Source organism: Salmo salar, chromosome ssa07 (assembly GCF_905237065.1).
Source record: "Salmo salar chromosome ssa07, Ssal_v3.1, whole genome shotgun sequence".
Lineage (NCBI taxonomy): Eukaryota > Metazoa > Chordata > Actinopteri > Salmoniformes > Salmonidae > Salmo > Salmo salar.
Genome location: NC_059448.1, coordinates 26808361 through 26923034, shown reverse-complemented (window position 1 = coordinate 26923034; position 114674 = coordinate 26808361). Strand labels below are relative to the sequence as shown.

At 43.7% G+C, this 114674-nt stretch overlaps 3 protein-coding genes across 12 annotated transcripts; all 3 read right to left on the bottom strand.

Annotated features, from left to right (window-relative positions):
- Positions 1-1013: 1013 nt before the first annotated feature.
- LOC106608980 (zinc finger protein 219) lies at positions 1014-26911 on the bottom strand. 4 transcript variants are annotated; one of them, XM_014207268.2, is made up of 7 exons: positions 26693-26911; positions 15140-15224; positions 13255-14766; positions 9369-10239; positions 8780-8926; positions 5781-6669; positions 1014-5618 (listed from the first exon to the last, which is right to left on the bottom strand). In XM_014207268.2, exons 3-7 carry the CDS (start codon positions 14761-14763, stop codon positions 5228-5230), a joined length of 3807 nt encoding a protein of 1268 aa, XP_014062743.2. In that variant the 5' UTR covers positions 14764-14766; positions 15140-15224; positions 26693-26911; the 3' UTR covers positions 1014-5227. The 4 variants fall into 4 exon arrangements, with proteins under 4 accessions (XP_014062743.2, XP_014062746.2, XP_014062745.2 ...); XM_014207271.2 differs by having other exon boundaries at positions 8834-8926; XM_014207270.2 differs by having other exon boundaries at positions 13306-14766.
- Positions 26912-32961: 6050 nt separating this feature from the next.
- Positions 32962-72199, bottom strand: arhgef40 (Rho guanine nucleotide exchange factor (GEF) 40). Of its 3 annotated transcripts, none has more exons than XM_045721818.1 (28): positions 71794-72199; positions 60640-60729; positions 60314-60421; positions 58601-58886; positions 56988-58287; positions 52080-52336; positions 51780-51977; positions 51491-51605; positions 51044-51137; positions 50804-50893; positions 46115-46231; positions 44770-44868; positions 44377-44528; positions 43770-43908; positions 43401-43520; positions 43014-43205; positions 41763-41948; positions 41048-41371; positions 40208-40626; positions 39676-39901; positions 39440-39529; positions 38572-38778; positions 37298-37477; positions 36816-36996; positions 36340-36453; positions 35963-36045; positions 35774-35820; positions 32962-35497 (listed from the first exon to the last, which is right to left on the bottom strand). In XM_045721818.1, the coding sequence occupies exons 1-27, from the start codon at positions 71794-71796 to the stop codon at positions 35794-35796; spliced, it is 5397 nt and encodes a 1798-aa protein (XP_045577774.1). In that variant the 5' UTR covers positions 71797-72199; the 3' UTR covers positions 32962-35497; positions 35774-35793. The 3 variants fall into 3 exon arrangements, with proteins under 3 accessions (XP_045577774.1, XP_045577773.1, XP_045577776.1); XM_045721817.1 differs by having other exon boundaries at positions 39676-39925; positions 71794-72198; XM_045721820.1 differs by lacking the exons at positions 60314-60421; positions 60640-60729; positions 71794-72199 and adding an exon at positions 59306-59430 and having other exon boundaries at positions 39676-39925.
- A 26058-nt stretch (positions 72200-98257) lies between these two features.
- On the bottom strand, positions 98258-103672 carry LOC106609024 (apolipoprotein L3-like). Of its 5 annotated transcripts, XM_045721812.1 has the most exons (9): positions 103501-103672; positions 102764-102908; positions 102448-102550; positions 102157-102260; positions 101996-102079; positions 101651-101712; positions 100858-101503; positions 100257-100445; positions 98258-100159 (listed from the first exon to the last, which is right to left on the bottom strand). In XM_045721812.1, the coding sequence occupies exons 7-9, from the start codon at positions 100936-100938 to the stop codon at positions 99284-99286; spliced, it is 1146 nt and encodes a 381-aa protein (XP_045577768.1). In that variant the 5' UTR covers positions 100939-101503; positions 101651-101712; positions 101996-102079; positions 102157-102260; positions 102448-102550; positions 102764-102908; positions 103501-103672; the 3' UTR covers positions 98258-99283. The 5 variants fall into 5 exon arrangements, with proteins under 5 accessions (XP_045577768.1, XP_045577769.1, XP_045577770.1 ...); XM_045721813.1 differs by lacking the exon at positions 101651-101712; XM_045721814.1 differs by lacking the exon at positions 102157-102260.
- Between the last annotated feature and the right edge of the window lie 11002 nt (positions 103673-114674).

The window sequence follows — 114674 nt, the reverse complement described above, 5'->3', positions numbered from 1 at the left end:
TATAAATAGCATAAGAGAAATGACATGCCTACTCACTGTTAATTACAAGCGCAACAAGAACACAATCATTCGTTCTCTTTCTCTCCCACTCTCCCTGTCTCTCTTTCGTGTGTGTGCGTAAAAATGGGGGGGGGGGGGGGGCAATGCAAATAGTCTGGGTAGCCATTTGATTAGCTGTTCAGGATTCTTATGGCTTAGCAGTTGAAAGGCTTACTGAAGAGCTCACTGACTTTCAACATGGCACCGTCATAGGATGCCACTTTTCCAACAAGTCAGTTCGTCAAATTTCTGCCCTGCAAGAGCTTCCCCAGTAAACTCTACAGTGCATTTGGAAAGTATTCAGGCCCCTTGGCTTTACCTTTACCTTTGTCACCCATGCAATCGTTCTCAGGTTCTGAAGAGGGCTCCCCTCTCTACATAACAGTACGTTTGTGCTGCTGTCTCCCTGTGACGCACACGCACACACACACACACAGAGACGTTGAAATAAAAACACTATAAATAGCATAAGAGAAATGACATGACTCACAAAAATAAACGTCAACCCTTTTTTTCCTTTGTTTGCATTTATTAATTTATCTCTAACGTGTGTTTTTTTTTATTTTTTTAATCTGTCCACAAACTCATATTAGTCACTACTATGTTAGGTTAGGTCAGTTTTTCCCTCACTGCAATGGCAGTCATCTACACGAGAGCCCAAACCCAGCACTCCCTTCCACCTCTCCAAAAGACAGTGGATTTGTTCCAAATGGCACCCGATTCCCTATATAGTGCACTACTTTCGACAAGGGCCCTATGAACTATGTCAGTCACACACACTGCAACAGTACTCTAACATCTGCACTTCAAAATGCATGTGAAACTAGGAAATTAAGGGTCAACAATATAGTTAGGCACCGGTTAAAAGATTTCTAGCATATTTCAGAGAGATTCCTTGCAAGAAGCAATTTAGGAAATATTTCAGATTAACCATTGACTGTCTGGGACATTCACATTTTCACATTATGACATATTCTGTTGGTCATTTAAGATCATGATGTAGTTTACGTCCACTGGATCGAACATGTTTGTCAGTTGGAGGGCAGTTCATTTAACTGATTGGCGGGTCACTTGTACTATCCTTGGCAAGTCACTTGTCCTATCTGCCAATGGGAGGGAGGAGTGGGCGGGACTAGAGCTTGGGTTTGCGCTCTCTTATTAAAAACACATCTCTAGTGCTATCTGTACAACATTCAACAAGACATTTTTTTCCTTTTTTTTTCTCTTCTTCTTCTCCTTAATAATGCCAAAACAATAATAATAATTTTAAAAAGAAGAAGAATAGCGTTACTCCATCTCATCGGGCATCGAATGAACGAACGTACAAACATCACACAAATTGAAAATACAAATCTAAGAATAAAAGGCCTCAATACCAAATAGTACACATCATCACCTTCTAATGGTGCCAGAGAGAGAGAGAGAGAGAGAGAGAGAGAGAGGTTACAAAAGAAAGGAAGAAGAGCGAGAGGTTAGGGAAGTTGAGAAAGAAGAAAAGAGAGATGTACACACATTAAAAGGATAAAGGGAATGACAATATAATATCTTGATAATACCATTGAATTATATTATCTTAATTTAACGTGTTTAGTGTCCCCATGGACAGGTTTTGGCACCTAATTCTAAGATGTATCCATTAACTGGGGCTTTGGTTTGCCAAGGGTTAGCTGAAATCAACCTTGTTTCCTACACTGGGGCTACTAGCGATGCTAGCAATATTTCCTCCAAGTGATATTATGTCTGATGGTAAGAAATTGTTTAAATAAGGCAACAACCCACTTGGCCCCTGCGAAGTTGGAGTGACAGACAAGGAGAGGATAAAATAAGTAAAAAAGAATGAGGTGAATAAATAGGTGATATACTAGGGGAAAGAGAGATGTGGGCTAAGTGCTTTTGGTGAGCTTACAAAATACCAACTCCAGGAAGTGCTTGACACAGAAGGCACGGTGGCATTGACACTACAGGTTATTGTCCCAAAGGGCAACCTATTCCCTAAATAGTGCACTACTTTTGACCAGGGCACATAGCACTACTTTTGACCAGGGCCTATATGGGAATGGTCCTGGTCAAAAGTAGTAAACCATATAGGGAATAGGGTGTCATTACGGGTGCAACCTAAGTCTTTAAGAAAACACCACTTAGGGAACTGCTAAACTCATATAAGGTGCTCTAATAAGGATAGAAGTAAAACACATAATGCACGTAAACCAAAAGTAAGGCTGTGGTTCCAATCCCAAACTCTCGCCTACAACCAATGGGGTTAGGTTCCAATCCCAAACTCTCGCCTACAACCAATGGGGTTAGGTTCCAATCCCAAACGCTCGCCTACAACCAATGGGGTTAGGTTCCAATCCCAAACTCTCGCCTACAACCAATGGGGTTAGGTTCCAATCCCAAACGCTCGCCTACAACCAATGGGGTTAGGTTCCAATCCCAAACTCTCGCTGTCAACCAATGGGGTTAGGTTCCAATCCCAAATGCTCGCCTACAACCGAATGGGGTTAGGTTCCAATCCCAAACTCTCGCCTACAACCAATGGGGTTAGGTTCCAATCCCAAACGCTCGCCTACAACCAATGGGGTTAGGTTCCAATCCCAAACGCCCACCTACAACCAATGGGGTTAGGTTCCAATCCCAAACTCCTGCCTACAACCGATGGGGTTAGGTTCCAATCCCAAACGCTCGCCTACAACCAATGGGGTTAGGTTCCAATCCCAAAATGCTCACCTACAACCAATGGGGTTAGGTTCCAATCCCAAGCTCTCGCTCTCGCTGTCAACCAATGGGGTTAGGAGGGCGAGAAGGCAAGACTTATCCAATCAAATAATTTAGTGATGTTTGCAATCGTAAGTAGTTTATTTAATTGTTTTTATGATAAAATATTTGCATGTTCACCTCGTGTAGAACATGCTGTGCGTAGTATGATGCGCTAAACCAATACCGTGGCTATAGTACAAATTGATTCATCAAAATTTGGCAGAGATAAATATTTTGATATGTTGTGATGTAAACTTGAGTCTCATCCAAGCACTTAATAATACAATGATATTGTTTTGATTGGATTATAGATTGATTGATTGCTTGATTGATTGGGCGAGTGGATTGAAACTGCAGCTTTACACTCCAACAGAAAGTGACACCTTACATTTTCTTAAAAAAAAAAGTTTGGTCTATCGATAGTCAAAATAAAACAACTACTTTGGGAAATTATAAACCTTGCACAGTGCTCTTTATAGACATGACATTCCGACTAGTCTTTTCCTCACAACAACAAGCCTTATACTTTTATATCATTACCTACTGTATATTCATAACCTTCTCTGTAAGCTTCTCTTCTTGAAATGAAAATAAACATAGAAAGTTATTTTTTCATTTTTTCTTATCTTCCTGTCTTTACAAAAGCTACACATATTCTACTGGGATGTATCTATGGATTTGTTAATGTTTTTAATGCTTACTCTTTTTTCCCGTTCTTCTTCACTTAAAAAAAAGAAAGACAGAAATCTAGTCATCTAAAAGACGGCATACCCCAAGACTACAACGTTTTGCTTTCTTGAGTCCTCCACTCTGTGAGGGAACTCGCCCTTTTCTCTCATCCATTTTTCCTTCCCCTTGTTTTTCAGTTATTTTCCTCATAAAAGGAATGGAAGGAAAGAGTGTGACACGGTCGTGGAGTCTTGGTCACTTGACCAGACGTGCCAGCTGATTGTGCTCGGGATGCACTGTCCGTCTGTCTGTCCTGTGTCTCCCAAACAGACTTTTGCTTTGTTTCTGTTTGTTTAATGGTCCGTTGGCCACCACGACAATGTAGGAACAACCGTTAGCCCACGTCTGACTCTGAACACGCTGGTATTTCTGCTGTAAATGCTGACCTCTGACCTTTAACCTCCCTTTTCACTTATTGACCTTTCACCTTGACCTCTTTTCATTCATATGAATATTTCTTAATGTTTCATCTTCATCAACTAAGTGCTTTAGAATTTTTTCCACAGAATCCACATAGAGATGCTACCGGTCTCTTGTGAAAAGAGAAAGATCCACACCAGCTGTTTGTTTACCACTACAGATTTCTATTCACAATAGCCTAGAACCATTTTTTTACATATATACTTTAGCTTTATACTGTATTCTCAGATGTCATTGTTCTATAAGAGCCCAGAAACAGAGGGCTATACTGTAGAACTCCCTTGACGACATTCCAAACATAGACAGGCACTAAACTGAGAGGAAAACAGGAAATGACAAACTGTTCCCGTAGTGACCTCGGAACAGCAATCCGACCAATGAGAGGCAGTGATATCAGGGTCAGGGGTTATCTTATCCCTAATCATTGTCATCTTCATCTGGTAAAAAGTTGCTCCTGTCATGTTATTTGTTGTAGACAGCTGGATAGCTTAGTTTGAGTTCACGGCTTGAATGGTTGTGGTTGAACCACGGTTATCGAATCAGTGCTCTTGAACAGACCGTGATATGAACTTGAAATGTCAAAGTGACAGGAAGTGGTATCTTATCTAAACGGCAGTTGGGATGAAGTTAGGCTTCTTCTGACACTTGTTCTGCTAAAGTATAACTAATCAACAATGTTACTCATAGAAGTAGTATTATTCTCAAAACATGAAGTATAAGGTCTGATAAAATAATTTTTGTGTTCTCTGGAATGGTAGAATGTTACAGTTTATTTGTTCTCACATAGTAATATTAAGACTTAACAGCAGCCAGAGGACGATCTCGAGCAAATCATCACAATTAGCCCTCTTGATAGGAGATGGAATGGAAAACAGGAAACTCTGGAATATCGAACTCAAGGCCTCAAAAGTCCTGAAGAGAAAGGATTCACACTGCACTGTCTGTATGTACAAGGGGGGTTGTGGTTGGTTGAGAAAATCAAGAGGACTGCACTGAACTCCAGGGATGTAAATATTAAAAGACGAGAGAAAAATGTATGATTTTTTAAATGGGGTTCTTTAGGAGAGATGATGTTTACACAACCCTCTCAATGGAGGTGCATCTCAGTCCGTGGTCCTTAGTTATACTTGTCAGCGGACTTACCATGACAATGAACCTGAACTGCTGTATGTAAGAGAACAAGGAAGTGATATAATGACCCCCAACCTTTGACTCCTAAACTTCTGCCCTGTCTAGTTGAACTCCCTCTTCCCTTCTCTCTGCAGGATGATGTTGTTGCCGTTTAGTCTCCCATCACTGCTTCCTTCTCTCGTGTAAGACGGTCAGAGCCGAGGGCAGGTGACATGGAGAGAGACATCCTCATCCCATGCTCTATAGGGGAATCCCCTGGACTACTGCTCTCCCTTTCCAAATCCTCCTCTTCTCCTTCCTCCTCTTCTTCCTCCTCTTCCCCATCCTCCTCCACCCTGCCTTCCTGCCCCAGGCCAGCGAGGCCACTCCTTGTGTTCCTGGGTGTGGTGGAGGCCTGGTTAGAAGCCTGCAGGGGTTGGTGGAGGTTGTAGTTGCCCTCTAGGTCCACTTCCTCTGGGGTGAGGCCGTTCTCCATCCCTCTCTCCACCCTGGATGAGGCCCATTCCTCGAGGGGGGCCCTATCTTCACTCTCGCTCAGGTACCTAGGATAGGATAGGGACATCAGTCTACTTGCAAAGACTGTAATATGTTTAGTTTTTTTCCTACTAAATGTAGTTGAATGCACTAACTATAAGCAGCTCTGGGAAAGAACCTCTACTAAATTACGAATATGTAAATATAAAATCTAAATAAAAATTTCTTACCTCCACAGGGCTAGGGGGTCTGGGTCAGCCCGGGGTTGGGGTGGCCTCTGGGGCCCGTGTTCCCCCAGGGAGCTGGGGTTGTGCGCCCCCCTCTTACGCCTGGACTTGCTGGTGTGGTTGACCTGGAGGTGCATGGCCATCAGTTCGGCTGAGCAGGTACGGAAGGGACAAAACAGGCACTGGTTTAGGGTGACCCCTGCTCCTCCTCCTCCACCACCACCTCCCGGAACTCCATCCTCCTCCAGACCTCCGAGCCCAGGGGAGGGGCGGCGGGAGAGATCCAGGGGCTGGGACAACAAGCCTCCATCCTGGGTGCCCCGAGCTGATCCCCCTCCCATCCGCTCCCTCCCGTTAGCTGGCACCATGCGGCTGGTGGTGAGTGGTTTGCGGCGGGACACTTTGGGCGCCTTCGGTGGGGGCGGGGTGGGGGTGGAGGTAGGGGACTCCCCCGTCCACCCTCCCTCCATCCCCCCCTGGTACAGCGCCCCCATCACCCCGGATAGGTACCGGTACTGGCTCTCCAGATCTGCCTCCCTTAGTCCTCCCATGGCCTTCCCATGGTCCCTGTCTCTCTGCTCGGGAAGGCCCAGTATCCAGGGCTGGTGCTGGTTGTGCCTGGAGGAAGCGGTCTCTGCCGGGCTTCTGGCGGCTGAGCCATGGGTGAAGCTCTGGGGCCGGCGCTGTTTGGCCATCCCCTCCCTTCCCTCCCCCCGTGGAGCTCCTCCACCACCTCCCAGAGAGGCGGAAGTGAGCCCGGGGGAGGAGGCGGTGGATGAAGAGGCCCCCATGGCGTTCCTCTGTTCTCTGTGGTGCCTCTGGAGATGGTACTTTAGAGAGCCTGACTGGGTTCCCGCGTAGTCACAGTGGGGACATTTATACGGTCTCTCCCCTGAAAGAGGTACATAAACTAGTTGTGGTTATCAAGGGCATATTATAATGGAGGATGTCAGTAGATGTTACACTATACTATACTATACTATACTATACTATACTATGCTATGCTATGCTATGCTATACTATACATGGAGAGAAACATTTGTAGAATTCTAATTCTGCACAAAAAACAAACAATTTAGACAGGACCACTGGACTAAATATGGACCAGCCCATCTGGTATTTGCCTGAACTGCCCTATGCCTAGTCTGTTTCTGACTACAGACAAAAAAACAACAACAATTATATGGACCTTGATTCCTGGATTTCTGCTATGGAATAAAAGAGGGGAAACGATAGGGTTCAAGTATTATATGAGCTTGTAGTACCACATTACAAACCACAGATGGCAGTAGCCCATCACAATCTAAAACCCTGATTGGCTTTGATAAGGAGGACATTAGCTTGAAAACCCCATCAGCCTCGGAGGTGTTGAAAGTGATTATTGCTAGTAGCAATTTACTTAAGTATAATGATTCACCTAATTAATTACAACAGACAGAGGAGATGGTCATATCTAGGAATCAGAAACACATGAATTTAATGGCACATGTAAATGTGGTCAGTGTGCATGTAGTTAAGGTTTAGTGTTCTAGAATAGATTGTATTGTTAGTGATTATTTGCTGAATTCCAAATGGACCTCTAGCCCCTACTTCCTGGCCACTCTGAGATCTCATTGGACAGGGAGACGCAATATGGCGACATTTGAACATCTCATTCCAAAATCATGGGCATTAATATGGAGTTGGTCCCCCCTTTGCTGCTATAAAAGCCTCCTCTCTTCTCGGAAGGCTTTCCACTAGATGTTGGAATATTGCTGCGGGGACTTGCTTCCATTCAGCCACAAGGGCATTAGTGAGGTTGGGCACTGACGTTGGGCGATTAGTGCTGGCTCGAAGTCGGCGTTCCAATTCATCCCAAAAGTGTTTGATGGGGTTGAGGTCAGGGCTCTGTGCAGGCCAGTCAAGTTCTTCCACACCAATCTCGACAAACCATTTCTGTATGGACCTTGCTTTGTGCACGGGGGCATTATCATGCTAAAACAGGAAAGGGCCTTCATCAAACACTGGAAAAAAAGTTGGAAGCACAGAATAATCTAGAATGTCATGGTATGCTGTAGCGTTAAGATATCCCCTCACTGGAACTAAGGGGCCTAGCCCAAACCATGAAAAACAGCTCAAGACCATTATTCCTCCTCCACCAAACTTTACTGTTGGTACTATGGTTCTGGGTAGGTAGCCTTCTCCTGGCATCTGCCAAACCCAGATTAGTCCGTTGGACTGCCTGATGGTGAAGCATGATTTATCACTCCAGAGAACGTGTTTCCACTGCTCCAAAGTCCAATGGCGGCAAGCTTTACATCACTCCAGCCGGTGCTTGGCATTGCGCATGGTGATCTTAGGCTTGTGTGCGGCTGCTCGGGCCATGGAAACCCATTTCATGAAGCTCCCGACGAACAGTTATTGTGCTGACATTGCTTCCAGAGGCAGTTTGGAACACGGTAGTGAGTGTTGCAACTGAGGACAGACGATTTTTATGCGGTCTGTTCTGTGATCTTGTGTGGCCTACCACTTCGCGGCTGAGCCGTTATTGCTCCTAGATGTTTCTACTTCACAATAACAGCACTTACAGTTGACCGGGCTGCTCTAGCAGGGCAGGAATTTGACGAACTGACTTGTTGGAAAGGTGGCATCCTATGACGGTGCCACGTTGAAAGTCACTGAGCTCTTCAGTAAGGCCATTCTAATGCCAATGTTTGTATATGGAGATTGCATGGCTGTGAGCTCGATTTTATACATCTGTCAGCAACGGGTGTGGCTGAAATAGCCGAATCCACTAATTTAAAGTGGTGTCCGCATACTTTTGTTTATATACTGTATTACTATGCACTTATACTGTATCTTAGCCAATCATCTCAGATCTACAGGAGTGCATTGGCCCTGGGTTGTATAGACACAGCATAAGTGTCCTAAGCCCTAGGGTGTAGGATTTAGGGGCTAGGGGTCGATTTGGGATCCAGCCATTGTTAGGTGTGTTGGGGGTTGGGGGCTAGTGGCAGGCTCACCTGTGTGAACTCTCAGATGCACTTTAAGGTGATGGGACGAGCGGAAAGCTTTACCGCAATAGGGGCAGTCTTTCACCCCTGTGCCTCGCACACGCTCCCTAGAAGTCACGGACGAACCTGAAGATGACCCAGATAGACCGTTCTCTCCTGGAGAGAGAGGAAGGGGGAGAGAGAAGGAGAGAGAGAGAGAGGGAGGGAGGGAGGGAGGGAGAGAGAGAGAAGGAGAGAGAGGGTGGGTGCGAGGGAGAGGGAGAGAGAGAGAGAGAGAGAGAGAGGGAGGGAGAGTCGGGAGAGAGGGAACAAGGGAGAGAGGGTGAGAGAAAGGGGGGAGGGAGTAGACAGAGGGGGAGGGAGAGAGAGGGGGAAAGAGAAAGAGGGGAGAGAGCGAGCAGGGGAAGACGGGAGGGAGAGAATAAGAAAGTGGTATTGATAGTTAATTGCATTGCTAGACGCTACTCTCACACTCTGCTACTCTCCCTCTCTTTCTACAAGCTTTTTATTTTGTGTCCTTATTCTCTCTAATGAAAATGTCAAACAAACGGGAGACATGTTGGGGATGTTTTGGAGAGGTGAAGCCATGTCACTGTACCTTGGAACTGTGACATCACTGAGTGGAACCCTCCTCCGGCTGCTGACTGATGTTGAGGTCCACTTTGAAGTTTGGACTCCTGTCTTCCCTCGCTGCTACCTCCTCTCCCACCTCCTCCTCCAACTCCTCCTCGTCCTCCCCCACTCCGGCTCGCCCCTCCATCCTCCTCTCCTCCTCCGCCGTGGCGCGGGGGGTGACCGTGGTTCTTATGGGGCCGCTGGACGTGGACACGGGCATGTGCCACCACCTGCTGCAGGCTCCGGAACAGCTTCCCACAGTCGGGGCACTCCCATGGGGCTCCGGAGGACGGAGGCTCCTCTCGGGGATCCAGACCTCCAAGGTAGGCCCTGACCTGCTCAGCCTCCCCCACCACGGAGCTCCTGGATGGGGCTCGGTGCAGGTGCTGGGTCCTCTGGTTCTGCCTTTGAGCCTGCTGGGCTTGCTGGGCCTGTTGAGCTGCTACTAGGCTACGAGCTACCAGCTGCCACATGGCTATCTGGTCCCCTCCATCTGCCGCTGTCTCTCCTCCTCCTCCGTTTCCTCCTCCCCCTCCTCCTCCGCTCCCGTTCCCCATCTCCGCCACCTGAGCCACGGCCTGCAGCCGTTCCATGCAACTGGCGCCGCCACCGCCATCGCTGGGCAACCCCAGGTAGCCCAAGATGGCCGATTTACTAGAGACTCCAGCGCCGTCCCGCTCAGCCCTTGCTCGTCCCCCTCTCCCCCCTCCACCACGAGCCAGCAAGAGGCTGGAGTAGAGAGCGTTGAGGCCCTGGCTGGTAACCGAGCCTTTGGGGCCTCTTTGTTCAGTCCCGGCCACAGGAGCCACCAGCCCCCCCAGCCCTGCCTTCAGGCCCAGCTTGTTGAGGTGCACCTGTAATAGAGGTCATAAAGTCACTTGTATAATAAATGCACAATGTCTTCAATCGTTTGACACCTGCTATTATAGCATAGACTACGGTTGCAAAGGGTTGGAAACTTTCCGGTAAATTTCCAGAATTTTCCCAGAAATTTTCCATGGGAAGTTAAGCCCGGGAATTTGGGGAATTTTGTTTAAATTCATCAAAAAAGTTAGCTTATAACAGTGAACCTTTTTTGTGGGATACACACAAGGCGATATATTTTATATGACATACATACTTTTTTGTTAACTAGTAAATAGTAGAGTACAGCATGTTTAATAATTTCTGACTTGTTAACAATTTCTGCTAGTTAGTTTTTGCTACCATGTGGGTTTTAGCTTGCTTGAGCTTTCTAGTGTTAATTCACCTGTTTGCGTACATGTTTCATTTGAAAATATTTATCTTACAAAGGAGTTTTTTAATCTAACTGCTTAACTATTTATCTGTACATGGAATTGTATTTGGGTTTTTTTTAAATCATTTTTTCCTAATCTTTACAGGAAAATGCCACGGGCACTACCTGATGTGTGGAGACATTTCACTGCAGCTTATGTAGAAGGAAAAGCTGTGTACATTTGCAAATACTGTGCCAAATCATATGTGAAGAATGCAACAAAGATGCAGAATCATCTGGCCAAGTGCATAAAGTTCCTTCAGCGCTCACAACAAGCAACCTCTGACAAAAGTCCCTCTACTTCTATTCGAGGGGAAAATTATGAATCAGACACCTTATCGATAGCAACAGCTCATGGTCTTCCTGGAATCAGAAGTTTTTTTGACTCAATGGAGGAACGTAGTCAGAGAAATGCTGATGAATGACTTGCTCGGACTGTGTATGCAACTGGTTCACCTCTGATGCTCACAGGCAATGTGTATTGGAAAAGATTTCTGAATGTTCTTCGCCCAGCATACACCCCTCCAACCAGACATGCTTCACCTACTAATTTGCTGGATGCTGAGTTCAACAGCGTTCAAGTGAAGGTCAAGCAAATCATAGAGAAAGCAGACAAAATTGCAATCATCTCTGTTGGGTGGTCGAATGTTCGTGGGCAAGGAATAATTAACTACATCATCTCAACCCCTCAACCAGTATTCTACAAGAGCACAGACACAAGGGACAACAGACACACCAGTCTCTACATTGCAGATGAGCTGAAGGCAGTCATCAATGACCTTGGACCACAGAAGGTATTTTCACTGGTGACAGACAATGCTGCGAACATGAAAGCTGCTTGGTCTAAAGTGGAGAAGTCCTACCCTCACATCACAACCATTAGCTGTGCTGCTCATGCATTGAATCTGCTCCTCAAGGACATCATGGCACTGAAAACAATGGATACACTCTACAAGAGAGCCAATGAAATGGTTAGGTATGTGAAGGGTCATCAAGTTATAGCAGCAATCTACCTCATCAAGCAAAGTGAGAAGAATAAGAGCACCACATTGAAGCTGCCCAGCAACACCCGTTGGGTTGGTGTTGTCATCATGTTTGACAGTCTCCTGGAGGAGAAAGAGTCTCTCCAACAAATGGCCATATCACAGTCTGCCGATATGGACAGCCCCATCAAGAGGATCCTCCTGGATGATGTATTTTGGGAGAGTGGTAAAGCAGCCTGAAACTCCTGAAACCTATAGCAGTAGCCATTGCACGGATTGAGGGAGACAATGCCATCCTGTCTGATGTTCAGACTCTGCTTGCAGATGTAAGAGAAGAAATCCATACTGCCCTGCCCACTTCACTGTTGCTCCAAGCAGAGGAAACTGCAGTTCTGAAATGCATCAAAAAGTGTGAAGACTTCTGCCTGAAGCCCATACATGCGGCAGCGTACATGCTGGACCCCAAGTATGCTGGCAAGAGCATCCTGTCTGGTGCAGAGATCAACAAGGCCTATGGTGTCATCACTACCGTGTCTCGCCACCTTGGCCTGGATGAGGGCAAGGTTCTTGGCAGTCTGGCGAAGTACACTTCCAAGCAAGGGCTTTGGGATGGAGATGCAATATGGCAGTGGTGCCAACATAGCTCATCAGCCACCTGGTGGAAGGGACTTTGTGGATCTGAGGCTCTTTCCCCTGTTGCCTCCATCATCCTCCAAATCCCACCAACATCAGCCGCCTCTTAGTGCAACTGGTCCCTGTTTGGGAACACACACACCAAAGCACACAAGGCTGACCAATACAAGGGTTGAAAAATTGGTGGCCATCCGAGCAAATTTGCGGCTTTTTGAGCCTGACAACAAGCCATCCTCAACAAGGTTGGAAAGTGACAGTGAAGATGAGGCCTCAGAGTCTTATGTTCGAGAGGTGGACATTGAGGAGGTCCAGGGAGAAGACATAGAAGCCTGAGAGGGAGACAACCAAAGCTTTAGTTTCTAGACTATCATTTTATGTTGAAAATGTTTTTGGAAGATGCGATGGGTCATTGGGGATCATTCAATATTCCTTTTCTTTTGTTGTTCAGTGAAATCATCCCATGTGAAGAGTCAGCTCATTTAATTAAAGTTCAATTCATGACTACATTTTTTTTTTTAATCTATTGGAAGGATTCAATCATTTGCAATGATGTCTACTTATGATAAGGTAAAAGGTTTATGTTTCCGTCTCCATATGATATGGTAAATATATCCAATGCAAAAAAACATCTACATTTAAATGGTATTAATATTAATTTGCATATATTCCCGTTAATTCCCATATATTCCCGTTAATTCCCATGGAAAGTTTCCACCTCTGAATATTCCCCAAAATGAGCAACCCTACCATAGACCCTAGCATAGACACACACACATACCAGTGGAGGCTGCTGAGGGGAGGACGGCTCATAATGATGCCCGGAACGGAGAAAATGGAATGGCATCAAGCACCTGGAAACCATGTGTTTGATGTATTTGATACCATTCCACTGATTCCTCTCCAGTTATTACCATGAGCCCATTCTCCCCAATGAAGGTACCACCAACCTCCTGTGACACACACACTAGGTTACCTACCTTCATGTGGTTCTTGAGGAACCAGGGCTCCTTGAAGCCACGGCCACACACCTGACATTTGTGGTCCAGAGAATCCTTGTGCTTCCTCATGTGGCCCTTCAGGAACCAGGACTGGGTGAAGCGCTGGCCGCACGTCTCACAGCGGAAGGCCGGCAGAGGCGGAGCCCCTGGGGCCAGGGTGGGGGTTGGGTTGGGGGTGGGAACGAGAGTGTCTGGGATGGGGGTGGGGATGATGGTAGTGGTGGTGGTTACGATGGGGGGGTGTCTGGGGGTGTAGGGGGGCAGGGCGGGGAGTTCCATCGGGGGGGAGAGGGACAGGGAGGGGTGGCTGTCGTGGAGGTGTGCGGCCAGGCGTTCTTCCTGGCTGGCGGAGAAGGAGCACAGGGTGCACTTGTACGGGTTGTGGAGGATGCGGACGTGACGAGACAGCTCCGAGGCCGTGCGGAATTTACCCTTGCAGGCGTGGCAGCGGAATGCGGGCGCTGCCACTGTGGCCAAGGCGGCTTCTTCTAAGATGGCAGGACCCGTGCCACCCAGGCCGCAGGAAGAGGAGTAGGGGGAGGTGAGGGAGAGGGGCACCTCCTCAGTCAGCGGAGGGCTCAGCGGTGTGCTGTCATCCATTAGGAACGGCTGGAGGGTCTGGTGATCCATCTGCAGAGCCTCCTCTAGAGCATCCCCATCCCCATCCTCCCCTCTCAGTCCCTGGGTTAGAGATACAGACAGCAGGGGACTCTGGCGGTGGCTGTGGTGGTTCTGCCCCACGTCGTTGTGGTTCTGGTGAGCTTTGAGATGTGCCGTGGACCCCGTCCCAATGATGCTCCCGGTCGTGGTGCCGGTGTTACGGTACAGAGCTGAGGCGCGGCGGTCCCGATCCAGACTGTGAGCGCGGGCGTGGAGCGACAAGATACTCTGGAAGCGGAATCGCTTCCCACAAACCAGACAGGGGAACTTGAGTCCGGCCGCTCCCCTAGAAACACCCTTCCTCCCTGGCAAAGACCCTAACAGACTCCCCCCATCCTTATGGAAGAGCTGGAGGTCTAGCTCATCACTACAGGTGGCACCCTGCTGCCCGGAGGACAGGGCCAGCTCCAGGGCCCCGAACCCAGGGAGAGGGGCCGATGATGTCGGAGTGACCGGAGGAGAGCTCTCCGGAGAGGGGCTACACACCTCCGGAAGACCCCCCGGGAAGAGAGCCACGGCCGGGGTGGGGGACGGAGGGGCTGACAGCTCCTCTTCATCCTCCTCCTCTTCCTCATCGTGGTGGTTGAGGGAGAAGGAGGAGAGGGGGAAGTAGGGGGTGGTGTCTAGGGTGTTCGACAGGGGTTCTGGTGTGTGGGACAGGGCTGAGGGGCTACGGGCTAGGGGCAGGTCCAGGGGGCTGTGTGAAGGGGAGAGGTGGGAGGTAGAGTGAGGAGAGGCCTGGGGACTGTGGTCCAGAGATGGTAGTGTAGGGGGTGACTGGGGCAGCTCACACGAAAGAGCCAACACACATTCAGGAGGAGAATCCATTCTCTGTGTGTCAGAGAGAGAAAAATAGAGAGAGAGAGATAAAGAGAGAGACAAAGAGAGAGCGAGATAAAGAGAGAGAAAGAGAGAGATAAAGAGAGAGATAAAGAGAGAGAGATAACGAGAGATAAGGGAATGGATATACTACAAGAGAAAGACACTTCGGACAATTGAGATGAACCCGTTTATGGTAGGAATATTTCCGTATTTCAATGGAAATGTAGTAGTATGAAGGAGTAGTGCGGGGACTCAACAGTGTTCTGTGTACTGAGGTCAGAACAGGTCAGTAGGATAAACGTATGATGATGCAGTACTGACCAGTACTGTGTGTATGACTATGCCATGCTTGACTATGTGTACCGTTAGTATGGGGACTCACCAGTCGTGTGTTTACTGCTATGCCATGCTTCAGTTTCTTGGCAGACGGGGGACACTCTGCTTTGATGGCCACCTCCTTTAGTCCTCTGGGGAACACATACATTCAATATGTTCAAACATATGTTTAAAGAAGATTTTAAAACAAACATATTGCAACTCATCCTGCTGCCTATCCCATTACACCAAACATAACATAATGTCCATCCTGCCTGCCTGCCTGCCTGCCTGCCTGCCTGCCTGCCTGCCTGCCTGCCTGCCTGCCTGCCTGCCTGCCTGCCTGCCTGCCTGCCTGCCTGTCTGTCTGTCTGTCTGTCTGTCTGTCTGTCTGTCTGTCCGCTTCCCTGCCTGCAGGTGTGTGTGCTTAAATGTGTAACAGGTGGTCACCTGTTTGATGTGAAAGATACATTGTGTACTTAACCATATGTTTGATGTCTGTGTGTGTGTGTGTGTGTGTGTGTGTGTGTGTGTGTGTGTGTGTGTGTGTGTGTGTGTGTGTGTGTGTGTGTGTGTGTGTGTGTGTGTGTGTGAGCTAAGGGCACCACAGGACATGGACTGTCCCAAACAGGATGGGCGCGAGATGTTTTGACTTCCCCACACACCCTTCCTGTGAACACATACAGCAGCAGCTTCATCAGGAATGGACACACACACACACACACACACACACACACACACACACACACACACACACACACACACACACACACACACACACACACACACACACACACACATCTGAGCCTAAAGAAACACAACCAACCACACACACAGAACACATACAACCACACAAACAACACCTACTGCAATTTGAACTTATTCACGTATACAAGAACAAACACTAAATATATTTCAGACATGTTTTCCACCCACAACTGTAGTGATAGAGCCGAGAAAAAACGTTACAAACACACGATCATCATCATGGCCAAACAGTAGTAGGCTACATCTATGTGTTCATATAGACAGTATGTCTGTGCGTGTGTGTCAGCGCGCCAGAATCACAAAGACACTCTCATGTATCCAGTTGACATTTTAGCTCCGCCATGACTAGCAGGGATATCACACAATATCAATCATATATATCCGTCTCTCGCTCTCTTCCTTCTCCTCCCTCTCTACCCTCTCTCCTTCTTAATCCACCGTTACTGTTACTTCTCCCCCCGTCTCTCTTTCTTTGCGCTCCCTCCCTCCCTGATTCCATACTCCTCCCATCCCCCTCTCTTTCTCTCTCATTCTCTCTCTCTCCCTCCTCCCTCTATTATTCACTAATTTTCTTTCATTCTCTCGCTCCCTCTTTCTTTCTCTCCTGCGGTGGAGCCAGTTGGCAGAGTGCCAGGGAATGCTGATATCAGCTGGTAGATTGGGGCCTGCCAACATGGCGAGGAGAAAAAGAAGAGACAGTCAGTGAAAGAGAGAGAAATGGGGGAACAGAGAGAGATGTGGGAGGCAGAAGAGAAAGAGAGAGACAGCGAATTAAACATAACCGAATTAAAAGATCTGATGGTGATTTGATGGTGATGTGATTTGCATTTTCTAATATGAAAAAAGGTTGATTGCGAACTGGGGTTTTGTTGTAGGTAGGTATTCATGGTGGTAGCGAGGCGGTGGACAGTGTGTGTGTGGTGTGTGTGTGTTAGTATCGTCTGATGTGATGGCATTATCATATTAATATCAGCGTCACCACTGCATTGTTCTGCCGTGACAGCGGCCACCGTGCCCAACCAGCCTTGTCATACCAATAAAGCTTCTCCAAATGTGGATAGATGGAGAGAGGAGATAAGGTGCTAGACAAAGGGGAAGGGGGAGGGAGGGAGAGAGAGAGAGAGAGAGAGAGAGAGAGAGAGAGAGAGAGAGAGAGAGAGAGAGAGAGGGGTACATGGTGTGATCAACCAACACAAACAAGTAGTACGCAGTTTTCAACACAGCTACAATTCATTTGATTCAGATGACGAATGTGTGCTTGATCAGATTCCCCCAATGGAACTGTATTAAAGCATGTACTAACTGACGCCTACGGCTGATTTAACCAAGACTTCAGAATGCTTAAAATTACTCTTATGTTTTCCATACCATCGCACACACGCTCGCACACATACAAATTCTTTTAGCTGTACATATTGACAGGTGTTTGGGCCATATACTCTATATGTAAGTTTGTATAGATCATGTCTTGTGTTCATATCACTACGAATGTGTGTAGGTACAGTGTGTCCAGTACAGAGTATATGTATTTGTACGACTTTAGATCTCAGTGTACAAAGAATGTACAAACGTAACTATATATGTGGTTTTGAGCAGGACACAGTTCAAGCAAGTCAGTACATGGTGGTTATGATTCTTCATACAGATGTAGGATCTTAATTTGAGCCAGATTGCTACAGCAAGTAAATGATGTGAATGAATATGTGGATTGTAATTAATGGACATTTTTTGTAGGGGTTTATACATTTTTCGTTAGGGCAAATCAAGTCTGACATTTTAAAGTAGAAATAACAAACTTTAGAATACTTTTAAACCTTGACTATACTACAAGTTTGCATTTCATGCTGTGCAGGAAAACACTTAGGAACAAAAAGAGGGATCAAATTAAGATCTTAGGGTGTGGATCCTAATGTATCAAAGATATTGTGTAAAGGCTCATCATAATGTTAACTGAAGGCAGCTGCTGAGAATCAGGATATCTATGGACAGATGTGTGATGGGGGTCATAGGAGCGTTTTCGGCTAATTTGTTATGGCCCTTAGGTACTTGTTACAGTAGAGTAGTTGACAATGTGTGCTGTATTGCATACATTGCCGTAATGATTCTTCATACATACAGTTAAAGTCGGAAGTTTACATACACTTAGGTCGGAGTCATTAAAACTCCTTTTTCAACTACTCCACAAATTTCTTGTTAACAAACTATAGTTTTGACAAGTCAGTTAGGACATCTACTTTGTGCATGGCACAAGTAATTTTTCCAACAATTGTTTACAGATTATTTCACTTATAATTCACTGTATCACAATTCCAGTGGGTCAGAAGTTTACATACACTAAGTTGACTGTGCCTTTAAACCGCTTAGAAAATTCCAGAAAATTATGGCATGGCTTTAGAAGCTTCTGATAGGCTAATTGACATAATTTGAGTCAACTGGAGGTGTACCTGTGGATGCATTTTAAAGCCTACCTTCAAACTCAGTGCCTCTTTGCTTGACATCATGGGAAAATCAAAAGAAATCAGCCAAGACCTCAGAAAAGAAATTGTAGACCTCCACAAGTCTGGTTCACCCTTCGGAGCAATTTCCATATGCCTGAAGGTACCACGTTCATCTGTACAAACAATAGTACGCAAATATAAACACCATGGGACGACACAGCCATCATACCACTCATCTCCTAGAGATGAAAGTACTTCGGTGCCAAAAGTGCAAATCAATCCCAGAACAACAGCAAAGGACCTTGCGAACATGCTGGAGGAAACGGGTACAAAAGTATCTATATCCACAGTAAAACGAGGCCTATATCGACATAACCTGAAAGGCCACTCAGCAAGGAAGAAGCCACTGCTCCAAAACCGCCATAAAAAAACAGACTACGGTTTGCAACTGCACATGGGGACAAAGATTGTACTTTTTGGAGAAATGTCCTCTGGTCTGATGAAACAAAAATAGAACTGTTTGGCCATAATGACCATCGTTATGTTTGGAGGAAAAAGGGGGATGCTTGCAAGCCGAAGAACACCATCCCAACCGTGAAGCACGGGGGTGGCAGAATCATGTTGTGGGGGTGCTTTGCTGCAGGAGGGATTGGTGCACTTCACAAAATAGATGGCATCATGAGGAACGAAAATTATGTGGATACTGTATATTGAAGCATCATCTCAAGACATCAGTCAGGAAGTTAAAGCTTGGTCGTAAATGGGTCTTCCAAATGGACAATGACCCCACGCATACTTCCAAAGTTGTGGCAAAATGGACAACAAAGTCTAGGTATTGGAGTGGCCATCACAAAGCCCTGACCTCAATCCTATAGAAAATGTGTGGGCAGAACTGAAAAAACGTGTGCGAGTAAGGAGGCCTACAAACCTGACTCAGTTACACCAGCTCTGTCAGGAGGAATGGGACAAAATTCACCCAACTTATTGTGGGAAACTTGTGGAAGGCTACCCGAAGCATTTGACCCAAGTTAAACAATTTAAAGGCAATGCTACCAAATACTAATTGAGTGTATGTAAACTTCGGACCCACCGGGAATGTGACGAAAGAAATAAAAGCTGAAATAAGTCATTCTCTCTACTATTATTCTGACATTTCACATTCTTAAAATAAAGTGGTGATCCTAACTGACCTAAGACAGGGATTTTTTACTAGGATTCAATGTTAGGAATTGTGAAAAACTGAGTTTAAATGTACCTGGCTAAGGTGTATGTAAACTTCCAACTTCAACTGTATGTAGGATCTGGGGGTGTTTCCTTAAGTGTGTGAGTTTGTGTACCTGTATTTGTAAGTGTGTGCGTGTCTACAGTTTATGTGTCTTGTTATTAGTGTGTGTACTGCAAGTACTGTATGCGTGTGAAGGCCAGTGTGTTCAAGTGTGTGTGTGTGTGTGTGATCGACCCTATGTGTGTTTATGTGGGTGTTAGTGCGTTTGTGTGTCTGATGGCTTATGTGTGTGTTTACGTGTGTGTATGTGTGAGTGAGGGCCTGTGTGAGGGAAAGTGTGTGTTTTTTCTCTCTCTGTGTGGTACAGTAACTCAGGGCCTGCTGTGGTTTTTATCACCGTGGTCACGCGGCAAAACTTCCCCACAGACGGGATTCATTTCCGGTCTTTCACCTTTCCCTGAACCCCCTCTCTCTTTCCCTCCCTCTTCTTTTCCTCCCTCGCTCCCCTCACTTTATCTGGCTTGCACTTTTTCATTACCGCTCTTTTTTTGTTCTTTGGCTTCTCTGAATGGAGGGTGGATTGTCTGACTTTTCTCACTCGCTGTGTCCTGATTCTTGACCTTTGGCCTCACTTCACCGCTTTCATCTCCTCCTCCCCTCTCTCTGTTTTTCCTTCAACTGGCAATGTTTAGCTGGGCACACTGTTGCTAAACATTATGCAATAGAAGAAAACGTTTCTGGCTACTGGACACGACCCCGTTCTTGCCTCCTCTCCTCTTTATAGTTATCATGCAGATGAGAAGAAGTATGTGAAGGGGCATAAGACTATGCAGAATTAATATGTAGGCTATGAACGTGAACTGGAAGTGTAATGTATTAACCTGATTTTTATGCGACCGTGCATTAAAGAGGTCAGATCGTCTTAGCAGACGCATTCCATGGATGAGTCCCTCAATCAAACTTCAAATATGTAGATCCCAATTCTATCAGGACATAACACTTTATAAAACTAGAGCAATTAGGCCAATCTAAGCTCCAATGTGTCCTCATTACAAGTTATATGTGTAACAAGTGTTACACCTTCTGTAACATTTGTGTGAGTGCCTTTTAGCTACAGCAACTGGTAGTTTGAGCCCTACTGGTCTGGACCAGACAGATTCCATAACATCATGAATATTGATGTTGGCTGGGAGACTGAGTGGTCAAAGCTGGCCCCTAGCTTACAGTAAGTTATGATCCTTATAACGGTCAACATACACTGACTCAGTTTTACCTAATTTCTATCAGCATTTTAAATGTGCAACCAGAGGGGAAAAAAATGTAGACCACCTTTACTGCACACACAGAGATGTGTACAAAGCTCTCCCTCGCCCTCCATTTGGCAAATCTGACCATAATTCTATCTTCCTGATTCCTGCTTACAAGCAAAAATTAGAGCAGGAAGCACCAGTGACTCGGTCTATAAAAAAGTGGTCAGATGAAGCAGATGCTAAACAACAGGACTGTTTTGCTAACACAGACTGGAACATGTTCCGGGATTCTTCTGAAGGCATTGAGGAGTACACCACATCAGTGACTGGCTTCATCAATAAGTGCATCGAGGATGTCGTCCCCCACTGTGACTGTACGTACATACCCCAACCAGAAGCCATGGATTACAGGCAACATTCGCACTGAGCTAAAGGGTAGAGCTGCCGCTCTCTGCGGGACTCTAACCCGGAAGCTTATTAGAAATCCCGCTATGCTCTCCGATGAACCATCAAACAGGCAAAGCATCAACACAGGACTAAGATTCAAATCGTACTACATTGGCTCCGACTCGTCTCGGATGTGGCAGGGCCTGCAAACTATTACAGACTACAAAGGGAAGCACAGCCGAGAGCTACCCAGTGACACAAGCCTACCAGACGTTCTGAATAAATTCTTTGCTCGCTTTGAGGCAAGTAACACTGCAACATGCATGACAGCATCAGCTGTTCCGGACGTCAGTGTGATCTCGCGCTCTGCAGCCGATGTGAGTAAGACCTTTAAACAGGTCAACATTCACAAGGCCGCAGGAACAGTTGGATTACCAGGACGTGATCTCCGAGCATGCGCTGACCAACTGGCAAGTGTCTTCACTGACATTTTCAACCTCTCCCTGTCTGAGTCTGTAATACCAACATGTTTTAAGCAGACCACCATAGTGCCTGTGCCCAAGAACACTAAGGTAACCTGCCTAAATGACTACCGACCCGTAGCACTCACGTCTGTAGCCATGAAATGCTTGGAAAGGCTGGTCATGGCTCACATCAACACCATTATCACAGAAACATTAGACCCACTCCAATTTGCATACAGCACCAACAGATCCACAGATGATGCAATCTCTATTGCACTCCACACTGCCCTTTCACACCTGGACAAAAGGAACACCTATGTGAGAATGCTATTCATTGACTACAGCTCAGCGTTCAACACCATAGTGCCGTCAAAGCTCATCACTAAGCTACACACCTCCCTCTGCAACTGGATCCTGGACTTCCTGACGGGCCGCCCCCAGGTGGTAAGGGTAGGTAACAACACATCCGCCACACTGATCCTCAACACGGGGGTACCTCAGGGGGTGCGTGCTCAGTCCCCCCCCGTACTCCCTGTTCACTCATGACTGCATGGCCAGGCACGACTCCAACACCATCGTTAAGTTTGCTGATGACACAACAGTGGTAGGCTTGATCACCGACACGATGGGAGGAGGTCAGAGACCTGACCGTGTGGTGCAAGGACAACAACCTCCCTCAAGGTGATCAAGACAAAGGAGATGATTGTGGACTACAGGAAAAGGAGGACCGAGCATGCCCCCATTCTCATCAACGGGGCTGCAGTGGAGCAGGTTGAGAGCTTCAAGTTCCTTGACGTCCACATCACCAACAAACTAACATGGTCCAAGCACACCAAGACAGTCGTGAAGAGGGCACGACAAAACCTATTCCCCTTCATGAGACTGAAAAGATTTGGCATGGGTCCTCAGATCCTCAAAAGGTTTTACAGCACCACTGAGAGCATCCTGATGGGTTGCATCACCGCCTGGTATGGCCTCCGACCGCAAGGCACTACATAGGGTAGTGCGTACGGCCCAGTACATCACCGGGGCCAAGCTTCCTGCCATCCAGGACCTCTATACCAGGCAGTGTCAGAGGAAGGTCCTAAAAATTGTCAAAGACTCCAACCACCCTAGTCATAGAGTGTTCTCACTGCTACCGCAAGGCAAGCGGTACCGGAGCTCCAAGTCTAGGTCTAAGAGGCTTCTAAATAGCTTCTACCCCCAAGCCATAAGACTCCTGAACAGCTAATCAAATGACTACCCAGATTCTACTCTCTGTTATTATATATGCGTAGTCACTGTAATAACTCTACCTACATGTACATATTTCCTCAATTACCTCGACAACGGTGCCCCCGCATATTGACTCTGTGCCGGTTCCCCTTGTATATATCCCCGCTATTGTTATTTACTGCTGCTCTTTAATCATTTGTTATTCTTATCTCTTACTTTTCTTATTTTCTTAAAACTGCATTGTTGGTTAAGGGCTTGTATGTAAGCATTTCACTGTAAGGTGAAATGCTACACCTGCTGTATTCGGCGCATGTGACAAATGAAATGTAATTTGACTTATAGGGTGCGTCCCAAATGGTACCCTAATCCCTATTTAACGCACTACTTTATGTAGTGCTCCATATAGGAGAAAGGGTGCAATTTGGGACGCATCCATAGTATACTTATGCAATAAGGCACGAGAGGGTGTGGTATATGGCCAATATACCACGGTTAAGGGCTGTTCTAATGCACGAAGCAACGCGGAGTGCCTGGATACGCCCCTTAGCCGTGGTATATTGACCATATACCACAAACCCCCAAGGTGCCTTATTGCTATTATAAACTGGTTACCAACGTAATTAGAGCAGTAAAAACAAATGTTTGTCCTACCCGTGGTATACGGTCTGATATACCATGGCTGTCAGCCAATCAGCATTCAGGGCTCAAATCACCCAGTTTATAATTAGGCTCATCACACTAACTCTAAAGTTATGTGATACAGCCTTTGCTTTCACCTATCTAATCTTGTTGGATCAGAGGTTACCTGTCTGATTACCTTAATTACAGTGTAATGACAATGTAAGTACACATTGTTATATACGACTATCTGTAATATGTTAATTCAACCATTAAAGGTCTAACTCTAAGAGGAGTACTTGCCCTAGTAAGGTTTCTTTGTATGCTACAACAGCATTGAATGTTTTGAGAGCTGAAAATGTGAATGGGATATGCTACTCTAAACTTGCTGAAGGGCTAGGAGTGATTGCTTGTACAGGTCTACTAGTACGGGTTTATGCTACGCTGCAGAAACATTTTCGAGCCAAACTCAGGCAGAGAAGCAGTCTTTAAATGTCACCATGCACCCTCACTGAGGAGGCCGAGCAGGTGTCTGTCTGTCTGTCTGTCTGCCTGTCTGTCTGTCTGTCTGTCTGCCTGCCTGTCTGTCTGTCTGTCTGTCTGTCTGTCTGTCTGTCTGTCTGTCTGTCTGTCTATCTATCTATCTATCTATCTATCTATCTATCTATCTATCTATCTATCTATCTATCTATCTATCTATCTATCTATCTATCTATCTATCTATCTATCCCACAGAGCCTTAATGACCCAATTAAATCAATCAGTGGCTTGATTGGAATGCTCCTTGAGTGTGTGTGAAAGTGAGAGAGAGCACCTGGATGTTGCATCCCTCAAGTGTTGTTCTGAGGAGGTAGGGTACAAGACAGTAAGAGACAGGAAACATAAATTATCATAAAAATCATGAATTCTTCCCACTGAATCCAAGCCCAATGCTCTATCTTGATTTTTAATAGCATCTAAAGATGACACGCTCTTTCCGTCAAATGATGGCACTTATTGAAAAGTGTTAAAATATTAAATAATAAGATACCTTTTAGGGAGCTAGAGTGTATCTAGTTAAAGTTGGACTGTTTGCTTGAGGTGGGAAATCACAAACTAGGCTGCATGCTGAAAATGTCAAAAAATAAAAAGGAAGGCTGTACACTTATCACATTACATTGGTTTCCTGTGGAAACATCTAAAGTGTTGAATCAAACTATGGTATGTAGTAGGCCTATGAAAACTGGACATTTAAACATGTCTAAAACAGTTTCTGTCGCTGTGGGTTTTGAAACACAGCGACGGGAGTCTCGCTCTTCTCCGGTCACCACAGATGACACGTCTGCCTGTTATCTGGAGAGGAATTTCCTGCTCTCCCTTATGATGTGCGTCAATAACGTGCAACCATTTTCAGTCGCTCTTTCCCCTGCCTTCTCTCTCGCGGCCATCTCAATTAAACAGCCACATTAATGAAATAAATAACTATCAACAAACAATGCGCGGACGCCTAGTCTACATAACGTCCAAAAAACGAGATTAGATTAGTCATTTTCGCAGCTGCTCTTTAGCTGTTAAAATATTATTAAATCCCCTAAGTGAACATAGTAACACGATTGTTTAATCTCAAAGCCGTTGACGAGTCACGGTCGTTGCCTACTCTCTGTGTGTCATGTATATCGCTCCCCCATGCTCCATCCATTTTGTTCCTAAATTTTCTATAACAAAAGACTGAAAGGGAGGGGAAAAGACATGAGTGTTGCAGGGAGAAATCGGAGGACGAGAAAAGTGCCATCATGGATTTCATCTTGAATTTCGCTGCCAATCGCTGCCCTCCATCCCCCTAAAACTAAATCAAACATTATCACATTTTATCCAGCACACGTAGGCTACAGAAAACAACCCTATAACTTATATCAACCGCCGGGAAACAACTTGTATTTTCAGAATGAGATGTTGCACGCAACACACTTGCTACTTTCTTGCGAAATCACCGTAGCCCAAAGGAGAGAGGTAGCCTATGGCTACAGTGAAGCTTGCACTCGTAAGAGGTGACGCTAGGACAAGTTTACCGGTTGTAAGCCTTGTAATAGTCGTAGTAAATATAGTAGTAGCATAGTGGGAGGACTATGGTTTTAAAAACCGTTGGATAGGCCTACCGACTGGATAGGTGTAGCCTGGACGAATAGATTAGGCTACCTATTTAGGCTACATCTGGTTAAATTGGTCATTTTAAAAACAATGTGCCGTACATAATGCGTCTCCAACAAAATAATTATCCTGGCTTATCGTCTCTACCGTATATGTTCTTGCGTTGCAGCTTTGTAAATCACACTCGAACATGTAGTTAACCAAAAAATAAAACGGAAATCAAAGAACATGCCTATTGATCAAATATGCAACTTATTTTTGTCAAAGCTACGATATATGTTTTAATGTTGTGAATTAAACTCGATGTGTAGGCCTATGCATGGATGAATGCAATTGGCACATCGTCTACAGTAGCCAATGATTGTATTACTTAGGCTATAGCAATACATTTAATACAGAACTTAATCAAAGTTGTGTTAGTTTATAGGTTAGCCTACTTGTGCGTTCACTTTAGTTGACTTTTAGTGCACTTCAAATAGCATAACGTAATTCAATTTTTACAGTGTAGGCTTATGTTACCCGACAATTCAAGTGGTACATTTTAGGCCCCAAGTTATATCTGAAACTATTCCATCATGATATAGAATCCGTTCTCACTTTTGTCATGTCACCGTATAGGGCTAACGCATGCAGACGGCCGGCCACGCGCGCACATACAACACCGGCTTCATACATGACACACAGTAAAGTGCCGAAGAGTGCATGGGAACATACATGCAGCACACACACACATGCCACACACTATAGTGCAACCCGCCAATCACTCTCAACAATCCACTCACAATACAAACACATTTCGTTGGACGGTGTACACCATGTGTATCCCGTAGCCTACATACGACTAATAAAACTTGAAACATAAAAACTGCAATCACTGCAATCACTGCAACTATAGGGTGATTACACCGATTACACGGATTTGCAAAAAAAAAAGTCGTCGTCAAATATTTGTTGTTCATGGAGACAACAACAAACCTCGATAAATACAACAATTTTGGAGGTTTTACTATAGTGCTACACAACCGCAGTTCCATACCACCCTATATAAAAGTGTACATGTAAACGTATGGATTGTATATATTGTAAATTAACTAGATATTTATGATGAAAGTAAGACTATGTACTTACGGGAGAGGCGGCGGGCGGATTAATGACAGGACACGTCATGATTACGTTTCACTTGAATTAAATACATTACGAGTTGGGGAAAAAATGGAAATCAGGGGTTGTTGTATACAAGCATACGCCGTTTTCCCCCTCCCTTAGCTCACCCTGTTCTCCTCCTCCCTTTCGCTCTCTCTCACACATTTTTTCAAACATCCATTTATTGTGCAGTAGTGAGTAAGTGAGTGAATAAGAGAGAGAGAGAGGGAGCGAGGAGAGTGGGAGGGCGAGTGATGTAGGTTGCAAATGTAATTATAATCTCACGAGCACCATTTTAGAACACTGACACACGGGGCAAACTGCCCGGTTCAGTTGCAGCCCAAAATAACGACACTATATAACCTACTATCAGGTGGTCTCTACTCTATAGCGTAGATATAAACCTACAAAAGTTTGCAATCTTATCGAAGTGCGTAAAAGTTATAAAGATTTGACGTGAGGTATATGTATGTTGTTTTGATAACACATCCCGGTAGCCTATGGTTTTAAAGTTGGAAAAATTGAAGGAAGATTGGTAGGCTGTTGTTATCACTGTTTTAGAACTGTTTCGGTTTACTCACTGGATCAGTGACTAAAAAGTGACTTTCACTATTGCAACAAAAATTCATCTTTTTCATTATGATTCGAATCGGAAGTTTCAAATTAAACTCGGAATTTTTCTGAATCATCCTCCTCTTCCAAATCAGATATTTGAATACCCAAGCACAGCACGCGGTAAAAGTAACTTCACCCCACGTGGGCCCGCGCTCGTGGTGGCGCAGGTGCATTGCCTTTAACCGGCCCACGCGCCTCTCCACGAATTTACTGTATCCGCGCGAGGTACTGACTTCAGCATCTGGTTGACGTTTTAAAAAAAAAATATTAGGCCTATCAATAAGGATAGGCACTGGCGTCTATTCTCTACTAATTTGTATAACTGTAAGAACTATTGTAAAACATTTTTTTAAAAACAACAACAAAAAACAGGAGTCAAGATGATGTTAAGTGGTGAGGCAGAGCTTTATCCCTCATCGCCCCTTTCGCGCGCGTGCGTGCACGCACACACGCACACACACAGCCGAGTATTTTCATTCATATTTCCTTCACCTGATGTCCCTTGTAGGCCTAGTGGCCTACTACTATAAATAGCATCCTGACCCTTATATTTCTCCTGCTCTTTTCACCAGCCCTCATATATTCTCACAGGCCTGTAGAATATAATACAGGATTTTATTGAATAACACTATCAAACATGCTCTTTGTATTTAAATATGAGTTGTTCATTATATAATAATCTAAATTTACATTTTGGTCAATTTTAGAAGACACTCTGTCAAAATGTATTTACAATTAGTGTATTCAACTAAGGTAGGTAAGACAACCACATATCAGAGTCATTGCAATGTTCTATAATAATAATAACAATAATAACAATAATAATACAAATAAGAGTTACACATTTGCCTTACTGGCTAGAGATGATGATGATACTGTCTGCCTGCCATAATCTACTTCCAATAGCCATCTACTGTGTATCAGTGTGAGTGGCATATGTGCAGTGCATGTCTGTTTGTTGTATGCATGGAAGTGAGTGTGTGTGTGTGTGTGTGTGTGTGTGTGTGTGTGTGTGTGTGTGTGTGTGTGTGTGTGTGTGTGTGTGTTGTTGTTTGAAGTGCGTGCGTGCGTGCGTGTACAATCATGGCATATGTGTGTCTGTATTGTGTGTCTATTTTGTATAGACCTATGTGTGTGTGTGTGTGTGTGTGTGTGTGTGTGTGTGTGTGTGTGTGTGTGTGTGTCTGTGTGCGCGCGTGTAAGTGCATGCGTGTACAATCATGGCATATGTGTGTCTGTACTGTGTGTCTATTTTGTATAGACCTATGTGTATGTGTGTGTGTGTGTGTGTGTGTGAATGTACCTTCATGGCATATGTGTACATGTTTGTGTCTGCCACAATGGCATCATCACACGCCCCTGAGGCTGTGTGTGTGTGTGTGTGTGTGTGTGTGTGTGTGTGTGTGTGTGTGTGTGTGTGTGTGTGTGTGTGTGTGTGTGTGTGTGTGTGTGTGTGTGTGTGTGTGTGTAATGCTTTGATTGTTTTCTCCGCCGCAGCAGAAACGCACCAATTAATATGCATAGAGTGAGTGAGACAGAGACAAACAAAAAAACTGGCGGGGAGGGGGAGAGATCGCACAGAGAGAGAGAGAGAGAGAGAGAGGGGGGGGAGGGGGAGAGATCGCACAGAGAGAGAGAGAGAGAGAGAGAGAGGGGGGGAGAGAGAGAATGGAGGGGGGTGATGAAATGAGAGATGAGGGTGGGAGGAGAGAAAGAGAGAGAGATGAAGTGAGATAAGAAGGTAGGGGAGGAGGGAAGGAGGAGGTCTCTGGATGGAGAGAATGAAATCTGATAGATGTTGGAGTAAAAAAAAACGAGAGAAGGAGAGAGAGAAAGAAAGGAGGGAGAGGGATCAATATGTACATATTTAGAGGGGAAATGGAAGGAAATCAATTGAAAGGGGGAGGCAATTGACGTGGAGGAGAGAGAGAGGGGGGGGAAGGGGAGCGAGAGAGAGGGAGATAACGAGGAATGAGGGAAGAAGAAGGAGTGCAGAGGTGGAGTGATATGTGGCGGTGGCTGCTGTCCTTTTGTCGCAGTGTCAGGGTATTGATACTGTAATACTGCACCCCCCCATCACAATGCTGCCGTGACAACGGGCAGAGTGACGTCCACTGGCATAATGCGGCCAGCCACAATACTGAGGGCACTGAGGCATCACACACTGGCAACGCAGGGCAGGGAGACAGAGAGATGGAGAGGGGGGAAGGGGGGAGAGGAGAAGAAGGAGAGAGAGCGAGAGGCTGGGAAATGGCGGGAGAGAAAATAAGAATCAGATAGAGGTAGAAAAGGGAGGGAGAGATGGAGACATTTATATAGACAGGAAACATGGAGGGAGGGAAAGAGAGACAGAGGAAGAAGGAGGGTATTGATGGAGAGACAGAGAGATGACAGAAAGAGAAAGAGAGATAGAGAGACAAAGAATGGAATGAGAGTGAGAAGGGAAGGAAAGGAAAGGAAAGGAAAGAAAGAGAGGCAGATTATGTCTGGTCATTGTGTTGATGTCTGGGAGTGTGTACCATAAACAGGTTGTGTGTGTGTGTGTGTGTGTGTGTGTGTGTGTGTGTGTGTGTGTGTGTGTGTGTGTGTGTGTGTGTGTGTGTGTGTGTGTGTGTGTGTGTGTGTGTGTGTGTGTGTGGAATCTGATTTGGCTATTCACATGTCTGATGTATGCATGAATGATCTTTGTCTCAAAACCAAAAGTGCTCATTAATTGAACAGAAAGAAGAAAATCGTTTTGGTCAAAGTAAAACTGAAAATCAGATTTGGCAATATATCAGATTTGGCTAAATAGATACAGAAACTATCTATCTATCTATCTATCTATCTATCTATCTATCTATCTATCTATCTATCTATCTATCTATCTATCTATCTATCTATCTATCTATCTATCTATCTATCTATCTATCTATCTATCTATCTATCTATCTATCTATCTATCTATCTATCTATCTATCTATCTATCTATCTATCTATCTATCTATCTATCTATCTATCTATCTATCTATCTGTCTGTCTGTCTGTCTGTCTGTCTGTCTGTCTGTCTGTCTGTCTGTCTGTCTGTCTGTCTGTCTGTCTGTCTGTCTGTCTGTCTGTCTGTCTGTCTGTCTGTCTGTCTGTCTGTCTGTCTGTCTGTCTGTCTGTCTGTCTGTCTGTCTGTCTGTCTGTCTGTCTATCTATAGTATTAGCTACAGTATTAGCTACAATATGCAGTATACAGGTTTATAGTATAGCACTCTCTCCTATCTCAGTGCATTGTTTGGGTCAATGTTGTGTCCATTCATCTATTTACAGTACAGTCCAGTTCAGTATTGACTCTCTCTGGCAGTGATATTTATCAGTTCTGAAATGTCTTTTAACAAGATACTGTATCTCTTCAGGGTGTGCCCAAAATGGTACCCTATATAGTGCACTACTTTTGACCAGATCTCTATGGAACCTGGTCAAAAGTAGTGCACTGTTTGTTATTTGTTTATTTGAATCCCCATTAGCTTTTGCAGAGGCAGCAGCTACTCTTCCTGAGGTCCACAAAAAAACACAAAACATGACAAGTAACAAAACACGGGTACACTGATAGACAAGGTAAGTCACACACATTTAAAAGACAAAGATATACAAACAATACAACAACAAAAATAATGTGTCTGTTAGTGTGAGTCTGTGTGTTAGTGTGTTTGTGTGTGTGTCCTCTCACGGGCCCCGCCATTCCATGAGATGTTGTTTATCCGTTTTTTCGAGGTAATTTGCTTTGCTTGAGTAATTGGAGATGGGGGTTCCACACGTATATGTATAATACAGTGCGTTGCCGTGAATTCATTTTGGACGTGGTACTATGAAGATACCCCTGGTGGCATGTCTTGTGGGGTATGAATGGGTGTCTGAGCTGAATGTTATTTGATTATGCAGGAAATCTGGAATTTGTTTATTTATTTCTCATAAAAACTAGAAGAGAAGCGGTTCATCTCTCGTCGACCCTCAACCAGGAAAGACTGGCATGCATGTTGTTGACGTTAATTCTGTATGTGCAGTTAAGGGCAAGGTGTGCTACTCTGATTTGAGCCAGTTGCAACTATTTCCTATGCACTACATAGAGAAAATGGTGTCATTTGAGACGCAACCCATGTTGATGGCATAAATCATACATACTGGCTTAAAAACTGAAATCTCTGTTGGCAGCCCATAAGTCAGTTGATCCACAGGAGATGACCAATGTCTCTCTCTCTCTCTCTCTCTCTCTCTCTGTCGCCTCTCTGCCCCCCTCTCGCTCTCTCTCTCTGTCACCTGTCTGCCCCCTGTCTCTCTCTCTCTCTCTCACTTCCCTTATTTCTTTCCTCTCCCTCTCTCTCTTTTCACAACACCGACTCATTCTCTCACTCCGCTGTATGATCTATTGCTCCCTACCCCTGGCTCTCCCCCTCACCCCCATCTTAATATGATGTAAAAAGCTAATCGCATGCAAATGTCTGTTGTCCCGGTAACCAGACCCGAAAAATCCCTTTGATGTTGCACCCGGCTCATTCTCTCCACGTTCTCTTTGTTCAACTAGAGTCTCTCTCTGCTTTGTCAACATCCCCCTTTACCTCTCTCTCTCTCTCTGCCACGCTCTCTCTCTTTCCCTCTCTCTGCCTCTCTTTCACTGCTGCTCTCTGTCTCTCTTTGCCCTCTCAGTTCTCTCGCTCTCTGCCCTACTCTCTCCCTCTGCCACATTCTCACTTACTCTCTCCCTCTGTCTCTCGCCCCATTCCCCTTGCAAAAATACAAAATTCTCTAATTCTCTCTACTTTTTTTCTGCCTGCCTGGCTATACTGCAATACCACCCTGGTTCTTTGTGTCCCTCCCTATTCGCACTCTTTTTCTATAAGCCCCCTCTCTATTCCTCCGTCTCCTTCATTCTTTCTTCTCCCTCCATGCACATCGTCTCGTGCACGTCATCTCCCCTCTCTGTGCCTCTCTGTCTGCCTGTCTTCTTTCCCTCTCCTCCTGTCCTCTCTCGCTCCCCCTTTCTCTCAGAGGGTCAGCCTCTTCCTGTTTCACTCCTCTCTCTCTCCCCACCTCCCCACTTTTCATTCCTCATTCCTCTCTTTCACTCACTCTTTCACTCACTCTTTCACTCACTCTTTCACTCACTCTTTCACTCACTCTTTCACTCACTCTTTCACTCACTCTTTCACTCACTCTTTCACTCACTCTTTCACTCACTCACTCACTCACTCACTCACTCACTCACTCACTCACTCACTCACTCACTCACTCACTCACTCACTCACTCACTCCTTTCTTCTTTCTCTGTGGAGTATTTGACCCTCTCTGCATAGTCACCTAGTCATCCAAGGGTTTGTTGGTGGTTTGCTGGAGTTTAACTGCTGCTGATCTAGGGGAACACAGTTGCAGTACACACACATTATTTGTGAATTTCTGTGCAATGATCAATGTGCAGGTACATGAACTGCAAACCCGTCAGTAAGTATCGCTATTATCAGTAAGTATTATGTAACAATGTACTACACTGTCTGTAACTACACTGCACCTGATTATTCTACTACTATGTAAATACATTGGTTTAAGTCACTTGGAATGCAAAGTGGGACCCACATGGCAACATCCTCTGTATCCAAAGCGATACCACTAACAGGTTATTGAGTTTCAATGGCTTCCGTCCAGTTTTATTTCAATAAGAAAGGTACAAATGATCTAAGTACAATTGAAGTACAATTGAAGTATAACGCGTATCAAGTACATTGTAACCATATAGCATGCAGACATTCAACAAAAACAGAACAAGCATTTATTTCGTAACTGTAAACATCAGTATATTTCTGGCATAAACTGCATAGGTAAGATGACACTTAAAAAACACTTGAAAACCCCCCCGTTGTATTTACATGTAAAACTACGAATCATGTCAAAGCGTAATAAAGACGCTTTGAATATGAAAATCTACAGCTAGATGGTTAAAAGGTGTTCATTATTCTGAAGACGTATTATAAGACTTCTCTCCTGGTGAAAACAATAGCTCCCAATATAATGCAATATATTCTGCGGCACCAAGCTAGTACTGTTGAATGAGTACTGCATACCTCCTAATCAGACAAATTAGATATTGATTCAATGGGTTCAATATCCATTTGCACTTTTTAATTTGGATATGGAGTTGCTATGACACCCATGAAATCTGATCATGAGAGAGACAAGGGTTGCTGCTATCTGTGTATATTAGGCAGACTAACCTAGCTACATAGCTGACATATAGGCTATCTGTTAACGCCCTTTATATTATACAATGACACAATTTAAACTCAGTTTGCTCCCAAAATTGACTAGCTTAGAAACACAACTTTTATACTTAATAATACTTATATTTGTAGTTGTAAATTAACTCAACCCTCATGTATTTGATTGTATATTATAGTATTGCATTGTATTGTATTAGGACGGGAGGTTCCTAGCGTTAAGGGCGATGGGCCAGTAACTGAAAGGTTGGTTAGTTTGAATCCCCGAGCCGACAAGGTGAAAAATATGACAATGTGCCCTTGAGCAAGGCACATAACCCTAATTGCTCCAGGGTCGCTGTTGATAATGGCCGACCCTGGCTGTGACCCCACTCTCTGCGGTCTCAGGGAGAGTTGGGATATGCAAAAAATGTAATTTCCAAATCACATAAGTGTTAATACACACTTGTAGATGTGTTAAATAGGACAAATATAAGCACCCATCAAATGATGTATCATTATTACTGTATTGTATTAAAGTTGGAGGCGTAAGCTAATAGTGCATACTGCATTCAAAAATAAAAAATCTTTAAATTCATAACAAGATAATACGGCAGGTAACAGACATCTCCATTTCATGGAATACTTTCCTTCATTTTGAATAACGTATAAAAGCTATAAGCACATTACTCAGACATAAACAAATGACTCATTTTACACACTATACCTAACTAACTTCATATTGCATTAACTTATGCTAGCAAATAAAACGTTTGTACACTTGGTGATTACAACATTATGGCTTATATGAAAAATATGAATCACAAAATCATTCAATTAAATAGTCATTGAAAAGACCAATCGAGAATACTGCATCGAGTCCCATAGCTACTGTATCTTTATACAGAGCAGTGCTATAAGGCCCCAAAACAAGTTATACGGTCACCATAAGACTTACGTCTGAATAAGACTTAATACCACTTTTCCTTAAACCATCAACGATAACAATTGGACACACTGTAACCATTTGGCCCAGATTCTCACTTGCTTACATCATCACTAACAAACCCCTTCAAAATACAGACTTTGGTAGTCTCTCTTTAACAGCTTATTTGGTTCTGAGTGCTTAGATTAATAGTTTGGTTATAATAAGATGTTGACATTTCCTTTCCATGTTATTATTTATTCTACTCTTTACTTCCAGGCAAGACCTACTGTGAGTAGGTCACCATGCCTGTCGTTGGTTGATATCTGCCCACTGGTTGGTCTATAGCTACTGTACTAAGCTGCAAGATGGCCACAGTGTCAGAACAGTACTCTACTGTCTACAGCACAATAAGACTGTCTTCAGAGTGTATGCGTGTGTTCCACACTCTGCGTAATGTGTGCACTCATACATACAGGGCTGCATGTATTCATTTGCATAGATCACAATCACACCTAGCCTATACTATACCACATATACGGCCACACAGACAGAATCTATGATACTACTACAGTACTAATATCCCCCAAAGAAACGGCACCGTTTAAACAGCATTGTAAAAGGCAACATTTTAATAATGTCCAATAAAGTCAGTAAAGCTATATTTCCTATAATGTTCCTGTATGTTTTAGGAGAGAGTGGAAGCACGAAGGCCATGGCCGCCAGTCAGTGGTTCAGGCAGAGTGGTTTGGCCTAGTGGGGAGCCGCTGAAGGAGGACAATTGCTCTACTGTGTGGCTGGAGGGTCCATGGTATCAATGACTCGGCGAGCGACTGGGTCCGGCCGATCCAACATGGCCACCAACAGCAGGCTCTGCTGATGCTAGGTCCTGGGTTAGATAGAGCCGTAATGTCTCTTTGTGTCTTGTATGCCCTTTTCTCTTTGGTCCTTTACTTCTTGTCCAGTTTGACCCGTCCAGTGGCTTGCATAGAGATGTTGTTTTGGTCTTTATTAGGTCCAGAGTCCAGAATCCAGTTTCTGGACAGGGAGGGAGAGAAGGGAGGAGAGTGAGCGGAGAAAGGTAGATGGAGGTTGAGGTGTTTGATACGAACTATAAAGGGCTAACCTGTGGTTTGTGACACAGGTGTGTCTTCAGTCATTCAGGAGAAAAATGGGTCAAAGCATTTGACTGATTTAGACGTTTAAAAGGAGAGAGATTGTGGGTTGACAGGGCAGACAAGGTAAGGGAGAGAAAGCGAGTGATGGAGGAAACGGAGAGAGATTACAGTAAGTGTGCAAGATAAGATCACTCACGTTTGTTGTTGAGATGAAGATTACACCGCAGTGGAAGGAGACTGGTTCTGCGGAGACAAACATCTCTCACTTGAAGCACAGTGTGAATGTGTGTGTGTATTTGATTGTCTATTTGTGCATGTGTGCGTGTGTGTGTGTACGTGTGTGTGCGCGTGTCTGTGTCTGCGTGCGTGTGTCTGTGAAACTCACCTGTGTTTGTCCCCTCCCAGAGGCTGGGGACCCCCCCTCCTTCTGACTGCCAACAGAGGAAGAGTCTGAACAGCTACTGTGGACTACAGAGAGAGAGAAAGAGAGAAAGAGAGAGAGAGAGAGAGAGAGAGAAGAGATAAGAGAGAGGGGGAAAGGAGTGCGAGAAAAAGAGAGTGGAGTTCAGTGGCCTGCCAATAAAGCGTTTGTAATGAAATTAAAATTGCAACGCCGCAGAAACAGAGCATGATTCTTCACTGTGAAATACCATTATTCACAGGGAGATATCTGGTGGACAGTATATGTATTACACACAGGGTGTTTATCATATATGGGTGGTTTCTGACAGTGTCTGTGTGTGTGTGTGGGCGCGCGTGCACCTCTGTCATTCAGATTGTAGATAGAGTCGAGTTCAGATGTTGCCGGTGCTCCTGTGACATCGAGCAGTATCTTACTAGACACACCAATACACATGGTCTCTTTCAGACACAACTCTGAGAAAGAAAGAGAGAAAGAGAGCGAGACAGAGAGAAAGAGAGAGAGAGAGACAAAGACATAGAGAGAGAGAGAGAGGGAATTCCATTACATGTCCAATTCATAATGCCATATCTTACACTAGTGAACTTGAGCGGTGGCCCCGACCAGGACTCAAACCCAAGTCCGGAGACCGTCAACCCAACACCTTATCCGAACCTTATCTCGACAAGGTCACTAGGTGAATGGGGTTAAGGTCGCTACAATAGTTTGGAACTTGTGTTGTATATGGCTGGGGTGAGAGGTGAGAGTTCAGAGCGCAGAACTCAAATCTTATTCTAGTTCTGTGGGTCAGAGTAAAATGTCAGGGATCATACCGTACCTGTGTTGTGTATAGCGTGAGTCCAGAGGAGCTGAGCGATGTCGTGGGTCCAGGCTGCCCTCCCCTCTCCACTCTGACACTGCAGGGTCAGGCAATCCCGGATACGAGGGGCCTGACGCACCCACACCTCGAACTTCACCCCCTCCTCACCCACACTCTGGGTCAGACCCATCTCACCCGTCTGACAGAGAGGGAGGGCGGAGAAAGAGAGATGTGGAGAGGATAGAGGTAGGAACCGTACACATAGTGGATTCATGTGGTATTGCAACTTTGTCTCGTGTCACCGCTGTTTCGGAAATGACGGATTTTGGGCCCAATTCTTCTGTGGGCATCTCGTCTGATTGAGGCCATATGTGTGTGTGTTTGTGGGCGCGCCTGTGTGTATGCGTGGTTGCGCATGTTGGTGTGTGATTATGTACGCGCGTCTGTGTGCGCACCTGTGTATGAGCGTGCGCGTGTTGTCACGCGCGCCTGTCCGTTACCTTGATGCTGTGTTTGAAGCTGTAGGCGGTGCGTCCTGGGCCGGGACTCTTCTGCTTGGTGAAGATGATGAGGTGCTGATAGAGGAACACACTCCTCACCCCTGTCTTCTTCCTCCTGGTCCCCCCACACACCAACAGCTCCCCCTGACGCACCAGCTCTCCGCGCTCTGCCACTGGGACCTAACACACACACACACACACACACACACACACACACACACACACACACACACACACACACACACACACACACACACACACACACACACACACACACACACACACACACACACACAGTTTACCGCCCACCAAACCGCTTCGTGTTGTTCAAGAGAAGCTTTTGAAACAAGCTATTTTAAACCATCCAGTGATGTGAGGTTCATGTAACCCGAGCTATGCATCAAAACTAACTCCTCCACCACTCTCTGTTCTGTTATTTAGCTAACTTTCAGAGAGCTTTTTGTGTGTGTGTACGTGTGTGTGTGTGTGTCATGTGTTTTTGCCTGTGTGTGTTTGTGGGTGTGTTCTAGTAGCTATGTGGGAGGGTTTAACCTTAGCTATATAATCCACTCTGTAGGTGACTCAGCAAAGCATTATGTCATCAGTCAGACTGACAGTGAGTGTGTGTTTGTGTATGTGTGTGTTTGCGTGCGTGTGTGTTTCTCTCTCGCTCGCTGTGTGTATGTGTGCGTGCATGTATGTGTATGTCGTGTATGAGTATGTGTGTATGAGTATGCGTGTCACCATGGTGATTGATAGAACTGTGTCATAGAAGCAACAGAACTACAGGACAGGAAGCAGAAAACAGGAGTAGGATTGGCTTATAAAAATAGGAATAGGATGAAACAAGTTGCATCTAGGTGCTGATCTACGGTCAGTTTTGGCTTAACCCCCCAAATGACTATGGTTATTTGGGGGGTTAAGGTAGCTGAGGTAGGGAAAGCTGATTCTAGATCTGTGGTTATGGACAAATTGAGTTCTCTTCAAGTGAATGATTGCAGGTGTACTTAGTGAACTGTTTGTCCCGACGAAGTCCCAAATTGCATGATATTCCCTTCACAGTGCACTACTGTTGACCAGAGCCCCATGGGCCCTGCTTAAAAGAAGTGCAGTATGGGCTCTGGTCAAAAGGGTGCCATTTGGGACGCATACCCAATTTAAGGTTGAAACCTTGTCCAACACTTTGGGATCATTATGCCAGTGTGGGGATTTATCTATTCTAAATTGGCTTCTGCCCAGAGCTGAGAATTTAGTTTTAAGTCTGGCGTTCTCACCGGACACCCGACGATTAGGTCGCTGGCCCGGAGGTCCTCGCCGTGACGCTGGACGTGTCTGAGGACGGAGAGGGAGGAGTCGGAGGCAGGGTTTAGCCCTCCCAGCTCTTCCAAGGCATCGCAGTACTGTTCCAGTCTCAGTGTAGGGGCCTGGAGACAATGGGGGAACGACAGGGGGGAGAGAGGAGGGGTGGCCGGGAGTCTGAGCTGGGGAGGGAAGAGGATGGGAAGGGGGGAGAGAAAGGAGAGGACTTCAGCATCATTGCCATCTACAGTATGGTCGCCATCATCATCATCATTGTTAGTACCTTCATCATTTTCATGACACAGTACTTAGAAATAATTTCTATCTTTTACTGTCACCCGGTGGCCGTTTTAAATGCTGCACCTCCGGCATTTGACACAGCTCCAAACTACAGTAAATATTCAACCCTCAGATCTCTACTAGAACCATCTGTGTGATGTTGTTCTTTTCATGTTTTCTCAGTCTAAAGCTGTGATCAGATTATGCCCTATGTGTGTATCAGACTGTGTTTATTGCCGTATGTTGATAGACTGTTGATTGGTTTTGGTGTAATCCAACCCTAATGAGTTGTTTGAGTATACGTTACACTTATAATTGGCTTCCGTGTACACAATGCTGTTTTAATTGTCCGTACTATATAATACTGTTGTTGTAATGGGCTTAAGCTAGTGAATGTGACGCTGTTCCGCGGCGGCTGGTGGTACTTTAAATCGGAGGATGGGCTTGAATGGAACAGTATCATTCCATCCCAGTCATTACTATGAGACGTTCTCCCCACACCAGCCTCCACGGACTCTGTTTTAAATGTAAAAAAAATATGTTTGGTACGAGACAGTCTCTTACCTTGAAAAAGTCCGCAGCTTGAGTAACCAACGGGGAGTCCAATTCTGGTTTAGTCCTGATGTAGTGAGAGTACTGGAGAAACTCCTCACTCTATTTGTGTGTGAGAGAGGGGTTTGGTATGGAGAGAGAGAAAGTAAAGTACTTCATTTTATTTTTGATCTACTTCTACTGTACTCTCGATGGCACTGCCCATGCTAAAACAGCCCTCTCTCCAACTCTATGATCGACCCACTCACGTATTTACTGAAGAGGTCCTGTTGCAGCAGACTCTGCAGTAGAGCTCCCTCCATGGCTGGGAGGAGGTTATGTGAGTGGAAGGAGCTGAGGTTGGCCCATTTGGGGAACAGGAGATCTGCTTTCCCCCTGAGGGAGGAGGGGGTGTCTGGACCCTCCAGGAGGGGCAGGTAGGTCTCTTCCACCCCCTTTAATACGGCCACGTACTGCCTCTCTGAACTCAGCATCCTGCACCACAATAGGTACAGTTTACTGTAAGGAGAGAGGAGGGAGAGTGAGAGGGAATGAAGAGATAGAAGAAAGGGGTAGGGAGAACCAGAAAGAGAGAGGGAGGAAGTAAGTGAGAAAGTTAGAGAGAGAAGGGGTAAGTCAGAAAGAAGGGTAAGAGGAAGAGAAAGCTGCATTTCTCTCTCTCTCTCACACACACACACACACACACACACACACACACACACACACACACACACACACACACACACACACACACACACACACACACACACACACACACACACACACACACACACACCATACCTCTGTGCGGTGGTGGTGCCCTGCCTCTCCCCTCCCGTCTCCCTCTCCGCTCGGCTCAGCAGCACGTGTTGTCTTGGCGTCCCGGTGTAGTCCACCACTTCCTTGCTGCTCACCTCTACACCTCTGATGAGCACCCCTGATCCCCCCTGCACCCCTCCTCCTCCTCCTCCTCCCCCAATCCCTCCTCCTCCTCCCTCTCTCCATCCGGGGACGGCGGCTGCCATCCCAGCGGCGATAACAGGGTCTGTGAGGGCCCGGCGTCCCAGCCAGGTGAGGGGGGAGTTACGGCTGGCTGCACCCACAGGAGGCTCTATGGGCCTGGGGGTGGCAGGGCCCCGACGGGGGGCCAGCAGGGCCTGGAGGTCGAAGCTGGGGTGACGCTTCCTGGGGGGTTTGGGGGGCAAAGGGGCTTCTGTGGGCTGGGGGAAGAGAGGAGAGGGAGAGAGAGAGAGAGAGAGAGGGAGAGGAGAGGAAGAGGGAGGTGATGGATCTAGGATCGTACAATGTAAGAGAAGAGACACAGTGAAGACGAACGGCTAAAAGCAGCGGGTGGCCTCTGACCAGAATTTTGGCCGTTATTTTCTGTTTCCTGACGATTCTACATGCTGAATCGCCACTGTTCGTCGACACCCAGCAGGTGATCACTAACACACTGGAGATGTTATGCAATCCATTATAATCTAAAACACACACACACACATAAATACATGCAGTATTTACAGCCAACCCTCACCACACACACACACACACACACACACACACACACACACACACACACACACACACACACACACACACACACACACACACACACACACACACACACACACAAACACTTACGCTCTTCTTTGCCGGATGCAGCAGATTCTGCAGAAACTTCCCTCCTCCCGCTCCTCCTCCACCTCCTCCTCCTCCTCCTGTTCCCTCCTTCTTATTCCCTTTCTCCTCTCCTATCTTCAGCGTGGAGCAGGTCTGTGGGCGAAACAGTGAAGCCAGGGACCCCCAGGACTGGAGGCCTCCCTCCCCTCCCCCGGCCCCCACACCCCAGTCTCCCTCTCCCTCGGGCCCCATCAGGTCCCACAGACTGGAGGTGGAGGGGGTCTTGGGCCGGGCCTGGCCCTGGTTCTGCCCTCGCTCTGCCTGCTGCAGCAGCCTGGGTTTGACCTGAGGAGCAGTAGCAGAAACAGTGGGCATTGTTAAGAGAGAGATACTGTACACAGACAGACAGACAGACAGACAGACAGACAGACAGACAGACAGACAGACAGACAGACAGACAGACAGACAGACAGACAGACAGACAGACAGACAGACAGACAGACAGACAGACAGACAGACAGACAGACAGATACTGTAGATAGATATATACTGTAGATAGATATATACTGTAGATAGATAGATAGATAGATAGATAGATAGATAGATAGATAGATAGATAGATAGATAGATAGATAGATAGATAGATAGATAGATAGATAGATAGATAGATAGATAGATAGATAGATAGATAGATAGATAGATAGATAGATAGATAGATAGCGACTGAATGACTGACCTGGGCCACAGTGCGTTGGTATCTCTCAAGGGTCTGAGACCACAGGTCCAGGAGAGCTCCACCACCCAGCTCCAAGGCTAAGGCACGGGCGTCCTGAAAACGAGATGGTGGAATGGGAGGGAGGGAGGAGAGGGGGGTGGAGGGGGAGGGTGAGGTGGAGGAGATGACGTCGCACCACTGGTTGGCCTGGAGGGGTGGAGAGAGGTAGAGAAATGTTGGGAGAGGAGAGAGGGGAAGGGTAGAAAAAATGAAATAAGGGTTAGTTGACAGTGTCATAATTGTGTTTGTTGCTGTTACTGTATGCTTGTCTGTGTGTATGCATGTGTATGTATGCTTGTGTGTGTGTGTGTGTGTGTGTGTGTGTGTGTGTGTGTGTGTGTGTGTCGTGTGTCGTGACAGAGCGTGTCATGCTTGTGTCTGAGTCTACAGTATGTGTCATGTACGTGTGTGTACTGTATAATGTATGTATGTACATGTCACAGGAGGTTGGTGGCACCTTCATTGGGGAGAACGGGCTCATGGTAATAACTGGAGGGGAATCAGTGGAATGGTATCAAATACATTAAACACATGGTTTCCAGGTGCTTGATGCCATTCCATTTGCTCCGTTCCCAGCCATTGTTATGTGTGTTTACCTCGGTCAGTGTGGACAGTAGTCTCTGTGTGTTTACCCCGGTCAGTGTGGACAGTAGTCTCTGTGTGTTTTCCCCGGTCAGTGTGGACAGTAGTCTCTGTGTGTTTACCCCAGTCAGTGTGGACAGTAGTCTCTGTGTGTTTTCCCCGGTCAGTGTGGACAGTAGTCTCTGTGTGTTTACCCCAGTCAGTGTGGACAGTAGTCTCTGTGTGTTTTCCCCGGTCAGTGTGGACAGTAGTCTCTGTGTGTTTACCCCGGTCAGTGTGGACAGTAGTCTCTGTGTGTTTACCCCGGTCAGTGTGGACAGTAGTCTCTGTGTGTTTACCCCGGTCAGTGTGGACAGTAGTCTCTGTGTGTTTACCCCGGTCAGTGTGGACAGTAGTCTCTGTGTGTTTACCCCGGTCAGTGTGGACAGTAGTCTCTGTGTGTTTACCCCGGTCAGTGTGGACAGTAGTCTCTGTGTGTTTACCCCGGTCAGTGTGTGGACAGTAGTCTCTGTGTGTTTACCCCGGTCAGTGTGGACAGTAGTCTCTGTGTGTTTACCCCGGTCAGTGTGGACAGTGTTCTCTGTGTGTTTACCCCGGTCAGTGTGTGGACAGTAGTCTCTGTGTGTTTACCTCGGTCAGTGTGGACAGTAGTCTCTGTGTGTTGTCCAGTGTTGTCCAGCAGTCAGACAGACAGTGAGACATGTCTCTGAGTCTCTCCCTGACCGGTGGTACCCTGACCTGCACCTCTATCAGTCCCCCCCAGTCCAGCTCAGACCAGCTCTCCAGATCTCCAAGGACTGCCAGGGTCTCAGTGTGCAGCTCCTATGCACACACACACACACACACACACACACACACACACACACACACACACACACACACACACACACACACACACACACACACACACACACACACAAAATATACAGATGAGCAACATATACAGTATATTATACAGAAACACGTGCACATGCACACAAACTCACACATGGCACACACACACACGCACACACTCACGTTGGCCGACTCTCTGAAAGTCTTGAACTTCTGCTGTTTGAGGGAGAGTCTGCTGAGAGAGATGGGAGGCTCCCTGTAGTCTTCCAACTGATCCTGGATCTGCTCTATCTCCCTCTCACACTGATAGAGAGAGGTCGAAAGGGATGGGAGAGGAGGGAAGGAGGGATGGAGGGACAAAGGGGTGTGAGGGTGAGTAAAAGTAGAACGGTCAACGAAATAATAGACATTTGAAATACCATTAGTATCAAATTGTAACAGTCTGTTTTCTCTCAACAACCTTTTCAAAGAGATAACTATTTAACTGCTGCTCCACACTGTACTATTATACTATTGTAGTGTTCTTTCTGTGCTTCCCTCTCTCTCTCCTACCTTTTCCAGCTTGTCCACCATGGCAGCCAATCGTCCGAGGGCTTCCAGGTCACTGCCCCTCTGATTGGACACCTGGACGAGGCGGTGGAGGGAATCATCCACACTGTCATAGAGTTTAGAGGTCGCAGCCAGAGCAGCTCTGAAGGCGCAAAGAGTTTAAATGTCATATAGAATATGATGATATAGGGGTGAATCCTAACTTCCACTTAAGTCGAATATTCACTTAGTCTCCCATTGACATCAATGCATGACTAAGTGAAAATGTGTAAGTTAGGATTCGCCCAAAATAATAGATACCCATAGACTTCCAGTCATTGTGCTAACACTAGTCAGCATTGGCTTGCAAATATACCTCTAACTTAATTCATACTGGACACAGAGACATAAAAATGGCATCCACGAGTTAATCTGACTCTGGGGAAGTAGATACAGGGCATCATTGCTAAAATCCTGAAGTATCCCTTTAATAAAAGAGATAGCAGATTGAGAAGTATTACGATAGGAAACGCTTTCAAAAACATTTCTCATCTCTCATCTATGATAGGATAATCTATTTGAACTGCATTATCATTTGGATACACTGATGGGACAGGGTAGATGGTGGTACCTGCAGTCTGGGGACCGCTTTGCCAGTCCTGATGTGCCATTGGCCAGCCCTGCCAGCCAGGCCCCACCCCTCCGCTGCAGCTCAGTCAGCCGTTGGTCAATTAGGATGCTCGTCATCAGCTGTCTGTGTTTTTCCACACTTAGAGGAACAGTCTGGAAAAGAGTAAAAAAAACACTGAGGTTAACCTTGTTGTGTTGTATAGCCAGATGGTTCACACACAGAAAGTACTCAAAAGTTCTTCAATTTTTTCAAAAGTTCCTCAAGTTTACTCAAAAGTTAAATTCAGTTCCTCAATTATTACCTCTAGTATTTCACCACATAACACCTCACTGACTTGTGTGGTACCATGTTAAACAACACAGATGTGGTGATACAGTAATATATGAATCCTACCTTGATACAGTCTGGTAGTGGTGCTGTGTCCATAGACTGCAGTGCATCCTCCAACAGAGAGAGTGCGCTCTCACAACACTCAGTTAGACTCTCCACACTCTAACAGCAGAAACGGGACAGGAGTAACGTAGTATAATTTAGTGTGCAGTTTAAACTGCACCCTATTCCCAACATAGTGCACTACTATGGACCAGAGCACTACTTTTGACAAGGATCCATAGAGTTCTGGTCAATAGTAGTGCACTACATAGGGAATATGGTGCCATTTGGGACACAGATATATTAGCTCATATTGCACATGACATAGAAGGGCTTTATGGTGAAAACGTGACCATTGATACTGCTGATTTCATAACTTTAAAGCTGCAATATGTAACTTTGTGTGCGACCCGACAAAATCACATAGAAATATGAGTTATAAATCTGTCATTCTCATTGAAAGCAGGTCTAAGAAGCGGTAGATCTATTCCATGTGTGCTATTTGTATGCTTCCCATTCTTAAGTTAAGTTTTTGCGTCTTTTACTTTTGGTTTTGTGCACCAGCTTCAAACAGCTGAAAATACAATATTTTGGGTTATTGAAAATATATTTCACAGCGGTTTAGATGGTACAATAATTCTCTACACTATACATTGATTGTTTTGTCATGTAAACTGAAATTGGTGAACTATTCAAATTTTAGCAACCAGGAAATGGTGGAGCGATTTCTGCATATTGCACCTTTAATATTCACAGAACAGAAATCGTAAACATTTAAAGAAATTACATTGTTTGTGAGTTAACTTTTTCATTCAAGTCATATGCCATGGCTAACATACGTGAGTGTGTGTGTGTGTGCGCTCGTGCGTCTAGCACTCAGAATGTCAAGTTTAGCACAGAATGCCAAGACTTATAGTCATAAAGTGCAGCCTATTCAATTTGAAATAAGTGTGAATAGACAAATCAGTCCAGTCTCATATTCAAAATGCCAATAGCGACGTATTGATTTAGCTGCATGTGGAATCTGAATTGATTTGAGAAAGAATAGGCTGCACTTTATGACTATAAGTCTTGACATTCAAAGGGCTAAATTTGACATTCTGAGTGCTAGACATGCTGGGAACAGACTTTTCTCTCTCTCTTTCCCTGCCTTCCCTCTCCCCTCTTCCCCTCTCTCTCTCTCCCTCCCTCCCTACATCCATCCCTTCCCCTCCCTCCCCATCTCATCCTCTCTCTCTCACTCCCCCCTCTCACCAGTCTGAAGGCCAGCCAATCAGAGCAGCAGTGTTTGTAGTCACATTCCATCTCTCTCTCCTTCCTCTACCTTAACTCCATTCCTTCCTCCCTCCCTCCCGCCATCTCTCACCAGTCTGAAGGCCAGCCAGTCAGAGTGGCAGTGTTTGTAGTCTCCGTCCATCTCCAGGGGCAGCTGCTGCCTGTCTATATACTGCTGAAGGACCCCTGTCCCTCGCACCGTGTGCACCTACACAGGACACAGAGAAAAGAACATCAGATTCTGGGAAGGAAGTGATAAAGAGTCAGAATCTAGAAGGCTGTTCACACTACTGAGCCAAGCCAAATCAAGCTGTACTGAGCTGGTCTGGTTACACATTGACCATAGTTGCTGGAACTGTGATGAAAAGGACAATGTGAAAAGAAAATATTTGAGCCAGTCAAGTTTGGGTTGGCACAGTGGTTTGAAAAAGGTACAATTCAATAAATATTAGTACTTCATTTATTTATTTGCTTTGTCATTTTTGTTGTTGTTGGGGGGGGGGGGTTACAGCTACAATATTCACATCAATTTACACAGTTTATACCATATGTACCTGTAGGCTGCCACTCAAGAAAAAAAAGAAAGAAATACATACAGAGAAAGTATTCTATTGATCACACAAGATTTTGTAATTATAAAATTGGTGTGTGAAGAAAAGAGAAACAAAAAGAGGTGGGCCTACACCTCCAACTCCCCATCCCATTCCCCCCTGCCCAACATGTCTCCGTCCAACCCCCCGCATCTACCCCTTCCCACCACGCCTAGCAACACAGGTTGGTTGTTAGTCCCCACACCCCATACCTCTATCTACCCATCCGCCCCCCACCACCTCCACCACTTATCCCCTCGAGAGATAGAAATTCCCAAGGAGCTTTGGTCTCTGATAAAGCATGTAAGATATGTAATAGACGACGGAAGTTATCTGAGAATAATCTTTTTTTAACAAACTCCGCTTTGGTCCAGATGTACCAATTTGGATATGTACGTTTCGAGACGGGACAACATAATTTTCTAAAACAGTTTAATATCTGTGTTTATCAAAGATGGAGGAGAGTGGTAGTGAGAGCACTGGGTGACTTCGTTACCTTTTTTTAGAAAAGCGAAATTAGTGCCGTATTTGCAAATGAACCTTTGTGAACAGCTTTGTTAATCATTTCAAGTAACAGTGGATCTAATTGGTTACAAAAAATTGTAATAGACCTCAGGAGTTATATCTTTAAAAAAGGACTCAAACTGGCTTGTGTGGGTCGATTACCATGGGTCGATTACCATGGGTCGATTACCAATATATTTAATTCAGTTTTAACTTGGAAGAGAGTAGTCGCTGCCCTATTCTGAAAAAAAGTGTTTGTTGAGAATGCTCTAACGTCGATAACAGCTTTTCCAATTCTGATATATTCTTTAATTGTGATTTATTCTACCCAGATGCAAATGCATTTGCATTGTTTTTAATAAAACCTTTAATGGCATCCCATAGAATCTGAGGATCATCGACTGAATTTTTGTTAATCATTATAAACTAATTCAATACAATTTCAAATTGTTCACAGAAAGTAGGATTTTGTAGTAAGCAAACATTAAAGCGTCATCTTGTGTCTCTTTTAGGAGATTCTGAAATGTGTATCTGGCAGTAATAAGCATGATGATCAGATAGGCTTATATGTTGTATTTCTATTTTCTTGATTAAAACCTCTACGGGATCCGTGTCCCTCCACCGGGACGGTTGAGCTAACATGCGCTAATGTGATTAGAAACAAGAACGTTTCCTAGTACATAGACATGTCTTACATGGGCAGAAAGCTTAAATTATTGTTAATCTAACTGCACTGTCCAATTTACAGTAGCTATTACACTGAAAAAATACCATACTATTGTTTGAGGAGAGTCCACAACAACAAAACACTTTTATCACGGAAAATGATTTGATACATTCCCCTCTGAAGGTAAATAATGTTAATGTTAAAGCTAATTTTCCATCATGTATGACCTTCCTGGGAGTGTGTAAACGTACATTTTTTATTACCATATAATTTTTGTATGTTCTCTATAGTTGTGTACTTGAAAATTTATCAATTGACCAATTCGGCACATTTGGGCAGATGTATTGCAATGCTTCACTGGATCAGTCTGAAACTTTGCACATACACTGCTGCCATCTAGTGGCTAAAATCGAATTGTGCCTAAACTGCAATATTATATTATGGCCTTTCTCTTGCATTTCAAAGATGATGGAACAAAAAATAAATTAAAAAACATGTTTTTTTGTTTGTATTATCTTTTACCAGATCTGATGTGTTATATTCGCCTACATTAATTTCACATTTCCACAAACGTCAACGTGTTTCCTTTCAAATGGTATCAATAATATGCATATCCTTGCTTCAGGTCCTGAGCTACAGGCAGTTAGATTTGGGTATGTCATTTTAGGTGAAAATTGAAAATAAGGGTCTGATAGAGGAGTAGATAATAGTACAAAATCGATTTGGAATAATGTTTTGTGCCTGTTTGAATAGAAAGTGTACTCTTTTGCTTTAGGGTTTAGAGCTCGCCAGGCATCAATGAGGTTGTAATCAGAGAGTATACTGTATGTTGTACTGCCTGTGGATTGTAGTTGGTCTTATTAGATTTATCCCGCATGTCCAGAATGGCATTCATGTCTGTCCCAATAACAAGTTGGAATTCAGTTAATTCAATCAATATGCTGTTCAGAGAATCAAAAAATGTAGGATCATATGATTCTGGAGCATACAAATTAAAAAAGGACATTTTCTTTCCATTATGCATACAGTTAAGGAAAGTGATTCTGTCTTCTTGGTCTTTACCTTTACTAAGGATGATGATTTCGAGTTTGTTATGTATCATTATGATTACACCCTTAGTTTTTTGGTGGCCGACAAAAAAGCTTCCAGTTTGTACAAATGTGACACATTTCAGGAAACTAGGCATATGTCGCACATCACTACTTCAAAGGTGAGGCATTCGAACGTAAACATAAGTTTTTATCAAAATGTTTTTTTTTTTTGGCAGAAATGCGCTCTGGAATATGTGAACTTTCATGTGCCTTAATAACAAACTTGTATTCCATCCATAAATACGAATAAAATTGTTAAATTACGAGCCTAGTTGGTTTTTCTGGCCTGAATTTAGCAGGCGCTATCCACAGATGAATTGGAAAAAGTTATGGGCTACTTTCTGCACATTCCACGGTCAGTGTGACCCGGAGTGACTTGACACAACGCTTGCCAAACACGATGTAGCTACAAACAAAACAGAGTTAAATGGTTCCAGTCTGCTGTGAAGTGTTCATCCATGTATATGGGTAAGAGTTTAGCTACATTTTCAGATAAGTTTCTAATTTTGTCAAAAACTTGTTTTTCTTGCAAGTTAAAGTGTACTGTTAATTAGCTAGCGAACGTTAGCTTGCTGGCTCACTAGCTAACATTACGTGTATGATCTGTGTAGTAATATTATTCGAATCAGAAACCCATTTGTATTGCTAGTTAGAGCCTAATGTTAGCTAGCTACTGTAACATTGAACCTAGTTTGTAAGCTTTAGCTACCTGCAGATTCATACTACAGCTATGACAATGTTTGTATTGGAAAAAGTATGAGTTGGGATTATACCGGTTCATTGTTTAGCTAGCTAGCTAACTAGCTAGCTACATGTCTAAACAAAAGACTCCACTTCGGCCGGATTATTACATGACCCATCACATTAGCCAGGTGTGTCTGAGGGAGATTACGGCCATCTACTGTATTTCATGAACATGTCTAGACAATGTACATGTGTACATGTCTAGACAATAGTTTCCCATCCACTCAGCTAGATGTGGCTGGGGGGGGGGTGGTTATAGCATTTCCTTCACATGACCCATCAATTTAAACAAGTTTGTCGGGTAAGCATCATCTAATAGTGATAAAATATTTATAAAATATTTTTATCTGGACACTTTCTGTTTTTGAAATTGCTACTATGCAAGTAACCATTTCAGTGTACCGTTTACACCTTCTGTATCCTGTGCATGTGTCAAATAAACTTAGCCCCACCCATCTCTTTAAGGATTAAGCCTTAAGATGGTGTGAACGATGCTGAATGGGTGTAGACAAAGAAGAGCTCTCCAGTAGGTGTCCTAAAATATTCAAGGGCCATTTTCTCAAAAGTGGGGTTACAATTTTATCGACTTTCAAAGCAGAATTACTTTCCCATTGTTCCTCAACTGCAGTCTCTACTTTTATCCAATGTAAAAAAACACAATTTCAAATGTTGCTACATAAGACCCGAATCGAGGCAGTCCGTCACAAAAGGTTCCCTATTCTATGTGTGTACTTTTGGTGCAGGTGTGTTTCTTGGAGCATTGCTACTGTACATCAATATGGTTTCTAGCTAGAATATCAAGACAGCTGAAACGCTTGATAGACATATTAAGGCCTTTCAAATTCCACGAGAGGATAGCTAGTGTTGCCATTGTTTTTCTAAAATGTAATTGTTATCTTTAGTGTTGATAAGCCCATGGATGTAAAATAGTTTTATAGTCCACAGCAACAATTGCCACTGAAGGGATGAGTAGGGAGGAGAATGAAGGATAGTCCATTTTATAAAAACATATAACATAATTTTCTATTAAAGTGACATGGGTCAAATGGAGTGATAATCAAATCAAATCAAATTGTATTGGTCACATAAACATATTTAGCCAATGTTATTGTGGGTGTAGCGAAATGCTTGTGTTGATGAGACATGAGAGAAGTGCGTGTGTGTGTGTGTGTGTGTGTAGTCACCTCTACTCCCTCTAGACTGTGTGTAGATGACTCCTGGTGCTGCTCCTCCACCAGAATGAGGACAGAGCCAAGACCTCCCGGGACCACAGCCTGGAACGCACGCACACGCATGCACGCACGCACACACAGACGTACAAACACACATTAGAGACGCCCTCTCAACATAAACACATGTCTACATATAAACACATACGGTACATGTATAAACACTCAGCACTTCAGCATTTAACTCCTTCTCACCTGTAATTGTTTCAGTGCAGCGAGGCAGAGAGCAGAGGGAGGAGATTGTCTACTGTCTACTATTACTGTTAGGCCTCGCTCTTTAGCGGAAGAGCTGATTGAGGGAGAAAGAGATAGGGGGAGAGGTGAAGGCGGAATAAAATGAAACGTCTAACTTCAAGTTTCAGTTTCTGTCAAAAACAACTATAAAAACCACTATATAAAGTGTCATAGTTTGTTAGACTAGCTCAAATCCAATTGTATTTGTCACATGCTTTGTAAACCACAAGTGTAGACTAACAGTGAAATGCTTGCTTATGTGCCCTTCCCAATAATGCATAAAACATTTTTTAAATAGAAAAAATACACTATATAGAGAAGCTGCCAGTAGTGCTATGAGTGTTACGCTATAAAGGGTCCCTCAGACTAGACTGTGATATGGACAGTTCCATAGTGACAGAGTATTACCGGGTGATCCTGTGATAACAGGCCAAGACACGGCCCATCTCATCCGCACGGCAACCGTCCTCTGGGAGGTGCGTTTCAGTGACAACCACAGCCCGTCCCAGCCTGTCCACCGTACCTACAGACAGAGAGAGGGTGGGAGGAGGAGGGGTAGAGAGAGAGAATAAGAGCGAGAGAGGATGAACGTGGATAATGGCAAGAGTGGTAAAGGGTGGATAAGTATGAATAAAAGGAAAGTAAGGGTAAAGGGATGGAAGGATAGTTAATGAGATGGATATAAAAGATGACTCACCTGTCAACATCAGCTTTCCTGATTGGAGGAGTTCTGTGTCCAATTCCCTTAGAAGAGGAGGGGCTTTAGGTGATAGGCCATTTGATAGGTCAGCAGATGTCTCTGCCCCCACCTCCTCTGTAGAGTGGTTAGATAAGGATGTGCCTGATTGGCTAGTAGTTGTGTCAGGTGAGACTTCTGGTTGGACAACCTGGTTTTCTGTTGGTAAAAGCAAGAATAGGCATGAGAATAATGTCTTCTAGCCATATACTTTTTATCCAATTGACATAAATACTTCTTCAAAAGAAGCTAAAATCTAACCTGTATTGCTTTCCCCAATCTCAGCTTTTTCTTGTCCTCCATTGACTGGTGTGAGCTCTTTATCCGTCCCCTCAGGCTGCTGTGTTGCCTCTGATAGGTTGGTTGTAGTGATTGGCAGGTTGGTTGTCGGGGAGAGGGCAGGACCACGCTGAGGTGTTTTACTTGGTGGTTTGGAACCGGCCTGGTCTCGAGTCTTCTGGTTGCCACGACCACCACTTTTAGCCTTCCCCTTTCCCCCTCTCCCTTTCCTCTTCCTCCTGAGAGAGAAGATACAGTGATGTCATACAGGGATGTAATACTGAGTGTGAGGTTAGTTGTTATGATTGAATCCTACAGATGTAGGATCTTAATTTGATCATCCTGTTGCTGGAGAACTTTCCTGCAATGTAAAACTTGTAGTGTAATTGAGGTTCTAAAAAAATATAATCCTATTAATTACAATCCACATAATAATTCACATTCATTTATTAGTGTACACATTATTTACAATTCTATTATAATTACAAATCATTTGTACACTACTAAATGACAGCAAGAAGCCCAAACAGATATAGTATTTGATAAAAACCTCATAATTTTAAACCTTGATTATATTGGGTTACGATCACATATGTTTCTCTATTTATGTGTGGGAATACTTGAGAACAGATTTCCTAAATTAAAATCACTTTATGCTGATTTCCTGGTGATTTTACAGTATTTTATGTCCAACATCGAAAATCACCTGTATTAGGCCGTAAGTGTACTATATCCGTATGTGAAGGAATTGTACCTGCACACGAAACGGTATTACATCCAGTGCTTAATTTGAGAAAGATCCTGCCGGAACAGGAACCGGCACCTCTCAATTTTTCACTGTTTCATTCCGGAACCCATTGGACAGGATGCGGTACCTCTCGTGGCATGAAAACTTATTTTCTCTGTTTGCAATGTAAAAATTCTAATAAAATAAATCAGAGTTAATTCAAGTTGCCTTCTCTGTAATTCTCCTGCTTACTAAAAAACATGTATTTCCGTACATAATCATAGCCGCAGGAAGGATGCTGGAGGTGCTGCAGCACCCCTGATAAATTAAAATAAATTAAAAATACACCAGGAGTAGGCCTATAATTTAGCCACAGAGGATCCATAGCATATATATTTTTAAATTGTCTAGCTGTGGATTATGTGTAGCCCAATCAAAGGCCTACAGTCAGGAACACGTGGCAAATCTGTCAGTGAACAGCATGCAGCCAAAACAGGCCTTTCACAAAATTTAAAATACAATCACAGGATACCCAGGTTGGAAAGCAAATGGATTCTGCTGAAAAGAGAAGACTAATCTGTCTGTAGCAGTGAAGGCTCCTCAGATGACAAAGGGAAGGACCATCCTCCTCAGTGAATTTAAGATAAATAAAAAATTTAAACATTTAAAAAGTTATAATTTTTAGATAAAACTATGCTAAATATATTCACGTCACTAAATAATTTATTAAAACACACTGTTTTGCAATGAAGGTCTACAGTAGCCTCAACAGCACTCTCTGGGGTAGCACCATGGTGTAACCAGAGGACAGCTAGTTTCCGTCCCCCTCTGGGTACATTGACTTCAATACAAAACCTAGGAGGCTCATTGTTCTCATCCCCTTCCACAGACTTACACAGTAATTATGACAACTTCCTGAGGATGTCCTCAAACCTATCAGAGCTCTTGCAGCATTAACTGACATGTTGTCCACCCAATCAAAGGATAAAATAATACATCTTGTACTGAAAGCATTAGCGACAGCTAGATAGCACCGCATCACATAACATGTGGTGAGTAGTTGACTTAAATAGAGAGAAAGACAAAAGTTTAACAGTTTTGAACAAATTAATTTCTTCAAAAATGAAGGAGAAGCAAGAGAGAGAGAGAGAGAGAATGCAGCTAGCTAGTTTAGCCTACTCAAACACCCGACACAAACAGAGAGTGATGCTATGTTAGCTAGCTGGCTATGGCTATCCAACATTGGAACTCTGACAAATCAAGGTAAGCTTTTGGTTTTATAAATTTATTGCCACCGGGGCTAGCTGGTGTTACTGCTTGCTGTGCACTGTACAGCATGATTTTAGTGGGGACTAACGCATTAGCTCTAGAAGCTATGTTGACTATGACGTTAGCTAATATGGTGACAACGATGTACAGTTGAAGTCGGAAGTTTACATACACTTAGGTTGGAGTCATTAAAACTAATTTTTCAACCACTCCACAAATTTCTTGTTAACAAACTATAGTTTTGGCAAGTCGGTTAGGACATCTACTTTGAGCATGACACAAGTAATTTTTCCAACAATTGTTTACAGACAGATTATTTTACTTATTATTTTACTGTATCACAATTCCAGTGGGTCATAAATTTACATACACTAAGACCATGCCTTTAAACAACTTGGAACATTCCAGAAAATGATGTAATGGCTTTAGAAGCTTCTGATAGGCTAATTGACATCATTCGAGTCAAATAGAGGTGTACCTGTGGCTGTATTTTAAGGCCCACCTTCAAACTCAGTGCCTCTTTGCTTGACATCATGGGAAAATCAAAAGAAATCAGCCAAGACCTCAGAAAAAAATTGTTGACCTCCACAAGTCTGGTTCATCCTTTGTAGCAATTTCAAAACACCTGAAGGTACCACGTTCATCTGTACAAACAGTAGTACGCAAGTATAAACACCATGGGACCACGCAGCCATCATACCGCTCAGGAAGGAGACACATTCTGTCTCCTAGAGATGAACGTACTTTGGTGTGGAAAACTGCAAATCAATCCCAGAACAACAGCAAAGGACCTTGCGAACATGCTGGAGGAAACAGGTACAAAAGTATCTATATCCACAGTAAAACGAGTCCTATATCCACATAACCTGAAAGACCGCTCAGCAAGGAACAAGCCGCTGCTCCAAAACCGCCATAAAAAAACCAGACTACGGTTTGCAACTGCACATGGGGACAAAGATCATAGTTTTTGGAGAAATGTCCTCAGGTCTGATGAAACAAAAATAGAGCTGTTTGGCCATAATGACCATCGTTATGTTTGGAGGAACAAGGGGGATGCTTGCAAGCCGAAGAACACCATCCCAACCGTGAAGCACGGGGGTGGCAGCATCATGTTGTAGGGGTGCTTTGCTGCAGGAGGGACTGGTGCACTTCACAAAATAGATGGCATCATGAGAACGAAAATTATGTGGATATATTGAAGCAACATTTCAAGACGTCAGTCAGGAAGTTAAAGCTTGGCCGCAAATGGGTCTTCCAAATGCACAATGACCCCAAGCATACTTCCAAAGTTGTGGCAAAATGGCTTAAGGACAACAAAGACAAGGTATTGGAGTGGCCATCACAAAGCCCTGACCTCAATCCCATAGAAAATGTGTGGGCATTACTGAAAAAGCAACTTATTGTGGGAAGCTTGTTGAAGGCTACCCGAAACATTTGACCCAAGTTAAACAATTTAAAGGCAATGCTACCAAATACTAATTGAGTGTATGTACATTTCTGACCCACTGGGAATGTGATGAAAGAAATAAAAGCTGAAATAAATCATTCTCTCTACTATTATTCTGACATTTCACATTCTTAAAACGAAGTGGTGATCCTAACTGACCTAAGACAGGGAATTTCTACGAGGATTAAATGTCAGGAATAGTGAAAAATTTTGTTTAAATGTATTTGGCTAAGGTGTATGTAAACTTCCGACTTCAACTGTAGAATGTGTGTAGCGGATTGGCGGTTATGATACAAAGGTTTGGCTTGGAAATTTTTTTCACCTGGTCACAGACAGCTGTTGTATTGTGCACTGAAGTCCACAAGTGAAGGGAAAAGGTGAGAGGAGGAGAGCGCGTAGATGTGAGAAGGAATTATACAACAATCAAAGTGATCATGATGTTTGTATGTGGTTGCTATGAAAGGGAACTGTGTTTGCGCGTGATCAGGGGTGTATTCATTCCACCGATTCTGTTGAAAAATGTTTCTCAAATGGAAGCAAACTGAATGAAACGGGATAAACATACCTGAATTTGTCCAATAGAAACTCTCGTTTGCAACTGGACTAATGATTACGCCCTAGATCAGCGAGATGCAGGCAAGAGTGTGCAAGGCAGTATCTGTCACCTTGATTACTCACATTTTTCTTTCAACCTATGTTGTAAACTTTCATTCGTCAGCTAGGTTGTAGCAACATCATGATGGGTATAGGGAATGTAGTAGGCTAAACCTCTCGATGTCACATTGAACTGGGTGTACGGAATATGAATGACAGTCATCCAATATGCTGTAATAGAAATATAAAAATATATATTAAATGGCACTGATTGCCACTGGTCTATAGGGTACCAAATATGTTATTCATTTCCAAATTGGCCTATTGAGCGAACAGCATTATTTTACAAAGTAAAACACGCAGGTGAGTGAGCTGCGTATCAGTGGGTGATTGAGTGAAACTGGAAAACTTTTTTAGGACTATCATTTCCTCCTCATATTATACAATATGTTTATGCACACACCTAGGCCTAGACTATTGATGGATTGAAGACAAGGTCGTTTTTAAATGATCTCAGATTCTCAGTTTGTCAGTGTCAAAGTAGCCTGTCATTTTAATCGTTTGGGAGGTATTAGAAAAGATTCTGATAATGTCGCCAGTCATCTAAAATGGGCCACATTTTCCCACGTGTGCAACTTCTGCAAGCGCCTCTACTCTACTGCTCTATGCCAGCACGCAAAAGCGATGATAACGCATGCAATGCTTTATTATTGCTTTATTATAAAGGTGATCTTTTTTTCATGTGCTACGGTACCTCAGAGCACCCCAGGTCACCCCCCCACTCGGCTAACTTTTTGTTCCGACACCTCCCAATTTACAAATTAAGCATATTTATAAGAAGTTATGAAGTTACCTGGGTGCCCTGAATCCTCCCGTTTTTACTTCCTTTCCTCTAGGACACACTCCTATCTCCTCCGTCTTTCCTTCATCCCTCTCTTCTGAAGTTGTTGCTCCCTTTGGGTCAGTGTCAGTACCGGGTCGAGTGAGAGAACGTTCCGTCTCCCTGTGTTCTGTCGAGTCTGCTATTTCGTCTGGTACACAAGAGTCACTAGTGGAATGTCTTCCTTTCTGGGTTTCAGATCCATCTGCCAATGGGCTGTCCACATTCTCCCCATTTCCTGGAATATCAATCAATGGCCTCGCCGCATTCTCCCCACTTCCTCGTGTGCCTTTAGTGGGCATGGTGTCGCTGTCTCCACTCAGTGGCTTATCAGCATCCTCAAACACAGATTCAGAGCGAGAGCTTTGATCCGATTGGCCCTCTACAACGTGCGCTGCTTTGTGATTTGCTGCCTCAGTCGCTATCAAACTGTTACTTCCATGGCTGTCCCTGCATGGCTGTGTAACGTTACACCCACTGCCCTCCCTCTCCCTGCCCACCCCGGGCCTCCTCTCCTTGGACGGACCATCAAAATACAGCCCCTGGCTTCCTAGGCCTTCTGGGTCTTTTCCGAGGGCCTGTTTCTCCCCTTCGTCAGAGTTCTGAAGCGAGGAGGGGTACGACTCAGACCGTCTCGCTCGGCCTAGATCGATGACTCTAGGCAGGGGGCGGGGGGGTAACCAGTCCCCCCGGGGGGTCACAGAGTCCCTCTTACCCCCCAGGACACCCCTACTGCCCCCGGCTGCGTCCAGTCGCCCGTACCCCCAGGCCTTCCCTCTGCGGAGCTTGATAGCCTTGCTCCTCCTACACAGCGGCAGGGTCTTGGTCTTACAGATCCCATGCATCTCCAGGTACCTCTGCCTGGGGTCCGCGCCGCCGTCCGGACCCCCCCTGGGCTCCAGGAGTTCCACGTAATCCCCATCACCACCCATTTGGTGATGCCTCGTCGTCCTCCCTAATCCGTCCTCGCTGCACCGACGGCGGGGTAGAACGGCCTCTGCATCTACACTGTCTGGAGGTAGGTCATCGTCTTCTTCGTCCCAGGAACAGGAGTCTGGTTCTCCAGAGGAGGAGCCCCCCCAGCCACCCAGGCCGAGGCCCACCACCGGGGTGAGGTTGGTGGTGTGGTCGGGGACGGAGGTTGGGTGGTCAGCCATGGTAGTTAGGTCGTCCGATGGGTTGTGGATGAACTTGGGGTAGACCACCTCCCCCCACGGTAGGCGGACCACCCCGTCACACGTACTGACCAGACACGTATCTAACCCTCCACCTCCTGAGAAAGAGAGAGAGGGAGGAATGAGAGGAAGGGAGGAGGGAAGGAGAAATAGGGGAAAGATAGGAGAAAGGAGTGAGAGAAAGGGAGCGACGGAGAGAGGGAGGGGGAAGAGAGGGGGAGAGGGAGGGATGGAGAGAGAGGAAAGGGACAGATAGAGAAATTCATGTCACACAACTCTTTTTGCTTATCTCTCCTCCATCTTTCTACACTTAAATCTAGTAGTTCTCTCATACACTCTCTAACCTCAACCCCTTTCTCCTTTCCCACACTCCCTTGTTTCCTCCCTCCCTTCCTTCCCTGCATCTCTCACCTTCTCTTTTGTAGCCCCTCTCCTTGTTGACACTGTGCAGCCACTCTGTAGTGAACACCAGGGGGTGCTGTGACTCGGGCACCAGGACCTCCTGGACGTTGCGGCCCCCGGGGGCCAAACACTTGAGGGCCAGGCGGGGGCAGCGCGTGGAGAAGGGAACCACCTGCAAGTAGAAGTCGGTACTGCGCAGCAGCCTCCAGTCCAGAGTAGAGAGCTGGACCACAACCTTCTCTCCGAGGCAGAGGGGCCAACCGGAGTGGAGGAACAGACAGCCCAGATACTGAGACTGGGAGAGAGATAGGGAGAGAGATAGGGAGAGAGAGAGGGAGAGAGAGAGAGAGAGAGAGAGAGAGGGAGAGATGAGAGATGGAGAGAGAGAGAGCGAGAGAGAGAGGGAGAGGGAGAGAGAGACAGAGAGAGAGAGAGAGGGAGAATGAGTCAGTAACATATTGATGTATAGTCAGAATATCTGGAATGAGAATTAAAACAGGGCGGACACTGACCAGCAACCAAGACCGAGACGGGGAACAGAGCACAACAGAGTCACAGTCAAACAGGCATGAGAGAGTCAGAGACGAGTCACATCACAGAGAGCCAAAGAACTACTATGAAATACCTAAAGAAACCAGTACTGCCTCCCAGGAGAGAGTCAATACCCCATAAACTGCACCACAACAGATGTAAATCTATCCTGTACCTACCTACCTTATTCTCTGCTCTTCCTTCCCTTCCTCTGTGTGTGTCATGCTGTGAGGACTAAACTCTGTTAGAATCCCTTGGCTGTTCTCATTCCCCAATTAGCCAATGACATGTGCCCGCTCCCTCCCCCTCTGCTTCGATTCATCCAATGTTCCCCGACTCACGAGACCATTATCAAATTATATTCCTGGCCCTGCTGCCCCCTCTTTCTGCATCTCTCTCTCTCACTCTATTTCTTACTCTCTCCCGTTCTGTCCTATTCTGTTCATTGACATTGGAAACTCTTATTCTCAGCATAAACCACCACATCTCCCCAACCCCCATACATAACATAACTTCTGCATTCCTCTGTTTTGAGTATCAATCCCTCACTCATGTTTTTCTGTCTCTCTATCTACCCCAGTCACCCACACACACTCTCTCCTCCTCTTTCTCCTTCAATGTACCCCAGTGTTCTGCCCCACTCTCCTTCCCCCCCATTTCTCAATCAGTTCTCTCTAGTCTGCAACTCGCACACACACACTTTCCCACAGTGAAAATGACTGCCCCCCCTGTCCATTTTCTCCCTCACTCCCCCACACCCCGGGCCGGCACCCAACCCCCATCTCTCTCTTTCTCCTCCTCCTCCCCCTGCCTCTTCTCCTCCCTCTCTCCCAGTGCACAGCAGTCACATATGGAAGGAATTATTATCATGACTCATGCTCCTACTCCCGTCCCAGGCTGCTTCACCGAGCGACAATGAAAACAGAGACCACTTTGAGTGTGTGTGTGTGAAAATCACAATGTGGGAGAATGTTCCCCAATGTGTGTGTGAAAGAAAGAATGTGTCCAGGTCTGTTTATTTGTTTATTTGTGAGAGAGGGAGTTGCGGAGACTAAAGTGGGTGACAATGTGTAGGCGTGCATGTGTGTGTATGTTTACATGTTTACAAATACAGTATATGTTGTTACGCTATTGGGAGTGGCGCGCGAGCATGCGCTGTGTGTGTGTGTGTGTGTGTGTGTGTGCACTCACACAGGCATGCTGCTGTAGTTTGTGAAGAAGGTGTTTTGCTGGGATGAAGTAGTCCAGCAGGTACCTCAGACTGTCATGCTGATAAGTCGACTCCAACACGGAGAAAACCTGCACAGATAGGCAAACGCACACACACACACACACACACACACACACACACACACACACACACACACACACACACACACACACACACACACACACACACACACACACACACACACACACACACACACGTATAAGCAAACATGTAAACGTCTGTGTGTGTGTGTGTGTGTGTGTGTGTGTGTGTGTGTGTGTGTGTGTGTGTGTGTGTGTGTGTTTACTTGAGAGAGGAGAGGCGGGGCTGTGCTCTCGAAGGGGGGGTAGAGGGACGAGAGAGCCCCCTGCACACAATCTTCCACTGCCTCTGAGCCCTGAGAGGGAGAGAGAGAGAGAGAGAGAGAGAGAGAGAGAGAGAGAGAGAGAGAGAGAGAGATGTAAAGAGTTCATTCTTAACCGGACATTGAAAGGCTGCTGCTATGTCTGTGTTTGTGTTAAACAGCTGGCTTGTCCTGCTCGCAAACTCGCACACACACACACACACACACACACACACACACACACACACACACACACACACACACACACACACACACACACACACCCGCACGCACGCACACGCACACACACACACACACACACACACACACACACACACACACACACAAAACATACACACACACGCGCACACACACACATGCACAAAAAACATACACACACACATACACGCACACACACAACTTCCTGTTGCATGGTCTGGGGAGTGTCAGACAATTCCTGGAGTTCCAGTGAACGCAAGAGCTGAGCCCCAAATGGCACCCTATTCCCTATATATTCCCTATAGTGTACTATATATTCCCTATAGTGTACTATATATTCCCTATAGTGTAGTATATATTCCCTACAGTGCACTATATATTCCCTATATATTCCCCATAGTGTACTACCTATTCCCTATAGTGTATTACAGTACCAGTCAAAAGTTTGGACACACCTACTCATTCCAGGGTTTTTCTTTATTTTTACTATTTTCTACATTGAAGAATAATAGTGAAGACATCAAAACTATGAAATAACACATATGGAATCATGTAGTAACCAAAAAAGCGTTAAACAAATCAAAATATATTTTACATTTGAGATTCTTCAAAGTAGCAACCCTTTGCCTTGATGACAAGTTTGCACACTCGTGGCATTCTCTCAACCAGCTTCATGAGGTAGTCACCTGGAATGCATTTCAATTAACAGGTGTGCCTTGTTAAAAGTTAAAAGTTCATATTATAGCAAGAGCAGCTAAAATAAGCAAAGAGAAACGACAGTCCATCATTACTTTAAGACATGAGTCTGACATGAGTCAGTCAATCAGGAAAATGTCAAGAACTTTGAAAGTATCTTCAAGTGCAGTCACAAAAAACATCAAGCGCTATGATGAATCTGGCTCTCATTCAGACTGCCACAGGAAAGGAAGACCCAGAGTTACCGCTGCTGCAGAGGATAAGTTCATTAGAATTACCAGATTCAGAAATTGCAGCCCAAATAAATGCTTCAAAGAGTTCAGGTAACAGACATATCTCAACATCAACTGTTCAGAGGAGACTGCATGAATCAGGCATTCATGGTCGAATTTCTGCAAAGAAACCACTACTAAAGGACACCAATAATAAGAAGAGACTTGCTTGGGCCAAGAAACACGAGCAATGGACATTAGACCGGTGGAAATCTGTCCTTTGGTCTGATGAGTCCAAATTTGAGATTTTTAGTTCCAACCGCCGTGTCTTTGTGAGACGCAGAGTAGGTGAACGGATGATCTCTGCATGTGTGGTTCCCACCGTGAAGCATGGAGGAAGAGGTGTGATGGTGTGGGTGTGCTTTGCTCGTTACACTGTCTGTGATTTATTTCGAATTCAAGGCACACTTAACCAGCATGGCTACCACAGCATTTTGCAGTGACGCCATCCCATCTGGTTTGCGCTTAGTGGGACCATCATTTGTTTTTCAACAGGACAATGACCCAACACACCTCCAGGCTGTGTAAGGGCTATTTGACCAAGAAGGAGAGTGATGGAGTGCTGCATCAGATGACCTGGCCTCCACAATCACCCGACCTCACCCAATTGAGAAGGTTTGGGATGGGTTGGACCGCAGAGTGAAAGAAAAGCAGCCACCAAGTGCTCAGCATATGTGGGCACTCCTTCAAGAATGATGGAAAAGCATTCCAGGTGAAGCTGGTTGAGAGAATGCCAAGAGTGTGGGGGTGGCTACTTTGAAGAATCTAAAATATTAAATATATTTTGATTTGTTTAACACTTTTTTGGTTACTACATGATTCCATATGTGTTATTTAATAGTTTTGATGTCTTCACTATGCTCACACACACACACACACACACACACACACACACACACACACACACACACACACACACACACACACACACACACACACACACACACACACACACACACACACACACGCACACGCACTCGCACACGCACTTGAACGGGCACATGCACACACACACACACTCATCCTCGTATACACGCACATGCACACACACACGATAGGTCTGCCAGAGAGGTGGAGGGTGACAGAGTAGAGAGCTAGCAGTACACTGTTTATTTTTATACAGGACTGTCGGCATGGCAACCCATAACCTTTTTTTCTCTCTTCCTACCTCCCTCCCTCCCTCTCTCCATGTTTCCTCTTTTACCGCTCTCCTTTCATAATTTTCCCTCCTTTCTCCATACTCTCTCAATTCCTCTCTCCTACTTTCTTTCTCCCTCTCTCATAATCTCTCAGTCATCTGACAATAATTATAGTGAGATCCCCCTCACAGAAAGCATATTGTGCAGAACTTCTAAAAAATACTGATTTGATGGGTAAAGAAAGACAGAGAAATAAAGAGAGAAAGAAAGGAGGAATGGTCAAACAAGTGTGTGGAAAAAGAAAAAGGACGGCTGGGGAGAGAGGGCCGGGAGGGGGTTTCTGGGAGAGAGAGAGGGAAAAGATTGGAAAAGGGGGGATGGAGGGAGGGAAAGAAAAACAAACTGTGAAAGAATGTGGCCAAAAGAATTGGAAGTGGACTAACAGTCAAATGAGAGGCAGAGAGAGAGAAAGAGACAGAGAGAGAGAAAGTGAGAGAGAGAGAGAGGATACAGAGAGGGAGAGAGAGAGAGAGAGAGAGAGAGAGAGAGAGAGAGAGGATGAGAACCAGAATGGGAAAGAGAGCTATAGAGAGAGAACAGAGCTAGGAATACAAACTGTTTTACACAAAATTACTTTTTCTACACTTGAAATGAATCTAACTAAGAGGTCAGCAGATGTTGTTCAGGGTCAGTGGCATGAATGATTCTACTTAGCCCAGGTCAGGGCTTAATAAGATAAACAACCCTAATTAACTATTCAAGCTGCAGAGCCAAATTATTTACTGTAGGTGATTCCAACCATTGATTACTGTAACTAGAGTTCATGCATCATCTATAATATGACCTTGGGGAGTCTATAGGAGTAATTGGTTGAAGATTGATTATATATCAACACTAGCCTGGTCCCAGATCTGTTTGAGCTGTTTTGCATGACATTTGCCATAATGTTTGTCACGTCCTGACCAGTATAAGGAGTTATTTGTTATTGTAGTTTGGTCAGGACATGGCAGGGGTGTGTTTGTATTGTGTTGCCAGGGTTTTGGGTTGTGTTCTATGTTTTGTATTTCTATGTTCTATTTTCTAGTTTTTCTATTTCTATGTCTAGTTTATTGTTTTGACCTTCAATTGGAGGCAGCTGTTCCTCGTTGCCTCTAATTGAAGGTCCTATTTAGTAGGGGTGTTTTTCATGGGGTTTTTGTGGGTAGTTGTTCCTTGTATAGCTGTAAGCCTTACAGGACTGTTTATCGTCGTTGTTTTTGTATACGTGTGTTTTGTTTTGTTTTTCCTTCTTTCTGCCTAATAAAAAGAAGATGAGTATACACACTCCCGCTGCATTTTGGTCCAATTCCTACGACACCCGTGACAGAACTACCCACCACAAACGGACCAAGCAGCGGAGGAAGGAGCAGCAGCAGAGCTCTGTGGAGTCATGGACATGGGAAGAGATTCTGGATGGGGCAGGACCTTGGCACCAGGCTGGGGAGTACCAGCGCCCTAAGGAGGAGCTGGAGGCAGCCAAGGTGGAGTGGCGCTATTATGAGGCATTATACGCACCGAGAGGCAAGTGCGAGAGACAGCCCCAATAAAAAAAAATTGGGGGGCACACGGGTAGTTTGGCTGGGCCAAGGGTGAGCCCTAAGCCAACTCCCCGTGCTTATTATGGGGAGCGTGTGGAGTGGAGAGCGCCGGTGTATGCGGAAGTGCGCACAATCTCGCCCATGCGCACGCACAGTCCGGTGTGAGCAATCCCAGCCCCTCGCAAGTGCCGTGCTAGAGTGGGCATCCAGCCTGGAAGGAGGATGCCTGCGCAGTACATCTGGCCACCAGTGCGCCTCCTAGGCCCATGCTACCCTACGCCTGCGCTACGCACGGCAGCCATCAGGCCTCTGCACAGCCCAGTTCGCCCTGTGACAGCACTCCGCTCGTGCAGGGCTACTATTACCATCCAGCCAGGACGGGTTGTGCAGGAGGTGCGCTCCAGACCTCCAGTGCATACTCATGGCCCGGTGTATCCAGTTCCTGCTTCTCGCACTAGCCCTGAGGTGCATGTCTCTAGTCTGGCGCCTCCAAAGCCAGCACCACGCACCAGGCCTCCAGTGCGTCAGCCCAGTCTAGTACGTCCTGTTCCCGCTCCTCGCACTAGCCTTGGGGTGCGTGTCTCCAGTCTGGTACCTCCAGTACCAGCCCCACGCACCAGGCCTCCAGTGCGTCAGCCCAGTCCAGCTCGTCCTGCTCCTGCTCCTCACACTATTGAAGGTCCTATTTAGTAGGGGTGTTTTTCATGGGGTTTTTGTGGTTAGTTGTTCCTTGTATAGCTGTAAGCCTTACAGGACTGTTTATCGTCGTTGTTTTTGTATACGTGTGTTTTGTTTTGGTTTTCCTTCTTTCTGCCTAATAAAAAGAAGATGAGTATACACACTCCCGCTGCATTTTGGTCCAATTCCTACGACGCCCGTGACAATATTGCCTTGGCAAGACAGTACAAACAGATCTGGGACCAGGTTAAATCAGTCACTAGTCAGTTGCGCTCTGAATAGAGATAAATGCTGTAAAAGGGTCCAGTGTCTACTACCTACTTCTGACTACTCCTGAGAAGTGCACTTCAAATAAGTGTAACCTCCCAATTCAAATAATGCCAGTCCCAGTCTAGATACGGTACATTCTAGCTACATATTCCAAATATCTGCATACTTACTCCACGCTTTGCATATCTGCATAATATCTGCATACTCCGCACTATGAAGGGACCTCCGGTGGATCACTGAATGAGCAATAGTATCGTACAGTAAGTATTCACCCCCTTGGACTTCTTCACATTTTATTGTGTTACGAAGTAGGATTAAAAGGGATTTAATTGTCATTTTCTATCAACAATCTACACAAAATACTCTTATGTCAAAGTGGAAGAACAATTCTAACACTTTTTAAAGATGAATGAAAACACTGTCTTGATTAGATAAGTATTCACCCCCTGAGTCAATGCATGTTAGAAACACCTTTGGTAGCGATTGCAGCTGTGAATCGTCTTAGGTAAGTCTCTAAAAGCTTTGCCCACCTGGATTGTGCAATATTTGCCCATTACTCTTTTTAAAATTTTTCAAGTTCTGTCAAAGTGTTGGGAAACATGGCTAGACATCTATTTTTATGTCTTGCCATTGATTTTCAAGAAGATTTAAGTCAAAACTGTAACTTGGCCACGCAGGAACATTCACTGTCTTCTTGGTAAGCGACTTCAGTGTAGGTTTGGCCTTGTGTTGTAGGTTATTGTCCTGCTGAAAGGTGAATTCCTCTCCCAGTGTCTGGTGTAAAGCAGACTGAAGCAGGTTTTCATCTAGGATATTGCCTGTGCTTAGATCCATCCCGTTTATTTTAATCCAGAGAAAATACTCAGCGTAATTCTTACCTTGACCATGCTTAAAGAGATATTCAATGTCTGATTCATTATTGTTACCCATCTACCACTTTCCTTCTTTATGAGTCTTTCAAAAAGCTCCCTGGTGATCGTAGTTGAATCTGTGCTTGAAATTCAACACTTGACTGAGGGACCTATACAGATGTTGTATGTATGGGGGAACAAAGGAAATGGTAGTCATCAGAAAATCATGTCAACCCATCATATTTCACACAGAATGAGTCCATGTAACTTTATTATGTGATTTCTTTTAAGCCAAATCATCTTTCTTCACAAACTCCCTCTAGATGCAACATTATCCTTCTGCATAGTACCACTGCTCTAAGCCCTAGGCCTCACCATATTTGTCTCATCCAAAGTCAGGGGCAATGTTTTCAGCACTACTATGTATGAAAACAGCCTCATTAAGTTATTATTAACCCTAATCCTAACCCTATCAATAACAGGCTGATGTATTACTTACTAGTGCTTCATTTAAACACCATGTATATCCAACCTTCAATGTTTTAGCACCACTGATCTATGATATATATTTTTTAAGAAAGAATGATCATTATCAAGTTATAGTACAACAGATTGTAGAGTGCAGGCCTACTGTTTACTACGGTTTCCTAATGCTATGAATATCCAATCCACAGATTTAATAACAACATTTGTTTACTCTGTACAGTTTAATGTTAGTGCTATATGTGTAACGTTTAATGCTATTGCCACGTCCTATTGAAACGTTTCTGGTTACGCTAACCTATTTAGGCCTAGATTTACCTTGGAAAATGTATTCTTTATCGCTATGTGACTTCCTGTATTAAAATAAAGGGTATACAAAGTACAGCTCTAATGCCCTCATTCCTCTAAAACAGAGTCTCTGCTTGCATCCCAAATGGCAAACTATTATCCATAGAGTGCACTACTTTTGACCAGAGCTCTACGGGTAAATGTAAAATGAAAATGTCAAAAGTAGTACACAATATAGGGTGTTATTTAGGACACCGCCTATTGCTCTGCACTGTACTGTGTACCAGAAACAGCAGCCTATACTGTAGTCACATGTTATTTGCTGAAGGCTGAAGTTGTGATTTTTGTGCAGCGTTAAAATAATCGATGGTTCATGCCGTTATGTTTCCGCACTATGGCTCATTCAAAAGCACTGTTGCTGGTCCCACCGTAGTGCATGAAACAAAAGGTGATTGGATTAGTAAACTAGATGTACAAACACTATTCGGCTGGACTTTAGAAGGAAATAGTTCCCTCCCGAGTGAGGCTTTCCATCTTAACTAAGTGGCTAGATGTGTTTTATCCGTATGTGTGTGACTGTGTGCATAAAGTGCTGTGAAAAAAGTATTTCCCCCTTTCTGTTTTTGTCTATTTTTGTATGTTTTTTTTTTTACACTGAATGTTTGTATATCTTCACCCATAACCTAATATTAGATAAAGGGAACCTGAGTGAATAAATAACACAACATATTGATAATTATTGGTATTTTATTAACAGAGATATGCAACACCCAATGCCCCTGTGTGAAAAAAGAATTGCCTCCTTATACCCAATAACAGGTTGTGCCTCTTTTAGCTACAATGAATGCAACAAAACACTTCCTGTAGTTGTTGATCATTCACTCACATCGCTGTGGAGAAATGCATGGCTCAGGTGCGCTTCAGATCACGGACGGATGGCCTGACATTCTCCTTCAGAATGAACTGATACAGAGCCGCATTCATGGTTCCCTCAATGATGGCAAGTCGTTCAGGTCCTGAGGCAGCAAACCATCACACTTCCACCACCATGCTTGACCGTTGGTATGAGGCTCTTACTATGGAATGCAGTGTTAGGCTTGCCTCAGAACCTGGACGACTTTCCATCATTGAAGGAACCATGCATTCAGGCAATCCATCCGTGAGCAGAAGCTATAGCACAGCTGGACCATGCAGCAAGACACTGATTCAAAACATACAAGGAAGTCAAAGCCCAGACCTATACCCGATTAAAATGTTGTGGCAGGACCAGAAATGAGCAGTTCATGCTCAAAAACCCTCAAATGTCGCTAAGCAGTCCTGCAAAAATTCCTCCACAGAGATGTGAGAGACTGAACAACTACAGGAACTGTTTGGTTGCAGCCATTGCAGCTAAAGATGTCACTCTAGTTGTTGAGTGTAAGGGGGCAATTACTTTTTCACACAGGGGTATTGGGTGTTACATGACTTTGTTTATAACATAATTAAAATAAGGATCAAAATCTTGTGTTATTTCTTCACTCAGGTTCCCTTTATCTTATATTAGGTTTTGGTTGAAGATCTAAAAACATTCAGTGTCCAAAATACGCAAAAATAAAGAAAGTCCAAAAGGGGGCAAATACTTTTTCACAGCACTGTGCATACGTGTGTCCATATGTGTGTGTGTGTACTCTGTAATGATTATTCTGGAGGCCTCTGCATGGTCAGGGCACGGGTATGTCATTCTTCCGTCAGACTTCCTGTCTTTCTCTCCTGCATGCAGCACACAGCCCTGGAACGGAAGACAGGCTAGAGGAGCCCTCCAAACAGATGCTTGGCAGAGAAAGAGAAAAGGGAGAGAGGGGGAGATAAAAGAGTGCAGAGGAAAAGTCAGAGGTGGAGAGACGAAGCGAGAGAGTGGGAGAGAGAGGGTTGAGAGAGAGAGAGAGAGAGAGAGAGAGAGAGGGAGATGAAAGAGTGCAGGAGTAAAGGCATAGGTGGAGAGAGAGAGAGTACGAGAGTGTAAAAAAAGGGTTAAGAGAGAGAACAAGAGAGAGAGAGATGGGGCTAAGAGCGAGAGAAGGGGGAGGCTAAACTACTTGGAGAGATCGATGGGAAACAATAGTGATATAAACCAGATGTAGAAAGCTAGAGGGATGAAGCGAGGGAGATAGAAAGGGAGGGAGTGAGTGAGAGTGAGATGGAAGGCAGTCTATAAGACACTGATTTCCTCTCCTGAATCCCCATAAATAACAAAAACCATGAGGAGGAAACCCACTGGGCACACCACGTCATTTCAACGTGGAAATCTGGGTAATATTTGGTTGAGACATTTACAAACGAGATTACAACCTTTATTCACCCACTCAAAAAGACAGCAAGAAGTTTGTAGAATTCTCAATGTTTTATCACTGTCCTTTCAACCATTTGAAAGCACAGCCAAATTCCATTGAAAAAACAATGTCAGGTATTTTGTTTTAATACAACAACTTAATGTGTTGTCACTATGCTTCATCTAATAGCACAACCAAATGACCTGGATTGCAGTTGATTACATTAAAAGTACGTAGTGCAAGCGATTAATGCAGTTTGAGATTCTGCGCAGATTATTGTGGCAATTATGAAGATCTTCACAAACCTGCGACATTTGCATGCATCCTTGAACAGGAACGCTTTCTATGATTACATAAGAAGACATTTATAGTTACAGTAGCCTCAGAATGTGGCCATGGATGCGTTACTACTTACAAGGTTGAATAAATATTGTTATATAGTTTGTAAGATAGCCTTAACTTTAGCCTATTTACTTACTGTATTACAACAGTCATATTGAATATCGACATTTACAGGATATCTAATGCTTGTGTAGTTTCATCTGAGCCACTGGCTTAATCCTATTCTTTAACTTTTATTTGGGGTTTAGTTGGAGATGTTAATCCAACATATAATTTGTTAATTTGTTAATAGTTAATAGGCTATTTACTGCATTGCAAAAGTGCTATTGAATTGTGTTTGGTTATCAATGTAACTAAATATCAACATTTGAAGGAGATGTATCTTTCGTACCACTGACTTAGTCTGGCTTTAATTCCAGTTTGTCTACAAATTAATAATTGTTATGCTGGATTCGCGTCACCATCATTCTCATTCTGTCACCTCTCCTCCTCATCCCTGTCTTTGCCTCATCTCAGCCTTTCATCACAGTTTGTCTTGTGATTTTCCCCTTGCCTTGATTGGTCAGCCTGGCATGTCCCCTAAGTGTTTCAAAATAACTAGAGACAAGGCTATGGAATGCTGTCTGGTACTGAGAATTACTCTCAGTGTGTGTGTGTGTTTGTGTGTGTGTGTGTGTGTGTGTGTGTGTGTGTGTGTGTGTGTGTGTGTGTGTGTGTGTGTGTGTGTGTGTGTGTGTGTGTACGCTTGCGTCAGTTGCATGTGTGTGTGTTTGTATGCTTGCATCAGTGTCACGTTTGCATGTAATATTACATGCAATTTTTCATGTGTGCATGTGTGTGAGAGAGAGAGAGAGAAAGAAAGAAAGAGAGAAAGAGAGAAAGAAGAATGACAGAAAAAAGAGAGAAATAGATCAAGTTGAGGTTTAGTGGCGCAAGTGGTGTTTCCATCCCCCTCTCCATCTCTCCTCCAAACTCTCCTCTTCATAAACAGAGAAATAAAATCCCTCTACTCATGTTCTCACTCCCCTGCATTCCCTCCATCCCTTGTTCTTTCTTTCTCACTCCCTCTCTTTCTTTATTTCAGGTCCAATGTGGAAAATGCGTCATCACCCAAACCACTGTCGCTACTCTCCAAGTTCTCCTAAAAGTCCCCACCCCCTTCCCCTCTCTCTTTCTCCCTCGTTCTCTCCTCTCTCACTCACTCTTTCTGTCTGTCTCTGTCTCACAGTTGCCAGGCGGCTCCACCCAGTCCACAGCAGGAGAAACCGTAAAAGAGCTAATTCTGTCCCTCTCTCTCTCTCTCTCTCTCTCTCTCTCTCTCTCCCTCTCTGTTTCTCTCTCTGTGAGCCTGTTTATCTCTCTCTATGTCTGTCTGTCTCCACTCCACTCCCCCCCCCTCTCTCTGTCTCGCCCTGTCTCTGTCAGTTTGTCAAAACTAGTGGTAACAATTGAAGTCTGGGTGTCAAAGAAGAACAGTAGCGGTATTGTTATACAGAGAGAAGGTCTTGGTGACCGTTACATTGCTCACTCCTTCTTAATGATCCAGTCTCAAAATAGACATAACGATGAAAACATGGAGAAGACTATTCCTATCATCACCATTTAGCCCTAATATGTAGCATACAGCTTTAACTTCTGCTTACCAAAGATAAAAACCTACATCTAAGTTCCTAAACCTAAATATTGACCTAAGGTAGGTTGATGGGGAACAGCGGTAAAATTAAACTGAACTGCAACGTTCCATTTACAAAGTCGTGATTATACTGATACATAGGCTATGTCTAGGACAATAGTAAGAATAGCCTATAGCCTACTCTATAGTCTATAGGCCTATAACATCAAATAATATATGCTTTAACTTGCTTTATCATTTCGTTAAAACTGCATTATTTTCCATTATAGTTGTTTCAGGTATAGAAGCAGGCCAGGCAGGAAACTATGGCCGCCTGTTTCTACATACCTAGACTACAGTCTGCAGAACAGAAGGGCCTTACCATGATATGACTCCGGCTGGGCTGCCTACATTGTAGTCTGTGACTTTCCTGGACCCGCTTCCTCCAACCATCCACTGCTATAGAGACTATATAAATGTCTCCACGCAAGAATATTCCCCTATTCCAATGGCGCGTTAAATCCGTTGTAGTCCCGCAACGTGGTCGGGTAGTGTGTTGTCGGTTATGACTGAGAACTTTTGTTTCACAGACAACATGCAAGAGAAAACAGTATGATTGGCGTCGCACGGTCTTCCCCGTCAATCTCCGCCTCTGCCGTTATTTCCGATTCTGCAAGGCAAGCGTGTACAAATTGTTTTTATCCTCCCTGTCTCCTAATGTTGGTCCCACACCCCTCCCTATCCTCCCTCTCTCCGTGCGCCTCACACAGTTAACAAGAGAGCTACAGTCTGACTTTCAACCGCCGGGGCTACACTCAAACTTTCCATTTTTTCCTCCAGCGTTAAAGAAATGAATAAACAATCAAACGTTGTCACTCCACCCACATGTAATTACGTTATATTTATTGATGCTAATTTTATACCATGATTAGCGCATTTGATATTTGCTCGTTCAATTAACCTACATTTTCTTGGTTTATAGGCATAGGCATTACACGCCCACTTTGAAACTTTATCATAAAACATGCATTCAAAGTACTCGTAGATGGTAATGGTTCCAAACTTTAAGACCATGCAGGTAGGATATTTTGTATTTATTTCACAGAGAATCATGTTGTCCTTACATACAGGGATTGTACCTCTTATTCCTTATACAAAATGATGTTTAATATCTAGAATAGATGATATACTTGGGTGCCCACTGTAGACCTAGTGTAAAATAGCGAACCCATATTGGCCAGATAGTGACCAATTACGCGAGATTTTAGTTAACCGAGTTTAATAGTCAAGCAGCCAAGCAGCCAAAAATGTATTCTAGTGCTGAACGTGTTATTAATCGCTGTCAAAGGTGCTTCAACAAAGTACTGAGTAAAGAGTCTGAATACTGAAGTAAATATGAGATTTCCGTTTTTTATTTAATACATTTAAAAAATATATCTAAATAACAGTTTTCGCTTTGTCATTATGGGGTAATGTGTGTAGATTGATGAGGGAAAAAAACATATAATCCATTTTAGAACAAGGCTGTAATGTAACAAAATGTGAAAAAAGTAAAGGTGTCTGAATATTTTCCGAATGCACTGCACCTCTTGCTGATGCACCTCTCATCCAAATCAATTATTCTGAAAACAGATTATTTTGTATACAAGTTTTACAATACAATGTTGTTTTGAATGAATGAGAATGGGAATATGCAGGGCTGGATTAATGCAGGGGTTTACTGGGGCTGAAGCCCCTGGACCAAGAGGCAGCAAAAAAATAACAAAATGTAAATATATATATATATATATATATATATATATATATATATATATATATATATATATATATATATATATATGTTTTATGAAATATATACAGTATATATTACATATACAGTTGAAGTCAGAAGTATACATACACCTTGACCTATTAGAAGCTTCTAAAGCCATAACATAATTTTCTGGAATTTTCCAAGCTCTTTAAAGGCACAGTCAACTTAGTGTATGTAAACTTCTGACCCACTGGAATTGTGATACAATAAGTGAAATAATCTGTCTGTAAACAATTGTTGGAAAAATGACTTGTGTCATGCACAAAGTAGATGTCCCAACTGGCTTGCCAAAACTATAGTTTGTTAACAAGAAATTTGTGGAATGGTTGAAAAATGAGTTTTAATGACTCCAACCTCAGTGTATGTAAACTTCCGACTTTAACTGTATATATAAACTCAGCAAAAAAAAGAAACGTCCTCTCACTGTCAACTGCGTTTATTTAAAGCAAACTTAACATGTGTAAATATTTGTATGAACATAACAAGATTCAACAACTGAGACAAACTGAACAAGTTCCACAGACATGTGACTAACAGAAATTGACTAATATGTCCCTGAACAAAGGGGGTGGGGGTCAAAAATCAAAAGTAACAGTCAGTATCTGGTGTGGCCACCAGCTGCATTAAGTACTACAGTGCATCTCCACCTCAGAGACTGCACCAGATTTGCCAGTTCTTGCTGTGAGATGTTACCCCACTCTACCACCAAGGCACCTGCAAGTTCCCGGACATTTCTGGGGGGAATGGCCCTCGCCCTCCAATCCAACAGGTCCCAGACGTGCTCAATGGGATTGAGATCTGGGCTCTTCGCTGGCCATGGCAGAACACTGACATTCATGTCTTGCAGGAAACGCACAGAACGAGCAGTATGGCTGGTGACATTGTCATGCTGGAGGGTCATGTCAGGATGAGCCTGCAGGAAGGGTACCACATGAGGGAGGAGGATGTCTTCCCTGTAACGCACAGCGTTGAGATTGCCTGCAATGACAACAAGCTCAGTCCGATGATGTTGTGACACACCGCCCCAGACCATGATGGACACTCCACCTCCAAATCGATCCCTCTCCGGAGTACAGGCCTCGGTGTAACACTCATGCCTTCGACGATAAACGCGAATCCAACCATCACCCCTGGTGAAACAAAACCACGACTCGTCAGTGAAGAGCACTTTTTGCCAGTTCTATCTGGTCCAGCGACGGTGGGTTTGTGCCCATAGACAACGTTGTTACCGGTGATGTCTGGTGAGGACCAACGTTACAACAGGCCTACAAGCCCTCAGTCCAACCTCTCTCAGCCTATTGCGGACAGTCTGAGCACTGATAGAGGGATTGTGCATTCCTGGTGTAACTTGGGCAGTTGTTGTTGCCATCCTGTACCTGTCACACAGGTGTGATGTTCAGATGTACCGATCCTGTGCAGGTGTTGTTACACGTGGTCTGCCACTGCGAGGACGATCAGCTGTCCGTCCTGTCTCCCTGTAGCGCTGTCTTAGGCGTCTCACAGTACGGACATTGCAATTTATTGCCCTGGCCACATCTGCAGTCCTCATGCCTCCTTGCAGTATGCCTAAGGCACAGACCCTTTGTTTTGGTGTTTTTCAGAGTCAGTAGAAGGGCCTCTTTAGTGTCCTAAGTTTTCATAACTGTGACCTTAGTTGCCTACCGTCTGTAAGCTGTTAGTGTCTTAACGACCATTCCACAGGTGTATGTTCATTAATTGCTCATGGTTCATTGAACAAGCATGGGAAACAGTGTTTAACTTCATCGGGGTAGGGGGCAGTATTTTGACGTCCGGATGAAAAGCGTGCCCGTAGTAAACTGCCTTCTTCTCAGGCCCAGAAGGTAGGATATGCATATTATTAGTAGATTTGGATAGAAGAACACTCTGAAGTTTCTAAAACTTGTAACAAAATGTGAAAAAAAAACTTGGCAGGCAAAAACCTGAGTAAAAATCCAACCAGGAAGTGTGGAAATCTGAGGTTTGTAGTTTTTCAAGTGATTCCTTATCCAGTATACAGTGTCAATGGGGTCATTTTGAACTTCCTAAGGCTTCCACTAGATGTCAACAGTCTTTAGAATGTTGTTTCATGCTTCTACTGTGAATGGGGAGAGAATAAGAGCCATTGGAATCAGATGACTGAGAAAATGACATGAGCTCAATCGTGCACACTCACGTGAGAGTTAGCTGTGTTCCTTTTCATTTCTGAAGACAAAGGAATTGTCCGGTTGGAAGATTATGGAAGATTTATGATAAAAACATCCTAAAGATTGATTCTATACATCGTTTGACATGTTTCTACGAACTGTAATATAACTTTTTGGACTTTCGTCTGAACTCACTGCACGAACACAGTGGATTTGGATTACTCGACTGAACGAGCGAACAAAATGGAGGTATTTGGACATAAAGATGAACTTTATCGAACAAAACAAACATTTATTCTGGAACTGGGATTCCTGGGAGTGCATTCCGATGAGGATCATCAAAGGTAAGTGAATATTTAGAATGTAATTTTTGTCATTTCTGTTGACTCCAAAATGGTGGGTATCTGTATGGCTTGTTTTGATATCTGAGCGCTGTACTCAGATTATTGCAAAATTTGCTTTTGCGGTAAAGCTTTTTTGAAAGCATTAGGCAGAAGTGTATCTATAATTCTTTGAATAACAGTTGAATATTTGATCAACGTTTATGAGTATTTCCGGAAGTTTTGGGAAGCAAAACATTTCTGAACATTACACGCCAATGTAAAATGGGGTTTTTGGATATAAATATGAACTTTATCAAGCAAAACATACATGCATTGTGTAACATGAAGTCCTATGAGTGCCATCTGATGAAGGTCATCAAAGGTTAGTGATTCATTTTAGCTGTATTTCTGTTTTTTTGTGATACCTCTCCTAGCTTGGAAAATTGCTGTGTGGTTTTTCTTGTCTAGGCGCTGTCCTAACATAATCTAATGTTATGCTTTCGCCATAAAGCCTTTTTGAAATCGGACAATGTGGTTGGATTAACGAGAAGTGTATCTTTAAAATGGGATATATTTGTTGTATGTTTGAGAAATTTGAATTATGAGGTTTTTGTTGTTTTGAATTTGGCGCCCTGCTATTTCACTGGCTGTTGAATAGTGTGTCCCGCAGGTGGGACGCTAGCGTCCCACATACCCCAGAGAGGTTAAACCCTTTACAATGAAGATCTGTGAAGTTATTTGGATTTTATTTATCAACCAGCTTCACCTGGCATGCTTTTCCAACAGTCTTGAAGGAGTTCCCCCATATGCTGAGCATTTGTTGGCTGCTTTTCCTTCGCTCTGAGGTCCAACTCATCCCAAACCATCTCAATTGGGTTGAGGTTCGGGTGATTGTGGAGGCCAGGTCATCTGATGCAGCACTCCATCACTCTCCTTCTTGGTCAAATTGCCCTTACACAGCTTGTTGGGTCATTGTCCTGTTGAAAAACAAATGTTAGTCCCCCTCACTAAGCGCAAACCAGATGAGATGGCATTTCACTGCAGAATGCTGTGGTAGCCATGCTGGTTAAGTATGTCTTGAATTCTAAATAAATCACAGACAGTGTCACCAGCAAAACACCATCACACCTCCTCCTCCATGCTTCACGGTGGGAACCACACATGCAGAGATCATTCATTCACCTACTCTGCATCTCACAAAGACATGGTGGTTGGAACCAAAAATCTCACATTTGGACTCTGCAGACCAAAGGACAGATTTCCACCGGTCTAATATCTATTGCTTGTGATAAATAAAAAAACAACTGCATAATAAATACATTTGACTGGTCAATTGTGTGAGTCAGAGTTAGGGCCCAAACCCGTAGGGGGCCCAAGAGGAATATATATATATATATATATATATATGATATATTTTTCATCCAACCACATGAGTCTGCTCTCAATGTTCAAAATACACCAGAGAACATAATTTAGCCACAGAGGATCATTCATTTAAAAAAAACCTCTGTATTAAATCTGATCACAAGTAAATACAGGCAACTGCCTAAATAAAGAAAACAGCAAGATAATGTCTTAAAAGGGTGTTTGGCCACCACGAGCTGCCAGAACATCTTCAATGTGCCTTGGCATAGATTCTACAAGGGGGCCTAAACCATGCCAGGAAAAATACACCACACCATGACATATTTGTATCCCTCATTTACGCAAGTGTTTCCTTTATTTCGGCAGTTACGGGTTGCCCTCAATTAGGAAGGCTGGCCAGCATGCACACCCCATATACAGCCTGTTGCATTGTGGCCATAGACATGTGTTCCATAGAAGGGTTTTGGAACCTCTTACCCTGGCAATTTGACTATTAAACTGATTGGTACACTAGCAATGGCTGCCAGTCCTGACCTGAATGAGTACTGCCATCTATGGATGATATTTCTATGGTTGGTCTGTCTGATTGCCTTTTGCAAATTGTTAATATACAGTAGCGGGAAAAACGTACAGTTTGGAAAGCAAATGCCTACTGCTTAAAAGAGCAGACTAATCTGTCTGTAGAACCAACAGCTCTCAATTTTTTGCAAACAGCAGCACTGTTTTTCAAAGTATCTCATCTTGAAATAGGCTATTGCCAAGACGTGCGGATCGGCCATCACCGTGAGTAGTAGCCTATGGCTTCATCATCGTTATTAGGTGAGTGCATGAGTCAGTGTGCTACTGGAAATTGTATGTACTAGGGAAGACTGGGGATGGTTGTAACACTTTTAGCATTTTTGTAAATTTCTCAGAAATTGTTTGAGCAACTACATTCAAAATGTGATAGGAACAGCTTCCATCTGTCTGTTACAAATGGGTATAGGTGTTATCTCTATAAATCGAAATACAACAGGTGTAGGTAGACCTTAACGTAAAATGTTGATTTACAAGCCCTTAATCAACAATCCAGTTAAGAAAAATAAGAGTTAAGAAAATATTTACTAAATAAACTAAGGTAAAAAAATAAAACAGTAACAATAAAATAACAATAACAAGGCTATATAGAGGGGGTACCAAGTCAATGTGCGGGGATACAGGTTAATAATCGAGGTAATTGAGGTAATATGTACATGTAGGAAGGGGTAAAGTGACTATGCATAGATAATTTACAGCGAGTAGCAGCAGAGTAAAAAAAAGGGGGGAGGGGGCGTCAATGCAAATAGTCCGGGTAGCCATTTGATTAATTGCTCAGCAATCTTGTGGCTTGGGGGCAGAAGCTGTTAAGAAGCCTTTTGGACCTAGACTTGGCACTCCAGAACCGCTTGCTGTGCAGTAGCAGAGAGAACAGTCTATGACTAGGGTGGTTGGAGTCTTTGACAATTTTTGGTTCATACTGTCACGGATCCCTCCGGTACTGTTGCTCATTCCGGTACTGTTGCTCATTCCGTGCACCAGTTTCGGAGGTCTACGTCACCGGCCTCTAGGAACTGAACTGTCATTACGCACACCTGGTCCCATATTCTCCTGATTAGTAATTGTATAAGTGTGCCATTTGTTCAACATTGTCTTGTAGATTATTGTTCCAATGTCCGTTGGTTGTGTGAGTACCTGTGCTGTTTTGTTTTGGCTTTCATGCCGCTTGTATTGCGCAGATGATTACGAGTCTCGTCCTGTGTGGTATCATTGTGTGTGTTACGGGTCTCGCCTCGGTGTATTTATTCGAGGTAGTCCTCGCTATTTTGCTTGGGTTTCAACCCTGTGTTTTGTATACGTGTTTGTTTGGTCTTCGTCCCCGTGCCACGACATGGCACGTGGTAATTTGAGTAAATAAAAACCCCTATTACGCATTCCTGCGCCTGTCTCCCGATCCCTTTATACCAGCGTGACACATACAACGAATGAAATGTTACAATTTATCCCACCTCCCCGGTCAGTTGTAACAGGGCTTGGGGTGAAATTGAACAGTTTGAAAAAAAAATCATATATCATGACATGCAACAAAATATTATAAGCTTTTATTGAGAACATGAGAACAACATTGCCATGTTTACCATTTTGTGCAGCAGAAATAATATAATAATATGATCCATTAACTGGCCCTTCTCAACTAAACAACAACATCTGACAACTAAACAACAACATCTGGATTAAACAATTGAATGTTTGTGGTGTCCCTAATGGAAAAAACAAATGAATACACCAAGGCTTGGTGGGCCCATAATTTGCATTCCCAGAACCCAGACCTTCTTAGGCTTGTTACAACTAACCCTGACCCTTGCAGCCATTAGCTATCTTCAATTTTAGCCACATGTTCAAACTTTAGCATTTGCTAACTTACATCAAATATATCTACACACACTGGTTATAAACCTGATATAGGTTTGGTGAATCTAATGACAAAGCAGGGGATACCATCAACAACAAAAAAATTCGGTCAAAAAAAGAATTTTGTACCTCAAAATCAGATTTTCGTCAATCGAATCTGCAGAGTCTATCACAGGGTCTTGCTTCTTCACATGAGGGTTGAGGACTAAACGGACTATCGGCACAGTGAGTCACATGATTGTAGCTTGTTCCTGATTAGAGATATTGGGAGTGTTACAACTATCCCCAGTCTCCCCTAGCATACTGTAGCCTATAATATATACAGTATATGCTGTACACATTGCCTCCTATTATTGCACAATCTGTGTGTTCCATTGGTCTGGGTGATTGTTTGTTTAAATTCCAAACCAGATTGATCTCAATTTGTCTGTGTCAGAGTAACCACTCATTTCGGTCATTTGTGTGGTATTAAAAAAGATTCAGCTAATGTCTTCTACCATGTAAATGACGTAGAATTGCATGAAATGCATTTTTAAAAGGTTTTTTTCCCTTCTGGACCCTGAACAAATGTTCCCCATGAGTGGAAATCGTAAAAACGCCTCTGCTCAACTGTAGCCTATGCCACATTGCAAATTGGATTATGGCTTTATTATAAAGGGGCTTTTTCTTCAATAGTACATTTACCACGCATCGAATTGCATCTTAGTGCACGGATTTGTTTACAGAAAATGATGGTGTGTCGGGAAGTGTGTGTGTGCCTATGATTTCTTAATCCGGCCCTGGGAATATGGTTGCAACAATGTTATGTAGGCATACTGAATTGTCCCATTTCTCACCAGTACAAACAGCCTTACAAAATGTAACAGCGACCTCCCGTGGTCACCAATGATTAGGACATACTGTACGGTTCACAAACTTTTTCTAGGAAATAGATTATGCACCACAGTTAAATTAATGACAGCTTGACAAAGAAAAATCTATTGTATTTGAGAGACATTAGAAAGAGACACTAATGACCATACATTGTTTTGTATAGCACTTTTCAGGAGATGTTTACAGGCAAAATACACAAAGTATCAACACAATAAAACATAGTCAATACAATCGAGACAAACCGTTCAAAAGAGTACACTCCGTCATAGTCTGGTGGCAGACTGACATACCTTACATAACCTACCATGATATTGGTATATTAAAGAGGTTAGCATTTTATTTATAATTCATGATTATCCATAATCATGGTAGCATCCACATTCACGTAGAAGTGTTCAGAAACATCTTCTGATCTCATTTACTGTAAGTGACAATAAATTATTCACCATTTAGTTCCTGTTGGTTAAAACATAATCCGAAACGCAAACAAAGCAAACTGCAAATGCATCCAACAAGTTTTGAGTCACAAGCTTGATGTAGTCATTGCGTGCTATGAATATGGTAACAAATACTCAACTTTTGACTACTTTTGTACACTATAAGTGAATTTGTCCAAAGACTTTTTCAAATGGGGGACTAGATACATAGTGCTTTCATTTCTAATCGGTAAAACAGATATGTATGAAAATACCCTCAAATATAAGCTGACATTCTGTATTGTCGCCTCATATGAAACATTTGAATATAGAGCAAAATGTACACATTTTAGCTTCACTGTGCAAATAAGTACGGAGGGGAGTGTATTATTCCTTTAAATATCTCAACATGGATGTACTGTAGCAACTGCAGATTATCCCTTTAATCAAGAAGATGGCCAGCATGCAAAGTTTGTTTTTGGGTTTCCAGATTACAGACCATAAACTCTGAATGATGTCAGTAAATGTTTAGTATTGAGGTCACCTTAGTTATATGTGAATTGTAAACATGCTGCTGTTTCCTGGTAAACACTTATATTTTACAGAACAATATCATAAAATATCCGTGTCGGTCTATTTATGATGATTGTTCCCTTATATTTCATGGATAGTTTTTAACCCTGACACTATTATAAAAGGACTTCCCAAGTTCAATTAATGAGGATTGCACACATTGAATTTTCACACAACTTATGATACACTGCAACTTGAAGTATCCATCTGTAGAATGGACGATAAACTCTGAATGCCGACATAAAAAATACTATGGTATAATTGTTTTTGCGGATTGTAGTATACTGTAGTATTTACTGTAGTGTTTTGCGCTGTACTATACCGTAGTATTTACTGTGGTGTTTTTGCGGACTGTATTATACTGTAGTATTTACTGTAGTGTTTTTCTAGACATTACTGTGGTATTTACTGTAGTATTTTTGCAGACATTTCAGTAGTATTTACTACAGTATTTTTGTTTTATTATCTTTGACATAGAAGTGAAGGCTTCAGGAAAGCTACTGGAGATATGCTAAAAGAGCACATTTCCCATAACTTTTAGGTAGGTAGGACTGAGGTCTGAAGAGATAACTGGTAGGGAACACAATATATGGTGGCATATATGTTTCTAACTTATGGGTGGCACAAATTGCAACATGGGGGAGGAGAATGGGCAGGGTATATGCAAATGAGTGTTCTACAGTATGCTACAACATTCTATAGTAAGTACTACACTTATTTTTTTTTGAATATTTTTTTTTTAACCTTTATTTAACTAGGCAAGTCAGTTAAGAACAAATTGTGCGCCACCCTATGGGACTCCCAATCATGGCCAGTTGTGATACAGCCTGGAATTGAACCAGGCACTGATGTGCAGTGCCTTAGACTGCTGCACCACTCGGGAGCCCTTTGATTTAGGGTTCCTCCACTAAGTTCTGTAGTACTCTATAGTAAACTGTAGTATTACTTCTTGTGGGTGATGCCAATAAACATAAAAAGTATTAAAATTACCTTATATATGTGAATCGTAAACACGCTGCTGTTTATGTGTACTTTATGTGTGCTTATTCTGGTCAACAACTGTATCTGAAAGGATTATATCATAACATATTTTTATTGGTCTATTTTTGCAGATTGTTTCCTAAAATATCATGGATAATGTTGAACCCTGACACTATCATAAGAGGACGCACGTGTTGAACTCAAATATTATTGGTCACATACACGTGTTTAGCAGATGTTATTGCGGGTGCAGCAAAATGCTTGTGTTTCTAGCTCCAACAGTGCAGTAATATCTAAAAAGTAATATCTAACAATTTCACAACAATACACACAAATCTAAGTAAAGGAATAGAATTAAGAATATACACTGCTCAAAAAAATAAAGGGAACACTTAAACAACACAATGTAACTCCAAGTCAATCACACTTCTGTGAAATCAAACTGTCCACTTAGGAAGCAACACTGATTGACAATAAATGTCACATGCTGTTGTGCAAATGGAATAGACAACAGGTGGAAATTATAGGCAATTAGCAAGACACCCCCAATAAAGGAGTGGTTCTGCAGGTGGGGACCACAGACCACTTCTCAGTTCCTATGCTTCCTGGCTGATGTTTTGGTCACTTTTGAATGCTGGCGGTGCTTTCACTCTAGTGGTAGCATGAGACGGAGTCTACAACCCACACAAGTGGCTCAGGTAGTGCAGCTCATCCAGGATGGCACATCAATGTGAGCTGTGGCAACAAGGTTTGCTGTGTCTGTCAGCGTAGTGTCCAGAGCATGGAGGCGCTACCAGGAGACAGGCCAGTAGACATCAGGAGACGTGGAGGAGGCCGTAGGAGGGCAACAACCCAGCAGCAGGACCGCTACCTCCGCCTTTGTGCAAGGAGGAGCAGGAGGAGCACTGCCAGAGCCCTGCAAAATGACCTCCAGCAGGCCACAAATGTGCATGTGTCTGCTCAAATGGTCAGAAACAGACTCCATGAGGGTGGTATGAGGGCCCGACGTCCACAGGTGGGGGTTGTGCTTACAGCCCAACACCGTGCAGGATGTTTGGCATTTGCCAGAGAACACCAAGATTGGCAAATTCGCCACTGGCGCCCTGTGCTTTTCACAGATGAAAACAGGTTCACGCTGAGCACGTGACAGAGTCTGGAGACGCCGTGGAGAACGTTCTGCTGCCTGCAACATCCTCCAGCATGACCGGTTTGGCGGTGGGTCAGTCATGGTGTGGGGTGGCATTTCTTTGGGGGGCCGCACAGCCCTCCATGTGCTCGCCAGAGGTAGCCTGACTGCCATTAGGTACCGAGATGAGATCCTCCGACCCCTTGTGAGACCATATGCTGGTGCGGTTGGCCCTGGGTTCCTCCTAATGCAAGACAATGCTAGACCTCATGTGGCTGGAGTGTGTCAGCAGTTCCTGCAAGAGGAAGGCATTGATGCTATGGACTGGCCCGCCCGTTCCCCAGACCTGAATCCAATTGAGCACATCTGGGACATCATGTCTCGCTCCATCCACCAACACCACGTTGCACCACAGACTGTCCAGGAGTTGGCGGATGCTTTAGTCCAGGTCTGGGAGGAGATCCCTCAGGAGACCATCCGCCACCTCATCAGGAGCATGCCAAGGCATTGTAGGGAGGTCATACAGGCACGTGGAGGTCACACACACTACTGAGCCTCATTTTGACTTGTTTTAAGGACATTACATCAAAGTTGGATCAGCCTGTAGTGTGGTTTTCCACTTGAATTTTGAGTGTGACTCCAAATCCAGACCTCCATGGGTTAATAAATTAGATTTCCATTGATTATTTTTGTGTGATTTTGTTGTCAGCACATTCAACTATGTAAAGAAAAAAGTATTTCTTAAGATTATTTATTTCATTCAGATCTAGGATGTGTTGTTTAAGTGTTCCCTTTATTTTTTTGAGCAGTGTATAAATATATGGACGAGCAATGTCAGAGTGGCAGAGACTAAGATTCAATAAAATAGAATACAGTATATACATATGAGATGAGTAATGCAAAATATCTTAACTTTCACACAACTTACAGTAGAATACAAGTAATCTATCTGTAAAATGGGGGGAGTGACTCAGACCCTGGTGCTGCTGTGTCTGACTCTCAGTGAAGATGCTGGAGAAGTCAACCTGAATGACATCATGGTACAGATTCAGCATGAACAAGCACAGGCAGGGGTGCAACTTTGGTTTTAGAAGTGGGGTGGACATAACATATACATTTTTAATGTTTTAATATCCAGTCGAATAAACACGCCAAACAGCCTACCCGAACAGCTTACCCTAAAGCACACCGAAGCCTTGTTTTGTATCAGATTCCTGTCACATTCCTCTTCGTCAGAAGATATGTTGAAATCGCTGTCGGACAAAGTGGACCAATATGCAGCGGATTGCGTGCTCATCATCTTTTATTTGAAATGAGAACACGAGGAAAAAAACCAATAAACAAAACTCACGACAGGAACAGTGTAGCATGCTAAACAAAAGCAGTGCTAACATACACCTACCCACAAGTGACAAACAAAACACACACCTACTTATAGGACTCCCAATCAGAGGCAACTAGAAACACCTGCCTCCAATTGAGAGTCCAGCAACCAAACCTGCACATAGAAAACTTAATCTAGAACCAACTCATACACCACAAAACCCGGAACACATAAATAACACACCCCTCTAAGCTATACACAAAAAACCCCACCATACAAAACAAACATACCTCTGCCACGCCCTGACCAAATAATCCTCTATACTGGTCAGGACGTGACAGTACCCCCCCCAAAGGTGCAGATCCCGGATGCACCTTACACAAAACCCAGTAAATACCCCAAAACAAACAGATAAATCCCCCTAAACTAAAGGGAGGGAAGGGAGGGTGGCTGCCGTCAACGACGGCACCTGTGCTACACCCCCCAACCTACCTAAACTGGAGGTGGCTCCGGCTCAGGCCTACTGCCCTCCAGACTGCAGACAGACTTGCTCCGTTTCGGGCTGTAGGCAGACTCCCCTTGTTCCGGATCGTTGGCAGACCTCTTCCGTTCCACACTGTAGGCAGACTCATTCGATACACAGTTAATCCTTTTTATTTTCGGATCGTAGGTAGACTCACCCGGTTCTGGGTCACAGGCAGATTCCCTTAGTCCCGGGCCGACCCCCTCGGTCCCGGGTCGCAGGCCGACCCCCTCGGTCCCGGGTCGCAGGCAGACCCCCTCGGTCCCGGGTCGCAGGCAGACCCCCTCGGTCCCGGGTCGCAGGCAGACCCCCTCGGTTCCAGACTGCACACTGGCGCCGGATACTCTGGACTGCACACTGGCGCCGGATACTCTGGACTGCACACTGGCGCCGGATACTCTGGACTGCACACTGGCGCCGGATACTCTGGACTGCACACTGGCGCCGGATACTCTGGACTGCACACTGGCGCCGGATACTCTGGACTGCACACTGGCGCCGGGCTCTTGAGGCTGGCCTGACGCACTGGAAGCCTGATGCGTGGTACTGGTACTGGATGTGCCAGTCTGGAGATACGCACCTCAGGGCTAGTGCGGGGAGCGGGAACAGGCCGAGTTGGACTGGGCTGGCGCACTGGAAGCCTGATGCGTGGTGCTGGTACTGGACGTGCCAGCCTGAAGACACGCACCCCAGGGCTAATGCGAGGAGCGGGAACAGGCTGAACAGGACTAGGCTGACTACTGGGAAGCTTGGTCCGGGTTGCTGGTACTGGTCGTGCCAGACTGGAGGTACTCACTTCCGGGATAGCACGAGAGGCAGGAACCGGAAAGGCTGGGCCATGGAGGCGCACAGGTGGCCTAGACCTCACCGCCTGCACAACCCGTCCTGGCTGGATGGAACTAGCAGCCCTGTACAAGCGGGGTGCTGGTATAGGGCGAACTGGGCTGTGCAGGGGCCTGATGGTTGCCGTACGTAGAGCGGGCGTAGGGTAGCCTGGTCCTAGGAGACGTACCGGCGACCAGATGCGCTGCGCAGGCATCCTCCTACCAGGCTGGATGCCCACGCTAGCACGGCATCTGCGAGGGGCTGGAATGGCGCGCACCAGACTGTGCGTGCGTATGGGCGAGAGTGCGCACCTCAGCGAAACACGACGCTCTCCACCTCATACGCTCCTCCATGTACTCACGGGTAGCTGGCTTATGGCTCTTCCTAGGCCTAGCCAAACTACCCGTGTGCCCCCCCAAAAAAATGTATTGGGGGTGCCTCTCCGGCTTCCTCGCCAGACGTGTCCCCCGGTAGCGTTCCTGGTCCACCCCGGCCTTCTTCCATGGGCCCTCTCCGGCCAGAATCTGTTCCCAAGTCCATCTCTCAGTATAGTCCATATATTCCTCGTGCCGCTCCTTTCTCCGCTGCTTGGTCCTGTTGTGGTGGGTAGTTCTGTCACATTCCTCTTCGTCAGAAGATATGTTGAAATCGCTGTCGGACAAAGTGGACCAATATGCAGCGGATTGCGTGCTCATCATCTTTTATTTGAAATGAGAACACGAGGAAAAAACCAATAAACAAAACTCACGACAGGAACAGTGTAGCATGCTAAACAAAAGCAGTGCTAACATACACCTACCCACAAGTGACAAACAAAACACACACCTACTTATAGGACTCCCAATCAGAGGCAACTAGAAACACCTGCCTCCAATTGAGAGTCCAGCAACCAAACCTGCACATAGAAAACTTAATCTAGAACCAACTCATACTAAAACATACACCACAAAACCCCGGAACACATAAATAACACACCCCTCTAAGCTATACACAAAAAAAAACACCATACAAAACAAACATACCTCTGCTACGCCCTGACCAAATAATAAAAAAATCCTCTATACTGGTCAGGACGTGACAATTCCAATGATAAAACTGGAGAGGACTGCCCCCAGTGAAAGTTGCGCCCCTGGTTATAGAGAGCGAAGTTCTTGTCACATAGAACCAAGCACCAGAGAGGGCTGTCCTAGCCAAGTCAAACAGTAGCTGCCAGCAAGACATGTGTAACTTTCTGTTGGAGCTAGGAGTCATGGAAGCCAGACTGATAGCTGCGGAGCACCCGGTAGAATAACTGAGGAACACGGAAGCTACTGTTAATCTCCTACACAGAGAGACTGCATGTAATCGAAAGCAAACAAAAAATATATACAAAAGTTTGGGGTCACTTAGAAATGTCCTTGTTTTTGAAAGAAAAGCACATTTGTGGTCCATTAAAATAACATAGAATTGATCAGAAATACAGTGTAGACATGGTCAATGTTGTAAATGACTATTGTAGCTGGAAACGGCAGATTTTTATGGAATATCTGCATAGGCGTACAGAGGCCCATTATCAGCTAATCCAAGTTTATCATTTTAAAAGGCTAATTGATCATTAGAAAACAAGTTTGCAATTATGTTAGCACAGCTAACATGCATAGGCTGTGTACTACTCCCTTCACAGAACAGAGCAAGCTGGCTCTAACCAGAATAGAAAGATGAGTGGGATGCCCCATGGCACAACTGAGCAAAAGGACAAGTACATTAGTGTCTAGTTTGAGAAACAGACGCCTCACAAGTCCTCAACTGGCAGCTTCATTAAATAGTACCTGCAAAACACCAGTCTCAACGTCAACAGTGAAGAGGCGACTCCGGGATGCTGGCCTTCTAGGCAGAGTTCCCACTGAAAGCCATATCTGAGCCAATAATAAAAAAAAAATATTATGATGGCCAGTAGAACACACAGACACTGGAACTCTGCCTAGAAGACCAGCATCCCGGAGTCGCCTCTTCACTGTTGACGTTGAGACTGGTGTATATTTTTTGTTAATGTATTAAAATGCTCAGAATGAGAAACAACAGACTAACAACTAAGAGTGAATTAGACTGTTCAACAAGGTATGAATTCTAAGCCTATATGTTGTTTGAAGTCCAATAGACCAACAAAGCTATAGTAGTAGGTAAAAACTGTGTGATTGATTACTTTGGTAGAGCATGGATGAAGTTAGGCCATGTGATGCTCATGTGAATATTTTTTCCATTTTGGCTTCAGACCAGCCTAACTTCTTACTTAAGACATTTGTGATTAAGTTTTTGTGATTAATAGGTCAAGCAGCTGAGCTCAGAGCCATGGAGACCAAGCTGAGCACCAATGAGAGCCTGATGGAGAGCTTGAAGAGAGAGAATTAAGGTAATTTACATTTGTATTCTGTCCTAATTGGTACAGTAGCTATGGCATGAAGTGACAATCACTAAGACCAACAAAGAAAAGTTGTCTGTTTTTGGTAATTTATTTGTTCAAATTCATGTTTTCCAGTTCAGGAGAGGAAGCTTCAAGTATTTTCATTAAGGGCCAACACCAATGAGTTCAGACTGTGGAGGAATTTTAACAAACCCTGCTGGATGAACTGAGAAGAGAGAATGAAGGTAGATAACATCAAATAGCCAGAAATTACAATGTGGGTAACAAATTGATTTGGCGCAAACTACTGGAAAACAGTGTGTGAAACCATATGCATGCCCTATTCTTCATTGTGAAAATTGTAATTTGGAATAACAAAATTAATTCCCAGACACAGATTAAACCTAGTCCTGGACTAAAAAGTGGTGTCAATTGAGAATCTTCACTGAGAATGCTTTTTAGTCCAGGGCTAGGCTTAATCTGTGTCTGGAAAACTGGCCCAAAATGTTCAGTTGGCATTGACCCTGATTGCCTCTTTAACCGTTACTATTTCTCATAGACATACCAAAGATTGCATTTACAGCAGAACTAGGAGGAGATGGCTGTATACCACCCTCTGTGAGAGAAACCAACCTGGCATTTAGCAATGTCTTCACAATTGTTGTCGACGCCTACAACCCTGCATCAGGTAAAGAGTTGGAAGACACTATGGAAGAACTATCAAAGTGTTTGCGAAAAGAGTGGTTGCATCCTAAAAATCTCTCCTATATCCTGAAATGTGCACTCATTCACTACTCCCCACAAATTTAAAACCATTGGATTGGTGTAGGCATAGGCTAGAGGGAGTTTCCATATATTAGTCATATACTTTCAAATCAATGAAAGGAAGTGAACAAGTGTACACTTGGGGAGAAAGAAGAGATTACTGGGATGCAACCAGTGCCTCATACTAACCCAATGCAACCCTCATTAGCACTATCAACATTATGTGTGTTTAAGTTGTGGTTTCCCAGGAGGTCTACCCCGGGGATGGTAGAGGGGAGGTACGTGAGGCGACGTTGGCTCCTTCTGCTGGGAATACGGGAGCTGGGCACCCCGACATGGACAGCTCTAAGTGGAGGTAATTAGAGGAAAGTGCCAACCAGCCGTGGAGGCCAAATAAAAGGAGCACGGTGGCACACCGCGGGAGAGAAGGGGGAGAGACATATACATGGTTAGCAGACGTTAATGCGAGTGTAGCGAAATGCTTGTGCTTCGAGTTCCGACAGTGCAGTAATATCTAACAATTCCCCAACAACTACCTAATGAGAATATGTACATATAAGTATATGGATGAGCGATGGCCGAGCGGCATAGGCAAGGTGCAATAGATGGTATAAAATACAGTATATACATGTGATGTGAGTAATGTAAGATATGTAAACATTATTAAAGTGGGATTATTTAAAGTGGCATTGTTTAAAGTGACTCGTGAACCATTATTAAAGTGTCCAGTGATTGGTTCTCAATGTAGACAGCAGCCTCTCTGAGTTGGTGATTGCTGTTTAGCAGTCTGATTGCCTTGAGATTGAAAAACAGCGTCTATCTCTTAGTCCCAGTTTTGATGAACCTGTACTGACCTCACCCTCTGGATGATAGCGGTGTGAACAGGCAGTGGCTCGGGTGGTTGTTTTCCTTGATCTTTTTGGCCTTCCTGTGACATCGGGTGCTGTAGGTGTCATGGAGGGCAGGTAGTTTGCCCCCGGTGATGCGTTGTGCAGACTGCACCACTGCTGTCCCTTCGATGTGGATAGGGGGCTGCTCCCTCTGCTGTTTTACCTGGGGCGGCCCATTAGAAAGTCCAGGACCCAGCCGCACCGGACGGGGTCGAGACCCAGGGCCTCCAGCTTGATGATGAGCTTGGAAGGTACTATGGTGTTGAATGCTGAGCTGTAGTCAATGAACAGCATTCTTACAAAGGTATTATTTTTCTCCAGATGGGATAGGGTAGTGTGCAGTGTGATGGCGATTGCGTCATCTGTGGACCTGTTGGGGCGGTATGCAAACTGAAGTGGGTCTAGGGTGGCTGATAAGGTGGCGGTGATATGATCCTTGACTAGCCTCTCAAAGCACTTCATGATGACAGAAGTGAGTGCTACGGGGCGGTAGTCATTTAGTTCAGTTACCTTTGCCTTCTTGGGTACAGGAACAATGATAGCCATCTTGAAGCATGTGGGGACAACAGACTGGGATAGGGAGCAATTGTATATGTCCATAAACAGACCAGCCAGGGATATATTTTCTTTGTTTTTCTTTCTGACCTGTTGATGACCATGTTTGTTTGTGTGGTGGTGTGACAACAATGACAAAGTAGGCTATCTTAAAATCTCACACGGGTTACACTGGAAACATCTGCTTTTCAGGTGCAGCACAGGATAATAGGGATGAAACACATACAGTTGATAATATTGAATCCCTTTATATGTAGAATTACAACACATATTTGTTGAAATACCACAGTTAGAAAAATGTATTATTTTGATCCAAAATGATGACACATTTTGTTTAGGAAACAGTGAATGAAGACGGTGAATATCCCGGTTAGGTACCCTAGCGGTTAGAACATTGGGCCAGGAACTGAAAAGCTGCTGGTTTGAATACGTACGCCGACAAGGTGAATACTCTGTTGATCTGCCCTTGACCGAGGCACTTATGCTTTTGACGCCTGATGTTACATACATGTAACAATGTCTTTAAAACATCCGCTAACTAACGTGTCTGTAAGCCATTAAAACATAAAATAACATCACTATGTTCTAGATTAAATCCCAATAAGCACCTTTGACACCATCTGGTGGCGGATCTTTGTAAATACCAAACTGGAAATCTTCATTCCAAATGGCACGCCTCTGCAGCTTGTCAACACGGCAGTTCTGCATTTCTGAAATTCAATGCATGCAAAACGCTCATTAGATGTCCAGAGACTCCTGAGTAAATTTTTGAAGAAAAACATACATTTTTGGCTAAGTATAGTCACTCGAAAAATTCACGTTGTGCATATGTAACATTAGGTGTTAAGTGACGCAAACTACACATTTTATGATGCTTCATATAAAATGACATTGTTTTTATATCTTTATTAAACATATCTCTCAGTGTTAACTTCCTATGGGTCCCAATTTACTTGCGCAAAATAGCAAACTGCCCATCTTAACTATCTAATCACAGGAGGTTGGTGGCACCTTAATTGGGCATAACGGGCTTATGGTAATGACCGGAGCAGAAGTAGTGGAATGGTATCAAATACCTCAAACACATGATTTCCAGGTGTTTGATGCCATTCCATTCGCTCCAATCTGGCCATTATTGTGAGCCGTTCTCCTCTCAGCAGCCTCCACTGTATCTAATAGACACCAATGAGAGTTGGGAGTTTTGAATACTGCCACTAGCGTTTGCATGATATGCAATGCATTTTCAGACTGGTTGAAAAATGTTTGAGTATTGATATTTGCATAGAGTGAGCACTGTGTGTATGTATATTCTGGCTGGATGTATTTCATACATGAAAGACATGGTAACTTTGCAATGCAGAAATAATGACACACTGAAGATAAACTTGCGCAATATATGTGATGCTGCTTTTATAATTTGGGTTTCAGAAATAATGAGTTAGATTTCATTATGACTTTTTATATTTAGTGGAAGCTGTTCCCAATGCAGAAATACGTATTGTTGAAAATGTGTGGATTGCACCCCTTTGTGCCCGATGTCACATATATATACAGTTGAAGTCAGAAGTTTACATACACTTAGGTTGGAGTCAATAAAACTCATTTTTCAACCACTCCACAAGTTTCTTGTTAGCAAACTATATTTTTTGCAAGTCGGTTAGGACATCTACTTTGTGCATGACACAAGTAATTTTTCCAACAATTGTTTACAGACAGATTATTTGACTTATAATTCACTTCATCACAATTCCAGTGGGTCAGAAGTTTACATACACTAAGTTGACTGTGCCTTTAAACAGCTTGGAAAATTCCAGAAAATGATGTTATGGCTTTAGAAAATTCTGATAGGCTAATTGACATCATTTGAGTCAATTGGAGGTGTACCTGTGGGTGCATTTCAAGGCCTACCTTCAAACTCAGTGCCTCTTTGCTTGACATCATGGGAAAATACAAAGAAATCAACCAAGACCTCAGAAAAAAAGATTGTAGACTTCCACAAGTCTGGTTAATCCTTGGGAGCAATTTCCAAACGCCTGAAGGTACCACGTTCATCTGTACAAACAATAGTATGCAAGTATAAACACCATGGGACCACGCAGCCGTCATACCGCTCAGGAAGGAGACGGGCTCTGTCTCCTAGAGATGAACGTACTTATGTGCGAAAAGTGCAAATCAAATCAAAGTTTCACCTTACAGTGAAATGCTTACTTACAGACTCTAACCAATAGTGCAAAAAAGGTATTAGGTGAACAATCGGTAAGTAAAGAAGTAAAAACAACAGTAAAAAGACAGTGAAAAATAACAGTACCGAGGCTATATACAGTAGCGAGGCTATAAAAGTAGCGAGACTACATACAGACACCGGTTAGTCGGGCTGATTGAGGTAGTATGTACATGTAGATATGGTTAAAGTGACTATGCATATATGATGAACAGAGAGTAGCAGTAGCATAAAAGAGGGGTTGGTGGGTTGCGGGACACAATGCAGATAGCCCGGTTAGCCAATGTGCGGGAGCACTGGTTGGTCGGGCCAATTGAGGTAGTATGTACATGAATGTATAGTTAAAGTGACTATGCATATATGATAAACAGAGAGTAGCAGCAGCGTAAAAGAGGGGTTGGGGGGGGGGGCACACAATGCAAATAGTCCGGGTAGCCGTTTGATTACCTGTTCAGGAGTCTTATGGCTTGGGGGTAAAAACTGTTGAGAAGCCTTTTTGTCCTAGACTTGGCACTCTGGTACCGCTTGCCATGTGGTAGTAGAGAGAACAGTATATGACTGGGGTGGCTGGGGTCTTTGACAATTTTTAGGGCCTTCCTCTGACACCGCCTGGTGTAGTGCCTGGCAGTGATGCAACCCGTCAGGATGCTCTCGATGTTGCAGATGTAGAACCTTTTGAGGATCTCAGGACCCATGCCAAATCTTTTTAGTTTCCTGAGAGAGAACAGGCTTTGTCGTGCCCTTTTCACGACTGTCTTAGTGTGTTTGGACCATTCTAGTTTGTTGGTGATGTGGACACCAAGGAACTTGAAGCTCTCAACCTGCTCCACTACAGCCTCGTCGATGAGAATGGGGGCGTGCTCGGTCCTCCTTTTCCTGTAGTCCACAATCAAATCAATCCCAGAACAACAGCAAAGGACCTTGTGAAGATGCTGGAGGAAACAGGTACAAAAGTATCTGTATCCGCAGTAAAACGAGTCATATATCGACATAACCTGAAAGGCCGCTGAGCAAGGAAGAAGCCACTGCTCCAAAACCGCCATAAAAAAAGCCAGACTACGGTTTACAACTGCACATGGAGAAATGTCCTCTGGTCTGATGAAACAAAAATATTACTGTTTGGCCATAATGACCATCGTTCTGTTTGGAGGAAAAGGGGTAGGCTTGCAAGCCAAAGAACACCATCCCAACTGTGAAGCACGCGGGTGGCAGCATCATGTTGTGGGGGTGCTTTGCTGCAGGAGGGACTGGTGCACTTCACAAAATAGATGGCATCATGAGGAACGAAAATTATGTGGATATATTGAAGCAACATCTCAAGACATCAGTCAGGAAGTTAAAGCTTGGTCGCAAATGGGTCTTCCAAATGAACAATGACCCCAAGCATACTTCCAAAGTTGTGGCAAAATGGCTTAAGGACAACAAAGTCAAGGTATTGGAGTGGCCATCACAAAGCCCTGACCACAATTTACTGATCTCTCATTCTGGATGATAGCAGGATGAAAAGACAGTGGCTCGGATGGTTATTGTCCTTGATAATCTTTTTAACCTTCCTGTGACATCGGGTGCTGTAGGTGCCTGGAGGGCAGGTAGTTTGCCCCAGTTGATGTGTTGGGTAGACCGCACCACCTTCTGGAGAGCCTTGCGGTTGCGGGAGGTACAGTTGCCGTACCAGATGGTGATACAGCGCAACAGGATGATCTCAATTGTGCATCTGTAAAAGTTTGTGAGGGTTTTAGGTGCCAAGCCAAAATTCTTCAGCCTCCTGAGGTTGAAGAGGCGCGCCTTCTTCACCACACTGTCTGTGTGGGTGGACCATTTCAGATCGTCAGTGATGAGTACGCCAAGGAACTTGAAGCTTTCCACCTGCTCCACTGCTGTCCCGTCGATGTGGATAGGGGTGTGGTCCTTCTGCTTTCCTGAAGTCCACGATCAGCTCCTTTGTTTTGTCAACATTGAGTGAGAGGTTATTTTCCTGGCACCACCTCCTCTCTGTAGGCTGTCTCGTCACTGTTGGTAATCAGGCCTACTACTGTTGGGTCGTCTGCAAACTTGATGATTGAGTTGGAGCCATGCGTGTCCATGCAGTCATGGGTGAACAGGGAGTACAGGAGGGGGATGAGCACGCACCCTTGTGGGGCACCTGTGTTGAGGATCAGCGAAGTGGAGGTGTTGTTTGCTACCTTCACCACCTAGGGGTCGGCCCGTCAGGAAGTCCAGGACCTAGTTGCACAGGTCGGGGTTCAGATCCATTTCCCCAAGTTTAATGATGAGCTTGGTACCATGGTGTTGAATGCTGAGCTATAGTCAATGAACAGCATTCTTACATAGGTATTCCTCTTCTCCAGATGAGATAGGGCAGTGTGCAGTGCGATGGAGATTGCATCATCTGTGGATCTATTGGGGCAGTAAGCAAATTGAACTGGGTCTAGGGTGTCAGGTAAGGTAGAGGTGATATGATCCTTAACTAGCCGCTCAAAGCACTTCATGATGACAGAAGTGAGCGCTACGGGGCGATAGTCATTTAGTTCAGTTACCTTTGCTTTCTTGGGTACAGGAGCAATGGTGGACATCGACACAAGCCTACCAGACGAGCTAAACTAGTTCTATGCTCGCTTTGAGGCACCAGCTTTTAGTTTTTAGCTATTGCTCACCTGAGGTAGAGTATCTCATAATAAACTGTAGACCACACTACCTACCTAGAGAGTTTCTATCTGTATGCTTTGTAACTGTTTACATACCACCACAGTCAGAGGCTGGCACTAAGACAGCATTGAATGAGCTGTATTACGCCATAAGCAAACAAGAAAACGCTCACCCAAAGTCGGGGACAGTGAATGAGGGCTGTAATGCAGTGAAACTTAAATCAGTTTTACCAAATTTCTATCAAATGTTAAATGTGCAACCAGAGGGAAAACAACTTTGGACCACCTTTACTCCATATACAGAGATGCATACAAAGCTCTCCCTCGCCCTCCATTTGACAAATCAGACCATAATTCTATTCTCCTGATTCCTGCTTACAAGTAAAAATTAAAGCAGGATAGATCAAAAAAAGTGGTCAGATGAAGCAGATGCTAAGCTACAGGACTGCTTTGCTAGCACAGACTAGAATATGTTCCAGGATTCCTCCGGCGGCATTGAGGAGTACACCACATCAATCATTGGCTTCATCAATAAGTGCATTGATGACGTCGTCCCCACAGTGACCGTACGTACATACCCCAACCGGAAGCCATGGATTACAGGCAACATCAGCACTGAGCTAAAGGCTAGAGCTGCCGTTTTCAAGGAGCGGGACTCTAATCCGGAAGCTGATAAGAAATCCCGCTACGAACCATCAAACAGTCAAAGCTTCAATGCAGGACTAAGATCAAATTGTACTACACCGGCTCTGACTCTCGTCGGATGTGGCAGGGCTTGCAAACCATTACAGACAAAGGGAAGCACAGCCGAGAGCTGACCAGTGACACGAGCCTACCAGATGAGATAAACTACTTCTATGCTCACTTCGAGGCAAATAACACTGAAACATGCATGAGAGAACCATCTGTTATGGAAGATTGTGTGATCACGCGCTCCGCAACCAATGTGATTAAGACCTTTAAACAGGTCAACATTCACAAGGCCGCAGGGACAGACGGATTACCAGGATGTGTACTGCGAGCATGCGCTGACCAACTGGCAAGTGTCTTCACTGACATTTTCAACCTCTCCCTGTCTGAGTCTGTAATACCAACATGTTTTAAGCAGACCACCATAGAGCCTGTGCCCAAGAACACTAAGGTAACCTGCCTAAATGACTACCAACCCGTAGCACTCACGTCTGTAGCCATAAAGTGCTTCGAAAGGCTGGTCATGTCTCCCATTACACCATTACTCCCAGAAACCCTAGACCAACTCCAATTAGCATACCGCACCAACAGCTCCACAGATGATGCAATCTCTATTGCACTCCACACTGCCCTTTCCCACCTGGACAAAATGAACACCTATGTGAGAATGCTATTCATTGACTACAGCTCAGCGTTCAACACCATAGTGCTCTCAAAGCTCAGCAATAAGCTAAGGACCCTGGGACTAAACTACCCCGGAACATGTCCCAGTTCACATGATCAAGACTATCTTGGAGCGTGGATTCCGATTGGTCAGACCAGCGTTGAATAGTCCTTAGCACAGGTACTTCCTGTTTGAGTTTCTGCCTATAGGAAGGGAGGAACACAATGGAGTCGTGATCAGATTTGCTGAAGAGTGTGCGGTGGAGGGCTTTATAGGCATACCGGAAGTTGGAGCAGCAGTGGTCGAGTGTTTTAGCAGCGCAAGTACTAAAGTCAATGTGTTGATAGAACTTCGGTAGCGTTTTCCTCATTTACTTTGATAAAATCCCCAGCTCCAATAAATGCAGCCTCAGGATATGTGGTTTCCAGTTTGCATAAAATCCAGTGAAGGTCTTTGAGGGCTGTCAAGGTTTCGGCTTGAAGTGGAATATACACGGCTGTGACTATAATCGAAGAGAATTCTCTTGGGAGGTAATACGGTCGGCATTTGATTGTGAGGTATTCTAGGTCGGGTGAACAAAAGGACATGAGTTTCTTTAATTTATCACAATCACACCATGAATGGATAATCATGAAACATACACCCCCGCCTTTCTTCTTCCCGGAGCGTTCTTAATTCCTGTCTGCACGATATACTGAGAACCCAGCTGGCTCTACGGACAGAGACAGTGTATCCCGAGAGAGCCATGTTTCCGTGAAACAGAGTATGTTACAATCCCTGATGTCTCTCTGGAAGGAGATTCTCGCTCTGAACTTGTCTACATTATATCCAGAGACTGAACATTAGCGAGTTATATACATGAAGCGGTGGATGGTGTGCACGCCTCGTTACATGTGAAACATTACGCAATGTTACCGTGTCTTTAGGACTCAGGGAAACAAGGCTACATGTTCAAGGACAAATGGAACTACTCAAACAGAGTATTCTTAGCAGCATAAATATTGTAATTTAGCTTTATGCTTTTATACAGTGCCTTACAGTGTAGACATTTTGTGACTCCAAGGACTCCATGGAGAATGTGTACACGGTTAATGTGTTTCTTTGGGTTCACCTGAGGTCAAGTCTGTCCTTGTGTGTTAACATATGGCCATTCCCAGACAGGTCCATTTTCCAGGATACAGGTAAACACAAACAAGTACTGGATACTAACAGGCTGCTAAATATTAAAGTTTTTGAAAATATATTGGTTGTTTGTATTTTAACAGGGTTTACCAGTGTATATTTGTGCATGAAAAGGCTACCATCATCAGGCCAAGAGACAGATTTTGTGCATTATATACTTTATTTTTTATTAACTGATCTTTATAATTTTACCACCAAGAAACGTTAATGTATAATGTTTCATATCAGTCAATGTTTTATTAATATAATTCTATACAATCATTATGCACCTTCATGTATTAATAGATTGACAATAATCATTTGGCAGTTGCTTACTATTTTAATACAATTTGTTTGATGAAAATAATATACAGATCAAATCATCCTGACGGTTATGGTGGAGATAATTGCAAGATTATGTTATAATACTGTAATTGCAGAAAATGGTTGTTTATGCAACAGAATAGAGGGTTCTTAAAACTGTGTCTGCGTGAACTGAACGTGGGCCTCTGGCAGATTTAATTCTGACGGAAGGCTTATGATGTCTTTGGGTGATAAGCCTAACAAGAACGCATTCCAAAGCATGAGTTAATATTTCTCTACTGGGGTACCGGGGGAGATGGCTCCAGTATGGACTTGGGGGCCAGACTCTGGTTTTTACACAATGAGAACAGTCTTTACAGCAGATACTGTTTGCTGTGAATTATTAGTATATTTCAAATGAATCCTAACCTTGTGACCCATTCCATACATCTGTGATTTGTCATGAACATCCAGGAGGATGGACTTTGCTATAAAATGCTGTGGCTTAGTCCTGCTGGTTGGGCTCTCAACGAATCACCTACGGTGAGGGGGGGGGGGGCTCGTTGACAAGCTCCATTACTGCAGTAATTAAATAATAAAGTTGACTTGTTTTGAAGAAATGTTAAAGTCTCTCCTTTTGATTAGAATAGTTCCATGACACGGTTATGATATAAAATGAAATGTTTCAGAAGTAGAGGCGTCTGTGATATTGATCTTTACCACTTAGTTATCGTAGCTGAGTTGTACAAGCAATGTCTTAAGGATTTAAGTCAGGTTCTGGGAATAAAAAGGGAAATCTGCCTATGCCTGTCTTTTGCAGACAAGTTGCATTTTAAAGTATGATTGGATCTGTTGTTTATGCATCTCGTACAATCACTGAGTAGGTCAGTCGTCTAAGTAACAATCCTCTATGTTAGGAATGAACGAGATGACATCACTCAGTTCGTCCAGGCTCTCCTGTAGCTGTTCAGCTGTCTGTCTGATCGTCTGGATGAACTTCATGGTCTCTGACTTGACCTCAGCCTTTGGTTCTTCACATCCAGGGTTCAGCTCAGTGGTGGAGTCGGTGTCCATCCCTTTTAACTTATTGGTATCAACAGACTGTTCTTTTGCCTTCGCCTGTCGGATGTTGTGGATCTCTTTGGCATCCATGGCAATGAAGAAGATATCAACCGCTACAAAAAAAGCAGAAAATATTCCTGTCGCCACCTCTGCCATACGCACTGCCCTGGCAGTTTGGGCTGCCACCTTGCCAATATTGGCCACCCGGAGTAGTCTGAAGAGCTCTATTGTGCCCGCAATACCTTTCCCAGCCCTTGCCCCAGCAGTAGCAGCGGCCTCTACATTTAAACCGGCACCTTCTATCTGAGAAGAGCTACTTTGCATGAGTGTCTCCAAACCCTCAGCGATGTCTTGTAGAGATATGACCACAGAATTCATCTTCTCCTGGAACTCTTTGATGATGTTCTTGATGGCTAGGCGGTCGGTGGACTGATTGACCATGTTGGTGATGTTGGATACTCCTGCTGTGGCTCCACCAGCGACAGCCACACCAACACCAACCCCAGTGATGATCAGGGAGGCGCCCAAAGTGAAGGGAGCCAGGATGAGCCCGACTAAAGAGGTGATTCCTCCAGCTGCCCCAATAACACCTCCTGTCAGACTGCCTATGGTGGTGCCTTTGTGCATACTCTCCAAGCCATCTGCCAGAGCTTTCAGCTTGTACAAGGTTGTCTGGAGTTCCTCCACAGTTTTCTCACTCTATAGAAATTAATGAATACATGTTTATTAATGAATGAAAATGTAGATGGTTACCAGACATATTGAACGATTGAACGATTGATATTTCATAGTAAACCTTTTTTGTGAGGAAACTGATAATGAAGGGTTTCGCCATGATTTCACCAGCTGAAGGCCTAATGGTTGGGTCTTGTTGGAAGATGTCACACAGGAGGTCGCAAATCTCCGGTGAGAAGCTCTTTGGTAGAGATGGGTAAGAACCTCCCAATATTTGGGGGATGAGCTTGATTGTGTTCTCTGCAGTGAACTGAGAAGAAAGAACTGTCTATGATCACACAATATCCATCATTATCTAGGTGGTGGACAGGCAAAATAGAACAAGTTCAACTTGTGTCAGAATTATTGGATTTTGATCGACCCTTCAAGTCAGAATTTTGCAACCCGAGTTTACAAGTTTTTGTTGTCTGATCTTTTAACTTTTCAGCTGAAAATTGATAAAACAGAGCAATCTTACAATCTTAATAATTTCTATAAGATACATGTTGCTAGGTTAACTTTGTCAATGTTAGCTATCTTAAGCTAGCTGGGTAAACACTTACCTCATTGGTTGAATAATTATTTCTACTTTAAAACTATTTGACTGCACTCATGTTGTATAACAACTTCACCAACTGGAAAATGTGAAATAACAGCGAGCATTTGAATGCAGGATTACTTACTGCACCCTGAAGCATACACAACTCATACAGCACACATCCCAAGGACCAAATATCACTGCAAAGGATGGAAAATAAGTACATTAATTCTCATGTAATTATTATTATTTTACACTGCATAACCCTCACTCTTATTTTTACACATATACACCTGTTATAAAGCCTCTATAAATGTTTCATAAACATATCCTATGGTAACACTGTGTGTGCATGTGCGTACATGCGTGTGTGTGTATGTGTGTGGTGTAACAGCCATGTCAGTAGATCTCTGCAAATGTCAACTTACTTCACATTTTCATTATTGTCTAGGTCATCTTATTGGCCTGGTTTACCTAACGTATGGCTTGTGACATATATCATGTCATTTTATGATGCCACATCGTAGGCCTTGTGACAGAGGGTTCAAGTTACAGTAAATGAGGGGTTACCTAGCATCAAATGTTTTGTTAGCTTTTGTGATTTCATTCTCATCTCACGTTACCTTGAACAATTAGGGGAATTGTAAATTATTACCTCAATGTTCTTACATTTTTCCAGGAATATATATTTAAATATGTGTCTAAAATATTTTCTACCTTTGGTGTCATACATTTCACCAGTTAGAACCTCTGGGCCTAAATAACCCACCATTCCATCCTCGTTGGTAGTCCTAATAAAAAAAATAGGCACATTAACAGAATATTTTTTTTCCTACTCATTTATGTAATCAAAAATACAAAACTATTAATTGATGTAGCTATTAATGTATGTTGTGTAAATTCATCATGAGCCTTTTAGAATTACCAAACTAACATACTTATCATTGACAATTGCAAACGCTCCCAAACGAAGTGTTTCAAATTCTGTGAGAAGTATGTTCTAGTATAGATAAGAAAATACCAGGTGAGGTGTTAAGCAACAGTTTATGACATTCCATTATTTAATTTCGGCCCTGATATGAATCATAACATACATTGGTGTAATAATCTCTATTTGTATCGCTGTGAAGTCAACAATCCCCCCCCAAATCATGACATGCAGTTGATTGTTTTACAAGGCTTTACATAAAATCTTACATTTTATAAACCCTCCTTTTTCTTTAAGTTTATTTCCAGGCTATCTATAACCTAATAACCTTTACAAGATGTTTTATTAGCATTACCTGGGGTCTCAGTTCTCTGTGAAGAAGGCCCTGGTCATGTACATGCTTCAGGGCCATGCAGATCTTGACAAACCAGTCCATAATCTGTGAAGGTATCAAAGTCATGTATGCTTTGCCTAAAATGATGTGATGTGGATTCCTCTAGTTATTACTTCAGCTACCTTCTCAGAGTACTCTTCTGTAGGGTTAGTCATCTGCTCTTGTATCTTCTGAGAGAGATTTCCCTTTGCACAATGGTCTGTCACTATATAGTAGCAGTTATCCTCTGTGAAAATGTATTTTGCGTGTGAATACTACTTGAGAATACTAATCGTGCAACATATTAATACTGTAGTTGTTAATTTTTTGATTTTGCTGATACTGTATTAACTTATAATTCCAATACATTGTCTCTGAAACAAATGAAATACTTAAAATGACAAATAAAACAACAAAGTTAATGATGTAGTTACCTAGAAATGAGTTTTTGTAGCTTACAATGTGGGGGTGACAAATCTGTTTGAGGCTTTCAACCTCTGAGACAATATCTCCAGCACTGGAGTTCAGGACAGATGTCTGTCAAAACAAATGATATGTGGCTTATTGAAAGATATAGGCATGTTAATTATTTAGTTTATCTTTATGAATACATGTCATTATCAATCATTATTTTCGTACCTGCAGAGGTGCTTATAATTGAAAACCAATTATGTATCCTATCCCTCTGTGATCATTCCCAAAAACTCTAAGATGTAATCGATTCAGAAATAACAAATAGTTCTCACTTACCTCATTCAATTTGATCTCTTTAATGACAAACTGGTCACCATGTTTGTCAGTAGCGATGACACCATTCTCTACCTCCTTCTGGATAGTGTATCCTTTCTTCTCTAGGACACTCTGTGTTTTCCCCATCTTTAAATTTCACTGGAATCTGTGTTTCACTCATGTCAATTAGCAATGTACACCTTTTTTTAAATCAATAAAGTACATTTTAATATACACAGAGGTGACAAAGCATTTAGGAACACCTTCCTAATATTGAGTTTCACCCCTTTTGCCCTCAGAACAGCCTGAATTCGTTGAGGCATGGACTCTACAAGGTGTCGAAAGTGTTCCACAGGAATGCTGGCCCATGTTGACGCCAATGCTTCCCACACACGGGATACTGTTGAGTGTGAAAAACCCAGCAGCTTTGCAGTTCTTGACACACTAAAACCGGTGCTCCTGGCGGCTACTACCATACCCCGTTCAAATACACCATTCACTCTCTGAATGGCACAATTGTCTCAAGGCTTAAAAGTCCTTCTTTAACCTGTCTCCTCCCTTTCATCTACACTAATTGAAGTGAATTTAACATGTGACATTAACAAGGGATCATATCGTTCACCTGGATTTACCTGGTCAGTCTATGTCATGGAAAGAGCAGGTGTTCCTAATATTTTGTACACTCAGTGTATAAACACATTGGTTTTTAATAAAACAAACATACCAGTAAGGTGTATATGTTATTAACACAGGTTTACCTTTGCTTGTCTGTCTGCTTGTTGTGCTGCTGGATTACCTCACCTACGATTTGAATATTGTCTGTCTTCTGGTTGTGCTGCTGTCTTACCTTACCTACGATTTGAATAGGAGTTCCAGTCTTATATGCAGGACTCCTCTACTTATGTGGTTTGATCAAACAAACACACCCATATCCGCATTACATGTTAAGCAATAATGGATGAATTATCAACCAGTGTGTCACCTGGGAGAGACTATAGGGAAGTTTGGACTAAACCAAAACATTCAGATCATGTGATTTACAGGAAATCCTATTGTATGCCTTTAGGCTGAAGTAAAGTTCAAATGATGAAACAAGAGCTGTTTAATGTTGTCAACTTGTTCGTTTTTTCCTGATTTTATTGTCCTCTGTAGCTGTGTGTTTCTTCTTCTTATTATTTTTTGGGGGAGGGGGGGGGCATAATGGGTAGATCAGCTTTAATATTGCAGGCAGATTCTGGCTTCCATCAATGTAACTGTCTGCATAATTTCCAATCCTCCACATATTTTTGCAGTAAAAATAGAAAATATACAAATGTATTTTTTTTAATGTATTTTCCTTTATTATTTTTCTCTAACCCTACCATCCCTTCCCTTATTGGAGTAAACTAATGGACAACAACACTTAGGCTTCTACTTCCAGCTTGTACATACTTTATACATTTTACGGACACAGTATATTTTACGGTAGTTATCTTCTGTTTGTTTTTAGTCCCATCCTTCAGCTCCACTCAACCCCTCCCATCTATCTCTGAACACCATCCAATTTTGATTTCTATTTGCCATATATTTTTCAACTGCGCTGTGATGTTTCACAAAAGTGCTGAACCTTTCTATTCTCATAGATTTTACATATTGAAAATGAAAGGCAAGTTTTTTTTGCTAAGAGTATTGTTATATTATTGATTGATTGACTATGCCTTTTTAAATCACCTAGCAGTGCTATTTTCAGAGTTAGCTCCAGGTAAATGTTGCAATTCTTCAGCCATTCCTGAACCTGCAATCAAAAACAAGCTACATTTTATGGACTGTACCAAAACAAATTATCTGCAGAGCTGGGATGGTTGTATCCTTCATATATATAACATTCTATTGGTTGCAAAAATGTTGTATAATAATTTAAATTGAAAAGCTCTAAGTTTTGAATCCAGCATTGTTTTGTGTCAGTTCGTAAACCATGTGCCATGGAATCGGTACATAAAAAATCTCTTCCCAACTATTTTGCAATCAATATGGCACAGCTGTAAATGTTTTGGTCCTTAAGTGAAACTGGTATACTTTTTCATTTATCACAATTTTCTTTAGCCAATTTTGGTCTTCAATGCATGGCTGACAGAAAAATTCCTTAATTTCTCCCCCTTTCACTTGCTGCAATTAGTTGGTTGTAATTTTGGGTAGAGCATAGATTTTTGTTAGCTGCATGTGTGACATAACTCCACCAGTCCTATTTATGATATTATTTACAAAGATTATAGCTTTTATTTTGTATTTTTTGATCAATTAGTATATTTTAGTTTAACCATAGTATTTGTTGTAATATTTGTTCTGTCTTTTCTGGTGGATTAAACTGAAATTGCAACCAACTTTCTATGGCTTGTTTTAAAAATAATAATATTTTTAAAATTATTTCATTTTCAAATAACCAAAAGTGAGATGTTGTGATCTGAATAAAGGGTAAAGGGCCATTTTTGAACATGGGGTGAGACATTCGTACTAATCTGCTAGAGAACCAGTTCAGTTTTAAGTATACATTTTGTATGACGGAACCCTTTAGTGAGAGGTCTAATACTTGAACATGTTAATAATTTGTGCCTTCCGAATTCATATTCATTATATAAATAGGCCCATTTAATTTTATCTGGCTTGCTGTCTGGCTTGCCATTCCAAATAAAATGGAACATTTTTAAATACGTAAACTGGGATATGACTAAAGAGTTAATCAGGGTGATTTGCCCACAAATAGACAGGTATTTTCCTTTCCATGGTAGCAAGATCTTATCCATTTTTGTAACTTTCTATTAAAAGGTATTGTAGTGAGATCATTTCTTTCTTTTGGGATATGAATACCGAGTATGTCCACTTCACCGTCAGACCATTTTATTGGTAAACTACACGGTAATCAAATCAAATTTATTTATATAGCCCTTCGTACATCAGCTGATATCTCAAAGTGCTGTACAGAAACCCAGCCTACAACCCCAAACAACAAGCAATACATGTGAAAGAAGCACGGTGGCTAGGAAAAACTCCCTAGGAAAAACTCCCTAGAAAGGCCAAAAACCTAGGAAGAAACCTAGAGAGGAACCAGGCTATGAGGGGTGGCCAGTCCTCTTCTGGCTGTGCCATTTGGATATTATAACAGAACATGGTCAAGATTTTAAATTGTTCATAAATGACCAGCATGGTCAAATAATAATAATCATAGTAGATGTCGAGGGTGCAACAAGCACGTCCGGTGAACAGGTCAGGGTTCCATAGCCGCAGGCAGAACAGTTGAAACTGGAGCAGCAGCATGGCCAGGTGGACTGGGGACAGCAAGGAGTAATCATGCCAGGTAGTCCTGAGGCATGGTCCTAGGGCTCAGGTCCTCCGAGAGAAAGAAAGAAAGAAAGAAAGAAAGAAAGAAAGAAAGAAAGAAAGAAAGAAAGAAAGAGAGAAAGAGAGAATTAGAGAGAGCATATTTAAATTCACACAGGACACCGGATAAGACAAGAGAAATACTCCAGATGTAACAGACTGACCCTAGCCCCCCGACACATAAACTACCGCAGCATAAATACTGGAGGCTGAGACAGGAGGGATCAGAAGACACTGTGGCCCCATCCGATGATACCCCCGGACAGGGCCAAACATGTAATGTAAAAGTTATATTTTTTTGTGATCGAATACGTAATATAGTACACTTATCATAATTTGGTTGTAATCCAGAGAGGTTAGAACAACTATCTAGATCATCTATGATGCTGTGGAGGGATCCAAATTGTGTATTTTAAAGAAAACATGAATCATCAGCAAACAGTGACACCTTTATTTTAAGCCCTTGATTTCTAAGCCCTTGATATTATTGTTAGATATCATTTTAATAGCTAACACTTTGATGGCCATAATAAATAGATATTCCGATAGTGGACAACCTTGTTTTACTCCTCTTAACCTCTCTAGGGTATGTGGCACCAAATCGTCCCACCTATGTAACAGCCAGTGTAATCCCGTGGCGCGTTATTCAAAAACCTCAAAAATGCAAAAACGTAAATTTTTCAAACATATGACTATTTTACACCATTTTAAAGACAAGACTCTCGTTAATCTAACCACACTGTCCGATTTCAAAAAGGCTTTACAACGAAAGCAAAACATTAGATTATGTCAGCAGAGTACCCAGCCAGAAATAATCAGACACCCATTTTTCAAGCTAGCATATAATGTCATATAAACTCAAACCACAGCTAAATGCAGCACTAACCTTTGATGATCTTCATCAGATGACAACCCTAGGACATTATGTTATACAATACATGCATGTTTTGTTCAATCAAGTTCATATTTATATCAAAAAACTGCTTTTTACATTAGCATGTGACTAGCATGTGACTAGCATTCCCACCGAACACTGCCGGTGAATTTACTAAATTACTCACGATAAACGTTCACAAAAAGCATAACAATTATTTTAAGAATTATAGATACAGAACTCCTCTATGCACTCGATATGTCCAATTTTAAAATAGCTTTTCGGTGTAAGCACATTTTGCAATATTCTCAGTAGATAGCCCGGCATCACAGGGCTAGCTATTTAGACACCCAGCAAGTTTAGCACTCACCAAAGTCAGATTTACTATAAGAAAAATGTTATTACCTTTGCTGTCTTCGTCAGAATGCACTCCCAGGACTTCTACTTCAATAACAAATGTTGGTTTGGTTAAAAATAATCCATAGTTATATCCAAACAGCGGAGTTTTGTTCGTGCTTTCAAGACACTATCCGAAAGGGTAAGTAAGGGTGACGAGCATGGCGCAATTCGTGACAAAAAAAATCGAAATATTCCATTACCGTACTTCGAAGCATGTCAACCGCTGTTTAAAATCAATTTTTATGCCATGTTTCTCATAAAAAAGCAATAATATTCCGACCGGGAATCTGCGTTTAGGTAAACAGACGAAAGAAAATAAAGCATGGGGTCGACTCGGCACGCGCCTAAGCCCATAGTACTCTGATCGGCCACTTGCCAAAAGCGATAATGTGTTTCAGCCAGAGGCTGCCTCGATATCGTTCAGCTTTTTCCCGGGCTCTGAGAGCCTATGGGAGCCGTAGGAAGTGTCACGTTAGAGCAAAGATCCTCAGTCTTCAATAAACAGAGCCAAGATGAAACACAACTTGTCAGACAGGCCACTTCCTGCATGGAATCTTCTCAGGTTTTGGCCTGCCATTTGAGTTCTGTTATACTCACAGACACCATTCAAACAGTTTTAGAAACTTTAGGGTGTTTTCTATCAAAAGCCAATAATTATATGCATATTCTAGTTACTGGGCAGGAGTAGTAACCAGATTAAATCGGGTACGTTTTTTATCCGGCCATGTCAATACTGCCCCCTAGCCCTAACAGGTTAACGGCTAAGGGCTGTTCTTAGGCACGATGCATCGCGGAGTGCATGGACACAGCCCTTAGCCGTGGTATATTGGCCATATACCACAACCTCCCTTGCCTTACTGCTTAAGACCCGTAATAACAATGCACAGGACGAGACCCGTAAACAATGCACGGGACAAGACCCGTAATAACAATTGCACAATACTACACGGGACGAGACCCGTAATAACGAGTACACAATACACGCAGCACGAAAGCCGAAACAACAAAGCACAGGTACTCACAAGACCAACGGACATGGGAACAATAACCGACAAGACAATGTTGAACACAGGGCACAAATATATACAATTACTAATCAGGGGAATCAGGTGTGCATAATGAGACAGTTCAGTGACGCCTAGATGCCGGTGACATAGACCTCCGGAACTAGTGCACGGAATGAGCAGCAGCACCGGAGAGAATCCGTGACAATAACCCACCGTTCCATCCTCATTGGCAACAGAAATTAATGTTTTTTTTAAATAACAAATTACTAATTTATCTAATCAAAAATAATATATTATTATTATTATTATAATTCTATTAATTTATGTAACTTTTAGTTGATGTTATGTCAATTCATCATGAGCCTTTTAGAATTACCAAAGTAACATACTTTTCATTGACACTTCCAAACGAAGTGTTTCAAATTCTGTGAGAAGTATGTTCTAGTATAGATAGGAAAATACCATTGTACTGTTGAGGCGTTAAGCAACAGTTTATGACATTCCATTATTTTATGTCGGCACTGATATGAATCATATTATACATTGTTGTAATAATCCCTATTTGTATTGCTGAGAAGTCAACAATCCCACCCAAAACATAACGTGCAGTTGATGGTTTTACAAGGCTTTACATAAAACCTTACATATTAGCAACCCTCTTTTTTCTTTAAGTTTATTTACAGCTATCTTTAAACTAATAGCCATTGCATGATGTTCTATTAGCAGTACCTGGGGATCTCAGTTCTCCGTAAGAAAAGGCCCACGTCATGTACATGCTCCAGGGCCATGCTGTAAGGACAGACGCTTGAAGACGATAAGCAAGTTCAGGGAGTTAACATTTTAATGAATAAGCAGACATGAAACAGGACAGGACAGTGTCTGGACATGAAAAAAATAACATTAATGCTGACATCGGGGATGAAACAGAGGAACAGACAGATATAGGGAAGGCAAATAAAACATGAAGGAGTCCAGGTGAGTCCAATGAGCGCTAATGTGCATAATGATAGTGACAGGTGTGATGGGCAGCCTGGCGCCCTTGAGCGCCAGAGAGGGGGAGCTGGAGCAGGCGTGACAGTACCCCCCTCCTCCTCATGGGTGAGCCTGATGGACCAGCCGAGGCATGGGCGCTGTACAAGCCGGCCGAGGCGTGGGAGCCCTACGAGCCGGCCTAGGCGCGGGAGCCCGACGAGCCGGCCGAGGCGTGGGAGCCCGACGAGCCGGCCGAGGCATGACGAGGCGTGGGAGCCCGACGAGCCGAAAGAGGAATGATGTGGGGTGGGAGCCGGACGAGGCATGATGTGAGGTGGGAGCCTGACGAGCCGGCTGAGGTGTGGGAGCCCGACGAGCCAGCCGAGGCTTGAAAGCCCAACGAGCCGGACGAGGCGTGGGAGTCTGACGAGCCGGCTGAGGCGTGACGTGGGGTGGGAGCCTGCCTAGCCAACCAAGGCAAGGAAACCTCTTGAGCCAGCTAAGGCATGGAGGCTCCAAGAGCCAGCTGAGGCACCCCCGGTTCCATCGGCGGCGGCACCCGAACCCGATGTCACCAACAAAACAAAGAAATTACCTGATGCTTCAAATTGCTGCATCTGCTCCTACCACGCCCTCTACCTCTCTTCCTGGACCTCCCTAAACCTGCCACCACTCCCCCAGTGCTCTCTCCCTCTCTCTCTCGCTCTCTCTCTCTCTCTCTCTCTCTCTCTTTGTGTGTATGTGATTGTGTGATTGGAGACAGGTGTGCTGGAAGCAGAGCAGATTCCCACCAGCTGCAACCTGTTCCATAATCAAGAACCCTACAAATACTCAGCCGTGCCGCTTCCACTCTGCCAGATCGTAGCCTCTACTCAGTCAGTCTGCATTTCTAGCTGTTTGTTCCTGCATACATTTTGTTATCCTGTTGTACCTGTTTTCCCTAGCCTTTTCTCTTCTGCTAGAGTCCCGTCTCCTCTGCCTCTGGTACCTGTCTCCAGTCTGTTGTCTCCTCAGTCCTGCTTCCTTGCCCTGGATCCCCGCTCTACTGCTTCATTGGATTCCTCTCCAGACTTACCCAGTTCCTAATCTCCTTGCCCTCAGCCTCAGTCCGGATACCCCACTACCTGCCCGTGATTTTCCTGGACTGCACCTCATCTCCTCTACCGCTTTTCAATAAATACATTGGTTACCTACCCTTGTTTCCTGAGACTGCATTTGGGCTCACCTGCTCCGCCCCGCGTAATACAAATTGTGGTGTCAGCATGCTTTAACCTGTCTGTGCCAGTGGGACGCTTGCGTCCCACCCTAATCAACAGCCAGTGGAATCGCGTCGCGCTAAATGCAAAACCTCATAAATGCTATAACTTCAATTTCTCAAACATATGACTATTTTACACCGTTTTATAGATACACCTCTCCCGAATCGAACCACGTTGTCTGATTTCAAAAAGGCTTTACAGCAAAAGCAAAACATTAGATTATGTCAGCAGAGTACCCAGCCAGAAATAATCACACAGCCATTTTCAAAGCAACTAGCATGCATCTCAAATACCCAAAACACAGCTAAATGCAGCACTAACCTTTGACAACCTTCATCAGATGACACTCCTAGGACACCATGTTACACAACACATGCATTTTTTGTTCGATAAAGTTCATATTTATGTATAAAAACAGCATTTTACATCGGCTCATGACATTCAGAAAATCTTTTCCCTCAAATGCTTCCGATGATCAGCGCTACAATTTACAAAATTACTATTCGAAAACATTGTTAAAATGTTATATTGTCATTCAAAGACTTATAGATTAACATGTCTTGAATGCCACCTCTTTGCCAGATTTAAAAATAACTTTACTGGGAAATCACACTTTGCAATAAACGACGTGGTATGCCCAGAAAAGAAGTCTATGTTGGAGCCATCTTGGAACGATCAACCATCAAAAATACTATTGTAAATAATCCCTTACCTTTGATTATCTTTATCAGAAGGCACTTCTAGGGATCCCAGGTCCAATAATTTATGTCCCAATAGTGTTAGCGCGCTCCGAAGGCTAGTAAAAATGTACCATGTGCGTCTGACTTGTCGTCAGGAATGAGCAAAAAAAATACATTTAAGTTCGTTCAAACATGTCAAACGTTGTATAACATAAATCTTTAGGGGCTTTTTCAACCAGGGCTTCAATAATATTCCATTGGGACGGTTGCATTGTCTTTCAAAACGTTTCGAAAAGGGAGAGTACCCATGGGCGCCGACGTCACAATGGTAATGGCCCATCCCCTGTGACCAAGGTAAACATCCTCTCTTTCAGTCAATTTTGATGGTAGGAGGCTCAAACCACTTTGTAAAGACTGGGGACATCTAGTGGAAGCCATAGGAAGTGCTAAATGAATTGCAAGCCCCTGTGTGTTTCAATGGCAAATGTTTGAAGTGATATCCACACATCAGATTTCAGTTTCCTGTCAGGATTTGTCTCAGGGTTTTGACTGCTATATGAGTTCTGTTATACTCACAGACACCATTCAAACAGTTTTAGAAACTTTAGGATGTTTTCTATCCAAAGCCAATAATTATATGCACATTCTAGTTACTGGGCAGGAGTAGTAACCAGATTAAATTGGGTACGTTTTTTATCCGGCTGCGCAAATACTGCCCCCTAGCCCTAACAGGTTAAAGTGGCCAGAGATTTGAGTCTGTATGTTGGCAGCAGCCTCTCTATGTTAGTGATGGCTATTTAACAGTCTGATGGCCTTGAGATAGAAGCTGTTTTGATGCACCTGTACTAGACCTCGCCTTCTGGATGATAGCGGGGTGAGCAGGCAGTGACTCGGGTGGTTGTTTTCCTTGATGATCTTTTTGGCCTTCGTGTGACATCGGGTGCTGTAGGTGTCCTGGAGGGCGGGTAGTTTGCCCCCGGTGATGCGTTTTGCCTTGCAGTTTAGGGCGGTGCAGTTGCCGTACCAGGCGGTGATACAGCCCGACAGGATGCTTTCGATTGTGCATCTGTAAAAGTTTGTGAGTGTTTTAGGTGACAAGCCAAATTTCTTCAGCCTCCTGAGGTTGAAGAGGCGCTGATGGACCACTTCAGTTTGTCCGTGATGTGTACACCGAGGAACTTAAAACGTTTCACCTTCTCCTCTACTATCCTGTCGATGTGGATGGGGGGTGCTCCCTCTGCTGTTTCCTGAAGTCCACGATCATCTCCTTTGTTTTGTTGACGTTGAGTGAGAGGTTATTTTCCTGACACCACACTTCGAGGGCCCTCACCTCCTCCCTGTAGGCCGTCTCATCGTTGTTGGTAATCAAGCCTACCACTGTAGTGTCGTCTGCAAACTTGATGATTGAGTTGGAAGCGTGCATGGCCACGCAGTCATGGGTGAACAGGGAGTACAGGAGAGGGCTGAGAACGCACCCTTGTGGGGCCCCAGTGTTGAGGATTAGCGGGGTGGAGATGTTGTTTCCTACCTTCCCCACCTGGGGATGGCCCGTCAGAAAGTCCAGAACCCAGTTGCACAGGGTGGGGTCGAGACCCAGGGTCTCGAGCTTAATAACGAGTTTGGAGGGTACTATGGTGTTAAATGCTGAGCTGTAGTCAGTGAACAGCATTCTTACATAGGTATTCCTCTTGTCCAGATCGGTTAGGGCAGTGTGCAGTTTGCAGTGTAATGGCAATTGCATCGTCAGTGGACCTATTGGGGCGGTAATCAAATTGGAGTGGGTCTAGGGTATCAGGTAGGGTGGATGTGATATGATCCTTGACTAATCTCTCAAAGCACTTTGTGATAACAAAAGTGAATGCAACGGGGCGATAGACATTTATTTCTGTTACCTTAGCTTTCTTGGGAACAGGAACAATGGTGGCCATCTTGAAGCATGTGGGGACAGCAGACTGGCATAGGGATTGATTGAATATGTCCGTAAACACACCAGCCAGCTGGTCTGCGCATGCTCTGAGGACGTGGCTAGGGATGCCGTCTGGGCCGGCAGCCTTGTGAGGGTTAACACATTTAAATGTTTTCCTCACGTTGGCCACGGAGAAGGAGAGACCACAGGCTTTGGTAGCGGGCCATGTCAGTGGCACTGTATTGTCCTCAAAGCAAGCAAAGAAATTGTTCAATTTGTCTGGATGAAGACGTTGACGGGGCTGGTTTTCTTTTTGTAATCCGTGATTGATTGTAGACCCTGCCACATATGTCTCGTGTTTGAGCCATTGAATTGCGACTCTACTTTGTCTCTATACTGACGCTTTGCTTGTTTGATAGCCTTGCAGAAGGAATAGCTGCACTGTTTGTATTCGGTCATGTTTCCAGTCACCTTGCCATGAACTTCTTACGACAACAATCCCGTCACCGGGACTGAGTTTGACAATAGCCAGTGAAAAATCAGAGCGCCAGATTCAAAACCACAAATCTAATCATTTCAATTTCTCAAACATAGGACTATTTTACACCATTTTATAGATACACTTCTCCTGAATCGAACCACGTTGTCCGATTTCAAAAAGGCTTTACAGCAAAAGCAAAACATTAGATTATGTTAGGAGAGTACATAGACACAAATAACCACACAGCCATTTTCCAAGCAACTAGATGCATCACAAATACCCAAAACACAGCTAAATGAAGCACTAACCTTTAACGATCTTCATCAGATGACACTCCTAGGACATCATGTTACACAATACATGCATTTTTGTTCGATAAAGTTCATATTTATATCTAAAAACAGCATTTTACATTGGCGCGTGACGTTCAGAAAATATTTTCCCTCAAATACTGCCGGTGAATCAGTACAACAATTTACAAAAATACTCGTCATAAACGTTGATAAAATATTAAACTGTCATTCAAAGAATTATAGATGAACATCTCCTTTATGCTAACGCTGTGAAAGATTTCAAAATAACTTTACTGGGAAAGCACACTTTGCAATAATCTGAGTACTGCACTCAGAAAAATACACTACGCAATACCGATAGCCGCCACTTTGGAGTCATCTAAAATATTAAATAGCATTAGAAATATTCACTTACCTTTGATGATCTTCATCAGAAGGCACTTCCAGGTATCCCAGGTCCACAACAAATGTTGGTTTCTTCAATAAACTACATAATTTATGTCCAAATAGCTCCTTGTTGTTTGCGTGTTCAGTTCAGCTACTCCAAATGTAGGAAGCGCGTGGAAAATGTCACGACAAAAAGTAAAAAAAAGTTATATTTACGTTCGTTCAAAAAAAGGTGTAATACAAATATTTCCATAATTGCACATTAAAACATGTTTCATTTAAAAGGGTCATCAGGAAGAACATTTCACCATCCAGTGGCT

Excerpts from the sequence above, each read along its gene's own strand:
- LOC106608980 (XM_014207268.2), bottom strand. The coding sequence starts at position 14,763 with ATGGATTCTCCTCCTGAATGTGTGTTGGCTCTTTCGTGTGAGCTGCCC. Across the intron at positions 10,240-13,254 it reads TCCTCAAGAACCACATGAAG|GTGCACCTCAACAAGCTGGG; the intron begins GTAGGTAACCTA and ends CCTCTATTACAG. Across the intron at positions 5,619-5,780 it reads GACCCCCTAGCCCTGTGGAG|GTACCTGAGCGAGAGTGAAG; the intron begins GTAAGAAATTTT and ends ATCCTATCCTAG.
- arhgef40 (XM_045721817.1), bottom strand. Across the intron at positions 52,337-56,987 it reads GGAGGATTCAGGGCACCCAG|GAGGAAGAGGAAAGGGAGAG; the intron begins GTAACTTCATAA and ends CTTCTCTCTCAG. Across the intron at positions 43,206-43,400 it reads CTTTCAGAGAGTCGGCCAAC|GAGCTGCACACTGAGACCCT; the intron begins GTGAGTGTGTGC and ends GTGTGTGCATAG.
- LOC106609024 (XM_045721812.1), bottom strand. The coding sequence starts at position 100,938 with ATGTACTTATTTTCCATCCTTTGCAGTGATATTTGGTCCTTGGGATGT. Across the intron at positions 100,446-100,857 it reads TGTGTATGCTTCAGGGTGCA|TTCACTGCAGAGAACACAAT; the intron begins GTAAGTAATCCT and ends CTTTCTTCTCAG. Across the intron at positions 100,160-100,256 it reads TCAGTTTCCTCACAAAAAAG|AGTGAGAAAACTGTGGAGGA; the intron begins GTTTACTATGAA and ends TAATTTCTATAG.